Source organism: Euprymna scolopes, chromosome 2, assembly GCF_053919585.1.
Source record: "Euprymna scolopes isolate OS-2025 chromosome 2, ASM5391958v1, whole genome shotgun sequence".
Taxonomy (NCBI): Eukaryota; Metazoa; Mollusca; class Cephalopoda; order Sepiida; family Sepiolidae; genus Euprymna; species Euprymna scolopes.
This window is the reverse complement of record NC_136483.1, coordinates 73,534,329-73,678,507: the sequence shown is the minus strand read 5'-3', so window position 1 is coordinate 73,678,507 and position 144,179 is coordinate 73,534,329. Positions and strand designations below refer to the sequence as shown.

The 144,179-nt window shown below is 31.7% G+C and overlaps 1 protein-coding gene, 1 long non-coding RNA gene and 1 pseudogene across 3 annotated transcripts; 2 read left to right on the top strand and 1 right to left on the bottom strand.

The window, feature by feature from the left end:
* Window positions 1-24,617: 24,617 nt before the first annotated feature.
* On the bottom strand, window positions 24,618-29,256 carry LOC145292395 (uncharacterized). 2 transcript variants are annotated; one of them, XR_013869591.1, is made up of 2 exons: window positions 29,124-29,256; window positions 24,618-25,697 (listed from the first exon to the last, which is right to left on the bottom strand). It is a non-coding gene; the product is annotated as an uncharacterized LOC145292395 (long non-coding RNA). The 2 variants fall into 2 exon arrangements; XR_013869590.1 differs by lacking the exon at window positions 29,124-29,256 and adding an exon at window positions 28,644-28,763 and having other exon boundaries at window positions 25,400-25,697.
* A 58-nt stretch (window positions 29,257-29,314) lies between these two features.
* LOC145292386 (stalled ribosome sensor GCN1-like) lies at window positions 29,315-142,920 on the top strand. Its single transcript, XM_080138717.1, has 51 exons — window positions 29,315-29,448; window positions 29,561-29,660; window positions 50,957-51,155; window positions 51,305-51,413; window positions 55,113-55,211; window positions 58,705-58,839; window positions 64,547-64,615; window positions 64,730-64,838; window positions 66,696-66,770; window positions 69,342-69,470; window positions 70,947-71,099; window positions 72,668-72,765; window positions 74,593-74,668; window positions 74,790-75,035; window positions 76,887-76,962; window positions 79,457-79,616; window positions 79,788-79,959; window positions 80,835-80,956; window positions 83,311-83,489; window positions 88,611-88,704; window positions 89,596-89,709; window positions 91,646-91,841; window positions 93,873-94,204; window positions 94,935-95,162; window positions 95,824-95,951; window positions 96,503-96,695; window positions 101,157-101,393; window positions 103,108-103,302; window positions 105,458-105,704; window positions 106,246-106,367; window positions 108,644-108,758; window positions 111,097-111,276; window positions 112,972-113,192; window positions 113,463-113,670; window positions 117,444-117,640; window positions 119,224-119,413; window positions 119,799-119,869; window positions 120,944-121,159; window positions 122,146-122,310; window positions 124,991-125,152; window positions 129,894-129,986; window positions 132,889-133,032; window positions 134,150-134,419; window positions 135,385-135,498; window positions 136,248-136,478; window positions 137,836-138,029; window positions 138,513-138,724; window positions 139,495-139,643; window positions 139,936-140,040; window positions 141,167-141,385; window positions 142,680-142,920. The coding sequence occupies exons 1-51, from the start codon at window positions 29,365-29,367 to the stop codon at window positions 142,806-142,808; spliced, it is 8,061 nt and encodes a 2,686-aa protein (XP_079994843.1). The 5' UTR covers window positions 29,315-29,364; the 3' UTR covers window positions 142,809-142,920.
* LOC145302657 (heat shock cognate 71 kDa protein-like) lies at window positions 125,680-129,118 on the top strand (annotated as a pseudogene).
* Window positions 142,921-144,179: the final 1,259 nt, after the last annotated feature.

Genomic DNA, 144,179 nt, shown 5'->3' with positions numbered 1-144,179 from the left:
ATATATATATATATATATATATATATATATATATAAAAGTGAAAGTGTCTGTCTGTCTGTGTGTCTGTCTGTGTACATTTCCCTACACAATAACTCTGTCAATTTTCAGTCTACAGACTCGAAATTTGATATACAGGGAATGGAGATTTGGGAAAATCTTTGTAATCCGTTTTCGGCCAGAAATTTTACTGTTAAGGGGTCAAAGTTCAACGATTTTACTTTTGAAAACTCTACCAAACTCCTCCGCCAATTTCGGGTATAAACAATTGAAATTTTAGATATAGGTTCCTTGGACATTGATCTAACTTAATAACTTGATTTGAGCCCAAAACAATAAATGTTAAGGGGTCATAATTGAGGTCAAAGTTTTAAAAAATTTGACCTTCGCGGTCTCTACCAAATTACTCAGACAATTTTAGGTCTAAACATTTGAAATTTTACATAAAGGGTATTCAAAGGTAGGGCAAGCTTTTTAATCGGTTTGGATCGAAAATTTGAGCTACTAATATATAAATGTATGTATGTATGTTTGCATGTCTGCCTAAAACCTTCGACAGGGGCGACGGATTTTCACAAGATCAGTATCATTTTGAAGCTCGACCTTTCAGATAACAAATATCAAAAAATTGGCCAAAAACATAAATATCCTCACCTTCAACTGGGCATTTTTCTACAGGGAGGGGTCGCTTTTTTCATCGATATTTTCGAAAGTCATTCCCTCTTTTCGATTGTCTAGCCTTAATTTAAACCTACGTCACTTCCGGTTTGGTGGTGGTCGTAACAGTAAAGACGTCAGGTTTTTTTCCCCCGTTCTTTTCCTCCTTCACAGTATGGGTTTGAGCCTGCCTTCCTACTACCACTTTTTTTATTTTTTGCTAAACCTCCAAACACCCGGGCAACGCCGGGCACCTATATATATATATATATATATATATATATATATATATATATATATATATATATATATATATATATATATTAAATTTAAACAAGCACTTGCCCGATTCGGATATATACACAGCTATGCGGATTACCCAGTATATAGCTTGGAAATTATTACCAAACGGATGTAAAGAACGTATAATATGGATTTTACCAAGCAAGTTGGATCAACAAAAACATTCATATCCTTTTTCTACATATACTCCTGCTACAGGACTTCTGATAAATGTATTATTTTCACTTTGACTTTCCATGTCTCACTGATTTTAGCAAATAGGGTACATACCTTTATAACTATTTGCTAATATTTTCTCTCCTCTGATGAGATGGTAGACATCGAAACCCTATAGGTTAAGGAGATTAATTTTCTAAAGCATTCTTTGTCTTGCTTAGAATAATAAAAATTCTTTGATATGAAACTCAACCACTTCATTTCATTTCAATGAGAATTTTTTGAAATTCATTAATTTACAATTTTAATATATATATATATATATATATATATATATATATATATATATATATAGAGAGAGAGAGAGAGAGAGAGAGAGAGAGAGAGAGAGAGAGAAATACTGAGGTTCGAGACTGAATATTACCTTTCTTATTCATTCAATTTGTCTTTCTTTTTTACATTGTATAAAATTCACTTTTTGCTGTAGAGCCCAAAGATGTACTCATTAGTTTAGTTAGAGAGATATAAACATAGTAGCATTTATTGAGTGACTTTAGGTAAGCGTAGTCACAATTTTTCCCTTATTTTTACTCTTTTCTTTAACTAATATGAGTATCTATCTTGATATGTCCATCATACAAATTTTTCTATATAATTTGTAGTACGTTTCTTTCGTCTATTAATTGTATGATTTGCTGTATAAACATTAGCTATCCGCACTTTAGTCTTGATCGAGTGTTTAAAATTTTTATTTGGTGTTTAATTGCTGTAATGCTGTACTGATGAAGAAACTTTATTTCAATAAAAAAAATTGTATTGTCTCAGAAACGAATTATATAGCTTTGCGTTTGCAAAAATATATAATATATAGTTTCAAAAATATATAATATATAGTTTTCAAAAATATATAATATATAGTTTTCAAAAATATATAATATATAGTTTCAAAAATATATAATATATAGTTTTCAAAAATATATAATATATAGTTTTCAAAAATATATAATATATAGTTTCAAAAATATATAATATATAGTTTTCAAAAATATATAATATATAGTTTTTAAAAATATATAATATATAGTTTTCAAAAATATATAATATATAGTTTCAAAAATATATAATATATAGTTTTCAAAAATATATAATATATAGTTTTCAAAAATATATAATATATAGTTTCAAAAATATATAATATATAGTTTTCAAAAATATATAATATATAGTTTTCAAAAATATATAATATATAGTTTTCAAAAATATATAATATATAGTTTCAAAAATATATAATATATAGTTTTCAAAAATATATAATATATAGTTTCAATAATATATAATATATAGTTTTCAAAAATATATAATATATAGTTTCAAAAATATATAATATATAGTTTTCAAAAATATATAATATATAGTTTTCAAAAATATATAATATATAGTTTTCAAAAATATATAATATATAGTTTTCAAAAATATATAATATATAGTTTCAAAAATATATAATATAATTTAATAATATAATTTCAAAAACAAAAACATTGTTTACACAATTGAAAATCATTCAAGCTAGATCACTCTTGATTGCTAATCATTTATTGTTTTATTTTTTTTAAATAAAGTGTAAGCATGCATTTTAGTGTTTAAAACATGTTTAGAAATTAAAATTAGGTTTCTAAGAAATTCTCTTAAAATTTATAAATTATTTATTTACATTAAAAAAACATTCTTAAAGTTATACCCCTTTTGTTAACTGTTAAGACAGTATGTTGGACAAAGATGGCGGTGAAGAAGCAGTGCAGTTCAGATCAGATCCTGAGTGTAATTGCCAGTAACAAAGATGGCGGCGAACTGACTGAATCCCAAAATTCGACAATTTTTATAGGAACTTTACAAGCTTTTCATTGGTTGCTCACCATGACTTGTGGTTATAAAAACGATTGTCGAAATCATTGGTGCCATACTCCCATCAGGAGTCTGATGGGGAAGGTCTCCTAGCAGCTTCAGCTGCAAGGAGACAGGGTAGTACACGTCAAGGATTTGTCACTTGACACTCAGCCCAACAGGTGAGGGGCCGGGAACCAGCCCAGCACCTGTTGGACTGAGGTACGCTGCCTGGGTAATGCCTAGGAGGTCCAACCTCCCAGGCCTTGCCACCGGGCTTTCCGGTGGGGCAAGTTTATTGCTTGCTGCCTGAGGCGTCCCGACCGGGGAATGCTGACGGGGTTACTCAGGCAATTTTTAAAATTGCAGGAGTGCTCCTTCTTTAGAGGAGCCTGCGGTGTTACCACTTTCCGGCCTTGTGCCACATAATGCTGATGTGGGCAGCATTTAAATATATACCCCTATCAGGAGTCTGATGGAGAAGGTCTCCTAGCGGCTTCGGCTGCAGGGAGACAGGGTAATAGTACTCGTCAAGGATTTGTCACTTGACACTCAGCCCAACAGGTGAGGGGCCGGGAACCGGCCCAGCACCTATTGGACTGAGGTACACCGCCTGGGTAATACCTAGGAGGTCCACCCTCCCTGGCCTTGCCATTGGGCTTTCCGGTGGAGTAAGTTCATTGCTTACTGCCTGAGGCGCCCCTACCGGGGAATGCCGACGGGGTTAGTCAGGCAATTTTTACAATTGCAGGAGTGCCCCTCCTTTAGGGGAGCCTGCTGGATCCCCACTTTCCGGCCTTGTGCCACATTTTGCCGAGGTGGGCGGCAAATAAATAACTATCCCCATCAGGACTCAAAAACATTTAACACCTTTAAAAAAAAAAAAGACTTTTAATTATCTAAGCGGTCAACCTGTTGATTGTTTTTAATTTTAATCTCAATCAGCATGTTGTTAGGAATCAGTTTGTAAATGTAGCATATGGGGCCATATTTATGAGTGGGCTTGAGTCTATCTCACAAAACCTAGAATGAGAAACTACAACCATGTGTGTATATATATATATTCTCAAAACATACAGTGATGATCATATTTATTGGCACGGTAAAATAAAAGTTAAATTTTGTCTAATAAATTCTAAAAAAGGGATTAAATTAAAGAAAATAACAAAGTATATTATGTATTTTTAACTGGCCTTTCCGATGCAGCAATCGGATTTTAGAAAAAAATAAATAACAAAGGAACAACAAACATAATTGCAAAAAACCCTTGTTCAAAATTATTGGCACGATTTATTTAATAATCAATTGTATAGCCTTTGGCCTTGATTACCTTCCTCAGTCGCTTTTCATAGTTTACAACCAAGTTGTTGCACTCTTCAGTAGTAATTTTAGCCCACTCTTCCTGACAATAATCCTCCAATTGAATAAGATTCTTAGGCTTCCTTTGCATTACCCTCAATTTTAATGTTCTCCATAAATTTTCAATTGGATTAAGGTCTGGGCTTTGTGATGGCCACTCCAAAACATTAATATGATTGTCCTCAAGCCATTTCTTAGTCAGTTTAGCCGAATGCTTTGGGTCATTATCTTGCATGAACCACCAACGACGACCAAGTGAGAGCTCTTTAGCGGAGTCTTTCAGGTTTTCATCCAATATTTTAACATAATCTTCCTTTTTTATGCTACCTGTGACCTTAACAAGTCGCCCTGGTCCAGAGGCAGCAAAGGATCCCCAAAACATCAAACTGCCTCCACCGTGCTTCACTGTGGGTATGGTGTTCTTAGGCAGGAAAGCTTCGCCAGATTTTCTGTAAATATAAGACACTTTATTATGGCCAAATAACTCTATTTTCGTTTCGTCAGTCCATAGAACACGTTTCCAGAATGCAATATCTTTATCAATATGACGTTTTGCAAAGGCTAGCCTTGCTTTCAGGTGCATAGGCTTCAATAAGGGAGTCTTTCTCGGACGACATGCTTTTAAACCAGCTCTCTTCAAAACTCTACCAACTGTATGTCGAGATACATTCACTCCAGAGGTGCTCTGTTCATCAACAATCTCCCCAACAGAGATCCTTGGGTTTTGTTTTACTTGTCGAACAATTTTCCGTTCATCTCTTGGGGAAAGAATCCTTTTTCTCCCTCTACCCTCTAAACTCATAACGTGGCCTTGCGATTTGAACTTGTTTATTATGGCTCTAACAGTGGATTTGGGAAGGTTTAGCTTCTTTGAAATCTTATCATAGCCCTCCCCATTGGTATGGCATGCTACAACAAGCTTCCTGATGTCTTCGCTGTGTTCCTTAGTTTTAACCATGGCGATTGAAAATTATAATTTAGTCACTTATAATAGTTTAAATAAATCGCTATCTAAAAATTATCTGAAAAAAATTATTCACTGAATTAGCGTTAAACAAGCATAATATGGCTATAAAAAAGTTCAGAAAGCACGTAAACCGGAAATTGATTGATATTATACTGATACTAAAAGAAAAACAAAGCCGTGCCAATAATTTTGAACAAGGGTTTTTTGCAATTATGTTTGTTGTTCCTTTGTTATTTATTTTTTCTAAAATCCGATTGCTGCATCGGAAAGGCCAGTTAAAAATACATAATATACTTTGTTATTTTCTTTAATTTAATCCCTTTTTTAGAATTTATTAGACAAAATTTAACTTTTATTTTACCGTGCCAATAAATATGATCATCACTGTATATATATATATATATATATATATATATATATATATATATATATATATATATATATATATATATATATTAGTGTTGGGACAATTAATCGGAATCGGAAGTGGGAATCCGAAAAATCAGAACTATTAGGGGTATTGGAATTGGTATCAGAATCAGAAAAATTTGCGCCTATTCTCCGATGCCAAAACGATTCCTTTATCTTTTTTATTTGATTTTGGTTTAAGAAAAATCTTTCACTACTGGTAGTAAGAATAAAATAATAAATAATTTATTGATTTAAACTTCTAGTAAAACAAAAACTCACAGATTTCCCCCCTTCACAAGTGTGTTTTTTGTTTGAGAAAATAGATGCACATTTAAGATGCGTTTTTACAGTAATCGGGACACAATACCCATTTTATAGTTAAATATTTAGAAATTCATAAAGAATCGGACTTAGTAATTGTATTGGAATCAGGAATTTAGTATGGAATCGGTAATTGTACTGGGATCAGGAAAAATATTGGAATCGTCCCATCACTAATATATATATATTCAATAAGATAAAAAGCTATAGCAAACATCTAAATGACTATTTTAACCACATTTCCTGATTTCAAAAAACGAAAAATTAAAAGATTCATCTGCCTTACTTTTAATGCTAGGTTTATTTATGGTGTCTTTTAAATTCAATAAAAACCCTTCATAATTTGCTGATGAGGAGACTTTGCTTATCAAAAATCTATATATAATTATTGTACATAACTTGATGTATACCACAATAAAAAGCATTGTTTTCCGAAACGATCGTACAGATAATTGATTTTGTTGTTGTTCCTTCTTATGAAACTGATTTTTAATTTAATTATAATTTGATTTTTAAATTTTAAATTATCAATCACATTACTTAATATTGAATTAGCTCTAGGACATTTAACTATCGAGCTTATTATATATCTAAATTACAATGAGCACTTTCTATTTCCTGTATTTTAATTAAACTAGTAATTTCACTGTTACATTAAAATACACTCAGCTCTTTAGACTATTGTTCTAATCTCCTTTAAATTATATATATATATATATATATATATATATATATATATATACACACACACATATATATATATATATATAGTATTTGTAAAAAAAAATTAAACATTCTTAGCAGTACAAATGTAAATAGTATATATAGTAATATTGTTTTTCTTACTCTGTAACAGAAGTAAGAAGGCCGACTTCTGACCAAGAAGTCGGACTTCAAATATTATAAGATTGCATTCAAAATACGAAAAATGATCAAAATGTAACAAGACTTACCAATGAATTAAACTTTTTTCTTTTATTCTTTAAAATACGAGATGCATTCTTATAATATTAACAAGATACATATTATATTAATGAGGGACAATGATTTAAAAGTAGAATTATTGCAATGCAGTTTTTGTTACTGAGAGACCTAGATGTAAGAAAGCCGTCTACTCTAATAGTTTCTTCCCTAGAACTGCTAGACTTTGGAACTCCCTTCTGGGTTCCTGCTTTCCCAACTGTACTGACATGCAGAAGTTCAAGTGTAATTTGAACAGACATCTCGCTGCGCAACTCACTATATAGTATCCCTGCAACCAGTAGTAGCCCGCTACATCAACGTGGCATTGTACCTTGTTTGGGGTGAAAATGGAATAAAAAAAAAGATCAGCTATAATGGAAACCGAAATCAGAACTATAGCAATCAAAGCTCGTGATGTTATCACTGTATCAACGTATGAACTGATTAAAAATTAAAAATTAAAAATAAACTAAGATGAATGTACAAAATATATAACGATTTTTTCTTCAATTTTAACCCATTATTTACCCCTTAAAAATTATTTTACTCGGCCAAAGATCCATTAAAGAATAATCCATAAAAAATCCAATCATTTGAGGCCGTTGCGCTGCTCTGCGACTTTAAGTTTCAGAGCAGATAGAGTTTGAAAATATGGAAACAGACAGACGTATAGTTTTTTATATATTAGACGCGGGGGGGGGGGGGGTACCCGGCGTTGCCCAGGTGTTTCGAGGTGTGTGTGCTCGGGTGGGAGGGGGGGTGTTAATCAAAACATAAGAATAAGCGAAGTAAATATTTTTTAAAAAACACAAAAAAAACTAACTTAAGGCAAATAAACGATGTTAAATGTAAAAATGGGTAAAACAAAAAAAGAAAATGCGAAACAGGAAAACGAACATTAAAACTTTGTTAAAAAATCTGAAAAATACCCCCCCCAAAAAAAAAAAACATGTGAAAAATGGCTTAAATAACCCTGTTTCAATATTAAATTTTTAAAAATCGAAAAGAAAAGACGCCTCACACCACGATTCGAACCTAAAACCTTTAGATACTGAAGCCGCGCTCTAAGCAACTGAGCTAAGATGACGTCGACGAAATTGGATCGTTTTTTCAAATATTTAAACTAAATCATGTTCCAACGTTGTATGACGCATGCATAGAAGCAAACTTGTCATGAGAGGCCGGTTTTTGCTGATCCCCCCCTCCCTGTAGAAAACTGATGATTTTAGGGTGAACAAATTAATGTTTTTGGCCAATTTTTCGATATTTGTCGGGCGAAAGTTGGAACTTTAAAATGATACCAATCTCGTGAAAATCCGTGACCCGTGTCGAAAGTTTTTGCGAGACATACAAACACACATGCATGCATACATACAAACATACACACATTTTCGCTTTTATATATATATATAGATTATAGTTTCTTGTATTTTGTAACAAGGGAGGTAAGAAGTGCAACTCCTAATCAAGCAATAGAATTTTAAATATCAGCATGAAATACTCACCATAACTAGCCACACATAACAGCCGTGATATGTCAGAATAATTGTTTGTTGATGACCATATGTATGCTTCAGATTGGCATCTCAAAAGATTATAAGATTAAACATTTTTATTCAAAATACGAAGTGCTTCTATAGAGTATGAAGACATTATTTATAAACAAAGAACAAGTAATTGAGACTATAATTATTGCAATGCAGTTTTTGTTACAATGCAATATGTTCCTTTTAACTTTATTGAAGTAGTTAGCTCCCGAAATAGCTGTCAAATTTTATCAACTAGTTTTGTCTGATTTTTCAAGCAGTGACAGAAAAAATTAATCCATGGTATTAATTTGTAAGTTTTTGCAAGTTACTTCTGTTCTTTTTTGTTTTGTTTTCAATTTGTTTTTGTTTTTTTTTTTCAAATATTAACAAATAATAAAATCAAACGGTGTTTATTAAAAATAGGCACGACCAAAATGAAAGGAAGAGGTAAGTATTTTTTTTTTTTTGACAAAGTCTCTCTTTTAAAATCTACCAAAAATCAAGTAATTATCCAATCAATACGAAATTTTCACCGATTATTAAGTGAAGAATGAACTTTATAATGGTGTACTTTTTTTCATAATCGATATGTATATATATTTGTTGCCTACACCCCCTTTCATTGTTGGGTACAAATATGCTTAAAATAATCAGCCGAAACTGAACAAAATATATTGTATTGTGGGGAGGGTGATGATTGTATTAGATTTAAAGATTTTAAATGTAAATTTTAAATGTGTTTTATTTTTCATCTTTTGTGTTTTAAAGTATGAAATTCGTTGAATATGTTACATTATTAACATATTCAATTATCTTTCAGATTAGCAAAAAAAAAAAAAAATGATATATTTTCATTATTTTTGCAAAAAACACTACTTTTAAATCTTTGAAAAATAAATTAATAATTTTTTTTTAAGAGCCCAATATTGCTAATATACCATTAAATAGGAAATGCTTTGAAAAATCGATACAAAAAAAAAATGGATAAATAACCGCACATTTTGCTAAAAGTACAATAATTTCTTTCAGCAATTTTTTTGTTTATTCACCTATGGTGGCCCAACCGTGATACTTGTACGAGCCTTTTTCAAGTCTCACACAAAGATACACATTCACATTTCAAGCTATGTCATATACATACGCGCACACAAACATACGCACCCACGTCCACACACACATACATTTATTCACGTTCGCGTACATACACTCACATTCACGTGTATAGACACACACACTAACGCACACATATGTACTCACACACGCGCACACGAACGCACACATGGACGACATCACTTCCGCCTTCTGGGGAAATATACATATGCGCAAGAGACCACCGGAAACGAGTATAAAACAAAGAGACAAGCTGTTTCTAGCCTTTTTATGACCAACTTTCGGGAGGCACATGCTCGCGTGCGTCACGCCCACTTACTACTATGTATGGGGCACGAGCTAACAGACCGTATGTACACATTCACACTCTTTCTCTCTCTATCTACTACTGGTCCCTGAGAACACCTTCGCGTAGCTGACTACTAATTGACGTCAACTCTCATATCCTCTTCTTTGTCTACATGCTGGACTATCATTCTCAATTATTTCTCTTCCCACGCATGAACAAACGATAGTGACCCAAACTTGAGATGAAAACACATTTCCTTTTCTTGCTACAACACCAGTCGTGCAATGAACATTGGTTACATACGCATGGACATGAACACGTTATAACTAAAACGTTCATTCTTTCAACAGCAAATAAGCAACGTTTATTCTATCCATCAATTGAGTCTTTGTTTCCTTCAATTCCATTCGCTCCATTATTTTCTTGTGGCGAGCTAGGGTATTATACACTGGTCCGTTACACACCAGATGCAGGAGTTGTTTTCATCACATACAACGCCTAACATTCCCAAAATGGTCACTCATCTGGTACTGGCAAGCTTCATCATTGCTTTACTTTGGGGGTCATGTAGGCAATATATATATATATATATATTCAGGCAAATATTATTAAATGCAATGGAGACACTTTGCTTTATGATTCTTTTTTTAATTTTTCGATTTTCTGTACAATCTATTTTATATCAAAATCAAAAATATTAATAAAAGTTCCATAACTGTTGCTGTCACAAGCCCTTTCAATTCGTCCACGAACCATCATCAGATGTTGAAGTAAAAGTGCGAAGGAGCGAAAATGAAAATTAAAAGTGAAAACTAAAATATACAGTAAACGGCGATAAGTTAAAATATATAGAGTCGATGAAAAGACAATTAAAAATATAGGTCAATTAAAAATTCGAGTATTAAAATCAGCAAGTTCGTGGACACTATTAACAAAGTCTGTCCAATTCGAACTACGCAAGACATTTTAGAACATTACTGCTTTTCTCAAATGCAATATCATGTAATATCATTTATAGTGGGTTGAAGGGTTTTAATATATGACGCTTCAAGAATTTTTAATTTTTTAATATTATTTTTATAACACACACACACACACACACACACACACACACACACACACATATATATATATATATATATATATATATATATATATATATACACATCGCATATAAAAAAGAATTAAACCCTTCACTCAAGAATAATGTGTTTTAATAGATTTTAATTCGTTTTAAAATCAACTACTACTTGCTTATTTTTCCATTTTTTTTTATTTTTTTTTTTTTTGGGGCCGTGTCTAATTAAAAAATAATGTATGCAGAAATAAATACGGTGGAGTAATTTGTCCTGTTGCAAAACTAGTTGATGAAATTTGCCACCATTTTGGGACCTAACTGCTTCGATATAACATCTCTCTCTCTCTCTCTCTCTCTCTCTCTCTCTCTCTCTCTCTCTCTCTCTCTCTCTCTCTCTCTCTCTCTCTCTCTCTCATTTCAATTAATGTTGTATTTTAACAATATATGTTAGACACACCGTGAAATGACAGGACAGGAAAAGAATGAAACGCAAATAAATAAGGGAAACAACTCCGAATTATCTCCCTTACACTATTTAAAGATAAATGGTTATTTAAAAATGGTTTATCGGTTTTGACAAATTAAAATAAAAACAACAAAACTTGGCAAAGATATTTCAGAAGAATTACTTACTCATAGATTCATGGATAGAGCGAAAAATAAACGTTATTAATTACTTTATTTGTTTTGGAAAAGCTGTTCTTTATCCACATTTTTCATAAAATAAATTAAAAGGAAGACAACTCTACAAATCAACCCAGGGGAGTTAACTCTGCAAAATTTAGAGCGATATACTAAGTCCATCAACGCAAAAAATGTTATAAAAACAAACAATGAAACGGCTTAGTCACAGTCGCGATTATTTTTGATAAATTCTTACACATTAAGACTTTTTTTTTAATCTTCGTAAAATAAATAAATAAACAAGTCTATTTCTTTATTATTGAAATAGAAACAAAATGAATTTAATCAGTCTCAACTTTCAGACGAGAGTTTTTTGTTTGTTTGTTTTTGGGTTTGTTTTTTTAATTAAATTTTATAAGTGGCCGTTTTTTTTATATTTGAATTTCATAACACAATAGCAATGTAACAGTGTAACACTTGAAAATTTTTTAAAAAAGTAGAATAAATTCTTGAAGATTGAAGCAATGTTTCCAATTCCGCGTGCCTCTTTTGGGGAAACTAGTTTTCCCCACATTTAAAACATTATTTGGGTCTGTATTACTGTACACATAGATTCGAAAAAGTTGTCAAAAAACAAATATATAACAAATAAACGTTATCAAAGGCAAGATAAGTTACTTTTCTTCCAAACTGGATATATTTTTTGTGCTTTTATTCAATGTAACATATTTATTCAGCTCGAAAAACATACAGTGTTTACCGATGTATTCGAAAATTCAAGATGGCGTCTGATTCTCTCTTTAACGCCGTAAGCGTGGGAAAAGATGTTATAAATTAAAAAACCGGATAAAATACTGTTAAAAACTCGCTCAATATATGTTACCGTGACATAGGTTGACATATATTCGGCGGGTTTTTAATAGTATTTTGTATAGTTTTTTTTTATTTATAACACCTTTTCCCACGCTTACGGTGTTAAAGAGAGAATCAGACGCCATCTTGAATTTTCGAATACATCGGTAAACACTGTATGTTTTTTGAGCTGAATAAATATGTTACATTGAATAAAAACACGAAAATTATATCCAGTTTTGTAGAAAAGTAACTTATCTTGCCTTTGATAACATTTATTTGTTATATATTTGTTTTTTGACAACTTTTTCGAATCTATGTGTACAGTAATACAAACCCCATTATTTCAAAAAATTATTTTCCGTTTTTCTTTTCTAATGTGCGCTGTTTGTTCAACCTGCAAAGGGTGTTTATTCTGAAAGTCGTGGGAAGGTTTAAAATAAGAAAATGCCTTTCGGAATTACCACCTCCAACAATCCAACATCTCTATCTGAATAAACACCCTTAACCCCCGGGTGTTAAGAACGGCTTTCAGAATAAACACCTTTTGCAGGTTGAACAAGCAGCGCACATTGACCCCCTCCTCCACCCGAAAAAAAGCAAAGGAAATTATTTTTTAAAGTTTTCTCAAATATTTTTTTAAATTTTATCAACTACTGCTAGTTTGTTTTTGTTTTTTTTTGTTTGTTTTTTTTAATTAAACTGGAGTAAAAAAAAGTTTAAACTAAATCTAAAATAAACTGAAGCAAATTTTTTCTTTGTCTCCGATTTTTTTTTAACACAAACTACTGTTGCGGACCAGGATATAAAATACCCTAACTCGCTACAAGAAAAATAATGAAACGAATGGAATTGAAGAAAACAAAGACTCAATTGATGGATAAGATAAACGTGTCGTTTATTTACTGTTGAAAGAATAGATGTTTTAGATATAACATGTGTTCATGTCTGCGCAGGTGTAACCATCGTTCGTTGCGGGACTGGTGCTGTAGAAAGAAAAGGAAATGTGTGTTTATCTCAAGTTCGAGTCACTATCGTTTGTTCGCGCGTGGGAAAAGAAGTGAGTAATGTAATAGAACGAGAAATGGCAGTCCATCGTGTAGACAAAGAAAAGGATAGAGGGTTGACATCAGTTAGCAGTCAGCTACGTGAAGGTGTTCTCAGGGACCAGTAGTAGATAGAGAGAGAAAGAATGAGAATGTATACGTACGGTCTGTTAGCTTTTTGCCCCACATAGTAGCAAATGGCGTGAGGTGCGCGGTCGGTCCGTAGACCGACCAGCTCGAAAGCTGGGCCTTGTTGCTCTTTCTTTTATAGGTTGTTTCCGGTGGTCTTTTGCGCATGTGTGTATTTCCTTTGAAAGGAAGTGACATCGTCCATCTGTGTGCGTACGTGTGCCCGTGTGTGAGTACATGTGTGTACGTTAGCGTGTGTATATATACACGTAAATGTGAGTGTATGTACACAAACGTGAATATATGTACGGGTGTGGACGTGGGCGCATATGTTTGTGTGTGCATATGTATATGACAAGTAATATAGCGTGAAATGTGAACGCGTGTTTTTGTATGAGACTTGAAAAGGATCGCGCACTACATTCTAAAACATTGAAATGAAAATTTATAATAAAATTTGAAATATCTCGCAACACAAATAGTTGTATTTCTATTTTGTTTACTTTCTGGCTAAAGAGAGAATATTAAAAAAAAAAAAGAACGGAATGAAAGTAGCACACAGAATTGGAAAAAATAATATTTTTTTAAAAAATTGTGAATACTTTTTATATAAATCTAAAAATTTATTTGCAGAAAATAACCTCTCGATTGAAATTTGTGAGTAAATTCATTTTATTGTTAATTTTTATGATATTTTGTGCTGACAAATGCAGTAGCTGGCTCATGTAAAAGTTGCTTTAATAGTTAAACAGTAGCAGGAGCAAAAAATCGTACATAATTAGTCGTACAATTTTAGTAAACCCCTTTATACGATCAAAACCCGGTACAACTAAATGTCCAATTCGACTGCTGCTGATTCAAGCAACTTTACACATTATTTCTATATGACAAACAGCAGGAGCAGTCGGTCGTACAATTATCGGGAATAATTTGATTGTACATATTTAGTAAAACCGCAGATTAAAGTCACTCCTTTGAGGTAGTGGTTTCATATCAAAATCAGACTAGCAGAGCCTTTGGCATGCTGATGTTCTTCGTTCTCTCAGTCTGATATATGATCTTATGCTGTTTTTTTTTTTAAAAGGGACTAGTTTATAGCTCATCATCTGAGGCACCTGTATTGAGGAATACAAATGGAGTTGCCAAGGCAATTTTTGTTCGGCCAGAATGCTCTTCGTCTCCAAATCCCATTTTCTCAACCTTTGGGGTTGGTCCACATTTTAGTCCTTATTAATCTTATGATACAATAAAGTTCTATGTAACGTTTATGGCATTTTTCTTAAGATTACATGCGTAATATTAAATAGATTTTAACTCAAAATGATTCCTCATTTACTAATATTTAACAAAAACAACAATGTTTATTGCTTGTACACAATTTTTCATTGCATTATGTTCCGGCCACTAAACTGCAGTTTTACCAGAAGTAGTTGTTAAATATAAGATAGAAAAAGATATTGGTTCATACATTATGAGGTACTGTTTTCTCTTGATATAAATAAACAGATATCATTGGATAGTCATCAGGCCTTCTTGATGTAGCAATATAATTTGTTAGACTACTGTCGGAAATTTATCCTCTTTCAGATAAATCTGACATGAAATGAATAGCCTGCACAAAAAAAGGATGAAAAAAAAGAGGTGGGAATAAACGAATAAAATAGAAAGAGGTGTTGTTTTAAAAGGAAGAAATAATTTTATTTACAAATAGCTTGCAAATTTTCCCCTTGCAAGCACTCAAATACAAAAAACGCCAAGTAATAAAAAATAGCATAAAAAAAACTGGTTCATAAATTGTAAACGTTGTCACAACGAATGACTACAGTTGATAAGAAAATCAAGTACGAGTACTTCCTAAATTTTGCTCACAATAAATTTCATAAATTTCAAGGAGTGTACTCACAAGATAGACAATACATTTGCCTTTTTTGTCAGTTTAAAGACTTTGAAATCACTCCAAACTTCTTTCCCTCAAAATATACGCATACTGTTGCTGCATGTATAAAAGTTTAAGAAGTATTCGCCTCGTTGCCACCAGATTTTCTTCTTGCCAGGTTTACTTCCAGAAGTAAACACTCAGGATCCTCGTCCATGGCAGGCAATGAAGCACGCGTCCACTCTCCTCAGCTGCAGGATTCGAAAAGGGCAGATTTTTGGACTGGAACCAGTGATGTCATTTAAAGACCTACTCTTTTGCTTTTATTCAAATTAAAGGGAGTTTCGTGCAAACCCAAAATATATAAAACTAAGTTTAATAAAGGTACAAACCGCAGCAAATATAACTCATGAACCAGAATAAAAATATAACAAATACATACATGGAGATACATAATTGTTGGTACAAAAATAATTTCAACACTACTTGTAGCACATGTGCTGTCTGGTTCTTTTCAACTTTTCAATCAGTTTTCAAGAGCATGCTGGCCAGACCTTCTGTTGTTGACTCTTCCAACTCATGCAAGAAATCTACAAAGATATGGAGCACTCTTTTTTTTTTTGTAAAGATTGACTATTAGCTGTTTTTAATTCTTCTTTTCAGCACTGCCCAAAATAAAAGGTATTTTATGTCATGGTCCACTTGTTTAACTTATAAGTCGGATAGACATTCTATCTAATTATTTCAAACATGGAGTCACATGGATCTTCTATCACAACCAAACTTTAATCATTTATTTTATACACATCATCCCAGTATTACTTCTTTTTTTAACTCTTATTTGACCCAAACAAGGTATGCCATTTGAATGTTATGGTTTTAACCATCTTTCTTGTCTCATCCTTGATTAGTAAAAGATTATATAAACTATATGTAATTCCCTCATGCATTTTAGCAATTAAAACCTTTAATAAGAAATGCGGGACTTATCTTCTTTTTTTTTTTTTTTTTTTGTCTTTTTGATTTACGACATTAGGAGTTTCTATTTGGGGCCATATCTACAGGGATACTATGTGGAGAGTTGAGCAGTGAGATGTTTGTTCACATTACATTTGAAATTCTGCATGTCAGTACAGTCAGAGTAGCAAGGAAATGGGAGGGAATTCCAAAGTGTATCAGTTTGAAGGAAAAAACTATTAGAATAGAAGGCTTTCCGACATTTAAGGACTATACAGTGTAGGGGTGGGATTTTGTTGTTTATCGGGTTAGTCGGGAGTATTTATGTTGAGGGTGAATAAATGCTATGAGTTCATCAGAGCACATGCAATTAAAACAGGCACAGGGATGCAACATTTCAGCGATGGGACAGGGATTGGAGTTTGGTTGATAGTATGGGACCTATTAGGTGGGATACTCTTTTTGAGACCTTGTCTGAGAGGAAAAGACTAGCGATAGATGCAAAAACCTAGATGTGACAACAATACTATGCACGGGCGAATGGTGGCTTTGTAAAGGTATAGGATACTCTCATGTGTGAGTAATTTTCTAGTACAGCAGATAGAGCCCACCTTTGTTGAAGCAACCTTGGCAATGTCTTCAATGTATTTCTTCCAATTCATGTTGTCTGTGAATGGTAAGCTGAGGAATTTTGAATGAAGAGCTTTCAGGCAGCATATTATTATTATTATTATCATTATTATTATTATTAAATATTATTGTTATTATTAGCATTATTATCATTATTATTATTATTAAATATTATTGTTATTATTATTATTAACATTATTATTATTATCATTATTATTATTATTAAATATTATTATTATTAAATATTATTGTTATTATTATTATTATTGTTATTAAATATTATTATTATTATTATTAAATATTATTGTTATTATTATTGTTATTATTATTATTATTAAATATTATTATTATTATTATTAAATATTATTATTATTATTAAATATTATTGTTATTATTATTATTATTGTTATTATTATTATTATATATTATTATTAAATATTATTATTATTAAATATCATATTATTATTATTATTAAATATTATTATTAAATATTATTATTATTATTATTATTATTAAATATTATTGTTATTATTATTGTTATTATTATTATAGTTATTATTATAATTATTAAATATTATTATTAAATATTATTATTATTATTATTAAATATTATTATTATCATTATTACTAAATATTATTATTATTATTAAATATTATTATTATTAAATATTATTATTATTATTAATTATTATTATTGTTATTATTATTATTAAATATTATTGTTATTATTGTTATTATTATTAAATATATTATTATTAAATATTATTATTATTAAATATTATTATTATTAAATATTATTATTATTATTGATATTAAATATTATGATTATTATTATTATTATTAAATATTATTATTATTATCATTATTATTATTATTAAATATTATTATTAAATATTATTATCATTAAATATTATTATTATTATTAAATATTATTATTAAATATTATTATTAAATATTATTATTATTAAATATTATTATTATTAAATATTATTATTAATTATCATTATTTTTAAATATTATTATTATTAAATATTATTATTAATTATCATTATTTTTAAATATTATTATTAGTAGTAGTAGTAAACATTATTATTAAATATTATTATTATTATTATTTATTATTATTATTATTATTATTATTATTATTATATATTCTTATTATTAGTAAATATTATTATTATTATTATTATTATTATTATTTAATGTTGTTATTATTATTATTAAATATTATTATTAAATATTATTAAATATTATTATTATTAAATATTATTATTATTATTATTATTATTAAATATTATTATTATTATTATTATTAAATATTATTATTATTAAATATTATTATTATTATTATTACTATTATTAAATATTATTATTATTAAATATTATTGTTATTACTATTAAATATTATTATTAAATATTATTATTATTATTATTATTATGATTATTATTATTATTATTATTATTATTATTAGTCATGGAAATCGTTTGTTGAGAAGGTTTCTTGTAATTGTGTAAGTCAAGAAAGATTCATGATGTTAACACCTGAGGCAACAAGCATATCTATAACATATGTTTTGAGAAGTCCGATATATGTGAACAATGGTCATCAATTGTGTATATTAGAACTATATAAAGGAATTTAGTAACACCTACATTAGCAGCGGTACTGCAACAACAACAACAACAGTAGTAGCAATTCGCAGTGATTTTGAATCCATGCTTAATTTTGCAGCTCAGCACGTGGGCAAAATAACATATAAAACATTGCTCGGCCCAACCCTCAAACTTCTTTTTTGGGACACAACACACCCCCCCTCCCCCAAGCCTTCGGCCCTGGGTTTGACTTTAACGACAACGTACAAGGATCCATCATAGCTACCGTCAAATACATGTAGGCATAATATAACACACACACACACACACACACACACACACACACACACACACACACATACAGCATGATTGGTACATTAAAAACATTCTCATATATGAACTATTTTCCTTTCTTTAAAAACAGGACATTCATCCTAGCCTTCATATATGGACTTTTCTATCTTCCCTCGTAACAAAGTATTCATTTAACAGCGAGTGGACTTTTCAACCTTTTGTTTTCACCCTTACTCATGGACATATTCATTTACTAACATTCCTCTATTCCATTCTTTATTTACATGTTAACGAAGACGACTCAATAAAGTTGTTGTTTTAAAATATTAGAATAAGACACTGTCCACTAATTCTACAGTGAAATACAGACATCATCATAGAAACTTGTCAGGTGGAAATGTGTATCATGCAATATTTTTATCATTTCCTACATTTTCTCCTTTCAATTTTTTAGTTCTCATCATGGCGTTGAATACAATTTTTAATATTATTCATGTAACACGTCGACGTTAAACGAAACTTTGCACAGAGTCGATTTCGTAAATGCATACTTTTGCATATGTGTGCTCTCATCAGTAAACAATAAAACAAAAGTCTATATTATTTGTATTGATCAGACTATTGTTCTCATCTTGAGTGTTATTTGTGCAACGTTTCGGTCGGATTGTCCTTTGACAATCAAAAAACACCTAGCATGAGTAAAACCCCAGACCAAAAGTCTCATGACAAAAAACTGTTTATATGAGATTTCATACAAATGCAGAAAACTATACAAAGGTGAGACTGGTCGCCTGCTAAGGTTAGAAGAACACCATAAAGCCGTGACATAGGTAGAGGTTGAAAAGTCGGGACTAGCTGATCACATATGGATAGAAAAAGGAACACACTTCCTATTATGGAACGAGGTCAAAATAATTGACAGGGATGCAAGGTGGAGAGTCAGGCGACTCAAGGAAGCAGCACATATGCTAAAAAAATAAAAAAATTACTAAGCAGAATAAGCCTGGATTTTAGTAGCATTTAGGAGCCTCTAATAGTAGAAAAAAACAAACATTTTACACCCTAAAATTTTCAACAATGGAAGGGAGATAATCTCTTGTGGATCTTTATTAGAGTTGCCTCCCCTGTGTCAATCAATTTTTTTCATAAATTTGAAACAATAACCATAAAATAGAAACTAACTCAAAGAATATTAAAATATCTATGGAGCCAATAACTTTTCTCTTTTCTTTTCCAAACATGCAGGATGGTTGAAGGACGACTGAAATGTTGCAAAAATAACACTCCCAGAGATGAGAACAATAGTGGAATCAACATAAACAATATAAATAATCAGCCCTCATCTAAAAAATTCAGAACTTTAAAACAAAAGTTTTTTTGTACATATGTTTAGACATGCTCATCTTTTTTCATAGTTGTCTCTTTCTTGTTGTTCATGATTGGCCATGATCCTCTCATGGTTGTTAACCTTTGGACTCCTTTGTTTAGTGAGACGAATAGAACTACTCATGCATGAAGTCACAATGGAGACTTGCTGAGTTTTCAAGGTTTTATGTAGAAAGTGTTCATTTATTCAAGGAGAGACCATGCAAATTATTTACTTACCTAATTTTCTTAACTTAAGGATGGGCAGAGTCTCAAGGCAACATTCACATAGATTTCTACAATATTTGTGTGTCCTGTTCATTTAACTTCCAACGAGATACTGCCTAGAACTCTCTGCTCACTCCTTGAACACTTGACATCATCTCTCGTTATATCGTTCGACCCTGTATTTCTAGCTCATTTTGTTTAGGTTGCTAACTTTTGACCACCACTTCAAACACTCTACTTGCAGCTGGGTATATTTCCATTTGCTGCCAGGTTATCCTGACATGTACTTATGTAACCCTCACTAAAATTTATTACTCATTAAAGCCTTTGCTCTGTGATAGTTTACAAGAAGTAAATGATGGTAGCCGATTCCATATTCCTGCTGGAAAAAGTTTGACGAGTTATTGTTTGTTTCATTTTAGTATTGACTTTAAATATAATAAATAAGAATATCCGTTTATTTACTTTTATGAATGTATCACATATAATGTTTTTTTTTTCAAATAAATATGTTTATTTTCACACAATTTTATAATAATGTAACTAATAATAAACACAAATTATAAAATACTATCAAGGATGCCCAGCGTTGCCCGGATGTTTGTAGGTGTAAAAGAAGAAAAAAAAAGTTTTGGTAGGGAGGTAGGCTAGAATCCGAAGCCTTGAGGCTAAAGCGGAAAAACAGTCTGACACGTTACTCCGACGCTAAGCAGGCAGAGAACTGAGATCGGATGAAATTAAATGTTTAAAAAAACAGGTGGTTGAATGACAACTTGTGATTTTCTAGGTCCAACGCCATATTAGTAGAGAAATTAAATCACAGCGCGAATTTTGTAACATAAAAGTTGCTTATATAAAAGATACAGATGTTTCATTTTTTTTTTTTACAGAGACATCACCACTTATCAAGGCCAAGAGGCCACCTGAGGATAAGGGTTAAAGAGCGTACAGTAGAAATTGGACAATATAGTAATCGTTAGTAATGGAAATTCAGTAAATTTGTTAACTTATATGGAACGGCTCATCAAAAACTTGTTTACGTCAGACTTGAAGACAACCATAATGCAGTCAGTTGGAAAGCAGGAAAACGTTAGATAATTCCATAGGCGTGCAGTTCTAAGAAAGAAGCTTTGTTCGTGGAATCTACGTTTAGGTTTAGGCACAGATAAAGAGTGGGGGGGGGGGGAATTATTGATAGTGTTTTCTGCTAGACGGATGTTTCTTGTGAAATAATGATAAAGCAGAGACAAACTCACAACATTTCTTCTGTGAGAAAGAGGTTGCAGGGAAGAGAAACGGACATCCCCTATGAGGCTACAAAGTCTATTTTGAACTCTATCAAGGCAGGATGTCCTTTCTAGCAGCTCCTGCCCATATGTGGCAACAGTACTCCATCCTTGGACGTACCTGGCTCTTATATAGATAGAGAATTGCATCAGCAGTGAGATATCTACTGCATCGATAGAAGGATCCCACCATTTTTCCAGCGGTTTTGGCAATGGATTTAATGTATGTGTTCCATTTAAGATCAGGAGTAACGGTCAATCCCAGAAGCTTGTCAAAACATGAGGCCTCCCCAAGATGAGAGCTATTCATTTCAATTGATGCCAGATGGAGATCAGAGCAACAGTGATCCCCCCCTCCAAAAAAAAGACTTTGGCGGACATACGAAAAAATGCACACACACACATTTTCACTTTTATATTATAGATAATAATAAACATATTTATTTTTAAAAAAATTACATCCAATACATTCATAAAAGTAAATAAACATATTTATAAAATAAATGTTTATGGATATTCTTATTTATTATATTTATTGTCAATACTGAAAAAAGACAACTCATTGAACTATTTTTAGCTTCTTCTTTTTCTTTTTTTTGTCTGTTTAACATCTGTTTTACAAGTTGGCATGCATGAATGGCTTTTACAAATTGACTTCCAAACAAAACAAACAAAATTTGTAATTTAAAAAAAAAGATAATGTTCTGAAAGTTTTGTGATGATGATTTATATTATGTCTTTATTCAAATATTATTTACTAAAAGCTGTACCCGGCATTGCCCGGTATTAAATGTAACATTAAATTCCTTAAAAAAATGAAGTAAAAAAAAAAAAACGGAAAGAAACTGAAATATGGGCCGGTGAGTATTGTTTTTCTTTACTTCTTGTAAGTAAAAAAATACTCAAGCTGAGATAGAAACCAAAACCTAAAGGCAGTGAGTCAAATACGATAATCCTTAGGCCAGCTTGACACAATCTCCAAAAAGTGTTCTCAAAATTACTTATTCATAACATAAAAAAGTTGTCATGTTTCACGGTCGTGCATTTGTAGTCGCGAAACAAACAGATAAAAACTAGCAGTTCAGCCCGGCTTTGCTCGGACCCTATGTATTGTTCATAACTTTATGTGCATATGCATATATATTTTAAAAAGTTTGACTCATGTCCAGGTAACCTACATCTAAAATTTCAAATGTTTAAACCCAAAATTGGCTGAATAGTTTGCTAGAGACCACAAAGGTAAAATCTTTTGAACTTTGAACCCTTGGCAGACAAATTTTCCGCCAAAAACCGATTAAAAAGCTTGCCGTATATCAGAATACATTTTTTTGTAAAATTTCAAATGTTTACACCAAAAATTGGCTGAGTAATTTGGTAGAGACCGCAGAGGTCAATTTTTTTTAAATTTGACCACAATTTTGACCCCTTAACATTTATTGTTTTGGGCTCAAATTAAGTTAAAAAGTTTGATCCATGTCCAAGTAAACTACATCTAAAATTTCAAGTGTTTAGACCCAAAATTAGCAGAGGAGTTTGGTAGAGTTTCCAAAGGTCAAATCGTTGAACTTTAACCCCTTGACAGCTAAATTTCTGGCCAAAAACCGATTAGAAAGATTTTCCCAAATCTCAATACCCCTTATGTCAAATCTCGAGTCTGTAGACTGAAAATTGACAGAATAATGTAGTAGAGAAATGTACACACACAGACAATTTCATTTTTATAGATATACTAGCATTTCAGCCCGGCGTTGCCTGGGTGTTTGGATGTGCATGTTGAGCATAAAAAAGCGGTCAATTTTTTTTAGCTTTGACCCCTATTATGACCACTTAACATTTATTGTTTTGGGCTCAAATCATGTTATTAAGTTTTATCCATGTCCAAGGAACCTATATCTAAAATTTCAAGTGTTTAGACCCAAAATTGGCGGAGGAGTTTGGTAGAGTTCTCAAAGGTCAAATCATTGAACTTTGACCCCTTAACAGCCGAATTTCTGGCCAACCACGGATTACAAAGATTTTCCCAGATCTCAGTACCCTGTATATCAAATTTGGAGTCTGTAAACTGAAAATTGACAGACTTATTGCGTAGGAAAATCTACACACACAGACACATTTACTTTTATAGATTAAACAAAAATATATACGTATATATAAATATTTATGAAAACAATTTTGTGTTTACTGTAAACTTTTTACGCAAATATTATGCAAGTATAAATCATTTAGAATATTTGCATGAATATAATTATATTCAATAGTTAACTAAAGATGATCATCCCATAAGAAAACCGAAAACACTAATAGGGAATTAATTAAAATGAATGTTTAAAAGAATATGCAAATTAGCTAGATCTTTTGCTAGTGAATGCAATTCCAATACCCACATATAAGAAAATTGTATTTTCTTTTTAAATAAATAGAAAAGAGGGTTTTTAATATGAATATCAATACAGACAAAAGAAAAACGAATTTATAGGAGTATAGATAGATTTGATGTCCCCCAAGTTTTTCAATTTTTAGCCTTTTTTCTGGATGAAAACAGATTAAAAAGTTTTTCACATGTCTGAATATTCTATATACCAAATTTCAAGTCTGTAGATAAAAAATTGTTGAGTATATAGGTTGAGAAGTGTCCTCACACACATACATTCTCACTTTTATAGATATATAGATTGTTCTGAACAGCAGTCCAAATAATATAAATAGTACACAAAAAAAAGAAAAAAACGTATTTTAATGAATCAAAATGAAAAAAAAGTTTCACACTGCTTTTCAATACAAAAAAGTACAAACACATTGTTTTAAACAAATATCTAAAGAAATACAAGTGCTCTATTTTCTTTTCGATGTCAAATTTTCAGAGGAGATTTTTTTAAATCTTTTCACCAAATAGTAGATAAATCATATGAGATTGATTCCCTCAAATCTGATTAAAATTGAAGCCTTATCACTGCAGGGGACAGCCTGTGAGGATGTGAAGATACGCTCCGATACAGACCTGAAAGATGCCTCGGGCATTGCCCGATGATGGATCTCAATATGGAGTGAAATGCTATCATTAGTGCAAGAATGAACTTTGTCCGTATGAATGCAATGTAAGAGTCTATGTCTATCGTCACCCGATTATCATTCTCCTCCTAAAAGAAGTATTGTCCCATGATGCCATTTCATCCAATCACATACCATACAGTTATGTTTTATTTAGTTAAGAAGGCAATGGACATGTTCATGGGTGAAGTTTAAGCCCACAAGCGCATATTCTGCTTGGTAATATGCCTACTTAAGTAAGAGTGAGCCTCGTCACTAAAGAAAATCAAATCAGAGTCATTTTCAATCCTTTGACTGATATCTTCACAAAAATATTTTTTGTTCTGCTTTATTGTAATTGATTTGCCTCTGCAAGATCTGAATTTTGTAAGGAAAGATATTAAGGTCATCATAGAGGATCCTCAAAACTGATGTTCCCGAAATGCCAGTTTTCTTGTGAGAGATGGCGTGTTGATTTTCTGAGTGATTCCTCAAGGCATTCCCATAAAATCTGAATATTGTAACTGAATGATGTTGACCATTGTGGTCTTTGTGTACGTCTGCCATACTTACTGTCTCCTGAAATTTGGCCACCAAACGTTGAATTGTCCTTCTATCAGTCTATCAGATACACTGTTTCTGCTAAAATATTTCCCGCTATATCATAAGAATTTATTTTGTGGCAAACTATGTCTTGATTTTTATCCACTTCTGTGTAGCATAGCATCCACTTGAATCCATATTTGTGCCAAAATAATCTCCCATCACCTGAAAAATATAGAAAAAATTGTAAAACACAATTTGGAGATGAAAAATAAAATAGGGCCTGTTTTGGGGGACCACTCTGTACATATTTATTTAACAAAATTAATAATGACCTCCTGACCATAGTAGAATGGGGGACATAAATGGAAGGTAATATTTAATGCTAGTAAGACTAACAATTGCAAGATGCCTCTCCAACTGCCTTTACTGATAACAAATAACTACCTACCTGAGAATTCTTCCTTCAAACTCCTCGGCCCAACATTCATGAGAAATATAAACTAGAACAAATATTGAGGACATTGCGATGGCTGCTGCAAGGAAGGTGGGCTCGCTCTATCATGCTAGAAAACTGCTCACACCTGAGAGTATCCTGTCCCTCTACAAGGCCACCATTCACCTATGCATGGAGTATTGTTGCCACATCTGGACTGGTACATCTATCACTAGCCACTCTCTCTTGGATAGGGCCTGAAAAGGGTCTACAATCTAACAGATCCCACTTTGTCAATTAGGCTCCAACCCCTGCCCCTTCACCGCAATGTTGCATCCCTGTCTCTACTTTACAAGTATTTTAATGGAATGTGCTCTGATGAACTCATTGCACTTGTGCCCCTTCGATGTACATATCACCGATAAACCCGCTTAGCAACAAAATCACACCCCTTCACTGTTGAGGTCCCTAAATGCTAGAAAGCTTTCTACTCTAATAGTTTCTTTCCTAGAATGGCTAGACTTTGGAATTCCCTTCCTGCTACCTGCTTTCCAAACTGCACTGATATGCAGAAGTTCCAATGCAGTGTAAACCAACATCTTTTATAGACAAGGTTCCAATTAGTAGTCCGTTATGTCCAAGTGGCAATGTGCCTTGTTTTGGGTGAAGGTGTGTAAAACAAAACAATATGTAAATAATTACATAATATGAATACCTAGTCACTTGCCTCCTCACGGTGGCAAAGTTAGATATAGGGTCAGTTTTTAATGTGGTGAAAATTTAGCTACACAAAAAGGGGCACTCTGGATAAGGACAAAAAATTAAAAATTTTCTCAATCTAGAAGGATCCATCCTTCAACATCCGAAAAAAAACGAACAGCTGCTACACTTTGATCCCAGCTTAAAACCTAAGGTAGATCTCAAAATTAATCACTTGCCACAAGATGTTACAGTCACTAATTATGTGTATACATGATTGTAGATGCGTGTGTGTGTGTGTGTGTGTATCTTGTTGGTGCATGTCTATAAGTGATCAGGCTGTAAATGTGAGCATAGTGAGTGTGTGTAGTGTACATATATGTGTAATTAAATATGTATGCATATTTTTATCGTTGAATCAGTGTATGTATGCATGAATCTGACCATTGATGTGAGCATCTTCAAACATATTCTAACGTCCATTAATAATTATTCTATTTTAATACAACTGTCAATCTTTTGTTGTTGTTGTTGTTGTTGTTGTTGTTATAGTCAAGATTGCCTGCTCCTTTTGACTTCTCGTTTCTGATGTCCATATGGCTGGATAATCAGGCATGACCAAGCAGAGGAGCAGGGGGTTTTACATTATTCAAAAGGAAGAGTTATTAATCAGAAGGGACTGTATCATGCTTATCACCATTGTCTCATCTGCAAAGCAGAAACTGGAAGTCAGAACAAGCAGAAAATCTTGACTATAACCCTTTTTTGTTGGGTCTAAAAAATAAAGAATTGACTCAACTCAAATTAATTCAGAAACAAAAAATAAGTTGCCTATAAATAGCTAAACTTTTAGATTCAGTTTATTGGTAGAGATCGTATTTATATAAACATATAAGATAGCTCATATTATTCGATGAAGTGTTGAAATTAGTTTGCCTTTGAACTGCCGAATACTGTTAAATGTTTGTACAAAAGAAAAACTTTACTTCAGCTTGCAATATTCTCAGCACACACAAAAACGACAATCCTTTTCTTTTCCTGTTTCAAGGTTTGTAAAAAATCCGTATTTTTCTTCCTACAGACATACGAATAAACCATACGTTCAAACAACTCGGGAGTCAAAACAGAATGTTCTACTAACAAAAGAAATACCGGCTTTTTATTTGCTCAAATTCGACAATGTCTTAATTTGCATATGTCACCTTTTTGTTTCTTATCAGTCGCATTTCGGGTTCGAGTGTCAGTGACTTTTTACAATATGCACGAGTGCACTCCACCCTAGGATGTTTGTTTCCATGACCGTTGTCATATTCGGACTACTGTTCTCATCTTAAGTGTTATTCGCAGATCATTTCAGTCGATCTAACCTCCAACCTTCTTCAGGTGTATCTTGTCTAACTCAAGGAATCTTTCTGCCGAACAGAACCCTATTTAAGCCATGGGTCCTTACAGACAATCCTATAGTATGAATTTTAGGAGCCTTAAAATTTATACTAAAATTGTTCGTGAGTACTCGTGATATAGTGGATAAAGTACTTCAGTTGTAAGTTATACTCTTCTGGATGTTAAAGGTTCAATCCTCAGTGCGGGCGACACTAAAAATACAAGTGCAAATTACTTAAGCCTTCTAATCAGTCATGGTTGACGAAATGAGAGCATGCTACCTTTTGGGATTAAATAATGGGTTTTGTTCAAAATTCTGTGTAGCTTCCCAAGTTCAACAAGGTACACCTGAAGGTTATATCACTGAAACGTTGTGAAAAAGACACTCAAAATAAGAGCAGTAGTCTGACTCATCCAAATAATACGAATTATCAATCTTCATCTAAAAAATTTAGAAACATGTAAGATGGCAATTAAAAGTTAATGTCTGAATTTTCTTTGAAAAAAAAAAATATAATAAAAACGAGGAAAGATTTATATTTGTATCAAGAAAGTTTAATAAATTAGGTTCCAGAACTAAACACTTAATGATTAATCTATTAAACGAACACGACCTTAAACATGTTCGTTTTCATTACAAGCTGGAATCTTACATTTATCCACTAAATGACAAGTCTTGTGCATAATTCAAGTTGTCAACAGATGTGGAGATTTGCCACTTGTGGAACTCTAGAAACACCACTTAAAAAAGAAAAAAAGTCTTTATAAAAAAGTAATCGTAGAATTATAGCTCAATTGTAAAAAGAAGTGAAAGTGTTACAATCATAAGTTTAACGTGTTACAAAACATGTTGCCATATTTGCATTGACAAAAATTGAAATTTTGTCGTAACTTGTTTTTTAGTACGCCGTCGCCAGTAAAAAATCACCAAGATCAATAAACATTACTTTCAGATTTAAAAATAAAAAAGTTTGTTTTTTTTTCTTTTGGTTTCGTTATTTTGTCTCTAATAAAACCAATTAAGACAGAACTGACAATCTATTCTGAGAAAAGGTTGATAATTAAGATTTACTTAAAATATGAATAATAAACTGCTTCTTTTTTTTTTTTTTTTAAATCAGGGATTATTTTACCGTGAAGAGAAAACGTCAAACTGAAGTGCTGGTTCGTTCGGAATCGGGAATAACACGTGTTCACACGATTCTCGCTTTCGAAAATCTTCCCTTACGTCAATTTCCGTTTAAAATTTCTATAATATATAAAATCTAATTTAATGTGCCGGTTGAACATTTTTAAATAAATGATTTATTTTTCTCTGATCTTTTTTAGTTTAAAATGCGATACGCCTTTTATTTTTGTTAGAATAAAATTTTGATGGTTGCGATACGAAAAGTTGGCTTCGAATCCGACGATGACAATTTTTGCACAATAATCAAAATGGCGGACGTTCCGATCTCAGTAAGAATTTCTACCATTTCTTTCATCCACACGTGGCTTTATTGCGATTTTTTCACAATCCGATACCTTTCGAAGATATTTATTTATTTACTTTGCGATTTCTTTTGTCTAGAATGCTGAGGTTCTGAAGCGGTTTGCCCAGAAAGTCACTACTTCCAGTCAAAAAGAAAGACTCCAAATTTTAGATTTAGTCGCCAAATGTGTGAACGAAGGTAAATTAAAGAAGGAAGAAAAAGAAACTATTTTTCTTCATTTACTTTTTTCGTTCCTGTTTTTTCTTGTTTTTAAAATTGTTTCATTTTATATCTAGAAGGAATATCTTTGATGTTCAGATTTGATCATTCCTTTTAATTACGTTTTTCAATACCTTTTTTATTTTATCAAAAGTCTTTTTTCATGTTTCTCGACATGAAATCCGAACACAAATCTTCAGTTTTTGAGTTCTCCGTCCACAAAAAGTCCATTTTATTTCTGATTTATTTTCTGAATATTTTACCCCCCCCCCAAATGTCTTTCAATGTTTGTTTGTCTATTTCTTTCTAGCCCAACTATTCCTCTCCATGATTTGTAATTTTAGAGTTGGATCAAATTTTAATTTTTTCAAATGAATTTCTTTCTCGATTTTAGTACAGAAATCATTTATCGTTTTATTTCTTACGGGAAAACTTTTTTGTTTTGGTTTTTGTTAGAAAAAAAAAACATTTTGAGAAGATAAAATCATTGAACGAAATAAAAACGGCTTAAAATTGTCATTCTTAAAAGTTTTAAGTGCGAAACAGATTTTCTAAGTTTATTTATTTATTTATTTTTTTTTTTACTTGAAGCCGAAAATTAAATGGACAGAAATTTTCGAAACTTGAAACACTATAAGCAAAAAAGTGTGCTTATTTAGAATTAAACCTATCATTTTGGTATTATTATACAAACACCGTGACAGCGTTACGGTTAGGATTAGGGTTAGGGGTAGGGTTAATTCGCTGTCACGGTGTTTGTATAGTTTTACCATTATTTTTGTGTTGGTAACATATAGTGAGTGAGTTTCTAACAATATTTATATATATGGATTTTTTGGCGGACGTACACGAGAGAGGCCCCTCTAGCAAATTACGCATCGGCTCTGATGTTGTGTTGTACGCAGTTCAGTTCGTTTGAGGGAGCGCCTAGTTTTTATTTATTTTGGCTTGAACTTTGCGCTTTGCAAATTATTTTGTTATATGATTTTTTAGTTTGGACTCATTTTCCCAAACTTAACGTATTCAACAGCGAGCACGCGGCCATTTGTCTTTTTAACATATACCGATAAACTGTCGGTTTTTCGAACCGAATAACCCCCCCCCCCCAAAAAAAAAAAGAATCACCCCATGTTAAGAACGGCCTTCGGAATAAACACCCATCCACCCAACCTTCAAAGCCGTTCTTAACATGGGGAGGTTGGGGTGTTTATAATACGCTGGGATACGTCGTAAAAATTTACCAAAAAACTATGTACGTATCCGTCACAGAACTAAGATGGCATATTCCGAAAATCACGTAAATGTATTAGTTATGTGTATTATGTGTGTGTAAAATCATTCTTTACGAGTTATAACGATTTTAATACGAAATTGCAGCTATTATTACAAGTCCTATTTTGATCTTCATAGTTCGTAATAAGTTGTCTTTTCCTTATTTATTAAACATGGCGCCTTTGTTAAAGTTTTGCATATTTTTGCTTACTTCCGTTTTCTGCTGACTGTTCTGCTTCACGAGGAATACCCTGGAAGTTCCTACTGATTAATGTTTAGCAGTTTTAAAATAAGCAAATGAACTTGGCTAGCAGTGTCAGAAATTTCGTGAAAATAGTGAATAATTCCACCCCATCTTTCCAAGCTTATAACTCCTCGAAAAATGTAATTCAAGCCCTAATTTTTTTTTTCAATTAAAGGAGTAAGGACCAAGGTTTTATTTAAAAAAAAAACAAAACAAAACAATGTGTTTTTTTTTTTTTAAAAAGGTTTTAAACTTCGGACTTTACAGGTAAATTTCTAAAAAACTGATTTTTTTTTTTTTGTTTTAAATTTGAATATATTATTTATTGACCTTTTCTCTTCAATTTGTGATATATAAACCTATTAAACATAAATTAATTATTTACTTTTTAATAGACATTTCAAAATGAGAGGCGTAAATTATTCGACCCCCTATCTTTCTAAGCTTATAACTCCTCGAAAAATGTAATTCAAGCCCTAATTTTTTTTTCAATTAAAGGAGCAAGGACCAAGGTTTCATTAAAAAAAAAAAAAAAAGACAAAAAGAAAAAATGTGTTCTTATAAAATAAGGTTTTAAACTTCGGACTTTACAGGTAAATTTCTAAAAAACTGATTTTTTTTTTTTTGTTTTAAATTTGAATATATTATTTATTGACCTTTTCTCTTCAATTTGTGATATATAAACCTATTAAACATAAATTAATTATTTACTTTTTAATAGACATTTCAAAATGGGGGGGGCGTGAAAATGGGGGGGCGTGAAAATGGGGGGGCGTGAATTTAAAAAAAACGTTTGTCTAAAATATTATATTCGGTTTATTGGAAAGAACATAAAATTTCACATTGACCCTGAAAATATCGTAAAAATAGAATCAATAGAAAAATTTTGATAGATTTTTAAAATTTAAAAATTTAAAAATATTGAGTTTAAAAATTGAAAAATATTGAGTTCGGAAAATTCATTACTGTTTTAAAAAAAAAATAAAAATATTTTTATTACTTTTAAAACAACTGTAATAGTTTATTTTGGAAGTATAATCCATAAAGAAAATAAATAACCCACTTTTAACAGAGAAATTACGAGATTTTTATATTGTATTCGCAGTTTCGTGTTAGGGGTGTCAAAAATTCCTACAAAAATTCTGATACTGCTAGAACTTGGCTGTTTTAGAATATTTTTTTTAATCGGTATAAGTGACTTTTTCAGGGTATTTATCATGAAGCAGAAGGGTCAGTAAAAATCGGAAGTAAACAAACGCATGCAGAACTTAAAAAAATCAACATGGCGAATCAAAACATAACGTCTCCCTTCGTCATAAAATTTGATTTTCTTAGTTAAAAAAAAAAAAAAGTATTTGATCAATTTATGATTTTTGGAAGATGACATCTCTGATCTATGATGAGTACATACACAGCAAAGTTTTTAAAAAAAATTATTTTTCTATATTTTTGTTTCGAAAATTGGTTTAATTCTAAATAAACACTAAAAGTTATCCTTTTAAATAATTGTGGCACTTTTGCATTACACGGATGGCGCCGTTGTAAGGGGGCGATAACTCCAATTTCTTCTTGGTCAAATAACATGGTGAATAAACTTTTTTTTTATTTTCCGGACACACAAATATTTGAAAATCCAAACATTTATTGTATAAATATATAATTGTAAAAATATTTATTGAAAAGTCTGCATAAGAAAATATTTTAATAAAACAATTTTTGTATTAAAGCAATATTGGATTTTTTGGCAGACGTACACGAGAGAGGCCCCTCTAGCAAATTACGCATCGGCTCTGATGTTGTACGCAGTTCGTTTGAGGGAGCGCCTAGTTTTTATTTATTTTGGCTTGAACTTTGCGCTTTGCAAATTATTTTGTTATATGATTTTTTGCTTTTTTTGGATGGATATTTATTTGGGCCTGAGATTATAGTTATAGGTCATTATTAACAGGAAAATTGGTGCAAGTCCAGATAAGCCCTTGTTTTTGTCTCAAATAAACAACGCTTCAAAAAATTTCATAAATAACTATTTCCAATGTTTACATAAGAGAAATTTAAGTAATAACTAAACCACATGTGACACATTGAAGTCGGTATTTATCATATGTAGATACTGCTAAAAATTTGGATCTTGTTTATCGCCATGCACACAAAGGATGACATCATCCGTTAGTATTTCTCTCCTTCCCACTGCAGGAAGATATGACATAAGGTAGGATTGACAAGTCAACATCAAAGAGAAGTATTCTGGCCAGGCTAACTCCGTCCGCATTTCCTGGTAGGGACACTTCAGGCAATTGGCAATATATTCCTTCTCAAAGAGAGAAGTAAATGATATTGGAACGTCTTTTATGACCTCCTAAATGAAGTAGCAGAAGGATAAAAAGAAAATAGACAATCTTTGACTCAAGAGGTTACATATCTATGTAGACAGTGAGGCTGTGAGTGATATATATATATATATATATATATATATATATATATATATATATATATATAGTAAGTTATGAAAATATAAGAGAATATCCCAAAAGTAAAGCCTCCTTTTTTTTTTTTTTTTTTTTTTTTTTTTTTTTTTTTTTTTTTTTTTACATTTTCACCCCAAACAAGGCACATTGCCACTTTGGTGTAGAGGGCTACTATCAGGAGCAACAACTACTGGGGCACTATGTTTGAGTTTGGGCAGCAAGATGTCAGTTCACGTTACACTTGAACTTCTGTATGTCAGTACAGTTGGGGAAGCAGGGACCTGGAATGCAATTCCAGAGTCTAGCAGTTCTGGGGAAGAAACTACTGGAGTAGAAAGATCTTTTACATCTAGGGATCTCTACTGTATGGGGGTGGGATTTAGGTGCCTGTCGGGTTTGTCGAGCGTGTCTACGTCATGGGGGCACAAGTGTCTGCAGTTCACCAGAGCATTCACCATTAAAATACTTGTAGAACAGCAGAGGGATTCAACGTTTCGCCGATGGGGCAGAGGCTGAAGCTTAGATGCCAGTTCAGTGCCTATCAGATTGGCGACTCTCTTTTGAACCTTGTCTAGGAGCGAGAGACTAGTAGTAGATGCACCAGCCCAAATGTGACAGCAGTACTCCATACATGGGCGAATGGTGGCCTTATAGAGGTACAGGATACTTTCGGAAGAGCTACAAAGACACCTTTTTGTGCTCTGGAAATTATTTTTCTACATAGTCATCACCACCATTCTAAATGCACTACTGCCAGGAATTTAATGGTGCATCTCTGCTTCGGCTTTTTTTTTTTTTTTTTTTTTTACATGGTAGTCACCACTTATCAAGGCCCAAAAGCCACTCGGGGATAAGGGTTATTGCATGTACAGTAATCAATGGGATAGTATTGTAGTAATCCTTAGTATTGGAGATTTAATAAAATGTCTTACTTAAGGGGGCGGTTCATCAGGAATTTGTTTATGTTGGACTTAAAGACATCCAAGTTGTAGTCAGGTGGGAAACAGGCAGACGGAAGAGTTCCACAGGCATGTATTTCTAAGATAGAAGCTTTGTTCATGGAATCTATGTTTGATTTATGCACAGATAAAGAGTGGGGAAATTATTGACAGTGGTTTCAGCTCGACGGGTGTTTATCATGAAAGATTTGAGCTCAGACACGCACTTGCCATGGAAGTAATGACAGGTTCGCAACGTCTCTTCTGTGGGAGAGAGGTTGCAGGGAAGAGAAAAGAGCATCCCCCACTAAGCCATGAAGTCTATTTTGTACTCTGTCAAGGCAGGATAGGCTGTTTTAGCAACTCTTGTCCATATGTGGCAGCAGTACTCCATCCTTGGACGTACTTGGCTTTTATATAGATAAAGAATTGCATCAGCAGTGAGATATCTTCTGGAACGGTAGAAGGATCCCACCATCTTCCCAGCGACCTTGGCCACAGACTTGATGTATGTGTTCCATTTCAGATCAGGAGTAAAGGTCAAACCCAGAAGCTTATCAAAACATGGGGCCTCCCCTAGACGAGAGCCATCCATTTCAATTGATGCCAGAGCATTTATAATGTAGAGATAGGAGCTTGGTCTTAGATGCATTAAAGGTAACCAGCTACCTCTTCCGCTACTGTACCATGCGCTCAAGATCAGAGGAGAGAGAATCAGAGAGAACATCATCATTTACAGCCTTTGATGTGTTGCCATAGATAGTCGTCTCATCAGCATAGATGTCAACGAATGATTTAAGTATGTGTTTAGGGGGATTATTGATGTAGATCAGGAAGAGAGTTGGGCCCAGGATGGATCCCTGAGGGACTCCAGCATTAATACTCTGGGCCTCTGATTTCTGCCCATCAACCACTACTCTTATGAGCCTATCAGAGAGAAATGATTTAATAATTGAGAAAACATTTCCAGTTATACCGTAGCTGGACATCTTGTGAAGTAGGCCTTTATGCCATATCTTATCAAAGGTCTTTGATATGTCAAGAGCAATTGCCCTAGAAAGGAAACCTTTGTTGAGAGATTCACTAATCCTATGAGATATAATCGTTAGCACATCTGCTGTAGATCTGGCAGAACGGAAACCATATTGCATGTCACAACAAAGGTTATTTCTGCTGAGGTGGTTGACTACTTTATTTAATATGGATTCCAGCAACTTACTCATGACACACAGGAGACTTATTGGTCTGTACTGAGAGGGAGATAACTTATCACCTGAATTCTTAAATACAGGGCATACTGATGAGGTTTTCCAGGGTGCTGGGAAGCACTTCTCCTTAAGGCAAGGCTTAAACAGTTTTGTAAGTATGGGGGGCAAGTTCTGGTTGAAGCTTTTTCAACACTATAATTGGAATGCCATCAGGGCCAGTTGCTTTACTGGAATCAAGGTTCTTGATTAGCTTGGCGACCTCACACACAGATATTTCTATGTTGCATTGCATGTTGTCTGTTATAGGAGGAAATACGGGAAGTTGATGGCCTTCATCGCATAGGGTAGAATTAGCTGCAAAGTTCTTGGCAAGTAGTTTGGCCTTGTCTGATGCTGATGAAATGACCTCAGGTCCGTTGATGATGGTTGGGATAGAATGCGTGCTTCTGTTCAGGATCCTGTTTGCTATTTGCCAAAACTGGTGGGAACCAAGCCGCTGCTCAGCTACTTTGGAGTAAATGGACTGAGCATATAGCTCTCTTGCATTTTTTATTACTCTTTTACAGTGGTTGCTGGCAGTCCTGAAAGCAGCTTTAGTCTCAGTACATCTATTACATTGGTAGCTATGGAAAAAGTGATGGCAGCAGCATATTCTGGGGAGAACCATGGCTGGCTGTTAAGTTTTTGTTGGAATTTTTTGGATGGTATGAATCTGTCTATGCCTACAATTAACCATTCGGTCAGGTCTGATACTATAGAGGACACATCGTTTTTAAACATGGAATGCAGAGGTAGATCAGATATAAATGTACAGAAGCTATCCCAGTAAGCCATAGAGTATCGATATGTCCATGACTTTTTTTGTTGCAGATATTGACTGTGAGACCGAGATGAAACTTTCAGGTCATAAATGCATAAGTTCCGTCATCATAAAAATGAATTTGCAATCTTCTGATCCATTTGAGCAAAATAAAAATAAAAATAGGAGACATTACTTTTGGAATGCCCCTCATATATGACAATTAAACTACACAGAATTTTGTGTTTCAACCCTGGTAGAACTCATCAGGCTAAAATTCATGGAATTCATGCATAAAATGTATCTGCATATAACATTTTATATTGATATATACAATAATGAATATATATATATATATATATATATATATATATATATATATATATATATATTGCAAAACCAAATGTTATTAAATGATTTTAAAATATTTCATAACATTTGGTTTTGCAATATTTTCTAATTAACCTTACAAAATAATGTTTTCAAAAATGTGACCAAAACTCATGTTTAAAATTTGTGCCAGCCAGGCACATTGCTTCTGACTAACTGCAATTGTTTATAACAGATGTATCCTTTCCCCTCTCCACAAGGGGTTGACCACTCTGGATTAATATCACCAGAAAAGTAAAGAAGGAAAATGTTTTTTTCTTTTTAATCATTTGATAAAATATTTCATAACATTATTTGGTTTTCTTAAATTTTCAAATTAACCTTGCACAATAATGTTTTCAAAAATGTGAGAAAACTCTTGTTTATATATATATATATATATATATATATATATATATATATACGCACACAAGACCTGAATCTAGTATATTGTTAAATATATCATTAACTTTGCCATGCATTAATAAAGCAGCCACAGCTAATAATTATTGCTGCCGCTTTCAGAGAGGCATATATGTTTTGACAACTATCACTCATACTTTGTGTTATTTATTCAAATCAAATATTTCTTTCTTGATAAGTGCCAGGCTTTTAAACTGGATCAATTATTTGTTTTGTCCTCAAAGTAGAAATACTTTTCAACTGAAGCCATTTTTATTTTGTCGCGCCCAGACAAATAGGGAAAGTTAGATTGCTTGAAACATTGCTGGTAAATAAATGTGGAGAGTATAAGAAGGCTATAGCAATACGGGGAAGCGGCTGTTGTATTAGCGTGAATTCTGGAGTAACAAAAGGATGACATCATCCATTAAAACAGATGACCTTCAATTGTTGTCTGTGTGTGGAAAGTGAATGTATGTATTCTTAGTCTAGACAGTTCATCAAGTATGTGTACATTATAAATGTGGAAGAATATAAGAAGGCTATAGCAATGCAGGGAACCAAGTGTTAAAATGATGTGACATATTAACAAACGAAAGAGGGTCTTGTAGAGCTTGTTTTTTATGATTTATATCCATTTATTTTCCAGATCAAATACAAAACAGTAAAATAAACTTATTGTTTGAGATAACTGGGGTAACCGCTATCTCGAACAGTAAGTCTATTTTACTGTTTTGTATTTGTGATTGATCTGGAAAATAAATGGATATATGAAGATATAAAAAAACAAGCTCTTTCATTTGTTCATTTTTGTCGATACATCACATCATTTTAACACTCAGTTCCCTGCATTGCTGTAGTCTTCTTATACTCTTCCACATTTATAATGTACATATACTTGAACTGTCTAGGCTAAGAATACATACATTCACTTTCCACACATAAACAACAAATAATTGAAGGTCATCTGTTTTAATGAATGATGTCATCCTTTTTGTTACTTCAGAATTCATGATGTCATAAAAGATCTCTTCCCATGTTTTCAATCTGCTTTTATTGATGACACCATCTCTTTCTAAGGTCATCCATTGTGCATGGAGACAAACAAGATCCAGTTTCAGTAATATAATATATCATAGATCAATTAGCAAGAAAAACAATAAATTAAACTATGCTTATGTCTTCTATTTGCAAGCTATAAAATCTTAACCTACTTATTTCTTTTCCAAAACATTTGAAATATTAATTTTCTGCACAATAACAAATTTGTATAACATAAAATATGTGGATGGGTTTTTATACATTTTTTTTAATATATGGTCTGTTATCCGATGCTAATAGCAGGATGTTTATTTTTGGTATGTGGAAAAGACCAATCAGAATGCAGCAAAAATAAGGTCATAAGCATGAGGGAGCATTTTATATTTACCAAAGGCAATTGTATATGTTACAAGATAAGAAAATGAAACTATAGCGGCCTGAGCCTGAAAAACTATGCAATGAAAGGGAAATACTGGTATTTGATGAGAAAGTTTTTTTTTTGTTTTGTTTTTTTAATAGAGTAAGTGAAAGATACGCCCTAAGTAAGATTGATTTGTGAGAGTCAAAATAATCAGAATTAATGTAAGAAATTACAAAATCAAATGAAAGTGACTGTTAATTTCTAGAAAGATATCATTTAGTGACAGGAATCATGATCATATTGGAATTATATGCAGCACTTTAATGTTTTACTTGAGAGGAGAAAAATCAACTTTACTTTATTATAAGTATATAGAATAGATATATAGATGAAGCTGAAGCAGACCATGTATTCGCATCTCTTAATATTCATCCAGCTTTTAAGTTTACTCTGAACAAGGAAACTAACTCTTCTTTTCCACTGCTTGACATTTTAGTATGTAGAAGCACTTTTGACATTCTTATTTAAAGTAAACCAGAAACTACATTTACTGGTTTTTATAATTATTGCTGCCCTCCCCCCCCCCTTTTTTTTACCTACAAAACAAAATAATTATTTAATTAAAACACCTACTCATAGTTTTAAGTTGCAAGATTAAGCTAGCTGATAAAATAAAGTTTATTATCAAGATTCTCTATAACAATGGTAGTGGTTTGAAGTAAAATTACTAATTTCTGCAATATTAAACCTGCTTCTGTGAAATGATATCCTTTTATCTTCATCTACCTTGGCTAAGTAATATTATAGACATGCTAAGTATATCTTTTTGGCTATACAGAGGTATTGTTTTTCTTCAACACAATTTTTTTTTTTTCGCCCAAACTGATCCTGACATCCATTCAAAAATATGTTCTTTTCCCCACTATAATAATTCTTTTACTTAGCTGTAGGTTGTACTTTTAACTACATTGGAAGTACAGATTAAAGATTAGTTGTAAGGATCAAATAACATGTGCATACAAAAATACATAAAATATTTACTACTAGATGTTCCGAAATGAATTTCTATTTTTTTCGTTCATCCCAAACAAGGCATATTGTCATTATGATTAGGGTCCAGCTTTATAGGAGGCATATGAGTCTTCAATTGGCGAACATCTTATTTAAAAAAAAACAAAAAAAAACTGCATTTGTGCTTCTAATTTCGGTGTTGATTTATCTTTTCTTAGTCGCACTCCTATCATCTTAAAATATTAGAAACTATATTAAATCTAGCTGACCGTCCTTTAAATCAAAAGTCTTGTAGGACTTAATGTAGTTTCTATTTACTCTCACGCCCATCCTTTGTCATTCTCATACAGCTTCTTATTTTCCACTTAAATTTACCTCTTTTAAACAAAGGTACAAAACTGGTTTGTTTTTTTTATTTTAATTAATCAGCATTTTATTGCATGATCTTTTTGTCATGAAATTTTATACAGCAAAAAAAAATCAGGAAAATCTTTTCTTTTTTTTTTTTATTCAATTTTCACCCCAAACAAGGCACAGTGCCACTTTGAAGCAGGGGGCTACTATTAGGGACTTAATTAGCGGAATCATTATGAAGGGAAGATGAGTAGAAAGATGTTTGTTAACATTACACTTGAACTTCTGCATATCATTGCAGTTGGGAAAGCAGAATCCCGGAAAGGAGTTCCAAAGACCCGCAGTTCTGGGGAAGAAACCATTGGAGTAAAAGGCTTTCTTGCACCTAGGGATCTCTACTGTAAAGGGATGAGACTTAGTAGCTTGTCGGGTTTGTCGGGGGTAGTTACGTCGGGGAGGTGCAAGTGTTTGCAGTTCGTCAGAGCATTCACCATTAAAGTATTTGTAGAACAGGCAGAGGGATGCAACATCTCGTCGATGGGACAGAGGCTGAAGCCTAGATGACCGTTCAGGACCTATCAGGTTGGTGACTCTCTTTTGAACCCTGTCCAGGAGCGAGAGACAAGCAGCAGATGCACTAGCCCAGATGTGACAACAGTACTCCATACATAGGTGAATGGTTGCCTTATAGAGGTATAGGATACTGTCAGGCGTAAGTAGTTTTCTAGCACGATAGAGGAAGCCAACCTTCCTTGCACCAGCCTTGGCAATGCTCTCAATGTATCTATTCCAGTTCATATTCCCTGTAAACGTTAGGCCGAGGAGTTTAAAAGAAGTACTTTCAGGCAATGTGTTCTTGGCCATTGCTATTGGCGGTAGAGAAGGTTTCTTGTAGTTATTGAAGGAAACAAGATTAGTCTTAGCAGCATTGAATGTGACCAACCATTTTTGTCCCCATCCACTACGGATTTGAGGTCATCCTCTAGTGTTTCTGCCATTTCCTTGGATATGTGTTCATTTGTTTTCCCCTCATATCTGTTATAGAGAGTGGTGTCATCGGCAAATATACCCATCTCCGAAACAATTTTATCAGAGAGGTCATTTATGAATATCAGGAATAATAGAGGTCCAAGGATAGACTCCCGCATTTATGTCATATTGTTTGGATGTACAACCGTCGAGGACAACTTTGATTTTTTTTATTACTTAAGAAGGATTTAATTACATTATGAATTCTTCCAGTGATTCCATATGATCTCATTTTCCTTAGAAGACCATCGTGCCATACCCTGTCAGAAGCCTTAGATATATCAAGGGCCACCGCTCTACCCTCCCCTGTTTTGTCCAATGAACGGTATATACGTTCAGAAACTACAGTTAAGATATCTGCTGTTGAACGGGCTTGCCTGAATCCATATTGTTTGTCAGTCAGGAGTTTAGTAGCTGTTAGGTACTGGACTAGGGCTTGATTAACTAAGGACTCAAATATTTTGGCGAAAAGCGGGAGGAGGCTAATGGAGCGATAATTTAGTGGGTCAGTTCTTTCACCAGAATTCTTGAAGACTGGTACCACAGAGGCGGTTTTCCAGCAGTCGGGAAAACAAGATTCGTTAAGGCATTTATTGTAAAGTTTGGACAGAACTGGAGCAACCTTGGCAGAGTATTTTTTTAATAGCACAGCCGGGATGAGATCTGGTCCACATGCTTTTGAGGTGTCTAGGTTTTTTATAATAGCATGTACCTGAGAAGAGGTGATTTTCAAATCATCTAGTGTGGCGTCTGTTCGCAGAGGAAAATCAGGGAGTGAGTGGTGTACCGAGTTCAGTGTGGAGTTTGAGGCAAACCGACTGGCAAGCAGATTAGCCTTGTCAGTTACCGTGCAAGCAACCTCATGATTGTTTGATAGTGGGGGAATAGTTGACTGTCCATTATTTACTACGCTGTTGTAGATTTTCCAAAAATCCCGGGTTCCTAATTTCCGTGCTTCGATGCGTTTTCTGGTGGTTTCAGAGTAATCTGTCTTAGCTGTCTCTATCACTCTTACAATTATTTCTAGCTTCTATAAACTTCTGTTTATTTGAGCTGGACTTATGTCGGTTGAATTTGCGGAACGCATGCTGCCTTTGACAAATGGCAGCTGCACAAGCAGAAGTAAATCATTGGGGAGAGTGGGGCTTGCTATAGAATTTCCGTGCAGGAACATGCACTTCAATTGCAGTCTTGAAACATTCAGTGGTCTCGTTTGCACACTGTTCCGCTGGAAGAGTAAAAGATATTTTGCCATGGGGCATCTCTGATGAGCTCCCTGATGGCTTCCCAATCAGCCTTTTTGTAATACCTCGTTGTTTTGAGTAGTGGGTCTTCAGTTTTAGGGCGAGAATTTAGGCTGATTTCTACCATTATCACAGCGTGATCAGCATTCCCGAGTGGGCTGTGGGCATTTGTTGTACAGTCATTGGGAACCGTTGTCAGGAAGAGATCTAGAAGTGAGGCATGTTGATCTTGCTGGTCTGGGAAACGTGTCGGAAATGTAACCAACTGAGATAGGGAATGAGATATAGAGAAGCTATGTGTTGCGCTACCAGCTACGTCTGTGTGATTAGAGAATCCTAGCCAGTTACTGTGGTGGACATTGAAGTCACCAAATACATGTATTTGTGCGCTAGTATCGAGAGAGAGTGCTATATCTATGTTGTCTGAGACTTTGTTTATTAGGGTATAGTCGTGGTTTGAGGGAGAGCGGTAGAGAAAATACAAGTAGCTAATATTGTGTTGCATATTTAGTCTGAAGCACTTAAAGGCCTGGTCCTCTGATTCTAGTTTTATTTCTCTAGTCAGGGGGAGGGTGTTACGAATATAGACTCCAAGTCCATACATATGTCTGTCCGAGTCCTTACGGTAGAGTGGGAGATAACCAGGCATATTAAAGTGGTTAGAGGGAATGGAGGAGTGAAGGTTAGTTTCACTTAATGCTAAGGGGTGTTTACAAGGAGAAATGACTCCACATCATCTAAGTTCTAAGCCTGCGGATATTAGTAAATGCAAGCCTCAAGGAAGGAGGCAGGATGGTTTTCTTTGATTTTGGTCCTGGTTTAAACGTAACTTTTGCTTGAGCTGTCATTTCATTTTATTTTATTTAAAAGCTTCAGTTAGGGTGAGTGAGTGAGTGAGTGAGTGCTGGACAAGTAGTTGTGCAGAATACCAGACATGCAATACAAGTAGACCATCAGCTGTCCGCACCCACAGGATTGTGGCCTCAGGAAAGCCCACTGGGGATGAGTGCAGGGTCCCTTTCCATGCGCGACATGGCACTACAAACATCCCGATATTTTACAACTGTTGATGGAGCAGCCGCTCTAAGCGCTACCAAAGAGTTAGGGCGCCTGTACTATCAGTCGGAAACAGCAGCCAGGAACTGTCAATCCGGTACCCTCAATCCATTAGGCAAAGCCAGCCCAGTCCAACTGCACAACATATATGACACTGAAGCCCCCCCCCCCCACTGTGTCCAGTTTAGGGGGATGGGATGTAGCGGGAGCGTGGAAAAGCGGCGTTCATTGCCCTAGTCAGGAAACAAGGTCAACCACTGGGTGATTCAGACGAGTCCCTGTGATAGTACCTCTACGCCTGGCCAATAGGCAAAGAAGGAGTATGAAAGCCGGGTGATAGACAGAGCCTATTTCCTCCTTAAGCAGTTTAGGTTTGCCAACCGGTGATTGTTTGAGTCACCAGCTCTAGGAAGGTTGTCGTCCAGGACTGAAGAGGCCTCCCTCCCCTAGGTTTAGTTTCAGAGTTTTCCTTCTCCTAGACGGATGACCTGGGAAGACCTACGGGTCCATCAGCTCCGAGGGGGTTCGCCCCGCGCCTGGGTCCTAATCCAGGTATTTCTGCGACCCCGCATGGGTAGTTAATATTTATTGGTTATTTAGGTTAATATCTCCTGAAAAAATCGGGCATTTAGGTTAACTTCTCCAGAAAATTTTCACTCCTCACACGTGGTTAAAAAAGGGTGTTACTATGCTTTCCATTTTCATTTTTACTGGGAGACGGTATAGGTAAAAATTCATGCAATGGAAGCAGCTAAATTTGCTACAGTATTGGATTGAGAGAGATGAGTTAATGTATGGTTAGATATAGTTTTGTAAGTTTAGGAATGTATGGTTAGATATGGTTTAGTAGGTTTAGGATTAGGATAAAGTGTTAGAGTATGATTTACTTGCTATTAGAAATTCTGATTTGGTGCCCAAACCGAATATTTAGTAAGACTGAAAGATAAGATATGCTCAGTATAGATACAAGAGAACATTTTATATTAGCAATACACATGAAAAAATTGAAATAGCTTGAAATATTTCAATATTGGTATGCATAGAAAGAGCTTGATGAGCTAAGAAAGAATCTTTTTAAATTTTTTAAATCTGATTAAAATTAAGGAAGTTATGGCTATTTTTGTGCCTCACACGTTTGGATATTTTTCCCTCTTTAAGACCATATGCGTTTCGTCACATTTTTTACACTACTTTTTCAGTAAAAATGTCATATCTTTGTTAAAACACAAGACTAAGAAATGAAATTTACCATATAAGTGTATTTTTGTACAAGGAATCAGAATATGCAACTGAAAATCTCCCAAAGTTTATGGTTTCCAAATAATCTGCAGTAAATGTGCATAAATATGCAGCAATTCCTTAAAAATGCCATGTATCCATAAACAGAAAAGAAGTTGGAGAACTCAAAGTTGAATTGTAATGTGCTTTATGTACAAAAAACTTAAATCTAAACATAAGACCATTTAAAAATTAATATATTGCAATATTTCTTTGGTATTATTGTAGATTAACACCTTCTGTTTAACCCCACTCAACTCCTTCTGACCACCCCTCCAAAATGTAATTCTACCTTTTTAGGAAATTATGTATAAAATGTCATGAAAAACTTTAATGAAAGATAAACAAATTATTTTAGAATTGAATGTAAAATAATTTCCTATTACAGGTCATTCTAGCATTTTAGGGCAGTTAACTGTTTTTTTTTTTTCTATGGGAAAATATGCATGCTTTTTTTTTTTTTTTTTTTTTTTAAGATGATTATGTGTAGTTTTAAGAGGGTTTCTATGCAATGAGAATATGGGGAGGGTTGCCATTCGGACTTTGAATTAATTGTAGGGCTAAGGAAAATTATGTGTGAACATACTGAAAACTTGACAGAGACAAAGCTAACAAAAACAATATTAGAGGGGGGAGTGGTTAGTTTCACAAAAATTTAATGTAAAATAATTCATCATTTCCTGGCCGTTCTAGCATTTTAGGACAGTTAACCAATTTATTTTTATGTGTATTTTTCTTTAAGGAAGGATCTATTTTTTGTTTGTTTGTTTTAGATGCTTGTATGTGGCTTACAGAGGTATTTTGTTGGGGGGGGGGGCTTGCCACTCGAACTTAGTGTTATTGTTAGGGTTAAAGAGTGTTTTAGGAGGAAACTTGCCACACATAATTTGTATTAGAGGTGAAGTTAAGAGAGCTTTTTTTCAAAAAGAGCGTTCAAAAATTTGTTGATTTCTATTTTCGAGGTTGAAGGTGTTAATTCCATACTACGCTGGAGCAGGTTGTAAAAATATCTTTCGCTTAATAAGTAGAAAAAAAAATAACGAAATAAAAAGCTTCCTAATTGTAGTTTGATGTGTTTTCTAACTGCTTTTAAAATTTCAAGAATATTGATATAGATTTTGAGGGTTTGTATTACTATACACATAGATTCGAAAAAGTTGTCAAAAAAACAAATATATAACAAATAAATGTTATCAAAAACAAGTTACTTTTCTACCTAACTGGATAATTTTTTAGTGTTTTTATTTAATGTAACATGTTTATTCAGCTTGAAAACAGTGTTTACCGATGTTTTGGAAAATTTAAAATGGCGCCCGACTCTCTTGAAACGGTAAGTTTGGGGAAAAGAGTTAAAAATAAAAAAGTAGACAAAATACTGCTAGAAACTCGCTCAATATATGTTACCGTGACATAGGCTGACATATATTCGGTGAGTTTTTAACAGTATTTTGTATAGTTTTTTTTTATTTTTAACTCCTTTTCTCAAACTTACCGTGTCAAAGAGAGTCGGGCCGGGCGCCATTTTTAATTTTCCACGGTAAACACTGTATTTTTTTTTAGCTGAATAAACATGTTACATTGAATAAAAACACAAAAAATATATCCAGTTTGGTAGAAAAGTAACTTATCTTGCCTTTGATAACATTTATTTGTTATATATTTGTTTTTTGACAACTTTTTCGAATCTATGTATAAACGAGATTTTGATACTTATTTTGATTTTGAAAAAAACAACATTTGTGGCTGTTCGCAGTAAAACATTGTTTTAATTCGCTGTTCAAAACTAATTTAAAGAATAAAAGTGCATGTAAGCTATATATCTACAAAAGTTTTTGTTTTTTTAACCATGTTTTTAAATTTGACGAGATTTGTGAGAAATTGCAACAGATAATGCCGAATTGGTTAGGATTGTTGTTATTATATATTCTGAAAACCGAATAGTTCTAAACTAATGTTATTCTGATAACAAAATAGCTCTAATTAAACATAAGAACATTTATATTCATATTTTCATGTTTTTCTTAATTCGTTCTTGAATAAAAATTAAAGAACGCGTGTTTGTTTACAACTGTGCTATCGCTGATTCTACAGGCTGGAGCTGCTGCTGCTGCTGCTTAAACTTCATTTGACCAAATTCGATTAAAAAGAAACAATTTTTTTTTTCGGGTAGGTCCTTTTAAATTATCAATTACCGCGGTCCTACTCAACATAAAACAATACTTTTAATTGATAAAGATAGTAAAAAGATTGATTTACTTACTACTGGGTGTCCGAAGAATTTTTTTTTCAAAATGTTCAATACTCGTCATATTAAAATCTTATTTTTAACACGACAAAAAAAGAAATGGTCAAAAATATTTCGGACACTTGACAGTATTAAGATTAACACCTCTTCTAATTGGTTCCCAAATTTCATGACGAAATTCTTCATACAATCACGGTACGGACCTTTAGAAAACAGGGGGGGGTCATTACAAAACCTTACCGAAAACGCCATTTTATGACGTTCACATTTTTATCACTTTATTTGCTTAAAACTCTTAAAATATATAATGTACATTCATATTTATTAATTCATTTGAAAGTATATTCATTTCCGAACAAAACAGTAGTAATTTGCAGACTTGAAGTGCTTTGGTTTGAAAAATATGGCTATTTTAGTAGAACTACCTTGAAATCTGTGATTATCCAAAGCGTTTTTCGTCCGTGTGTATTACTATTTATATGGAGTACAGTTATACCTGATAGATATAGGTTATTGCATATTCTGTAAGTATAGTTAAATATAGATGGATGGATAAGTAGTATATTGTATACGAATGCATGGAATTTTAGACAATTTGAGTAAGTTGCCTTTAGACTACAACGAAGGAGAATGACTTCGCCTTTCTCTTAATATCCGGAAGTTTTTATTTCAATGAGTACCGGTTTAGTTTGTGTAATAATTATTGCAATACTATCTCTTAACAAAGAGATATTAATGGTTGCTGTTCATTATAGATTACTTTAAGTCTATGTATAGGACTATGGCTAGTAAGTATTTACTTAGAAGCTTGGTTATGGGTTAGGAGTTATAATCAGGAGCATGCCTAGGAAATTTTAGGTGTTAATGGGTATCGATTTACGAGTCTGTTAGGGTCAAGGGCGGAGAGCAAGGACCCCTCTAAGTTACGTGAAACGGATACGGTTTAGTGGCAACTTGGGAAATAGAGCAGTTTGATTTGTTAGTGATCAGGAGAAAGAGAATTAAGTAAAAAATAAAAAGGTTTGTCATGCAAAACAGACAAGGCAGTCATCTTGGAGGTAAAGTATCTATAGGAGGTACTTGGTATACAAGCAGCAGTATTTTGCAGTTTTGAGAGGAATTTTAGGTACAATAGTTTCATGGTTTATTGTACAAGTCCGTAGTCTAGGTCAGGGACGAAGCACTTCTAATATTGCAACTGGGTTTATCTAATTTTAAAAGTAGTTGAATAGAGTATTATGAGGTGTTCTACTTAGCTTAGGGATAGAATGAAAATTTAAGGTAATATTCAGAGTGATATAAGCAATTTCATGAGGATTAGATATATGATCACTGGATGTTGAACTGCTCAGGAGAATTCTTGTATCTATTCAGACGGATGTCTTGGTGACATAAGATTTGAGAAATTAAGAGTCTGGGGATACAGAGAGTTGTGAGCTGATAAGGATTCAGTATAGGCGATTACATATAGGTAGCAAAGGTGGTTTAGTTTAGTACGCACGTATTGTACATATTAAGTATACTGCTTCAGTTCTATCCTCTATCATAAAGGAAAATCCGTTTGTGTTTCTGTTGGCAATTTTGTCAAGAGAGGAAATTTAAAACAGCTTATCTAATTTTTGATGATATCAGTTTATAGACAATTGTACAGACTGATAAATTGTTGTGTAAGACATAGGAGCCCATCATCTTCGTATTTTGATGAAATGATGGATCAAGAGCATAGGTTCAGAACAGGTGTCCGGAAAGGAAATGGCAGTGTACAAGGAAGGGGGGGGGGTCACTGATATCTTATTAACGTTATTTTATTTTTTTTTCTTATTAAAAAAAAAAAAAAAAAAAATTCGCCTTTCGGTGGCTGATTATATTAAGTATCATACTTAAATAAAGTTTTCATGTCCTCTAAATAAATTAGCATAATTTCTTTTTTTTTTTTTTTTACCGAGTTTGTCTTTACTATAGCATTGACTTATTATTCAAGTGAGATGGGATTGTAAACTGCGAAATGGTCTATTTAAGTGGAGAAAAATTTCTTTTACTTTTTATGTTACAAATTTTTGTAATTCAATGATTATAAAAAGTAAAGAAATTCTTTTCTTGTAGCATCTTTTTTTTTTTTTTTTTTTTTTTTTTTTTTGTAACTAATTTTACCTTTATACCCATTCGTAATTAAACATGTTTAATTCTAAGGAGTGTGTGTGCGAGGGGGAAGGGTCGCTGTTTAAATTTGATATAGAATGATCACCCATTTTATGACCATCGAGCATTCTCTCTAAATTCTAAATTCAGTATTATTTTGATGTCTCGCTGTGACTGAAGCAAGAGAAAACCTGAGGTCAATATACAAGACTTGTAGAGTTTCTTTTTACCTCGGCACCAAAATCAACAGAGTTTAGGCCATTTTTTAAATGTTTTTCTTGGTGACTGTGATATATTGCTAGTCCTGTGTAGTTCCAGGAAATTCACCTTTCGAGGCTTTGCCTTGTTTTTTGAGAAGGGGTTAGTTTATTGCTGATTGCCTGAAGCGTTCCTACTGGAGAATGCCAATGCCCAGGCATTTTTATTTTTTTTTTTCAAGCAAGAATGCTCTTTCTCTAGAGCACTGGCTCTCCAATTCTATTTTCCAACCATTATGTCATATCTTCCTGTCATAGAAGGGAGATAAATAACCTTTCTCCCAATCTATTTTTTCCTCCACATTGATGTTTTTTTTTTTTTTGTTTCTCTTTGCAAAACTCGATCATGATCTACAAAGCTAAAAATAAAATCAATTTTTCTCTACAAAACAATCAAACCAAACTCCATAAATAAATATTTAAAGATTCACTGGACAAAGCGGGGAGGAGGGCAGAGCGGTAGCTCTAGATATATCTAAGGCTTTTGACAGGGTATGGCATGAGGGTCTCCTCAGGAAAATTAAATCATATGGTATCACTGGTAGAATACTTAACATAATTAAATCCTTCTTAGATAAGAGAAAAATCCAGGTTGTCCTCGACAGTCTCGCCCATGTATGGAGTATTGTTGTCACATTTGGGCTGGTGCATCTGCTGCTAGTCTCTCGCTCCTAGACAAGTTTCAAAAGAGAGTCACCAATCTGATAGGCCCTGAACTGGCATCTAAGCTTCAGCCTCTGTTCCATCGACGAAACGTTGAATCCCTCTTCCTTTTCTACAAGTATTTTAATGGTGAATGCTCTGACGAACTGCAGACACTTGTGCCCCCACGACGTAGACACCCTTGACAAACCCGACAGGCACCTAAATCCCACCCCACACAGAGATCCCTAGATGTAAAAGATCTTTCTACTCCAGTAGTTTCTTCCTCAGAACTACTAGACTCTGGAATTGCATTCCAGGTCCCTGCTTCCCTAACTGTACTGACATGCAGAAGTTCAAGTGTAACGTGAACCGACATCTTGCTGCCCAAATCCCAACATAGTGCCCCAGTAGTTGTTGCCCCAGATAGTAACCCCCTACACCAAAGTGGCAGTGTGCCTTGTTTGGGGTGAAAATGTAATAAAAAAAAAAAAAAAAAAAGATACAAAGAATATGAAGCATAAAAACTTTTCCCAAAATGACCAGATTTGGCATTAAATTACTCAAAAAGGATTTATGCCATAAAACAAAAGAACTTACAAAACCTTTTTTTTTTTTTTTAATCTATTTTTTCTTTTTCATTAGATTATCCCTTTATCAAAGCTGCTTGATCGTTGTCTTTCTTCCCCATGATCATTATATTCATCCATTATCTCATTCCACCTGTAGACATCCTTTCACAGGAACCTAGAAAGTCAAAAGAATCCAGATTTTCCAAACTCTCGTAAATCTGTATAATTATTCTGATTGCTGAAGTGGATATTCCCTAGTCTTTTTGGATTCGTTTTTATTGTTGATCAAGAATTTACTTTTGTTTTTTCATTATTATTAATCCTTTTTTCCAATTCTTTTCGATTTTAGAACTCCCAGAAAATGCAATTAAAGGCATCTTCAAGTATTTGCTGTACACATTGGGGCGCTATCATGACCGCAAATCTCAACAGGCAGTCATCCGCGTGGTGTCCAATTTGTCGCGGCGTCAACCAGCAGTTACTCTCAAGTTTATTAGCTCGGCACTTTCCAGTTTCAGCAAGTCTCAGAAGAATTACAGCCATGCCAGGTGAAATTCTCTTTAAGTCTCAGAACAGCCTCATTTATTAGACCATATTTTCAAAGACAAAGTATACATTTCACATTTGACTACATTAGTAACACAGCCATTTTATCTTTTGAATCTAATGAAATTGTTTGTTTTTTTTTAATCTGTAGCAAAGCTTTATCAAGTGAATCAGTCATGGCCCTCATTTGGACTTGCATTGTGATCAAGGAAGCAATCAGCTGTGATAAATCCTGCCCAGATGAAGATCTGAAATCTTTGGTAAATTCTTTCTCTTAACTTATATTTTAATGATTTGATGATCTCAGAGAAATATTAACTCTTGGCATTATAAGATTTGTGATGAGTAGGGCGAGGACAACAACATATTCTTTTCATTATTTTGACTCTCGAGTGTGTATCGTTGATATCTTACATGCTTTTATTTCGAGTGATGTGGTTCTCAGTTGATTAACTGTGTATGTGTCGTATATATACTTGAGTCAAAACAATAAAAAGAATATTCTGTTGTCATAGCCCTAGTAATGAATTTGTTGATTTGGCAAGATTGAAAGAATAAACGTGTTTAGTTCAGTAGATGTACCTATTTACTATGCCTCCCCACGGGACAGAGTTAGACACCAGGGTCGTTTTTTAACGTGGAGAAAAGGTACAAAAATAAAAATTGTCTCAGTCGTAAAGGATTTCTCCTCCACCGAAAGAGAACAAGAAATAGAAGTGCAGCATCTGAAGAACAGATACTACACTTTGATCTTGTCCCGAAGGCCAATGATGTAGCGAACAATCAAGGTGCAAAAGAATGCCAATGAAAATGTGGGAGGAAATGCTATAAATGGATTTGAAAGAGAGCGGGATAAAAACCTGGCCAGAGATAGATTAGTTTTGAAGATAATTCCTAAAAGCAGTCCAACACATGGACTTTGATGGAAAGAAAATATTGTATGCCAAAATTCATGTAAATTAATAAAAATAAAATTTTGTGGCCAAATGAACAGTAGAGATATATTGTGATACCATCATGAAAATAAGGGAAATAACTCTGAATTCAAACTTGCAAGATTTAAGAAGACCATCTTTAACATAAGACATTGGTAAAACTCAAATTTGCCTTAAAATGATTTTCTTTATAAAAATAAAACTGTGATTAATTTACATGATTTGTGGAATATGATATTTTCTTTCTGTCACAGCTACATACATCATACAATTTTTTTTATATATATGGAGAATTCTATCTTTTAAAACTTGATAGAAATGTGGTTTGTCTGTGACAATCGACAGATGAATGATACAAATACCTTTGAGCTTTGACATGATTTCTTACTTTTGATCCCTAATATGAATTAGAAGGACTTGTAATTATGTCACTGTATGTTATTTCATTAATCTTCTGATTAACTCCAAATTAATTCTTTTTTTTTTTTCTTTTCTTTTTTGAGAGAGAATTTGCATATAGTTATCTGACCATGAACACTGAAAACTGACTGCGCAAGAGATATTTGTAACTTCATTTGTTATGCAATGTGAGACAAATGTTTCTTTAAATGATTCCTTATCATGTTTGGTTGAACATATTTTTTATTTTTTGAGATGAGGATTGATAATTTGGATTGTTCAGACTGTTGTTTTCATGTTGGAAGTTATTCGCATGTTTTGTCTAATGTAATCTCTAACCGTTAGGTACATCTTATCAAGTTTGGAATTTTTACAGAATTTCGAGTGGAAACTTTTATTTAATCCACAGAGTGGCTTACTCTCATCCCATCAGCTATGAAGGACCTGTAGCACAATGGATATAAGTGCTGTGTAATAATCAGTTCTAAGTTTTGGTCTTCTGAAGTTTAAAATTTCAATCCTCAGTATGGATGATACTAAGAATACAATTATGAATTATTTAGAATTTCAACTTGATCATGGCTGAGAGAATGAGAACAGGCTACCCGCCCTCCCCATCGATTAAATAAAGGGTTACATTAGAAATTTTGTACAAATTCTTGGGTTTGACAAGATGCACAAGATACGAAGGTTGGAGGTTACATCAGCTAAAATGTTGGGAGTATAACATCACAAGTGAGAACAGTAATCTGGCATATATTGGACAGATTTTAGAAATTTATTTCCAAACTTTGCTATTTATGACCAAAACTTTGTTTCTTCTTTCAAATTTATTATCATTTCTTCCCAGGTTTTCTTTGGTTTTCCTCTACCAACTGACTCTATTACCTCAATTGTTGTGCATCTACTAATCCAAGAACATTTACTCATTCTTTTAATATGACCAAACCAACAAAGTCTCCTGTTCTGCACACATCACTCTGAAGTCCAAGTATCTTCAACCCTTAAAAAAAACATTTATTCAATGAAAATACAAACATACAGATAAAATTCTGTTAAATATTTCATCCAATAGTTTCCCAAAATGTATGCTAATTTATGTTGGGTTCTTGTGTAGAATTCCCCTCATATTCAAAAATAAAAATATATTCCAAGATTATATAAATTGATCAAGTAGTTTTATTTTTATAAAGAAAATCATTTTTAATAGATTAATGAGAATGCGTGGGCATTACAACTTAAATCTTGCCAATTTGAATATGTTGAGTTAAATAAGATGCTTAAATGTGAGGAGTGAATCTTTGAAAAATTGTATACACATAAGGAAGGCACTCCTAATAAACTGGGTCAATGAAAAAGATAAAACTTAGATTTTGATTTTATATGTGTATTAAAAAAAAACAAAAAAACTTTAGTAAACTTGTAAATGCTAAAATTGTTTTTAGTCGGTAAAATGGGATTTTAATCGTAATTGTATTATAGATTTTAAATTAATGTATTATATATAAATTTTTTTAAAATCATACTTTATAAATGTAATTTATAATCTGTTTCAATTTTAAAACTATAGGAAAAATATAATAGTGTTAATATACTAGGAAAATCCCTTAGGCTAGATAAATACTCATTTCTCAAAACTTTGAAAGAGTTGGAATATTTTTTTTTAAATTTTAAACGTATTTCGATAAAATTAAACGGAATTTTAAGTTTTTAATCGATATTGATATAAATTTTAAGTTTTATATATAAAAAAATTAGATTTTTAAATTTTATTGGTTTCAAATTAAAATCGTGTTATATATAAAAAAATTTTATGAAAAAAAAAATAAATTTCAAGTGAAATTAGATTTTAAAATAATTCCAAATTTTAAGTTAATGAAATCATCATCATCATCATCCGATAAATAAATGGAGGGGATTTAACAAAACGAGAGTTAAACGTGAACTCGTGAGGCATATATATTTTCCACTTCCGTTTATAGTATAGATGTGTATTGGCTGAAGAGAGCTTGATATGGATATCTTAAACAGTCCTAAGTATTGGGCTTGAATGACTTGTCTCATCTAACAACTTTCTGCATACAAAATATGTGTGTGTGTGTCGGGTTTGAAAAGATGTACCCAAAGAAGATTGGAGGTTACATTGTTTAAAACAATAATTTATATCATATTTCTGTCTGTTCGTTTCACTTTTTCTCAAAAACTACTGAGCCAATCTGGCAGGAATTTTGTATGGATCTTCGTTATAAGATGCATCAAAATAAGTGTCCGATGCACAGTTAAATATTAATAGGAATTAGTCACCATTTACTCTAGTAGCTTTCTTGGAAACTACTGGGCCAATCTGGCTGGATTTTTATAATAAGGTGCAGTAAGTATTATGGTGTTCATTCGATGCAGTTAGGGATTAATAAGGATTAGTATATATTGCAAAAATGAGCACAAATTTAACCATATTCAACTACCAGTTCAGCATAAAGCACTTAATTTAAGTCAACAGGATATAACTTTTGCCCGTTTTTTAACCGGATAAAAAGTTTAGTGCATATTATTTCAAATTGATTTTTAAATGAAATGCATTGAGTAGCTTACAATTGTTTAAATTTTGTTTTGTTGTTTGTGCAGATTGCTGTTCAATCATTGTTAGTCTATGGAAGCCAAACAGCTCAAAACAAAAAGATTTCAGCTGTCTCTTACAAACATGTTTGCAGCATTTGGAAGAAGGTAAGTGTTGCTTTCAACTGTATGCTTTATGGTGATTTTTCTTTTCAAGATTTTCATAGCTAAAAGTAAAATGCATTTTTTTTTCTCAATCACTTTGCATTTTAACTAATGATTGAGTATTCTAGTGTGTTTATTTGTATTCATGTTTTAATTTTTTATTAATTATTTAGTAATTATTAATTGAATATTCGGACATATACACAGATGTATATACATATTTTAAACTTCATAGTGGCAAAAATATCAAGTTTGAACAGGAAATAACTATGAACTTTTAAAACCATAGGTATATTTCCTTTAATCTTATAAAATTAGAAAAGTAAAAAAAATTTTTTTTTTTTTTTTTTTTTTTTGCATAGGCATCCCCTCATTTATCAAGGCCAAGAGGCCACTCGAGGATAAGGGTTAAAGAGTGCACAGTAGAAATTGGACAATATAGTAACCGTTAGTAATGGAGATTCGGTAAATTTGTTAACTTATATGGAACGGCTCATCAAAAACTTGTTTATGTTAGACTTGAAGACAACCATATTGTAGTCAGCTGGAAAGCAGAAAAGCGGAAGACAATTCCGTAGGCATGCAGAAAGAAACTTTGCTCATGGAATTTGTTTAAGTTTAGGCACAGATAAAGGGTGGGGGAAATTAGTTATAGTGTTTTCTGCTAGATGGGTGTTTCTTGTGAAAGTTTGGTGAGGGGGGGGGGCATAGAATGGAGCTCAGCCGAGCACTTGCCATGAAAATAACGATAAAGCAGAGACAAACTCGCAACATCTCTTCTGTGAGAAAGAGGTTGCAGGGAAGAGAAAAGGACATCCCCCACAAGGCTACAAAGTCTATTTTGAACTCTATCAAGGCAGGATAAGTCCTTTCTAGCAGCTCCTTCCCAGATGTGGCAACAGTACTCCATCCTTGGACGTACCTGGCTCTTATATAGATAGAGAATTGCATCAGCAATGAGATATCTACTGGATGGACAGAAGAATCCCACCATTTTTCCAGTGGCCTTAGCAAGGGATTTAATGTATGTGTTCCATTTAAGATCAGGAGTAAAGGTCAAGCCCAGAAACTTGTCAAAACATGAGGCCTCCCCAAGACGAGAGCCATTCATTTCAATTGATGCCAGATGGGGATCAGAGCGTTGATGATGTAAAGATAAAAGCTTGGTTTTACATGCATTAAAAGTAACAAGCCACCTCTTTCCCCATTGTACCATTTGCTCAAGATGAGAGGAGAGAGAATCAGAGAGAACTTGGCCGTTTACTGTCTTAGATGTACTACCATAGATAGTAGTGTCATCAGCATAGATGTCTACAAATGATGTATGTGATTTGGAAGATCATTAATATAGATCAGGAAGAGAGTTGGGCCCAGGATGGACCCCTGAGGAACTCCAGCATTAATACTAAGAGCTGCTGATTTTTGCCCATCAACCACTATTATAAACCTATCAGAGAGAGATGATTTAATAATTAAGACATTTCCAGTTATACCGTAGCTGGAGATCTTGTGAAGTAAACCTTTCTGTGTACTATTATCCTCATCTTTATAGTTTGTTTTTTGTTTTTGTTTTTTTTTTGTTTTTTTTTTACAATGTTTCGGCCAACTATTCCTCTGGCCTTTGCCAGGTTGTTAACGGCCACGGGATAGGAACGCTGAATCTTCAACTGTATCTTCAGTAATTACTGCCTTCCATAGTTGTTGTCTCACCACGTTTTGGCCAACTAATCCTCTGGCCGGCTTGGGGTAGGTAGAATTGAAACCATCATCTTCAATGCTCACCTGGAACTGTAGAGATTCAACATCTCTATCCACTGCACCATGGGTCCCGAAGGGCAATCACGATTGGAATTTTTGGTCTTATAAATCCGTGTTTTTTAAAATCTGATTTTCCATTGTTAAGTCCATACTAAAGGATATATATTACTTATTTAAATAATCAATCCTACCAAATCAATTCAATCCTACCCAAAGCCGGCCAGAGGATTAGTTGGCCAAAACGTGGTGAGACCACAACAACTATGAAAGGCAGTAATTACTGAAAATGCAGTTGAAGATTCAGCATCCTTATCTTGTCACGGATAACAACCTGACAAAGGCTAGAGGAATAGTTGGCCGAAACCATGTTAAAAAAAAAACAAGAAGAAAACTATAAAGATGTGGATAATAGTCTGCAAGTAAATACAATATTTATTAATTCATGTTTTATTTTTTTAATTTATATTAAATATTTTATTTTTATTTTACTTAATATATATAGATTAAATTTACTTTTTAATATATGTATAGATTAATGAACATGATTAATGAATATAAAGGTTTAGTATTATTAAAATTTTAGATTTTTGTAATGTGTATATTGCATAAATATAATAGAAAATCTATTGTTTATAAAGCACTTGATATTTATATTCAAAATTCAACAGTTTAAAAGATCAGACAAGTGCAATATTTTTTTTATATATCAATATATTTATTAAAATGAAATTTGAATTTTCCACTCATAAGTTTTCTTCAGGAAAATCTAGATAGTAAAAAAATACCATTTGGATTTTCCTGAAGAAAACTCTTTTACAAGTCGAAAATTTTAATTCAATGTTAATAAATGAATTTATTTAAAAGACATTGCATTTCTCTAGTTTTTAAACTATTAAATTTTGAATAAAAAATATTCTACAATTAATATAAATATATTAAGTTAACATTTGTTAATTGTTTATCATACTAAAGAGTTTGACATTAGTAAAGGTGAATGTTCATTCATTTATTTGCTTATGTGTTGTAACCAGTAATTGAACATAGTAGCATTAGCCATAATGATGACTGTGTAATTCAAATAAATAGGAGTTCAAATGTAGAATAAAAGCCAGTATAAGGGATATGTTATATAATGAAGAAAGAATTCAATTTCAGTTTGTTCTTAGTCATAGGTTTATATTTCAAAAATAGCTTCAACAATTCATAAATTCCCTATGTTCCTTACAGAAGGAACAATATAAACTTAGATATTCTCTAGGGTGTTACTACATGAAATGATATATTTGTAGAGAAAGGTATATGCAAGTAATCACGTGTTCATTGATGTACTGGTGCAAAGGTCATGTGATCCTTTCTGTATAAAAGTTATCGCATTTATTACAGTGTAGATTGCAGACCATATGTGTGTGATGACACAAACCTATGTTGGAAATAGGGCAATTAGTCAGGGAGCAGGGTTCTTAGGTGTGGCTGTGGCTGTAGTCTGTGTTAGGTGTTAAGATGAATATAGTGCAGTTAAGTTGAATATCTAAATTTTCTTTGTGTATTGCTTTATAAATGGCAGATTAAATTTTTTCATTAAAGGAAGTTTCAGGAAGCAGGTATTGAAAAGAGTTTGATATCTGCATCTTTTGGTGTATATTGAGATGTATAAATTGGTGTATATTTTATTTTTGTTTTTTAATTTTTCTACTAAAGTTTCCATTGTTTGACACTTTATTTTTTTACATCACTTTAGTGCACTGGGAGCATTTCCAAATATTTTGACTATTTGTCAGACCAAGAACTTTGCCAGCATGACATTAGTTTGATGGCATTCATCATGAAGTATTTTGCTGAGATTAAAGACAAAGACTCCATTCAGAAATACAAGGCAAGTCTTCCATTTCAGCATTTTTTTTTTTTGTTTTTTTTTTTTTAAATTTACTTGAATGTCTTTGTGTAGATGTTTGTTTACAAAACAAAAATCAAGTATTTTTTGTTTCTTTTTTCCAAAATTTTGAGTATTCAAATTTACCAAAATAGGAATTTTGGTCAAAATTTTCTCTGAATAAAAATGAATTCGATGAGTATATGAATAATGCAAGATTTCTAAAGAGCCAACTAGAAATATACAACGAACAGTGTAATTTTCTAAGTATATAAGAAAAAAAAATATTAAAAACTTATATTTAACAAAAATGTCTACCAAATGTTGACCGAGTATTATCCATATCAGTGTTTCCCAATCTTTTTTACCTTTGTGGAACTTTTCCAATAATAGTGATGTTACAAGAAACCCTAGCACAGAAATATTTTACAATTCTATCTATTTTTCCTTCATTATGCAAACAATATTTTTTCTTTTCATAATTTTTTTAGATATAAAAAAAATGTATTTCCAATTTAACAAAAAAAAATCATTTATTTTTGACAATTAGTTCAAAGTAAATGGATCCTTTTTCCAGTTTATTCACAGTTCAAAAATAAATAAAATAATTTATTGAAGAGGCAATAACAACCCAAATAATAAAAACAAAAATATATTTGCCCAAAATGAAATGTGCTTTTCCAATGTGACACTTTGCCTATTTATCAGTATTTCTTGAAAGAGCTCTTGGCAAGCTCTTCAGGAACATTATTAAGAAACAGTTTCATTGAGGTATTACCATTTAAAAGGCCATTAAAAACCCATTAAAATATCAGTGACTCACTAAATGAAAACAAATTTATGAATGGAGTTCAAAATAAATGGCAAATCCCAATGAATTCATTTTAAATACCACATTTGCAATCCAGTACTTTATTGATTTCTTTTTCAACACATCCAGACAACCTATACATATTACACATGGTCATACTCAATAGATGAAATTGTAACTGGTGACCTCCACAAAATTTTGGTTTGCACAGAAATTCTTTTTTACAAATCTAAAATGATACTAGTTTTGCTTCTCATAAAAAGTTGTGTAATGGTTATTTACATGATTTAAATACTGGTGATCAGCTTTACCATCCTTTTTTCCACCATACTAAAAACTTTTTATTGACTCTGAAAGTTCTTCATTTTTATTTTTTATTAAATATCATAACTTTTTTGGAGTTCATGCATTATATACATAACTCTTTCTTGTAAAGTTGGTTCTCTTTATAGCACTCCAAACACATTCTCACACCTGAGATTATCTCTCTCTACAAATCTACTATCAAGTTTTGTACGTTTGTAATATTTGTCTCTCTACAAATCTACTATCAAGTCTTGTATAGAGTACTTTTGTAATATTTCGATAGATAAATCTCTGTTCCATTTAAGTGTTCTTGATAACAAGCATATCTGTAATTTAATTACCCCCCTCCCTTTCTTCTCTGCATCCTCTCTTTCAGACATGATGTTGCTTATGAGTTTTTTTTCTATAAATACTATTATGGCATGTGTTCTTCAGAATTGTCTTATCTACTCGCTTCTTCTTTTTTTGTTCCATCTTGCTTGACTTGTTAATCTAGTGATTTTCACCAATTGACTGTTTTTATACTTCATAATATGGCTTTCTATTCAAGTGGTTTCTTTACATGAACTGCAGGTTTCTAAAACTTTCTTCTTAACTGTTTTTCTCATACATTTAGTCTTGGTCTTTTCAAGATTAAAGTCAATAAAAATCTCTTGTCTGTTGAATACATTGTTTCTTTTCTGCACTCTTTCTCACTCTACTTGGATATATGCATCCACCACTCAGATAAGGCTTCGTGGATCACTGTACTTTTAAAACAAATTCAACTTGCCTCCTCCCTTGAGGCTCTCATTCACAAATATCCGTGGGCTTAGAACTAACTTAGCTGATGTTGAAGCATTTCTCTTAACAAATACCCCGGATATCTTAGCACTAAGTGAGACTAACCTACACTCCTCCATTCCCTCTAACCACTTTAACATGCCTGGATATCTCCCACTCTGCCGTAAGGACTCTGACAGACATATGCACGGACTTGGAGTTTACATTCGTAATACCCTTCCCTTGACTAGAGAAACAAACCTAGAAACAGATGATCAAGCCTTTATGTGCTTTAGACTAAACGTGCAACACAGTATTAGCTACTATTATTTTCTCTACCGCTCTCCCTCGACTCAGGACTGCTCCATAATAAACAAAGTATCTGACAGCATAGACACGGCACTGTCCCTCGACACTAGCGCACAAATACATGTGTTTGGTGACTTTAATGTCCACCACAAAAACTGGCTTGGATTCTCTGCTCACACAGATGCAGCGGGCAGCACAACCCATAGCTTCGCTATATCTCACTCCCTATCACAAATTGTTACGTTTCCAACCCGTTTCCCTGACCAGGAAGAACAACACGCATCACTTCTAGATCTGTTTTTGACCACAGTTCCCGATGACTGCATAGCGAAGGCCCACAGCCCACTCGGGAACGCTGATCATGCAGTGATAATGGTTGAAATCGCCCTAAACTCTAGACCCAAAACTGAAGAGCCAGTGCTCAAAACAACGAGATATTATAATAAGGCTGACTGGGAAGCCATCAGGGAACTAATTAGAGATGCTCCATGGAAAAATATTTTCTCTCTCCCTGCTGAACAGTGTGCAAACGAGACCACTGACTGGTTCAAAACTGCAATCGAAGCGCATGTTCCCATGCGGAAATTTTATAGTAAGCCCCACTCTCCCCAATGGTTTACGTCGACTTGTGCAACTGCCATTACTCAAAAGCAGCATGCATACCGTAGGTTTAACCGACATAAGTCCAGTTCAAACAGACTGAAGTATATAGAAGCTAGAAATAACGTTAAGAAAGAAATAGCGACAGCTAAGAGAGAATTTACGGAAACCACTAAAAAGCGCATCGAAGCACAAAAACTAGGAACTCGAGACTTCTGGAAAATCTACAACAGTGTAGTAAATAATGGGCAATCGACAATTCCCCCACTAACCAACAATCACGAGGTTGTCTCCTCAGCAACCGACAAGGCTAACATGCTTGCCAGTCGGTTTGCCTCAAACTCCACACTGGACCCTTCCAACCACCCCCTACCTGACTTTCCTATGCGGACAGACGCCACACTAGACGATCTGAAAACCACCCCTGCTCAGGTGCATGCTATCATAAAAAACCTTGACACCTCAAAAGCATGTGGACCCGATCTTATCCCAGCTGTGCTATTAAAAAAGTGCTCAGCCGAAGTAGCTCCAGTTCTCTCCAAACTCTACAACAAATGTCTTAATGAAGCTTGCTTTCCGGGCTGTTGGAAAACTGCTTCTGTTGTACCAGTATTCAAGAATTCTGGTGAAAGGACAGACCCATCAAATTATCGCCCCATTAGCCTCCTTCCACTTTTTGCCAAAATATTTGAGACCATAATTAACCACGCTCTAATCCATCATCTTACAGATGCTAAACTACTGACTGACAAACAATATGGATTTAGACAAGCCCGTTCCACAGCAGACATCCTCACCGTGATCTCTGAACGTATATACCAATCACTGGACAAAGCGGGGGAAGGCAGAGCGGTAGCTCTAGATATATCTAAGGCTTTTGACAGGGTATGGCATGAGGGTCTCCTCAGTAAAATCAGATCATACGGTATCACTGGTAGAATACTTAACATAATTAAATCCTTCTTAGATAAGAGAAAAATCCAGGTAGTCCTCGACGGTCGCACATCTAAACAATATGATATAAATGCGGGAGTGCCCCAGGGTTCTATCCTTGGACCTCTATTGTTCCTGATATTCATAAATGACCTCCCCGACAACATTGCCTCTGAGATGGGTATATATGCTGATGACACTACACTCTATGGCAGACACGACAGGAAGACGAATGAACACATTTCTAAAGAAATGGCAGAAACACTAGAGGAAGACCTCCAATCTGTAGTGGAATGGGGACAAAAGTGGTTGGTCGCGTTCAATGCTGCCAAGACTAAACTAGTTTCATTCAATAATTACAAGAAACCCTCTCTACCACCAATAGCAATGGCCAACGACTCTTTATCTGAGAGTCCATCTTTCAAACTCCTTGGCCTAACGTTCACAGGAAACATGAGTTGGAACAATTACATTGAAGGCATTGCCAGGGCCGCTGCAAGAAAGGTGGGCTCTCTCTACCGTGCTAGAAAACTACTAACACCCGAAAGTATCCTGTACCTCTATAAGGCCACCATTCGCCCATGTATGGAGTATTGCTGCCACATCTGGGCTGGTGCATCTGCTACTAGTCTCTCGCTCCTTGACAAGGTTCAAAAGAGAGTCGCAAATCTGATAGGCCCTGAACTGGCATCTAAGCTTCAGCCTCTGTCCCATCGACGAAATGTTGCATCCCTCTGCCTGTTCTACAAGTATTTTAGTGGTGAATGCTCTGATGAACTGCAATCACTTGTGCCCCCACGACGCGAGCACCCTCGACAAACCCGACAGGCTACTAGATCCCACCCCCACACTGTAGAGGTCCCTAGATGTAAAAGATCTTTTTACTCCAATAGTTTCTTCCCCAGAACCGCAAGACTCTGGAATTCCATTCCAGGTCCCTGCTTCCCCAACAGTACTGACGTGCAGAAGTTCAAGTGTAACGTGAACCGACACCTTGCTGCCCAAATCCCTACATAGTACCCCAGTAGTTGTTGCCCCTGATAGTAGCCCCCTACACCAAAGTGGCAATTTGCCTTGTTTGGGGTGAAAATGTAATAAAAAAAAAAAAAAAAAAAAAAAAAAAAAAGAATATCCAAATACAGATAACCACTGCTGATTGAGCACCATCCTTTTCAATAATAAAGATTTTTCTTAGATATCGTTTATGGAGTTTTCTTCACTCATCTGAATTTGGGACTAAGTTTGTTGTGTCATCTTTTTTTTTTTTTGTTAAACTTTGAAACAACTTCAATCATTCCAAATAATTGAAAAAAAAAAAAAAAAGTTTCTTGAACCAGTGTTGTTACATTGCATGATTATGCTGATTTCAATGTTTATCCAGCTTCTTCTGCTTTATAACTAGTATGGAGAAAAATGTGAAATTTAACAGAAAAAAATATTGCGATTCAGTGTAGATACTTAGTAAATAACTACGATAAATCTATGTATTGTTTTTATTGGAAAAATATTAGAAATTATGTATTTTTGTATTTAAGCAAAAGTAATTCAGTTTAAACTAATGCAAATACCCTTTGTTTGTTTTTTGTTGATTATCAGAAAATAGTTACATAGTTATAAAAAATATTTATGTAATCTTTCTATTAATTTCTTTAGATTTATAAAACTCATATCCTTTAGATTTAAGTGAAAATCAAACTCTAGTATTGACATCATAAAAATGACATCCTTAGTAATGTGTACTCTGCCCATTCCTTTTTCGTTAACCAATCGTATGCTTCTATTTGTGTTCAGACAAACTCATAAAACACCATAATTTTCTAAAAGTATATGGATGAATTGATTCTCACGTAATTCTTCATGTTTTTAGGGTTCATTTTTTTTTTTTTTTTTTCAAAACAAACTTGGAAGTATAATTTCTATTTCCATTATTAAATGATTGTCAATTTGTGTTGTATGTGAAATATTAATAATTTTCTTTTTTCTTTTTAGAAATTGTTTATCAATGTGTATCTAAAGCAAGTGTTAGCATGTCGCTCCTCACCACCTGTCAATGTACTTGTAAGCATTTTAACCTTTTCTATACACCTCCTCCCTTTTCTGTATAGAAACTAATTTTTCATTTTTGCTTTATGAATTTCTTGTTTGTAAAAGTTTTTGTGTTGATATTTTCAGGAAGATTGTAAAATGATTCTACGACATATAAATCATGAAGAGTTTAAAGATCAGATTTGTCCTGCCGCTCAAAAGGCAATGCTCAGAAATCCTGAAATCATTCTTGAAGGTTAGTAAAAAGCATTGGTTTCATCATCGATATTCCCTGAATTAACATTTCTCTATGCTTAATGTTAAAGTGTTTTGTGTTTTTTTATGAATTAAAATTATATAATGTAATTTTTATCAAAATTGCAATAAGGATTCTAGTCATAAGGTTTAGTATAATTGTTTATTTTTAGCTTTGTAAAGGAATGTAAAAGTAGTGTTCTGTTCAGTGAATTAATTTTACCCATTCTGAAGTAGGCATTCTATGTTTAACTTTGTTTCCATGTTAGTGTGGACTGTTTTGTCTGATGGCTGTTCTTAAGGCGTCTTGGTCTTATGCAAGGCCTGGTCGTAATATCAACTTTCTAGGGTCCTCCTTAACTGATTCCATGTCTTATATACACTACCCCTCCCTCTAAATTCATCAACCTCAGTAAACCTAAAGCTGCTGACTGGATTTACCTCATCCATGCTTTTGACATGCTGTCCATACCATTTCAATCTGTTTTGGCGCAAAACATCAACTATTACACCACACCTCACCACCTGCACATTTGTTATAGAAATTCTATTGTCTTCCTTCTTAAGAGGCGAACCTCCCACTACCATACATCATGACACTCCTGACACAGGCTGCATATAGTTTTTTTTTACTTTGTGAGAGAAAACACAATTTGTTAAGAGGAACAGTAGTTCTCTAAATGTCTTCCGATCTGGTCTTAAACAAATTTTAGAATTTGCTTCTGCATCCCCATCTTCACTGAGTATGTCTGAATAAAAATTATACATCACCTTTAATTTTCTTATATATGAGAACTCAAAGAAAGCGGATGTTCGCCAATAGTCGAATGGAAAATAGTAAGAAAAGCAAGCACATGTAGGGACCTAGACGATCCATGTATGTATATTATGCCTGAATGAAAAATTTGCTATCATATACTTTAAAGAACCCCAACATTTATTAAACTGTAGGAGAGAAATAGCGAACAACTGTGTGCACAGAATAAACTCTAGGATAGCAATACAAAATCATTTTAAAATTCAAAATAACAATAGAAAATAAATAAAATAAAAGAAAAAACATATATATGTATATATAAACTAAAATAATATTAAATTATTATAGAAAAAAAAATTACATATCTAACATCATCGTCGTTTTTTGTTTTTTTTTTTCTTAATATCTAACTACATCTAGGTTGAAAATAAGTCAGCTTACTAAGATATCTATTCTTCCCATGAAAAGTACACACAAAGGATGGGGTGAACCTAAGATCAACTGTACCTTTGTCCAGAAAGTGCCTGCCCATTGGCTGATTAGGATGTGTGCAGTGGAAACTAAGAAGCTGCTTGGCTAACTAAAAATTCAATTGCATGTATGTATATAAAATCGCACGGTAACCATAAATGTTGCATAAGCTTGACGAATTCTCATGAGAATAAAATGCGGAATATTCTGTATAGCTTGATTGCCATATATATTTTTATAACTTACTATATATATATATATATATATATATATATATATATATATATAAAATGTAAGTTCAAGAACCCAAAAGAAAAAAAACGTTTATTTACGGACTGTTATCTTCTTCTTCATAGTTGTTGTTTCATCACATGTTTCTGCTAACTCATCCTCTGGCCTTCTTCAGATGAGTTGGCTGAAACGTGGTGAAACAACTATGAAGATGAGGATAAAAGTTAACAAATAAATAAATACACAAATTATTCATCTCAAATGATTTCAATAAAAATATATATAAACATTTGTTTATAAATCAAACTACATATAAAAAATTGTGATGTATAATTTTTATTCAGACTATGAATTATTGTTCAATTACTTGTAACACTTTTTTTTTTTTTCTGTTTTCAGCTGTTGAATACTTAATGTCTGGAGTCCAATTAGACCTGAGTAAATATGCCATGGATCTTGGAAAACCTCTCGCCAGTAAGTTGAATCTTTACAATCTGTTTTTTGTCCACGCATTTCTGCAAATGGCTCTCTGTCACACTTTAGATTGAAATACAATTTCACCGTTAAATGTGCATCTTTTGAAATATGAATAGTAGAATTCTTGAAAATGGATAAAAGGAAATAAAAGTGTACATTTAACTTTATTTGCATGCAGTTGGATAGTGGTTGATTTTGGAAAGGAAATTCCTGCCTCAAAACTTTGTCTTACAATTTGACATCAATCTACTTTTTCAGCGAAAACTACTTAAAGGGTGAAAAAAAACAGCAGTTTCTTTGGAATCTATAAAATTTCATTGATTAAATTTTGTTCAAATTCACTAAAATTGTTTCTGAATTTTTGAGATGAAGACTGACTATTCATATTATTCGAACTACTATTCTCATCTTGATTGTTATTTTCATAACGTTTTCGGTCGATGTAACCTCCGACTTTATTCTGATGTATCTTGTTGAACTAAGATTGGCAGAGGTTGATGGTTTAATCCTCAGTGTAAGCGACACTCAAAATACAGTTGCAAATTACTTAGGACATCTACCCAGTGATGGCTGATGGAACAAGAGCATGCTACCTCCATGGATCAAATGAAGGGTTTTATTCAAAATTTCATGCAGATTCTAGAATTCGATAAGATACACCAGGAAAAGGTTGGCAGTTACATCAATCGAAACATTATGAAAACAACACTCAAAATGAGAATAGTAGTCCAAAGAATCTAAATAATGAATAAACAAGTATGGCTGACTACAGGAAAACTGGTTTTCTTCCCTAGGAGTTTAAGAAAAAAAAATTCCTCCAAATTTGTAAAAGTTATACTTTTCACAAATTATATATATATATATATATATATATATATATATATATTTAAATATCTAACAAAAATCATGATTAATGTTTTTTGGGTGTTTTGTTTTGTTTTTTTTACATTATTCAAATAGTAGTGATTATTTCTTTAGTTATGCATTCAGATTGCGTGTGTACTTATAGTTGCATTTGTTGATCCCTTTTTTTTTTATTTCATTTTAATGCTAATTAGTTTTGTAACTCTTATTGAACAAAGTTATTTCCTTAAAACAAAATTTGTTAGACTTTTGACTGAACAAGGTTTTCTTAAATTTTTCTCTTCAGAAAAATATTAAAATTACTAAAATTATGGATGCCCTTTAATACCTATTTACAAAATATAACTTTTGTCTTAATTTTTTTCAATTCAATATGTCCATTATTTCAAGATTGTTTAGTGAGGTTCTTATGTTTTTATGAAATTAATTTCTTTTAGTTTGATAGTTGTTAATGAATACAAAATATCCTGATGCACAATCATTAAATATTAGGTGTAAATATTTATTAAATTGTGGTTGAGGCATAGTTATATATTTGATAAATACAAATCTGAATTAATGTCAATATTACTAGCATCGAAATTGAACAGATAAAAACCAATTTATTTAGTTGCATTTCTAAGTTATTTGGATGTTTCACATAGATTTAACAGAGATTTGATTTCTTTTTTTAAGCAGAAATTTGCTTTTCTGAATTTTTTAAAAACTTTTAAAAAAGCTTTGTGCCGTTTTGGTTCAATTTTATTTCTCTTCCTCTCTCTCTGTCTCTCTCTCTCAATTTCTCACTTTATCTTTCTTTTTTCCTGTTTTCTCTCTTCCTCTTTTCATTTTTTTTCATTTTTTTTTTTTTTGTCTTGCATTGCTTTGCTTTTCCCTCTGTTTCTAAAAATGATAATCTTGTCAAACGCAAACAATTTGTGAGTAGGGGAAATAGAAAACAAATAACTTCTTGCCTTCTTTAAAAATTACCAGTTGAATACTTTAAGTTTGAAAAAAGATATTGTAGATTAACAATCTTTGCTAAGTCTCTCTCTTGAAAAAAAAAATGGAATTCTACATTTTTAGATTATGTGTGAACACTGTCAAAAAAAAACTTGGCAGAGAGAAGAAAAATAAGAAATTATTTTATGAATATAAATTCAACATAAAATGATCCCCTTTATCTAGACCATTCTAACATTTTAAGGCATTTTTTCCTAATCTTGTGCATCTTTTTTAGGAGATTGCGTGTGGTTTTTAAAAGTATTTTTGTTTAGAGATTGACTTGGGGTTAAATTATTTCTTTAATGGAGGCACTGGAACTTAGGGTTAATTGTACAGTTAATAATTTATTTTTTTTTTTTTAAGTGGCTTGTCTCTCGGAAATGGTAAAGTGTGTGTGTGTATATATATATATATATATATATATATATATATATATATATATATATATATATATTTTTAACAAAGTTTTAGCATAAAACCAAAAAGAAGAAACAGAATTTATTTCCGATGAGAAAACTTAATTTTTCAGTTAATTGCCTTAAAATGTTAGAATTACTCAGAAACTGAATTATTTTATGTTAAATTTCATTGGAGTAAATTTTTTTTTTGCCATTGGTCATTCATATTCCTGATGTAATGATTATTTGATAAACTACTAAACTTTATACTTTTCGCGCATTGTACAATCCTTCAAACAAGTTGTCTTCATTTATTTTTCAGAGCAATTATTTGCAAAAGAAATGCCTGTTCGAGAGTCTGCTGCTGCAGCTTTGAAGGCTCTAGCGAAACAATGCAGTGACCCTGGAGCCGTAGAGAAAATAACTGCATACCTTTTCACTGTTTTTGCCGGTAAGTGACATTCCATTCTTGTCAAACTTTTCTTCAGATGAGTACTGAAAATATGCTATTTGGATAATATATTATCGGTCTTAATCTAAAAGTTTAGGGGCATTATATTAAACTAATACAGACCCAAATACAAAAATGGAACAATTTGACATGCTTTCCATTTCACGGACATATCACACATTTTGAATTCTAATGACTGATTCATCAAAAAAAAAAAAAAACTTTGTTCTGAATTCAACTTTACAAAAAAACAAAAGCACAACAAATTTTTATGATGTACGTACTCACAGAATAAAAATGTTGTATTCCAAAAATCACATAAATTGATCAAGTAGCTTTTTTATGTAGAAAATTTTATGATTTTTAGCGATTGATAGTAATTCATAGCCATTATACGGCTGATTTTGGTCTTTATATTGGTAGTTCATGTTGAATTGTCTCTCTTTATTTATTAAATATGGCAGAGCGAGACACATTTATTAAATATGGCAGAGCGAGACCCACCATTTTCTCGTACCCATAAAATTTGATTTTCTTAATAAAAAAAAACTACTTGATTAATTTACATGATTTTTAGAATGACATTTTTGTTCTGGGACTGGTATGTATGTCAAAAGATTTTCTATATTTTTGCTTTTAATTAGTTTGAATTCTGGACAAGAATCAAATATTCTTTCCACCATTCACTAATAAAAGCCATTATCGGGATATACCTAAAAAAGGTTGGTTACATCATCTGAAACGTGAGAATAATACCGGAGATGACAACCGTATTTATTCATTTATTACGAACTATTATCCTCGTCTTTAAGTTATTGTTTTACAATGTTTCGGTCGACTATTCCTCTGGTCTTTGTGAGTTAGCCAAAATGTCATGAAACAACAACTTAAAGATGAGAATAATAGTTCGCAATAAATAAATGAATAAATACAAATTACTCATCTCAATAATGAATTCCAATTATTTAAATAATATGAGAACAGTAGTCGGAAAAATCAAAATAATAGAGTTTCTTCAATTTGTTTCTTTTTTTAATCAATAAAGATGGAAATGTGAATAATCAGATTCCTTTAATTTTTATATCACAATTCACATGAAATTCATTTCTGCTAATGTAGAAAACTACTTTTTTTCTTCTTTCATCTTTGGATTATTGGTATTATAAAAAAAATATTTAGAATATCTTATTTCTATTTATATCGAAGTAAAATTCTGTTAAATCTTAAAAAAAAAATAAATAAATAATAATCTATTTTTCTTATGTTGGAGATAAAATCAGTGATTGTTCCCCAAAGTTGGATTTATTTTCTCTAAATAAGAAACTCAAGATAATTAGATTTAGTGAAACTTAACAAAAAAAAATTGGAAACCTTGCTTAACTGTAAACATAATACGTTGCATACTCTTTGTAATTTGCATTCAGTTTTGATTTTGTAATTTTAGTTACATCTAATTTATTTTCATTTTTTTGTTAGGTTCTGAGGGCAAGTTGACATCTGCTGACCAACGTATTGGTGTCATGCAAGGCATTTACAGCATGAGTTTCCATGTGGTCAGTGGTTCCAATCAAGTACAACATTTGTCTTCAGCTGTCTCTGAACTTTTCATTCCTATACTCTCACAAGAAGGTAAGGCATTCCCTTAGATATCTTGAAATGTTTTTATGTGCGGGAGGGAGTTTTCTGCTTGTCGATAGAAATTCACTTTTATTTTTAAATAAAGAACACTGATTTCTGCCATTGGTTTTCATAATTTGCCCCTCTTATTTTTTTTTTTTTATAATTGGATAATTTTGCTCCTCATTAGAACCCTTCTTCTCTTTTCAGGATATGAGGGGATGGGGACCCACTATGAGCGCTGATTTTTTTTTTTTTTTTTTTTTTTTTTTTTCTCTCCCCCCCCCCCCCCCCCACTGACCGATTTATGGATGGATGCATGTGAGAGATATACATTTGACATATTTGAAACGCATACTAAATCTTCATTAGCAAAGAACTCCAATCATAATGAGACTAGATGTTTACGAGAAAGTAAAAAAAAAAATAAAAGGGCGCTCATAGTGGGTCCCCATCCCCTCATATCTTTTAGACAGATCAGTTTCCTACATAAATTTATCGTAAACTGATCACCCACTTTATGACCATCATGAATTTGGTCATTATTTTTTTCTAGTATAGTGCTACAGATTTCCGGAGTTTTTTTTTTTTTTTTTTTTTCTTTTTTTTAAGTCAATGTTTACATTAAATCCATAAAGGAAAGTGATTCCCGCAGTAAAATTTAAAATATTTGATACAAATTTAAAAGTATTTCTTTCTCAACACGTTCACAAATTCTACTAAATTTGTTAATTTATAAAAGAAAAAAAATAAATAAATGAAAATAAAATTATATTTGATTACACTTTTTCTTTTATGCAAAAAAAAAAAAATGGCAATGGTCTTAAAGTTAGGGGTCAATTTACATTAAATTTATAGAGAAAACTAATCTCATTAAAATATTTGAAAAAAAAAAAAAAAAGCGAACCAGGAATTGTCTAGCAACATTATAGATAATTGTTACTGGGAAAAAAAATAAGAATTTGGTTCATAAAAAGAGGAGAAAGAAAAAGGATTGATGGTAAATAAGTACCAAAATTTTTCTTACATCTAAATAAATAGCAAATATCTTCAACAGAAAACTAATTGCTTTGATTTTCAATCCATTTTCCACTTTAGCAATACCCTTTGAACCTTACCTCCACTTGATTTGAAAGTTTCTTAGATTATCAAATATTTTTTCTAAAATTTACTAACATCCATTTCTTTTAATGTAAAATCTCTTAATTTTTTTTCATCTTTTAAAAGTAAAAATAAGGTAAAGTATTTATAAAAGCAATGTTTCAGAAAATAACTTTGTTTATTAACATTTTTGCAGTAAACCAAACCACTCAGATATGGTAAATAAGTTTTGAAAGAATGTAGAATCATTTGTTCTGTTCCAAAACATTTGGTACTGCTACAACAATCTTAGGGGAAAAAAAATGAAATCGAATGTCTACTTTTGTTCATTTTCTCTATTTTTTGAAAGTAACAACTTTTTTCTTTGTTTCAAATTATTTATCTATTTATTATATATTTATTGTTATTGTTTGGGAAAAAAACTGTTCAGTCACTTTGTATTTTTAAAAACAATTTTTTAATTAATTTATTTTTTTCAGTTCATGAAGGCACATTAGTCTCAATTCTGCACGTTTTAAAAGCATGGTGCAGTCGTTTCTATACAGAAGTACCAGAAAAACTTGTGCAATGGTTTATCGTAAGTAAATGGTCAATCTGTTAAATCTTTTAAAGTATTATGAATCGCAAGCATAAAATCATTTTACTAAAATCAATTAAATAACATGGACATTTTATGGATGCTGCATATGTTTGCAAGAAATGGCAATCTAGTTGAGGAGTAACACATCTAATGAATTGTTGACGATACAACCAGGTCTAAAAGAATGAAGACAGAACTGTAGGAAGTCATGAAAAGAGGATGTTGTTCTCTCCACTCCTTATTGCCCACACAAAAAAACTTATTCCTTCCTACTTCAGCAGGAGGAGCCACCATAGTGTGCAACTTGTCATATCCCATACAGAATGAAACACTTTGTTAGTTGATTTTACTCTCATGTAACAAAGATACTGCAATGCTGATTCTATGAAGGAATTATGAAGGATATTCTGAAAGCAGTGGCTCTCATTTCTGTTTTTCTTTTTTTTTTTTTTTTGCATGACTAGATCAGATGGGATTGCAAATTGTATTGTTATGATAACTGAACTTATGCATTCATGACCTGAAAGTTTCATGATATTGATGGTCTGAGACTCTAAGAAAGCAACCCCCTGTCATGGATGTGTGTCAGAAGCAGAGATGCGTCATTGAATTCCCATCAAAAGTGCATTGAGAATGGTGATGATTGTCTAGAAAAATAAATTCTAAGGCACAAAAGGTCACTCATTCTAATTGTACTACTTCCATCTTTATAGCTGTTCAACTATTTGAGTTAAAAGATAATAGGAGGCTTTACTTTCGGAACGACCCTTGTATTTAATGAAATCAAAGTGGCAATCATAATGTACTTTTCGAAGACGGTCGGTTTATACTTTAAAATGTAAAGTCTATAAGTCTGATAAACCAAACTGCTCGATGAATTAAAACGAAAGCCTGCAATTGATTAACTTATCTATTTACTCATGAAATCTACATGAAAAGAAATTGATCTTCAAATGATCTATGGCTCTGTTGGTGGGGCATTAGAATACGCTGACTGCCCCCCCCCCCTGCAGAGGGTAAAAGTCCCTCAATGGGGGTCCTGGATATGACCTTAAACTATATCCAGTGGTGAGGCCCCAGCTTGTGGGCTTTGGGGAGTGTGGAGCCACCCTTTAATTACCATTGCTCCCAGGTCCACTCTGACCCGGAGTGGTAGTACCTGTTAGGGTCTCAACTATGGGTTAAATAGACACCGACGTGAAAACAACAAATATATTCTATTAAAAAAATTTTTCTTAAGTCTTTGGATTCGGCATTAAATAACCCGAAAAGGGTTGATATGCCGTAAAACAAAAACAACCAACCAAATCAAATGATCTATATACAAGATTGAATTTTTTTTTAACACATTTTCACTTCAAAGAAGGCATATTGCCACTTGCATGTAAGGGGTTACTATTTGGTTTCATGTCTACAGGGACACTATGAAGGAAATTGAGAAGTGAAACGTCTCTCCACATTACATTTAATTTCTGCATGTTAGTATAGTTAGAGAAGCAGTTGACCAAGAAGGAATTCCAAAATCTGGTAGTCTGGGGGAAGAAACTATGAAAGCATGCTTTCCTGCGTTCAAGGACCTCTAGAATGAGGGGGTGGGATTTTGCTGCTTGTCAGGTTAGTCGGTTACGTTTAACAGGCAAGTGCTAAGAGTTCATCGGAGCACATTTCATTAAAATACTTGTTAGATGTATCAAAGTAATATGAATTTCAATCATAAAATCTTTCTTTACCAAAATAGTTTGCATCAACAACAAACGTCAGTGAATGTTTTATGCATGTAATCTTGTTTTCTCTTTATTTTAAATTCATTATTCTTCTTTTCAGAAAGGTATGAATCTGAAATCCTCGACATCGGCCGTACGCAATGCCTACATTCTGTGTATGTCAGTGGCTTTTGAAGGTGAGCACACAATAAGTCTTTGCTCTATTATGCTATGGAGCTGTTGTTTTATAAAATCTCATCAGTCGTAATGAATCAGTTGATCTATGAGATGTCTGATTTCTTATGTGTATAATTGCAGGTGACACTTTACAGCAAGCCGAGGACGTTGTGCCTGTGTTGATGCAGGTGTTGGAGAAAGCCAGCAATCAGTCAAGTCAAGTTAATTTGATTACAGAGGTTCTGTCTGCCTCAAAGATCTTCATCCGCCTCTCTCTAATTGACATTCAATCAGGCTCCAGATTCCCACAGTTCTGGAATCTTGCCACAGACATGGAGAAACAGCTCTTATTTAATGAAAAGTTTCTTTTGTCCCTTAATGAAGAATGTAAGTTTGATTTTCTCATTTTGTTGTCACTGCTAATTAAATTCTAACATTTTCTTATTCTATTAACAAAATCTTAATTGAATTTCAATATAAAAGAAATACTTTTCTCTTTTCCTTTTATTTTTCCTTTTTTTTTTAACATTATTTTCTCTTAAAACCAAACAACAAAAATTCTGTTTGCACTATGAATTAGGTGCATTTAATAAATTTCTTCAATTATTATTATTTCTATTCTTATGAATGTATTTAAATGTTTGTTTTTTCTCTAAATTCATAATAGTGCTCTGCTAATTTTCAAATACACTTAAATATGATATTTTAATTTGTCCAGATTTCATATATATTATTATAGTCGTGATTTCAAGTTTTAAAAAAAAGTATTTAGGTGCCATCAGTTACAACCGAAATTGTAGCAATCAAAGCTGATGACGTTACCACTGTACCAACGTGATATGCGTTTGAACTGATTAAAAATAAACGAAGATGAACGTACAAAATGTTTAACAATTTTTTTTTCATTTTTTATCTCTTAAAAACAATTTTAATCGGCTAAAGACCCATAAAAGAATGGCCTTGTAAAAAAATCCAGTTATTTGAGCCCCCTAGTGCCGCTCTGCGACTTTTAGCTTCAGAGGAGATAGTTTGATAATATGGCGATACACATAAAGCTATTTATGTATTAGATTTAGTGCTTGAAGTTCAAAAAGTTGTCACAGCTGTTTCAAAGATCTCGCGTGAAAATATAAGTGTTTTAAATGTTTAAGATTTTTAGTTTCAATTTTCAATTAATGCTTAAATTTACTTTTTTTTTTTTTTTTTTTTTTTTTTTTTGTGGATTTGCTTAAAATAAAAACAAAATCTGATTAGAAATAATCCATTTAAATTATCTTAAATTCATTGTTTTGCCTTTTTAATTGCACCTTTTTTATATTTTTAATCAAAATTTTTGGAAGTAGTAAAAGTAGTCGAGTAGGCTTGTATTATTAACTTTATTTTTTTATATAACAAAAACACTGATATGTTAGCGATTAGATGTTTTTAGTTTAAGTAAAGAAAGATACATATTTGTATGGAAATTATTTTAATGATCATTGAATTTTCTAATTCTTCTAGAGAATGTTCATGAAAATATATTGAATTTTTGAGTCTTGTTCATAATTCTACCTATATGAAGGCCAAAAATAAAGAAAAAATTGTATTATGTACATATCCCTGACAAAACGAAAGCATATCCCTTAAAATCGTATAAATAATCAAGTAGTTTCATTTTTATAAAGAAAATCAAATTTGGAGTAACCAAAGAATGGCTGTTTTCTCAGGTATTTTGAAAATAATCTAAAAAAGACAAAGGGAAATAACTCAACAATAATTCAAGCTTGCGAGATTTATTTTGTAATTCCTAGGAATTCTGATTAATCACGTAAACGTGATTTTCTTTATGAAAATGAAAAAATGAAACTACTTGATCAATTTATCTGATTTTTAGAATATGATATTTACTTTTTGCTATACCATACAGATTTTTCTTAATTTTTGTTTATTGATATAATGGAATTTCAGATAAGAACCCATTTTTTTATGCTTAAAATTAACATTTTTTTAGGTTTTGCTTTCAATTTTAGCTTAAATACATAAATTTTATTATTTTTTTTTTTTTGTATGAATTAACTTCAGAGCAAAATCAATATTTTACTAAATAAATAAATCCATTTAAATAATTAAATCTATTGTTATGATGCTACATTAGTTTATGCATTTTTAAAAAATATTTTTATATAATCACTTCATGACAGAAAATTATGAAAACATTTCCTTTTTTTTTTATTTTTCATTTATATTTTTTAATTTCAGCACTTCTAACCCTCATCTTTCTTCTTGAAAAGATCATCTTGAATTTTCCTACTAAAGTCACCGGTAAAAGCTTGCGGTTAGTGTCTAATATGTTGTTTTCATGTTTTGTCCTCTATCTCTAAAATCTGAAATGTTAACAATTTAACATTTAATCTTAAAAAAAACAAAAAATTGTCTCTTAACTTAATACATTTTTATTAGTAAAAAACCTTGTTGGAATTTCATTGTTGCTTTATTCGTCAATCTTCTATCTTATGTTTTGGAATTCTTTAAATAAGGATTTTATTTTTATTATTCAGTTTATTTGGATTACTGATCTCCTTTGATTGTGATTCTTTTCGGCCAATGTAACCGCTGATCTTCTTCAGGTGTATTTTGTCGAACTCTGAATTCTGTGCAGAATTTTAACTTTAATCATCAACCTGTAGTGAGGATTGAACCTTCATCCTTCTGAAAACTCTCATAAAACTTATTATTTAGCACTTTATCTGTTGCACCACTGATCTATGTGAATCCAAGATAAGAACAATAGTCTGAAATATGGAAATAATATTACTTATTTATAACTAGCACGATTGTAAGACAGCAAATATGCGCATTATTTAAACACACCAGTATTAATGCAGCTTTCTTTGTATAGGTAAACAAGAAGCAGACAACAACTGATTTTTTTTATGCAGAAAGTCACACATTGTGCTGCCATGACCAATGTACAACTCGGATCTGATGTGAAAGAGACATGTTGAAGGAAAAAGTGTTCATGTTTTGTGCAATGATTTTTATGTTTGTGATGAGAGGATTAAAAAGGGAGATAACCGAAAGAGAGAGAACAAAGAAATTATAATACCTGGTTGTGTTCAGCATGGCATCAATACTGGATTACTTTAATAAAAAAAAAAATACTGGATTAATTTAATAAAAAAAAAAAAAAAAAGTTTTAACTACGAAAGTTTATTAAACAAAATTTGAAGACTCAAAAAAGGGTAAACTGAAAATCTGTCTTGCAATCCTGAATTAAATGATTGACGAATTTGACAAAAAAATGTATTGTGCATATTAAATTATTTTTGTGTGGTACGTGTAAGCCTTAGATTTGTGAGAAGTACAGTAGAATTACAAATCGATTGAGAGATGATAACCAGTTTGTGTGCAAGAAATGTAAAACAAGAGACAGATAAAAACTCTGTTGTGGAGAAAGTGTTTCGATGGTGAACGTATTGAGGTTTTTCAGAATTTTTGTTATCATGGTGGTAACCATTGTAGCTTAGGGATGAGCAGGTGCTAATGTGATTGCAAGAATTGAGAGTGGAATTTCAGCCATTTTTAACGAGCAGTGTGTTACCATTGTGGACCATGAAAAGAATCAATGAAACATGTGAATGGAGTCAAACCTGGCCGGTGAGAGTTAGGAACATGTATTGCATTGAGAAAAATGATATGAGAATGATACAATGGATCTGTAATTTGTGTTAAAGACAGAGGAAAATTAAATCTGGACAGTATAGAGAGATGTTCATTGGTATGATCATATTGAAAAAATGGAGGAAAGATTTTGAGTTAAGGGATATAGTTAAGATAATTAGGTCAGTTGGCAGAGGAAGCCTAAGGAAGTGATAATGATGCACTTGAAAGACGAATAAAGTTTGAAAGTCAATTTCTAAAAATTGTACCAGTATTTAAAATATTAGGCCAAATATGATAGTCCAAATAAAACTAATAAGCATTCCAGCTACACAGTCCAATTATTATCGTCATTTTTGCTATTAATGTGAAACCATGTGCTCTCTATACAACATTCGCTGACCACAATGCTGTTTCCATAGTTTTCTTTTTTATCTTCCGTTCTCATCCTGGCTGTGTCATCATCTTGTCTCTTATACATTGGTGACTGCTGTAGGTGAGAAATCATTCACAAATATAAAAAAAAGATTTTTAAACTCGAATGAAACAAACAACTCACAAACATATTCTGTAGATATCCGTTGTGTTCTGGGCATCGACCATTGAAACGCTAACATCCGCATCTACCACATTCATCAGTCAAGTGATCAGTTCATCTCCCTATCTGTTTCGAGCCATAACCTGCCTACAATTTTCCCCCTTTGTCAAAGGTTGCAAACTAAAGACTGTCTGTAGACTGTAGCAAAACTCATTCCTAAAACTGTCGGTAAATTCTAAATCTCTGTCTAATTTTTTGACATATTTGCCATGCCTTGATTAACTATCCTATTTCAGATAGCTTTTGTGCTTCTTGGAGAACCACTTCCCCTCCCATTATCTTTCTATTATCCTCACTTCCTATAGGTTTGTTCTGCTGATCAACTATTTCCTCTTTTTGTTATAGCTTTTGCTCTTTTTGTTATAGCTTTTGCTCTTTGAATCACTTCCTAACACTTTGGGGGGGGGGGTCCATAATAAAACATGATGATAGCACAACCTTTCATAATGAAACTTTTGTTGATATTGCCCATGCACATTGGCGGTTATACACTAATGGAAGAATCCAAACATTACTTTTAAATTGTCATTTTATGTAATATTCACATAGTTTTTGCATTGTTTCTCAATAGGATTTTATATAAGGCATTCATCTTTTGTCTGACGTACAAGAGCTGGCCCGTACGCAAGCGGTGCATTTTTACACTGAAACAGATTGGAAACCTTAACGAGAAAAGTAAAATTACTGTAGATTTGATTGATGCCCTTGGATATCTCCTCTCGTCTCAAAAGGTGAGAAAAATATTTTCAAATTTGAGATTCATTTATTTTTGTTACTCTTTCTCATGTCAAATGAAAAAATAAATTGTAAAAGTAAGAAAAATAATTTTCTTTTGATGCATAAATATATGCAATTTTTGATCATCAAATAAAGAGAAACCTTTTTTTCCCCTCTTTCTCTAGTTTCCTCAGCCCGGTGAAGATGAGAATGTAGATGACCAATCGGGCAAAAGATTGAACCCAAAGAACTTGGCAAAAGCTTTCCTTCATCTCACCAATTTACCATCACCAACCAATTCTGAAATTGAATCTGTTGTTATGGCAGCCCTAATTCCAACCCATCATCCTATTGTTGGTAAGATTTTCATAATTAAATATCATCTCCAGTTCATCTGAAAAACCTTTTATGGCTAATTGGATGGAGGTGAATAATCAAGTATTGTTACTATGATGAGCACTAACAGTTATCATAATTTGTTTGTTCTACCTCTGGATTCTTTCACTTTTTAATCATTCTCATCCCAAATCTTAAAAAAAAATCATTGTGCAAATCATTTGCATTTTGTCCTTCAACATGTCTCTTCCACATCGAATTTAAGTTGCACATTGGTTATGACAGCACAAAGTAACTTTCTCCATAAAACTCCATCATTTACATTGATTTTGATGTGTCATTTGTTTGAGTCATTGCAAGTTTTTCTTGGTTACTCTTAGTTCAGATGTGTATACATCTAGTTATCCAATCAGAATCAGTCTAGGCATTTTCAGCCTCACTAACAGGGAGTCAGAGATAACATTACAAACTGCACACCCTAAATTTTTATTCATGTAGTGTTAATATACAGATCAAATTCTGTTAAATATGTCATCAAATAGTTAGCAAAACTTACCTTAAATATTTATTTTATTTTTTTTTTTTGTGTTATTGCTGTTCTTAATGTGATCTAACCACTTGTTCCAAAAATATTTGACTCTGTCAAAAGAATTGTTTTTTAAATTTTCCTTGATAATAAATTTCTAAATCACAAAAGTATTTTGGGGGAAAAAAAATGTCTACCATAGAAATTTAATTATTTTGAAATCACTTAATTTTTCATTAAGTAGTAAGTGGATCATTGGTTTACTTTTGACAGCCTCTCTCGCTTCCATTATTTTGTCCTTTAGTCCTCACATTCCATTTAAAAAATAAAACAAGATTATCCACTACTTTTTTTCTTATTTCCTGATTAGTGCTTCAAAGACCACATTTATGGAAGGACATCATGAAACAATTAAAATATTCACCAAAAGAATTTGTTGAAAGAAGAGCAGAAAAATGTTTAAAGAATATTTACAATGAATCTTTCAGTCGGGTGAGTTTTTGTTTCTCTTTTTTAAACCAAATCACATTTTTTGTTTTCTCTTTGAATTCTTTTTGTTTGTTTGTTTTTTGTTTTATTGGGGGGGGGGGATAAATATTTTTCCAAATTAATATATTTTGACCCCCCCCCACTTAAAAAAAAAAAAAATTAATTTTCCATGCAATTCCTCTCTACCTCCCAAAATAATAGCAATTATCCCTTGAACCGTTTTAAAGTCATTTGTTAAACAAAATGGTCATTCATTTCCAACAAGGTCTTCTACACAAGTTGGCAAATGTATCCATAATTGAATATTTGAAAGAAATTGAAACCAAAAAATGATGCAATGTTAAAATGAAAATCATTTGACTTTTTTTTTTTTTTCTCTGCAGAAAATATTTTATATAAAAATTCTCAGAAAATAAAAAAAATTATTTCAAAAAATGCATCATTTTTTTGGTTTCAATTTCTATTATAAATATTACTACATACACAATACTTCATGTATTTTACATGATGTGAACATTTGTGTCCATAATTGTTTTTGTTTTTTTTTTTTGTTTTTTTTTCTTTGCTTGTTAAATTGTATCCAAAGTGATATTTTGATTACTAAAGAATGAAACATGTTCTTAGTTTATTTTTAAATTAAAATCACTCATTTCTTGTTAGTACAATTTTTCATTATATATAGCGATTTTAAAATAAACAAGATTGATTCTAATGCTTAAATTCCTTATGCCCAAAATCTAATGCTTATCCCTCTCCTGCTCTAAATCCAAAATTTAATGTTTAACTGCCCTACTACCTAAAATGTGATGTGTAATACCCTCCCCCTTTGCCCCATTTATTAAAATCTGATGCATAAAGCCCTCCATCTGTTTGCCAAAGATTTAATACATAGCCAAAAAATTTAATGTGTAATCCCCATTCTTTCTAGCTGCCTTAAATATAATGCTTAATCACCTCCAAATCTTATATGTATCCCTTTAACCACATGCTTCTCGAAATGTAATCCATAACTCTATCAAAAGCTTAATTCTTATCCTCCTCAAAAGCTCCACAAAATCTAATACTTACCTGACCATCTCCTTTCTTTCTCTCTAATATATGCAAATAAATAAATAATAAAAAATTTTTTTTTAAATCATTGTCTTTTCACATTATCAGTGCTAGTATCGCTGCAAAGCAAAAACTTTGTACAATCCATTAACAATCAAATTATTATGGAAAATTTTATCAAGAGATAACGTAATAATACTGTGTTGGATTCCAAGTCATACAGAAATCAGTGGAAACTGCAAAGTTGATAAAGTAGCCAGGTTTACCTTATTCATGGCTCTGGAGACCAATTTTAAGATTCCTTATAGACTTAAAAATAAAGAGAAATGAATATATCCAACAACAAAGGCAGCAGCATTGGAGTAGCTATACGCATAACAAATTACAATAGGTGAATGAAAAGAAAGCTTGCAAAAAGAAGGAAATAATTGTATACAGACTTTATATAAGTCACAAAAAAAAAGTAACACATTCCTACTTTCTTGAAGACAAACAGCAACCAATGTACCATGCATGCCAGACTGCATACATAAACACATTCTTATTGACTGCATAAATCTGGCTCCTATAAAATAAATATTCTACAGAGCAGATGCAATGAAGGAATTGTTAAAAATATAAAATAGATACTATAATGTAAAAATATTATAATCCAAAAAGATATAAATCCAACGATTCAGCATTAAATGACCTGAAAAAGATTGATATGCTGTAAAACGAAACGGTTCTCATCCAGACTTTCCCTTTATATTAAAAACAAAAATAATGAAAACTCTGTACCCGTGATAAAAAAAATATCCTATTCCAAAAATCACATAAATTCATCCAGTAGTTTTATTTTAAAGAAAATCAAATTTTGAGTAACCAAAGAATGGATCGTTTGTGATTTTGAAAACAATCTATGTAAAAAAAACAAAAAATAAAGGGAGATAGCTCAATAATTCGAACTTGTAAGATTTATGTTGTAATGCCTATGAATCCCCATTAATCGCTGAAAAATGATTGTTTTAATAAAAGTACTTTATCAATTTACTTGATTTTTTTTCTTTTTTTTTTTAAATACATTTTCGTTTCGGTACGTACATCATACAAATTTTTCTTCATTTTTATATTTTAATATGAAAGGAATTTTGAATAAGAGCCAACAAAATAAGCAAATGAATTGTGAATAAATGTAATATTAGATGCTTCTATTGTTAAATGTAATATTTTGAAAATTATTTTTCAAAATGAATCTTTTTTCATAGAACTTTCCATTCTATTTGAATTCTGAAAAAGAAACTGATTCTTTCTGTTTGTTATTGTAGAGTGTTGAGAATGCTGTAATGTCGCTCGTCTCGGTTGCCCCAGAAATGATTCTTCCCAAGTTTGTTGGTCACATGTGCAATCAGCTCTCGCAGCCAGAATTTCTCAATGTCACTCAACAAGATTTTGGAATATTCCTATGTCCAGATGGAGAAATTTCTGACAAAAATCTCATGGAAAAGTGGGTACTTTTCTCTCTCCCCCCCCCCCTCATTAACTTTTGAAAATGCTTTTAAATCTTTACAGGCCATGCATAGAGTATTGTTGCCACATCTGGGCTGGTGCATCTACCACCTGTCTCTCCCTTTTAGGCACCCCCTCCCCCCACAAGTCTCCAATCTAATAAGTCCCATGCTATCAGCCAAGCTCCAACATCTGTCCCATTTCCACAATGTTACAAGATGTGTCCCTTAACCCTCCAGGGTCGTGGGGGGAGGGGGGGTGCTGCATTATTTTATGCAGCATGTTTTGGGCAAGAATAGTCTGGCGGCACTCATCCCTTTCCAGGCTTTGAGCACATACAGCACCTGGTATTACCAAATGGCCACCCGTTTTAGTGTTGCCCAGGCTCAATCTCGCTTAACTTTGGTGATCTAATGGGAACCAATGTGTCAATGTGATTATGCCTTATGTCTGTTTTACAAATGCTATCAGTTCAAATGATATTTTATTAAAGTACTATTTTACAAGTACTTTAATAAAATGTGCTCTGAACTCCTAGCACTTGTGGTCCTGGATATGACCTTAAACTATATCCAGTGGTGAGGCCCCAGCTTGCGGGATTTGGGGAGTGTGGAGCCACCCTTAATTACCCTTGCTCCCAGGTCCACTCTGACTCAGAGTGGTAGTACCTGTTAGGGTTCCAACTATGGGTTAAATAGAAACCGACAAATATATTCTATTAAAAATTTTTTCTTCAAAATCTTTGGATTCAGCATTAAATAACCCGAAAAGGGTTGATATCCCGTAAAACAAAAACAACCAACCTAGCACTTGTGCCTCCTCGACATGCATACATACTCCTGACTTGTCCGACAAGCAATAAAATCCCACCTCTTCACTGTTGAGATTCATAGATGCTGGAAGGTTTTCTACTCTAACAGTTCCTTTTCCTCTGGCTGCTAGACTTTGGAATTCCCTCCCTGTTTCTTACTTCCCTGACTACTAACTTGCATAAGTTTAAATATAATGTGAACAGACATTTCGCTGCTCAACTCCCCACAGTCCCCTGTTAGATATAACCCCAAATTCATTCTAAATGGCAATATGATTGTATGAGGTGAAAATAGTAATAACAAGTGAAGCATGCATGGTCCCCCATGAGTGCACAGTGAACGAGGCATAAAAAAAATGACTAAGTTCAGCATTTGCCCCCCCCCCCTCAACCCCATTTAGCCCTAAAAGTTCCCAGGGAATGTCAAATCTTGAATGTGGGTTGAATTATGAAAAATGATTGTCGAAATTAGTAACATATCCAAGAATTATGGGATTCAACGAGATATGTCCACATATATACTAGCAGATTACCTGGAGTCACCCGGGATTGAATGAGATACATGCAAATGTATGCAAGCAGAATACACGGGTGCCTGGGATCCAATGAGATAGATGCAAATATATACTAGAAGAATACTTGGTGTTGCCTTGAATTGAATTAGATTGATTGAAATATATACTAACAGAATACCTTGCGTCGCCCAGAATTTAATGAGATTGATGGAGATATATACTAGCAGAATGCCCGGCGTCGCCCAGCATTGAATGAAATAGGTGAGAATATATATCAACAAAATACCTGGTGTCGCTTGGGATTGGATGAGATAGGTGGAAATATATATTAGCAAAATACCCTGCATCGCCCCGTAATGAATGAGATAGATGGAAATATATAGAAGCCCGGGATTTAATAATGCAGGTGCAAATAAATACTAACAGAATACCTGGCATCGCCTGGGATTAAATGATATAGGTACAAATACAGAATAGACGAATACTTGGCGTCGCCTGGGATTGTATTAGATAGCTGCACATATACACTAGCAGAATACCCGGCGTTACTCAAGCCTGAATGAGATACGGGAAATAATTTATTTGCAATATCCCCGGCGTCGCCTGGGATTGAAGAAGATTGATGGAAATATATATTAGCAAAATTCCTGGCGTTGCCCGGGATTGAATGAGACGGGCAAATATATATTAGCAGAATAATCAACGTCACTTTGGATTAAATGAGGGTGGTAGTATATAAAGTTTGTACTGTAAATGGCTTAAACAATTTTCTTCATTTGTGAAGTCGATTCCAGATATGGCTTAAACAGTTTATGATCTCAAAATTAACTTAATACATTCAATCAGGCTCTAGATTCCCACAGTTCTAGAATCTTGCCACAGACATGGAGAAACAGCTCTTATTTAATGAAAAGTTTCTTTTGTCCCTTAATGAGGAATGTAAGTTTGATTTTCTCACTTTGTTGTCACTGCTAATTAAATTCTAACATTTTCTTATTCTATTAACAAAATCTTAATTGAATTGCAATATAAAAGAAATACTTTTCTCTTTTCCTTTTATTTTTCCTTTTTTCCTCTCTCATTTTTTTTTTACATTATTTTCTCTTAAAATCAAACTATGAATTAGGTGCATTTAATAAATTTCTTCAATTATTATTTCTATTCTTATGAATGTATTTAAATGTTTGTTTGTTTGTTTTTTCTCTAAATTCATAATAGTGCTCTGCTAATTTTCAAATACACTTAAATATGATATTTTAATTTGTCCAGATTTCATATATATTATTATTATAGTAGTAATTTCAAGTTAAAAATAAAAGTATTTAGGTGCCATCAGTTACAACCGAAATTGTAGCAATCAAAGCTGATGACGTTACCATTGTACCAACGTACAAAATGTTTAACAATTTTCTTTTTCATTTTTTATCTCTAAAAAACAATTTTAATCAGCTAAAGACCCATAAAAGAATGACCTTGTAAAAAAATCCATTCATTTAAGGTCTCTAGCGCCACTCTGTGACTTTTAGCTTCAGAGGAGATAGTTTGAAAATATGGCAATACACATAAAGCTATTTATATATTAGATCTCATTCCCCTCTAAGTACAGGCCAATAAGTCTCCTGTACATCATGAGTAAGTTGCTGGAATCTGTGTTAAATAGAGAAGTAATGAACCATCTCAGCAAAAATAACCTTCTTAGTGACACACAATATGGTTTCCGTTCTGCTAGATCTACAGCAGATGTGCTTACAGTTATATCTCATAGGATTAGCGAATCTCTCAACGGAGGCAACCTTTCTAGGGCAATTGCTCTTGACATATCTAAGGCCTTTGATAGGGTATGGCATGAAGGTTTACTTCACAAGGTCTCTAGCTATAGTATAGCTGGAAATGTCTTCTCAATTATTAAATCATTTCTTTCTGACAAGTTCATAAGAGTAGTAGTTGATGGGCAAAAATCAGAAGCTCACAGTATTAATGCTGGAGTCCCTCAGGGGTCCATCCTGGGCTTAACTCTTTTCCTGATCTACATTAAGGATCTTCCAAATCACATACTTACATCATTTGTAGACATTTATGCTGATGACACTACCAACTATGGTAGCACATCTAAGACAGTAAACGACCAAGTTCTCTCTGATTCTCTCTCCTCTGATCTTGAGCACACGGTACAATGGGGAAAGGAGTGGCTGGTTACATTTAATGCATCTAAAACCAAGCTTCTCCCTTTACATCATCAACGTTTTGATTCCCATCTGGCATCAGTTGAAATGGATGGCTCTCGTCTAGGGGAGGTCCCATGTTTTGATAAGCTTCTGGGTTTGGCCTTTACTCCTGATCTTAAATGGAACACATACATCAAGTCTGTGGCCAAGGTCGCTGGGAAGATGTGGGATCCTTCTACCGTTCCAGAAGATATCTCACTGCTGATGCAATTCTTTATCTATATACAGGTACATCCAAAGATGGAGTACTGTTGCCACATATGGGCAGGAGCTACTAGAAAGGACTTATCCTGCCTTGATAGAGTTCAAAATAGACTTTGTAGCCTTGTGGGGGATGTCCTTTTCTCTTCCTTGCAACCTCTTTCTCACAGAAGAGATGTTGCGAGTTTGTCTCTGCTTTATCGTTATTTTCATGGCAAGTGCTCAGCTGAGCTCCATTCTATGGTCACCCCCCCCCTCACCAAACTTTCACAAGAAACACCCATCTAGCAGAAAACACTATCACTAATTTCCCCCACTCTTTATCTGTGCCTAAACTTAAACATAAATTCCATGAGCAGAGTTTCTTTCTGCATGCCTACGGAATTGTCTTCCGTTTTTCTGCTTTCCAGCTGACTATAATATGGTTGTCTTCAAGTCTAACGTAAACAAGTTTTTGATGAGCAGTTCCATATAAGTTAACAAATTTACCAAATCTCCATTACTAACGGTTACTATATTGTCCAATTTCTACTGTACACTCTTTAACCCTTATCCTCGAGTGGCCTCTTGGCCTTGATAAGTGGTGATGCCTATGTATAAAAAAAAAAAAAAAAAAAAAACCATATATTGTTGGTTTTCTATGAAAGTTTACTAAGCCAGTTTCTGTAGGTGGTGATCTATATTTTTAAAAAAATTTTTATATAATCATCCGGGAATGATGTGATGGTTGTAGTAGTGGGTAGAAAGAAGCATGATTATGTTAATTTTAAATGTGCTCTTGAGTTTTCTTCTGGGGGTTGGGTTGGAGAAAGTAATGTCTGTTTTGGAGTGAAAAAAAAAAAAAAAAGCAGGTGAAATTGTTTCAAATATGTATTTAAATTACCCATCTTAGTGTAGGTAAAATTATTTTAAATATGTGTTGTATATTACCCGTCCTTGCAAAGGTAAAATTATTTCATATACATGCTGTAAATTACCTACCCTAGGTAAGATACAGTTATTTCATACGTGTAATACCCGTCCTAGGTAGGTAAAATATTCTTTTGCTCGAAATAGCAAATGATACATAGACATTAAAAATTCCTCTCTCCTAAGAATAACAAATATATTCAAAATCAAATTCAATTGTCTCATTGTTTATACGGTCCCGAGCAATGGCCGGTAGCACTGCTTGTTACTTATAAAAGTGAAATGATTTAAATGTCATCCTTGCCTTTTCTATCAATTTTTCTATGGTTTGTTCGATCAAACTTTGAATAATATCATGGATTTAATTCTCTCTTTCCACTTTTTTTTTCATAGTTGTTTTGTTTCTATTATTGCATTTGTGTGATTATTTATTTTATTTTATTTTATTTTTTTTTCAGTATTTTGAAGAATGAAGTCAAAGAGACAAACATCAAAAGAGAAAACAAACTTTACTCTTATGCTGAACAAATGGCGGAACTTGAACTTAGAAAAGTAGAGTGAAAAATCTTTTATGTATCCTACTTCCTTGCTTTCCTGCTCTTCCTCTTCCCTTCCCCCTTTTTCCTCTTCCCTTTCCCCTTTTTCCTCTTCCCTTTCCCCTTTTTCCTCCTCCCTTTCCCCTTCTTCCTCCTCCCTTTCCCCTTCTTCCTCCTCCCTTTCCCCTTCTTCCTCCTCCCTTTCCCCTTCTTCCTCCTCCCTTTCCCCTTCTTCCTCCTCCCTTTCCCCTTCCTCCTCCCTTTCCCCTCCTTCTTCCTCCTCCCTTTCCCCTCCTTCTTCCTCCTCCCTTTCCCCTCCTTCTTCCTCCTCCCTTTCCCCTCCTTCTTCCTCCTCCCTTTCCCCTCCTTCTTCCTCCTCCCTTTCCCCCTCCTTCTTACTCCTCCCTTTCCCCCTCCTTCTTTCTCCTCCCTTTCCCCCTCCTTCTTTCTCCTCCCTTTCCCCCTCCTTCTTTCTCCTCCCTTTCCCCCTCCTTCTTTCTCCTCCCTTTCCCCCTCCTTCTTCCTCCTCCCTTTCCCCTCCTTCTTCCTCCTCCCTTTCCCCTCCTTCTTTCTCCTCCCTTTCCCCTCCTTCTTTCTCCTCCCTTTCCCCTCCTTCTTTCTCCTCCCTTTCCCCTCCTTCTTTCTCCTCCTTCTTCCTCCTCCCCTTCCTCTTCTGCCTTTCCCCGCTTTGTCTTCTTCGTCCCCCTTTTTTCCTCCTGCCTTGTCTTCCTCGCCCCCCTTTTTTTGCCTCAATTATACTTCCTCGTCCCCTCTCCACTTCATACCCCCCCTCCACTTCATACCCCCCTCCCGCCTCATCTTCCTTCCTTACACTTTTCCTCTTTTCAACTTTTTAGAAAAGAATCTTTGTTTCGTTACTTATCTAAACCTTATTCTTGTTATTCAGGAAATGGAGAAGAAAAAAAAAGGCAAAGGCGAAGTAAAACTGACAAAAAAGCAAGAAGAGAAAGTCCAGGCCATATTGAAAAAAGAATCGGAAATCAGAAATCAAATAAAAAAGGTTAGAAACTTTTAACTTTATCAGGTGGTGAAAAAAATAAAGGCAATTTATGAAAATTATAAAGTAAACAAAATTTTTCATAGTACCATATAAATCATCGAATTAAACGGTCAAATTTAATATCAAAAATAGAACTTTAATAGACTTTTTACTTCTGAGTTTTTTTAAATGTGTTATTGCCTTCTGATTCGGGTAGATTTTTTTGTGTCAAGAAAATATGTTAGCATTAAAAACCAAGATGTCTTTTTGTTGGCAAAACTGTACACCAAATTTGTTAAAACCTATATCTCTTTAATTTGTATGCATTTGTGAGCTATTTGTTTATTGAAAAACAAGTATATATGATAGAAATTGTGGAAACTGATAGAAATTTAAATAACTTTATAAACCGTATCCAAAACAGAATAATCTTAAAGATGTGTATTCATATAACAAGAAATTCTTTTTGACCAAGCCAATTTTTAATTAGTTTAGAAATCAGGAACAAATACTATTGTAAATACAAAGCAAACAGCTATATTTGGATATGTAGTATTTATTTATTTCCGACAAATAATGCAAGCAAACATTTGTTTAGTCATAAGTAATTTTTTATATTGTTTTTTAATAACGTAGGGTCCAATAGAAATACTTCCAAAGAAATCCTATTTTGTGGTAAGAGGGTAAATTAGCATGCATAATTGCATAACTATGTAATTTTGAAGTGTATTTTAAAATATATATATATATATATATATATATACAAGAAAATATATTGTCGAAAATAATAGAAATGGAAAGGATCAACATCAAAAATATACTTGAAATGGCTATGTCAATGCGTTTACTAAAACTTAATCCTGTTACCCAAAAGGTATAAGTTTCAAGCATTCTGAATAACAAAACTGTATTCCCTGGAATTTGGAATCTAGCGGTGTGTTAACAGAATCTCTATTCTATAAACGAAGGACCTAATGAATTGGGTAGCGGTTAGAGTAGAAAATTAGAAGTAAAATTTCTAGCTACCTTCTCTTTGGACTCCAGTCTGATTTCCTGGATAAAATATAAGAAAAGGATGTAAAATGATGCATACTTTTTGGAACCATCCATTAGGACCTAGGATAATTGCTTGGTGGAACAATTTAACTTAGAAAGTGGTAGGCTATTTTCCTATAATGACTGTAGTTATAGGGAGAAAATCAACATTATTATTTAGAGGAAGATTAGTTTACCTATATCAGAACCCTTGCCAAACTCACTAGCAAAAAAAAAATATTGGTATCATTCTGCCATTCCAGAAAGTATTTCCCTCCCGACGCAATTCTCTACCTGTACAAAAGTCAGATACGTCTACAGATGGAGTCCTGTTATCACATCTGGAGAGGAGTTCTCAAATGTTCCCTGTCCTGCCTTGACACTATTTTCAAAATTTGGTGGATATTTTCACCTCCTTACTTCCTCTTTCTCACGGAAGAGACATTACAAGTCCATAGGGAACGAACTCCTATACACACAAAGTTCTTTTTATATAATAGTGTAGAGATGTGTATGATAAAATGTGCTAGTTTAAAAATTTTAATTCACTGCTTAAGGTAAAGAGATATATAAAATCTGACCTAATAATAAAAAAGACTATATAATTTTACACAAGAATACCAAGTTTTCATGCAGATAACTTCATAAATATAGAAATTACTAAATTTCTTGAAATAAGATTTGTATTTTGGCCCACTTAGGATTATTAAGGGAAATATCCGATGAAAAACACAAATCTCGTCACTTAAAATTCTTATAACTTTTGAAACATTAATCATGTTTGCATAATTCAAACAATTTTGAGATTCTTTTACAGTTCTATTCACTGAAGTTGATAAAATAACAATTAGTTAAAAAAAAATTTTAATTAATCTGTAAATGCTACTTATGTTAAATTTTATTTTTTGTATTTTGATTTCAGCTTGATGCTAAATTAGCCAAGTTATGTGACCTGATCAAGGCTGCCATTGATGGCAGTGGTCAGCCAATGTGTTGTTTTATGGCTGATTTATGCCGTGTCTTGATCCCTCTCTTAAAGTCACCCCTTGCAGCCAGGAGAGTCTATCCTCTGCTTGTTGCTCTCTGTAAAATTGCCTTTGATGATGATAAACAACTCGGTATGTTTACCTTTGTTTGCTTTATTTTTTAAAATTTAGGGTAACAAGAAATGTCTTATGTTGTGTCGGTGTATTTTTGTTAGTGCTCTCTCTCTCTACTCTGTGTGCGTGTGTATGTATATATATATAGTGCAGCCACAATAAATACCCCCCCCCCCCAGTCTTTAAAAAAAAAAAAAAAAAAAAAACTTCTGCAGACGGGACTCTCCAACGGCATTTAAAACTACGTAAAAACACCAAAAAATTATGCAGGTAGATTGCAAAGTTACTTTTATTGGCTATGATAACATTTATTTGTTGTATATTTGAATTTTTACCACTTTTTCAAATCTCTGTGAATTGTAAAACATTTCAAATTTTGTTTTGAAAACTTGAATTTTTGTTTGGAGAAGACCTTGAAAACTTTGAAAAGTCCTAGAAAATGGACGTTGAACGTTTATATGAACCCTGAAGAGTTTTCATTAGGAAAATATATTTTTATTATTTTTCAGCCAAGATGGTGTTTGGCACAGTCTTTAGCTGTTAATGAAGATCAGGATTTTAATGTTGGATTAAGTGTATAAGAACTGGTCCAACACACGATTAAAATAGAAAATCCATACAGGAAAAACAATATATAAAACAGCTTTTGTTATTTGCCCCCGTTTTTAAAACTAGAGAAGAGAGAAATTAAATTCATGCAGAAAATATAGAAAATTCAATTATAGTTGTATTTAAACAATAGAGTAAATATTTAAAAATATTGTTGTTTTTTTTTTTTTTTTTGTTTTTTTAATGGGGGTGGGTTCTTTTACTGAATTCTTTGCTCTTGGACACAGATCCTACTAATTGATAAATATTTCTCTAATCCTATTCAGTTCAGAATCCAACAACTATTGCATTAATTCTATTTATTTAACGGCTTATTGTTAATTTCCTGCCACATTAAATTTCCTCTTTGTATTCTTTACTTTCATTAAAAAGTTCATAAAAGTATTTTTCTCCTGACATGATACTTGAAACGGTTCTCAAGAGTTTTGTTTAGTTTTAAGACTATCTTTCTTGAGTTCAGTATTTTGAGTGAAATAATTGCCACAAGTTTATGATGTAATGCTTTTTGTGTAAACAAATGGAGTTTCTAACATTTGGCAATGTTTATTATAATTTCACCTACCTACTTAGCAGCCAAATTGAGCAGAGGTTATAGGTACTATCTAGGAAGTTATTTCAATCTCAGTTTGAGGCAGCTGCTGGTCTCACAGCACTGAAGAGCTGTGAAACAGTCTGTGAATGACTATATATGAACAAAATATCTGTATAGTTTCATCTGCATTTCTTAAAGGAAACAGCTAACCGGCAATAAATTTTCATCTCCTTCAGAAAAAACGCATTATAAGCTCAATTTGATTTATGTTTTAGAGAAGCAAATGGGGGCAGAAACCACCTCCCTCTTTGAAAATAAAGGTGCCCACAAAAGTTAGTATTTACTGTATTTTACATGCAATACTATCATCCCGCTCTCGGAAAACACCAAATAACCCTTTTATGACGTACATAAATTTGCTTTCTCTAATTTTTACTCGCTCTTGGTCTCTTTCTAAAATTACCAGCAAAAAAAAAAAAAAAAATGAAAAGATGATGGACTTAATCATTTCATGGTGCTGAACTCAAATTTACATATGGTAAAGCCTAAAACTGCACCGTTCATTTTCACCAGGATTTGACGTCCCCTGGAGACTTTTGGGGCTAAATGGGAGGGAGGGGGGCAGGGCAATGCTGAACCTAGTCACTTTTTTTTTTATGCCTCGTTCACTGTGCACTCATAGAGGACCATGCATGCTTCACTTGTTTTTTTAATAGATTTTAAAATAAATTATTTCAAGTTTTTCAACCATTGAATAAGAGTGGTTTAAGTTTGTCCGGCACATCCATTCTCTTATGCATGTTTTTCATCTTAAAAATTTGGTTTAATTATTTCTGATAAAGTAATAAAGATGTTTTAGATTGATCTTCATGTTAATTTTAAAAAATTTGTTTTAATTCTTTTTTCAGGTCAATTGGTCGGTCATAACACGGTGCGAGTTCTTGAGCCATTATGTCTTATCATGAAGGAATGGACCGGAGAAGACCAACTATCGCAGACTGTGCGTACCATTCATCGGTTGTATGAGCATCTAGAGAAAAGATCAAATAACAAACCGTTTACATTCCCTGCTTCGACTTTTTCATTCTTCTTTCACTTGTTAAGTGCCGTGTTGTCTGACAGCCACAAGCTTGTAAAAAATGATGAGACTGTCCAGATTGAATCTCTCAAATTAATCATTGCCCATGCCAAGATCCGATTCTCACCTGAAAACGGAGAAGATGCCACTGCAAATCAATTGGTAAGAAAAGAATATTTAACTCTAAAAAAAAAAATTTCCCCCTTTTCTGTTAAGCAATGTTAGAGGTTTTTTCACTTATAAATTAAATTTTTTTTTTTAATTATTACTTTATTTGCCCCCCCCAAAAAAAGGCATGTTGCAACCGAAGTGTAAGAGCTACTGTGATAAGGGCCAAATGGATAGAGAGTTGTGCAGCAAGATGTTTGTTCACATTCTTTAAATTTCTGCATATTGACATGGTTGGGGGAGCAGAAAGGTAATTCCAAATTATGCAAATCTTCTAACACTCAGGGACCTCTACAGTGAAGAGATGGGATTTTGCTGCTAGTAGTAAGTTTATTAAAGCACATTCTGTAAAAGTACTTCTAAAACAAGCTCAGGGATGTAACACTGCAGCAATGTGACAAATAATGCAGCGTCTATTAATTTTTTTTTTTTTTTTCATACCCTGTCCAAGATGGAGGAGCTAGTAGTCAATGTAATTTGAGTGAACTCATCCAACGACAAAAACACAAAGAAAAAAAAACTTTACTAGTTGCTTTATGTCAATAAAAATCCATAATAAAAATAAAATGACCTGCTAGACTTAAATTAAAAATGGAGAAAGAAAATGAAAAAATTATTTAAACTTTACAAATAGGTTTCATTTTTCTTTTTTAAATCTTGCTGACATTGTAACAATGTTACAAATATTATTTTTTTCTTTTTCTCTTCGCAATCTCTATTGCAGTATGATCCTCAACTATTACCCCACTGTCAGCTATTTGAACTGTTATTGAAAGTGATTGGTACTGTCTCTGTTGGTAAAATCCAAATGCTAGCCAATGAAGCCATACTTGAGGTTGCCAATTGCCTCAGTGGAGGCCCCGGTTGTGCTATCCTTTCAAATGCAGAGATTACAGTCTTGCTCCTTGGAACAGAGTCATCATCAACATTTGTACGCGAAGCAGTCTTTAAGGTATGTAGCTAGTCTCATTTTTGTACTATTTTTTTAAAGGGTAGTTTACAAAAATCATAATGTGGGGTGCCAAGAATACATATACCAAAATTCATAATGATGGGTTATAAAAAAGAAAAAAGTACTTTATATGCACCTTCTAAATGTTAACATTTTACAACATAATAATGTACCCGTATTACATACGATTTTGGAATATACATTTGAAAATTCGTAATCACTTCATTTAGTTTGATATATATATATGGTCCTGAATTATGGAAAAAATCATTTACTTAGTCTTCAAAAATTTAACATTAACAACCTATCAGTGTACGATCGTTTTTTATTTTTTTTTATTTAAATAAAGAAACCTTATTTCAATATATAAAAACACACTATAATCTTAGAAACGATCGCACATTGTTGATGTTGAAATCTTGGAGCCTAAGTAAATGATTTTTCCCATTTCCTACCTTTTTTATATATATATATATATATGTATGTATGTTGGATTCATTTCTTCTACCATTGAGCTGACTTTATATTCTCAATATTTTGAGCATTTGGTCACTATATCCATGCTTACCTTTACAAATTAAAGGTAGGCGAGTTATTTATCTGTCAAAATTGTTCTTTTCTGTTTTCCGTTTCTAACTTTTTATTGTATTTTTTCCCCCAGGCTCTTTTACTGTTGACTGATGTGATTCCAAGTATAGATGACGATCCAGTGATTGGACTGAAAGTGGCTCGTAAAATCTGGGTCGGAAAAGATGATAAAGACGAAGAGATCCAATTACTTGCACAACAGTAAGTTTTCTTCAATTTGAGATTTTTAAAAATATTTATAACAAGTGTTTTGGGGTTTTGTCCAGAATTACCCCTGTATTAAAAAACAAAAATAAAGAAAAATCTGTATGATGTACAAAATATCATATTCCAAAAATCATGTAAATTGATCAAAAAGTTTTTTTAAACAAGAAAATCCAATTTTATGAGTATTTAAGGAATAACTGTCTAGCCTGCCATTTTTAAAAAAAAATGACAAGAAATTACAGGGAAATAACTCGACAATAATTCATATCAATAGATTTGTTGTAATGCCTACAAATTCTCATTAATCATTTAAAAATAATCTTTCTTTATAAAAATAAAACAAGTTTGATCAATTTGCATGATGTTTGGAATATTGTATTTTCATTTCGTCACGGGTATGTTGAGAATACAGTTTTCTTTATTTTTGTTTTTTTAACATAGAGAGAGTTGTGGACAGAACCTTTTTTGTGTGTGTGTGTGATAGTGGACGATTAAAACATTTTGTTCAGTCTGATAATTTATGGGCAATTTAATATATTTTTTAGACTTGAAGAAAAACTGAGTGTGCAAATTCCACCAGTCGAGCTTTGCATGGATCTGATTGAGGATGTTCTTCACCATGAAGAGAATGTTCGAAAAGCTGCTTCGTCTGCCCTTGCCAAAGTCTTGACTTATCATGGCGAACAAGTCGCCACAGTTTTACATGAATTGTTGAACAAATATGAAGAGAAGTTATTTGTAAGTATTTTTCTGTAAGGATAAAGAGAATTATTTTTATGGGTGTTCAGGAATTGGTAGATTTAGCAAGATCTTTGGTACTTATGCAGAATACAGACCATGCTAAAATGTTATATAGAAATCTATTTTTAACACGAGGATAGCATTTTATAACTATTCTGTACTTTCTAACAATTTAATCAATAAAAATATTGTGAAACTTCAATTTAACATTAAAATTCTATCAAAAAATAGCACAGTCCGTATTCTGCATAACTACCAGATATTTTTGTTTCTAAGAAACACTTTCTTTCTTTTTTTTCTACTTTGCCACTGATTTTGTGAGCAGTATATTTTTTAAAATAACCAAGTGATTTTAGTTAAGGAGTTAAAACTTTATTTACACCAGTGCATGCAAATCTCTCCTAAAAGCTCATCTATAGTATTGCACACAAGTCATGAGCTACAGCTTCTACGCGTGGAAATTGGAATGTAATATTGAGATTCAAAAATAAAAAGGAGTGACAAAACAAATAAAAAAAAAAGTGTAAAAGATTATAGTTACAAGAAAAGATTTTTTTAAAATAGGATTAACTACTTGACTAGCTAAAAGGATGATTTAATAGAAACTATATTGATGGCATTTTGGGCGTATTTTTTTTTTTTTTTTTTTTTTTTTTTTTTCAAATATTTCTTCACAATCTGGAACATTGTTGAAGTGGATTTCTAAAACTAAATCTTAATTTGAATATTTTTGCTGATAGATTATGTTTGGAATAAGTTGAATCAGATTAAAAAAAAACATTTGTGTAGAACAATTTGTAATGGAATTATATAAATTCATAAATATTGGTAAAAATACAATTCGGATAACATTTTTGGGAGACTATTGGATGAAATATTTGACAGAATTCAATTTGTATGTTTATATTGTATTAATAGTGTAAATATTATGTGCATTGGTTTTTTTCTCTTGTATTGATTTTGAACAATTGTACATATCTTTTCCATTTGATTGATAGTTGTTTTTATATTTACACAAAATAAGTCATTTTCATATAATAGAAAAATTATATATCAATTAAAATGAGAGTAATGTACTTCTATTTTTGTTTGCAATTAAAATAACTTGAATAACATTGAATTTTTTTGTAGTGATTAACATCATTTTTTAAACCATTTATTCTAAAAAGCGATTTTACTCTATAGGAGATTCTCAAAGAAACAAAACTAAGATATGTGAACAAACTAAACAACACTTAATAAAAAAAAAAAAATTAGGAACTTTTTTTCTGACATGTATATTTTAATTAAAAAAATGTTATATAAAATGCCAAGGTGCTTTATATTTTTACTTGAATATTTACTTTTAAAAATTTAAATATATAAAAAAAATGATACAGTGGCCAAAAAAACAGTTATTGGCTATAGTGTATTTTGTTTGAAATGACAAAAGTTTCATTGGGTTTGGTTAAAAGATAAAAATATGTTTGGCTGCACAACTTTTTAAAGAAAATTCATTGTGATTTGAATTCATTTACATTTTTTGTAAAATAGTTTGTTCATGTTCTTATGAGTCCCTCCTATCATGTTTTATTTTCATTATGTAAAAATTATTTTACTGATCAAATTTAATTTTTGATTTTAATTCTAAGGTCCATATCAGATGAAATAAAACCAAAATCTCAACTGTATAAAGTGAATCGGACTAAACTCCAAACTGATCACTAAGCAATAAAGAAATACTCAACACAATAGACCAAATGAGCTCTTCTCACAAACACAAGTAAAAATAGCAAAACCAATAATGCCTAAATCATTTCTTCAATCAAGCCCAAAAACCAAAGTTTTGTTTCACATTCTGGGAAGCAGTAAAAATCAAGAAAATTGTTCAATATATTTAAACTTAATCAAACTGCAAACAATTTATAAAAATACTAAGCTTTAGTAAAACTTACTAAATAACGAAAGTAATAGAAAAAAAGTCTCCAAACTAAACAACTAAACACCAATAAATAAAACCCGAGAAATAATTGAAAGAATAATTTAAAAAACAAATGACAAACTACGATATACCATTTAATCAAATGTAGGAGAAAATTCTAAATAAAAAATAAATAGCGAGTATTTAGTCAATCATTATTCACTCAAATTTCAAGAATATAAAAATATAGCGGAGTAAGAAAAGCTATATATGCAAACTGCTAAAAAGAATGGCTAATATGCAATTTAGGATGAATGGAGAAGCATAATATATTATATGGATATCAAAACAGATTTCACAAAAAAAGTCATGATCCAAATGACTAGGCACGACTTAAATCTTTTCTATGTGATGATTTCATTTGAGGTCATTATGAACTCTCAATTTTTTACTTTGCAAAAGCATTCAGCACTACAAAAAAGTATGAAATTCTGAGAGACCTTTAAGAAAATAGCAATTAGAAAGAAACTATGGCTATATATATATATATATATATATATATATATATAATTCTTATCACCTCAAACTTTTATAAACCTGAAAACAACAGACCTACACAGGCAGGAGGCAGGTGTACCTCAAGGCATTTTTATCTTCAAAATGAAATGCATTACGGAAACTATTAATTGAAAAATCCCTGTTTGTAGATGACTACAATAACCTAATGACCAAGTAGGGTTTGGCATAAAGATCTATTTCAGATTTCTAGCTATGAAATATCTAGAAATGTCTTCTCAACCATCAAATCTTTTCTCTCAGATAGGTTTATACAAGTTATCTGAAACTCAAAGTATCAATTCTAACGTGCCATCCTGGGCATAACTCTCTTTCTCTTCATCAATGATCTCCCAAATCAGATTCTTAGTTAATTCGTTGACATATACGCAGATAACATTACAATCTATGGCAACACTTCCAAGGCCAACAATAACCAGGATCTCTCTGAGTCTCTATTTAGACCTTGAGCATGGTGTGTAATGGGGCAAAAAGTGGCTGGTTTATTTTAACCATCCAAAACCAAACTTTTATCATTTCACCATTTCATCAGCTGCTCGGAGCACCTTATTCTACTTTGACAACATTCAAAAACGGCTTCAAAACTATTGATATTCTCTTTTTTTATTTTCTTCCCTGCAACCTCTTTCTTACAGAAGAGATACTGCAAGCCTGTAACTGCTTTATCATTATTTTCATGGCAAGTGCTCATCTGAGCTTCAATCTATGTGGCCTCCCCCTTGCCAAACTTTCACAAAAAGTACTCGTTTAACTACAACAATCATCAAGTCTCCCCCACTCTATCTGTGCCTAAATCTAAATGCAATGAACAAAGTTTCTTTCCTAGAACTGAACTGCCCGTCTGTGGAACTCTGTTCTGCTGGCCTACTTTTCAGCTGACTACAATATGGTCATTTTCAAGTCCAATGTAAACAAGTTCTTGTTGAGCCTCCCTACCCCCAATAATCCATTTGTATCCCATTTCCACCACTAACTATTAATACGCTGTTGTCCCGGTGACCATCATGCACTCATTAACCCTTCTCCTTGAGTGGTCTATGGGCCTTGATAAATGGTGACTCGTGTAAAAATAAAATTTAAAATGTACAAATTAAATTTCATAAATAAAAAAAATATAAACTTTTTTAAATCTCTAGTTATTACATATTAAAATAAAAAAAAATGCTTGAAATTATTCTGACTGTTTACTGAATTTGTTCAAGAATTATTTGGTACTTATACAGTATAAGGCCTGTGCTTTCATTGGAATCGTCCAAGCAGCTTACGAAAAACACCAATAAAAGTTTTGTGATATTTTTATGCATGAATGTTGGCCAATTCTTTTGATTAAAAATCTATAATTTCTGTCAGTACAAAGCTAATTCAATGAAAATTGAGAAATGAAAACAATTTCTATGAGAAATCTATTGAAAAATGCAAACAATATTTTAAATGATAATTGGACAAACTTTACAAAACTTTTAGAAAATTAAAATTCAAATCCAGAAAAAATATTGTAAAGTAAGTTATATGAATATTTTTTGAATGACAAACTGATAGCAAGCAATTTTTTTCCTTAAGATTTCTATTTTATTTATTTTTTTTTTTTTTGTTCAAATCAAGATATTTACATTTTTTTGTATCATAAATCAATTATAACAAACAAATGTTTTATGATTTTTTTTTTTTGTATTAGTTAGGGTACACAGCATTTTCCCAATAATCGTCTGAATGATAGCACAGTTCTTATACTGTATAAGTACCAATTATTCTAAACTAGTAGAGCCAGATAACAAGATAGAAGAGTTAAAAAATGAAAAAACATCTTTATAAACCTGTCTTTCTTTCTCTTTCAATGCAATGTAAGATTTGTAAGTGTATCTTGTGTAGTTTATGACTTCTAATCATATACACAGACAGAATTACGACTATTTTTATATAATTAATATATGATTTTCATAAAATGTGTGTGTAGCTTTGTTTTTTCGTCTTTCTCTTTGCAGTTACCTCCCCCTGAAGTGGATAATTTTGGGCGTGTGGTAGGAGAGCAACCCCCAGATATGTGGCCGGCCCGCAGTGGTATTGCCGTATGCTTGACCAAAATGGCTCCTCTACTCCCCCGAGAACTTATTGCTCCCATTTTTGAATTTTATGTACCCAAAGCTCTGGGTGATCGTGCCCCTGAAGTGCAGAGTAATATGAGAGCTGCGGCCCTGGCAGCCGTTAATGAACATGGCAAAGTAAAGACCTTTTCTTTTCAGTCAATTTGTAAATAACTAACTTCACCTACCCCAGCGTTTGTTTTTGTTTTTTACTTTCATTTTTGTTTCACTTATTGATCCCTCTTCCCCTCTGTCTTCGTTATTCTTAAATAATTTCTTGAGAAAAAAAAATTTACATTTTTGGAAAGATAAATAACATATTTCTATGTTAATTTAAAAAAAACAAAAAAAAACAATCTGTTTTTCAATGAAATCTTATCAGACAACTTGAAAAGAAAATGTTGAAATTTAAATCCTATAAGTGCTTTAAAGTTTTTTTTTTTTTTTTTGTTTTTTTTCTTACACCCAACTTTTGAATTTATAAATAAAAAAAACTCAGAGGGATTTTCCTGGTTTTTTATTTATCTTTTTTTTTTTAAATAAAATATTCAGACTTAAATTTACTTTTTTTTTTTTTTATTTTGTAATTAGCTAACTCGGAAATTTTTTTTTTTTTTTTTTTTTTAATCGATTTTATATTTTTTTTACGCTATAGTATTTATGATATCAATTAATATTAAATTTACTTAATTTTAAAAAAGTGGATGTTATAATTATGGTAATCATTTTAGGTGTCCTTATTTTACTTATCATTTAGAATAAGTAAAACAATTTTTTTTATATTTATTTTAAAAAAACTGAAATGTGATAAATATATTTTTAAAATTAACTTTTCAGTCGAAAGATATTTTTGCTTTGATTTCATACAGAACAATGTTGCATTGTGGTTATTATTTCTGAATATTTTTTGTTTTATTTTTGAAATTTCTTATATAAAATGCTTAGAGAGTGACAGTCTCTTCTTCCAATTACACCAACACTGAAATTTATACAATCGTTTCTCCCCTCTCTATTTATCCATTATCTAGTCTCTACTGAGAATATATGCTTGAATAATGCTAGTACAGAATTTTTAAAAAAATAGGACTTTGAAACTTAAGCTTGCTCATTACATTTTTTATTTTTAGTTATTGCATTGCAATTTAATTTCTGTTCAGTACTTAAAATTATTGAAAAAAAGTAATCATAAAAAAAATCTAATTGAAGACAAAGAGGACAAGACTAATCTTTGCTCATAAAAATTAATGTTTCATTCATGATTTAAAAAAAAAAAATTTTATCTGTCACTTTTAATAGTAAGCTTCCATCTCCTATGCCCATAAAATTAAATGTGCATATGTGATTATTCATATTGCAAAGCTTGACGTACATATACTCTATATGATAGATTAACTATTTAAAATAAATGATTAGTTTTTTTTTTTACAAATCCCTCTGTTCATAATTACACACAGAATATTTAATCAGTTTATTAACAGATAAGTGTTTTATGGTAACTGTAGATGAATTCATCCTATCAAGAGTTAACGTCCGTTTACACATGTGCCGGACATTAATTCTATTTATTATTTAATTTCTAAATTAGCATTAAGCACTCAAGGTAAATGAGGAAAAAACATTTAATCTTTAAATGTTTAAAAAAAAAATTTTTTTTTTTCTTTTTAAATGGTTTGTTGTCACCTGCTTCTCCTGTCAATTCTATAATTATTTCAGGTGATCTCAAAAAAAGAAAGATTCTATTGGAAATATTAACAATTTGAAAAAAATAATTAATAATTTAAAGATAGATTTTCCTCAAATATTTGTAATTGTTTTTTATTTTTTTATTTTATTTTTTTTTTATTTTTTTTAGGATAATGTCAATGTTTTGCTTCCTGTGTTTGAAGATTTTCTGTTAAATGCAGTTGACAGTGCCAGCAATGATGTAGTACGACAAAGCATTGTTATCCTTATGGGTTCCTTAGCAAAACATTTGGATAAAGACAGTCCGAAAGTAAAACCAATTGTGAAACAATTGATTGCGGCTTTATCTACGCCATCACAAGAGGTCAGTTGATACATTTTCTGAGTTATTTCATGCAAGTTTTCAAAGCTTATTTTATTTTTAAGTGAAAGAAAAACATGTTAGCTTTGCTTTGGGATGGAGATTGGAGTTGTTTTCCAGATTATTTTTCGTAGTCACTTAAATGTCTTTATTAGTTTAAAATTTTTTTAAAGAACTTTATCCGTAATCATATATTTATATTTTATTTATATAGACACACGTGGGATGTTCAGGATAAATTTCAAACTTTTTGAAGAGAAAAGAAAAAAATATATCTTTGCTCATAATGGATGTATTTTCAAAATTCAAAGTGCATCTCTTCAAGAATCTTTTGCCGAATACAGCTCATCCAATGAAGCCAGCTTGAACCTTCAGATGGGCCATGAAGTATACAGTATTCACAGTGTCCTTCAAAATATGTCTGAGCACTACTTTGATCCTGGCAATCAGCTCATTCTTGGTATTGCTGACTGTACTACTACTATCTTTCTTAACTGCACGCCATACATAATAGTCCATGGAGTTGCAATCAGATGAATTGGGACTAGATGTTGAGTCTGATGACATTGTTGAAATTCTCAGACAACGATTTATGGGTTTTTACAGAGGTGTGACAATGAGCTGAGTTCTACTGCCACGTTTGGCTTTCTCTCCCCTATATGCTTTACAACAATCGACAACCATTTATTACAAGTTTGAGTCCATTTTCGAAGTGTGAGTGCCATGACATGGTCTTCTCTGGAAACACACATCACAGTTTCAAGAAACTTGGTCTTTGTGACACGCAGAAGTTTGTGCGGGCTGCAGGCAAGCCACTTGTTCTGTGTATCGTGCAACTGGCAAAAAGAACTTGACTAGACTGGGGTTTCACCTTGTTGAGGAGTTTCTTGATTTATATAAAATGTTCCTCTTGGGTCTTGGTGGTGAGTAGTTTTAGTGAGCATTATAGAAACATAATTTTCCATTTAAAAATTAAAATATTTCCAATTTGCATTGAATTTGTTACAGACCCTTCTTAAGACCCTTTAATTTTGCATATTATATAGAATCAAAATGATGTCATGGATCTTTATCAAAATTAGAATAAGGATTTTAGACAAGGTTTAGTATCCTATCTTTAATTTAATCTTTGTAAAGAGATATATATTATAGCTATAATATCTGATTTTGATTAACTCTTATTTGTATGCGTGTGTATAACACTTTCACCTTTTGTTTATAAAATTTAATAAAAAACATTTTTAACTTTAGCCAATATTCAGACATAGATAATTGCTTGTGAAGGTTTGAATTTCATTTGAATTAACTTTTATTTTTTTATCATTTAATCAACAATGATAAATTAATGAAGGTTTGGTGTTTGTGTTGATTGGTTATCTTTTAAATTAACGCATTTCAGGTGAAAACGTTATGTACTTATGCGTCATGTTGAAGTTTGTATAAGTACCAAAAATTACAAAAAATGATCCAATAGAAAAATAATTACAAATAAAAATATAATTTATCAAATTATCAAGTTTTAACATATGTTTTAATGTAGAAGAGTTGTCTTTATGACAAACTGATTTATCTCCCTTGGCTTAAATTAAGGGTCTGCCATTTTTATAAACAATATATCAGAACTTTCAATATATCAAAAAATTGTGAATGACTTTTGTTAACAATAGATCTAGCACATCTTCTATTGAATCAGTTTTCTTAATTTTTGGAATTTATACTAATTTCGACATGGCATAAGTACATAACAGTGTTTTATTTTTTTAACCTGAAATGCATTTGTTTCAAATCCCACTATTCTACAGAAGCACAAAAATTAGATATGCAAAAGTTGAATTTCTTACAATTTCTGATAATTTCAATTACTTATGCGTGTACTTTTCTGCTAATTACAGTGTAAAAATAAAAATGTTTTCTTTCCATCCTGATCATTTGTGTATTCATTTGATATTTAGAAATCACTCCTTGCAAATATATTAAAACATTACATATAAGATGTAATTTTGGAATTTATACTAAAGTCGACATGACATGTAAATATGTAATGTTTTCATCTGAAATGCAGTAAAAGATCAATCTACACAAGCACCAAAAATTCTTCTCTTTTTAGCTGCTGTGAATTTTATGAAAAATGAAGCCATACATGTTTGTTGTTCTTCAGGTGCAAATAGCAGTTTCCTATTGCCTACCGCATTTGGTTCCAGCGATTAAGTCTGATGCCAGTACGATTGTCCAAAAGTTGCTAAAGCTCTTGCTTGAATCTGATAATTATGGCGAACGAAAAGGTGCCGCATATGGCTTGGCTGGCCTCATTAAGGGTCTTGGAATTGTTGCTCTGAAACAAATGGACATTATGACGACCTTGACAAATTCCATTCAAGATAAGAAAAATCCACGGAAAAGAGAAGGTAATTTTCATTTCATGTTTATCGGAAATTATCAACCTGGCTTTGCATGGGATCTGTTTAAATTTCTTTTGTAAATGTTTCTATTTTAAAAATAAGTGAGGAATTCTTAATAGCTAAGGGGAACAACTCTTATTCTTTTAATAAGAGTTATTTCCCTTAGCTGAATTTTTTTTCTTTTTTTTTTTCAAAATGACTATACATTCTCAGTTGTACTGGATTAATTTTTTTTTATAATTGTAGCAAAGTATATTAGTTTATAGCAATCCAGATACAAAGTTTGATTTCTCAGCTTAAATGCTATTTAAGGCCAAGTTTTAAAATCCAAGTAACATAATTGTATATATTGGATATAATCAAAACAAAAAATCATTATTTAAAAATGACCATCGATTAATTATTGCATTTTGATTGTCATACTATGAAAAGACATCTTTATCAGCTGTTGTTAACAACTTTTAAATACTTTTGCAACTTTGATTCGTTTTTTTTTTTCCTTCATATTAGTGAGAATATTTATAGATTTCTTTTTTGTCACCTACAGGTGCCCTCTTTGCATTTGAGATGTTGTGTACGATGTTGGGCAAATTATTTGAGCCATACGTTGTTGTTATTCTACCACACTTGTTGCTCTGTTTTGGAGACAACAACATGTACGTGAGACAAGTAAGTGAATTTTCATCTTGCCACAAAATTACAAGCAACTCAATTTCTAGGTATGATATTAAACTAAATTGGCTGGAGAGGCTCCAATTTGTGAGCTTTGTAAAGGTGGGGGGAGTCTGCCTTAGTTGCTACTAGCAGGGCTACTCAGCTTTAATTGGAACAAAAGTGTAACATTGTTATTAAAATGTTGTGTATGGCATAATCACGTTCTAACACCGGTTCTCATTAGATCACTGAAGTTAAGCAACATTGAGTCTGGTCAGTACTAGATGAGTGACCAATCTGGAAATTCCAGCCACTGTATGTAGGACGTTGACATCTCCCTGCAAAAGTTGCAAAAACCTTACGTCGTCATCCCCCTCTAACTGAGGTATACATGCAACTGGGGACTACTTGTGAATTTCATACTTCATAAAACTTTCTCCTTTGGAGGAAGCCGGTTAAACCCGCCTAGGATTAGTGCTATGATTTCCAATTTCTATCTTTCTCTCTTCCCCTTCTATTTTTTTTTAATTTTCACATACTCATCCGGGGCATTGGACTTTCAGATCATACTAGTTTCAACCGATTGGATGCAGATGACAAAAGTTTTTAGCAGACATACAAACACCTCTCCTTTATATAATAGATTCCTTAAGGAATTAGTCAGCATTTTATTTCCAAATTAGTACATAATAACACTTAAAAACTGTCATAGACAAAATTTGGCCCATTGAGAATAAATAATTTTTCTAACTTTTAGATAGTTTTCATCCAAGGCAACGTTGATCAAGAATATACTAACTTTGTGGGTCTTTGTTTTGTAGTTTTTACTTTAGTTAGACACGCACACAACTACGCTTTTATATAATAGATTATTCCCAGGTTCACTTTGATCTAAATGTGTTAATACATATCATGGTCTAATTTATGGTTTAATTACAATCTTTCTTGAATATGAAATTAAACTATATGCAACTGTATACAAATAAATTTGCATCATGATTAACTTTTTAACGATATCAAGCAATTGATGTCAGAAAATCTTTCAAAAAAAAATGATATCCTGTAAAATAATAAATGGAACAAAAAGTTTTTTTTGCTTGATTTAAAAAAAAAAAAAAAAAAAAAAAAAAAAAGTTGCTATAGAATCTTTCCTAAAAGTTGTGCAGATGGGATAGTTTTCAATACTCCTTTCAAAAACAAGTAATTTTTTTATCTTGTAAATAGAAGATGGCAAGTAGCAGAAATTTTAAAGATTGAACTCATCGAGATTAAATTATAAGTTATTTTTTCTAATAATCGCTTTTCACTTTACTTCACATGATTTAAAATGTTAGCCTTTTACCAAATTCTTTTTTGAATAAAAATTAACTGCTTATGTTTTCATTGTGGCTTTTGCATTAACAAGTGTGTTTGATAAAATGTGAAGATGTAAGTATGAATAGATCAGTTTAAAGAGGAAAACAAGGATTAAATGAAGGCCTGTATGGAACAAATAAAAATCAACACAGTGAGATGAATATTTCATCTTATATTTATTAAAGCTTCATCAGGAGAAAAGGCATGTTGTAGGCAGAAACAGTATTTATACAGATATACATTGGTAACAAGTTTCTATTACATAAAATTAAAATCATATTTATTCTAGTTGCTGAAGATTATTTCGGAAACCAGCAAATACTTTTAAGATGTTGAGTTTGGGCATCCTTTTTCATCATGATGTCGCATACGCATCCAGGGCACAACTGACATATTCATAATGTATCGGAGTTTGTGTTGTATTTGTTTATTTATTTTTTAGTTGCTTTTGTTTTTTTTACATGCTTATAAATCAGTGTCTGTTCCCCTGGTCTCGATGACAGGAGATAACATAGCTAGAACGTGAGTTGAGGATAGAGGAAAAACTATGACATATGAACATTGAGGGTCAGTAATGATCGAAGGGTTATATGTATTTGCTCATATGTCCATATTTCTCCCACAACTATATTAGTTTACTAATATAAAAATAAAAAAAATTAAGAATTTGTTTTTCTGGTGAAAGAAATATTTTTTTTTTTTAAATTGTATGATTATTTCAAATGCTTTTAAAAATAAAAACTTTTAAAATATTTGCCCCCACTCCCCCCCCCCAAAAAAAAAAAATTTATTTTTATTTTTTTAATTTATTTTTTTTAATTTATTCTTTTTATTTTATTTCTTTATTTTTTAAATTTTTTAATTATATTTTTCATTTTATTTTTTTTATATTAAAAATAAATCTATTTTATTTTTAATTAATTTATTTATTACAGGCTGCAGATGATACTGCGAAGGCTGTGATGACCAATCTTAGTGGTCATGGGGTGAAATTTGTTCTCCCTTCTCTACTGAAAGGATTGGAAGAAGACGCTTGGAGGACAAAGACTGGTAAGACAGCACAATTTTTCAACAAAAAAAAATGTCATCTTTCACAATTTACTATCGCATGAATGTCTTCGCTGTATTTACCTACAATTTTCTGTCATCTGTAACGATTCTCACTTCATATAACACTAACGATTCTCACTTCAAAGCAATTGTTTTATGTTCATCTTGTATTTTGGAGAATGTCAATACAACTAATGTTTTAAAAAGAAAATACTGCCTTTTTTTTTTTTTTTTTTTTTTTTTTTTTTGCACAATCCAAACAAATAACTACATAATCAAGGTGCGATACTTAGAAGTCTTCCGCACTGTATATATGTAAATGTTATACAGAAAGTCAACAAACCACTTTTAAAAGAAAGATGGGCAAAGGTATTTCATTTGTATTAAAAACTTCAACCTAGTTCAAATAAACCAAACATAGAAAAGATCTCGCCGTGAATATACTCGATTCTATAGTAACAAGTAAACTGCTGTTCCTTTATTTAGATTTTGTGTCAAAGAAGCATTAACACAAAAGTAAACAAAAACCCTAACACCAGTCACGATAAACAAGTTTCCTCCCTAGTCAATCTCCAAACCGCACATACACCTGATATTGATGTAAACAAAAAAAAGACAAATAATAAACTCTTTAACGAAAGTAAATTTGGGGAAACTCTAAAACATACTACTCTTTTTGCAACCTGGTGAAACATAGCAACGCCCATAAACAAATCCGACTAACAAATGTTTTTATCTATGCAGCAAAATTACAAGCTATAAAAATAACACTATAAATGATTGGAAACTTGAAGAGAAAATATGGTTCTTGTCCAGAATTCCCTTTATTAGAAAATTAAAAAAAAATTGTATGATGTACGTATCCATGATGAAACGAAAATATCATGTTCCAAAAATCGCAGAAATTGATTCAGTAGTTTTATTTTTAAATAAAAAAATCAAACTTTGAGTAACCAAAGAGTAGCTGTCTTATCCATCATTTTGAAAACATTTCAAGAAACAAAAGAAAATAACTCGATGATTCAGACATGCAAAATTTGTTGTAATGCCTATGAATTCGCATTAATCGCTAAAAAATTATTTTCTTTATAAATTTATATGATTTTTGGAATATGATACTTTCATTTTGTTATGGGTGCGTATATCAGACAAATTTTTTTTAATCTAGAGAGAATTCTGGACAAAAACCGAAAATACCTCTTTTTTTTTTTTCCAGACTTGCCTGACAGTGATTGAGATTAAAAAATTCAAGTCATTAAATATTGGAAAGATGTCACTGTCTGATTAATACTTGTGACTTCCCAGTTTTGTGATTATTAGAAAAAAAATCAAAGGATTAACATACTTATAAAAGAAGCAACTAAAATTATAATAATTTTTAAATTCCATATTTAAATTACAAAACAAAGATCATAAAAAACATGAACTGAAAATGTCAAACAATGTCAGATATTTTACCAAATAACAAATTATAAGAAAATTCACAAACAGTTGGAAGAGAAAATGGAACAGCTACTCAACAAAAGACAAGATTTTTTTTTTCGGGGCCCTTGGATAGAGGCATTGAATCTCTACAGTTCCAGGTAAGCATTGTCGGAAGATAGCGGTTTCAATCCTACCCAAACCAAAGGATTAATTGGCCAAAAAATGTGGTGGAAGGCAGTAGTTACTGAAGATTCAGTTAACACTCAGCGTTCCTATCCCATCATGGTTAACCACCTGAAGAAGGCTAGAGGAATAGTTGGCTGAAACATGGTAAAACGGCAACAATTATGAAGATGAGAATAAGTCTGCAAATAAATTAAAAAAAAAAAAAAAAAAAAAAAAAAAAGACATAATAAACAATTGGAACCGCATACATGTCTAATTTATACTTATGCAAACCAAACACTGTACCTTGGTGCACCTACTGCAATTAATTACTCATAGATAAACATTCTAATTGATTGTAAAAATAAAAATACCTGCAAGAAATACTATCATGTAATAAGTCTCACCATGTGATTCCAAAATGTATCTACATTTAAAATAAAAAAAATAAAAATCTTTTCCAACTCCTAAAGGAGAAACCGAAAATATAATTAAAGAACTTTACAGAACTTATCAAATAATTATTCTATAAATGCATTGTATGATAGGAAATGACTTATAGGGTTGAAGTGTTGTAAAACATAGATTCTCAAACTATGGTGACTCTAAATGTTTTCATGTTTGACTTGATCTATTAGATGCTATTTAGGTCACAATTTCTTTCACTTCATTCACAAAATTTCTCTGTAAAAAAAAAATCGCTTTTTATTTACTTTATGAATCTTTAAATCTTACATTTTGCTTTCAGGATCTGTTGAATTGCTTGGCGCCATGGCATTCTGTGCACCGAAACAATTATCAGCATGCCTCCCTAACATCGTACCAAAACTGATTGAGGTTTTGACAGATTCTCACAGTAAAGTTCAACGAGCTGGAGCTCAAGCTCTCCAACAAATTGGGTCTGTCATTCGAAATCCAGAGATTCAAGGTAAGATGGCTGGCACCTTTTTTTTCTAACCATGGTAGGTGAGGGTTCATTAAATTTCTCTACTATTGAAATAATGGGGTGAGTGTCTGGATAAATTGTTAAAAATGTTCTTCGAATGCAAAAATAGTGTTTACTTTTAGAATTTATTTAACTACTTGTTTTGACCAAGTGTAAAATCTGTAAACCAAATATTACCCAAATGTTCATTAAATGTTTAACCTTTTTTTTATTTCTTTTTTTTTATACTTCAATTTTGAGCATACTTAATTAATTAGGACGTGGGATTCTGCTTTTTTTTTGTAATTCAGAAAATACATATTTCTGCTTAAATCATTGTCTGATTAAAATCTGTGGGATTTTATTTCTATTGGGTTTTCTTTTTTTTTTTTTTTTTTTTTTTTTCTCTTCTTGCCATCGTTTTTCGTCTTATAACATTTTATGAAAACGAAAAGTGTTCATTTTGCTGTGAAAGCTCAAACTTCAAACGTTGAAGCTAGGAAGATTAGACGACTTCTATTTCATCAAAGAATGTCTCCTCCTCCCACGCATGAACTGGTGTATTTTAATTTTAACTTTCTCAGTTGCAACTGATTGAAGTTGTTTTTTGGCTAGGAGCAAAGTGTAGTATCTGATTTGATACTACACATCATCTTTTACTGTCCTCGATCGATGAGAGAGAGAGAGATCCTTTTGAACTGTCACAATTTTATTATTTATATCTTAATCCAAATTGCTTCATTCCCCCCCCCCCCCCCCGCATTAAAAACCAGCCTTGTGTGTAACTCTGCCCTAGTCAGGAGACAAGTAAATAGATGAAGTTTAATGCCAGCAAATAGATGCAGTTGTGAATGACATATATAGATGGGATTGGTCAAAAATGGTTTCTATGTCTAGTAGTACTAGCAACTTCCCCTACCCCTTTCATATGCACATGGGGAAGGGCACACCCACTTAGGTTTGGAAATTAGTGTATGAAGTTTGTACTTAGGCACAGTGATCTTGGGCGATAATTTTGCTGGCATCCAATCAACAATTGATGAATTGCAACATTTTCCTTCCCAATTCAGTATGAATGTAAATGTGTCAAAAATCAAACTAAAAATTAATAAAAGGAAATAATAAAAACACTTTCATTTGAGAAAGTTCATTAGCCAACCCTTACCATTTTCATGCAGGATAAAAGCCCCATATCAGAAGGCCAATTCTATTGAGACTTTAATGAAGTAAATATCTCTGGAATTATGTTATGGAATAAACTACTTAAAGTTAGGATTTGAATCCATAGATATATTCTCTGAGAGAAATTCAAAGCCAGAAATGCAGGTAGGATTGAAGAATTATGTATTTTTCCTTAAAGAGTAATGGGACAAGTGCAGGCGGTTCATAATTTAGTACTTTTTTGGAAAAGATGTAAAACCATTGAATTAAATGTTTTGTGAAATGTTTTTTTGATGTTTGTATCATTTTAATGATTTTGAACAACAATAAAAATTGTGGTAGATTTTGGATTGTATATTATTTACTCTGAACTTGAGTTGTTTTGTTTTAAAATTTTTAACAGTGCAATTTTAAAAAGAGGATTCATTCGATATATTTAAAACATACTGTCTGAAAAAAAAAATAACACAGTAAGGTCTGATTTGAATATCTCTGTCTTACATGTTAACTTCTTTTTTTCTTCCCCCCTCTGTCTAGCCATTGTGCCAGTTCTGTTGGCTGCTCTTCAAGATCCAACCATGAAGACTTATGAATGCCTGCAAGCGTTGTTGGATACCAAATTTGTCCATTTCATTGATGCCGCTTCATTAGCTCTGATTATGCCCGTTGTTGAAAGAGCATTCCAAGATCGAACAACTGACACGAGGAAAATGGCAGCACAAATTATTGGCAACATGTATTCTTTAACCGATCAAAAGGTAAGCATGCTTTGAACTGGATGGTATACGATTTAAGGAATTAGGGAATGTAAAGTCACTCTTCAATTATAATTGTTCCCATGCCTATTCAGTCTTATCAATGGATTATCAACTGAATCGATCATTATATCACTATTTAATAATTTTAAAAATGTGTGCAAAACGAACTAATAACTCGAAACATAAGTTTTGCCAAAATGACTGGATTTGACATGAAATGAAAAAGTTGCTATAACATGAAACAAAACAACCTTTTTCTACCCTTTTTAGGATCTGTCGCCATATCTTCCAACTGTTATTCCTGGATTGAAACAATCCCTTCTGGATCCTGTACCTGAAGTACGCTGTGTGTCTGCTAGAGCTCTTGGAACAATGGTACGAGGAATGGGAGAAGGTAGCTTTGATGATCTGCTACCATGGCTCATGGAAACTCTTGTCTCAGAAAGAAGTTCAGTCGATCGATCAGGTGCAGCTCAAGGTCAGTGTGTTTTTGACTCATAATTGAATAAAAAATTTAGGGTTTGTTTTCCATTTTTTTTTTTTCTTTACAATTCCAATTCGAATTAACATAGTTTTATAATTACTATTATTTATTTTATGATTACTATTATTTATTTTATGATTACTATTATTTATTTTATGATTACTATTATTTATTTTATGATTACTATTATTTATTTTATGATTACTATTATTTATTTTATCATTACTATTATTTATTTTATGATTGATTACTATTATTTATTTTATGATTACTATTATTTATTTTATAATTACTATTATTTATTTTATGATTACTATTATTTATTTTATGATTACTATTATTTATTTTATGATTACTATTTATTTTATGATTACTATTATTTATTTTATGATTACTATTATTTATTTTATCATTACTATTATATATTCTATGATTACTATTTATTTTATGATTACTATTATTTATTTTATGATTACTATTTATTTTATGATTACTATTTATTTTATGATTACTATTATTTATTTTATGATTACTATTATTTATTTTATCATTACTATTTATTTTATAATTACTATTTATTTTATAATTAGTATTATTTATTTTATAATTACTATTATTTATTTTATAATTACTATTATTTATTTTATAATTACTATTATTTATTTTATAATTACTATTTATTTTATAATTACTATTATTTTATAATTACTATTATTTATTTTATGATTACTATTATTTATTTTATGATTACTATTATTTATTTTATAATTACTATTATTTATTTTATGATTACTATTATTTATTTTATGATTACTATTATTTATTTTATGATTACTATTTATTTTATGATTACTATTATTTATTTTATGATTACTATTATTTATTTTATCATTACTATTATATATTCTATGATTACTATTTATGATTACTATTATTTATTTTATGATTACTATTTATTTTATGATTACTATTTATTTTATGATTACTATTATTTATTTTATGATTACTATTATTTATTTTATCATTACTATTTATTTTATAATTACTATTTATTTTATAATTAGTATTATTTATTTTATGATTACTATTTATATTATGATTACTATTTATTTTATGATTACTATTATTTATTTTATGATTACTATTTATTTTATGATTACTATTTATTTTATGATTACTATTTATTTTATGATTACTATTATTTATTTTATGATTACTATTATTTATTTTATGATTACTATTATTTATTTTATGATTACTATTATTTGTTTTATGATTACTATTATTTATTTTATGATTACTATTATTTATTTTATGATTACTATTATTTATTTTATAATTACTATTATTTATTTTATAATTACTATTATTTATTTTATAATTACTATTTATTTTATAATAACTATTATTTATTTTATAATAACTATTATTTATTTTATAATTACTATTATTTATTTTATAATTACTATTATTTATTTTATAATTACTATTATTTATTTTATGATTACTATTATTTATTTTATGATTACTATTATTTATTTTATGATTACTATTTATTTTATGATTACTATTTATTTTATGATTACTATTTATTTTATGATTATTATTTATTTTATAATTATTTATTTTATGATTACTATTTATTTTATGATTACTATTTATTTTATGATTACTATTTATTTTATGATTACTATTTATTTTATGATTACTATTATTTATTTTATGATTACTATTATTTATTTTATGATTACTATTTATTTTATGATTACTATTTATTTTATGATTACTATTTATTTTATGATTACTATTTATTTTATGATTACTATTTATTTTATGATTACTATTATTTATTATGATTACTATTATTTATTTTATGATTACTATTATTTATTTTATGATTACTATTATTTATTTTATGATTACTATTTATTTTATGATTACTATTTATTTTATGATTACTATTTATTTTATGATTACTATTTATTTTATGATTACTATTTATTTTATGATTACTATTTATTTTATGATTACTATTTATTTTATGATTATTTATTTTATGATTACTATTTATTTTATGATTACTATTTATTTTATGATTACTATTTATTTTATGATTACTATTTATTTTATGATTACTATTTATTTTATGATTACTATTTATTTTATGATTACTATTTATTTTATGATTACTATTTATTTTATGATTACTATTTATTTTATGATTACTATTTATTTTATGATTACTATTTATTTTATGATTACTATTATTTATTTTATAATTACTATTTATTTTATGATTACTATTATTTATTTATAATTACTATTATTTATTTATAATTACTATTATTTATTTTATGATTACTATTTATTTTATCATTACTATTTATTTTATCATTACTATTTATTTTATCATTACTATTTATTTTATCATTACTATTTATTTTATCATTACTATTTATTTTATCATTACTATTTATTTTATCATTACTATTATTTATTTTATAATTACTATTATTTTATGATTACTATTATTTATTTTATAACACTAACATAATGTAATTGCAATAACCCTTATCCCTGAGTGGCTTCCGGGCCTTGATATTTATTATATAATAACACTAACGTAATGTACTTGCAATAACCCTTATCCCTGAGTGGCTTCCGGGCCTTGATAAGTGGTGATCACTGTGAAAAAAAATTAAAAATTAAAAAAATAATTACTATTTATTTTATGATTACTATTATTTATTTTATGATTACCATTTTGTGTTTTAAAAATTTTGTCAGTCATGCTGCAGCATCATCATCACTGAAAACACGTATTCATCCACAGGCAACAGTTTCGCTATATCTTTTAAGTCTGGCTAGAAATAGGGTGTTTTTAAAAAAAAATTTTAATCATTTGCAATTCGAAGATCACCAAAATCAATTTATTTTGTCATCTCGGGTTGTAGGTTTAAGGAATAATTTTTTTTCTTAATCAATATTAGGCCTATACAGTTCCATTAGCTAAGACTATGGAGTTTCTCTGATAGTTATATCTTGAATGATTCAATTTTTAAAACTCTCTCTCTGTATATCTGTATAAAGATGACTAGAAAATCTTTTTATGTGTGAAAGGGTTTATTTATTCCTATAACGTTTTCATATCCCCTCTTCAGATATGAAGAACCCAAGAGAAATTTGTATCAAATTATTCAAACTATCATTCTCATCTTGGATATTATTCTCAATGTTTTTGATGATATAACCCGACTTGCTTTAGGTGCAACTTGTCAAATTTGGAAATCTATATGTTATTCCAAATAGAACGATTTATCCACTGGGGTAGCTTGCTCTCGTTTTGTCAGTCATGACCAGGTAAGTGTAAAGTTATTTGTAATTGTATTATCACATGCACTGAGGATTGAACTATTAACCTCCAAAAGACTTAATTAGAGCTGATTATTATTTTAACACTTTATCTGTTATGCCATGGATCCTTGGTCGACAAAACGAGAGCAAGCTACCTTTCGTAGATTAAATGCAGGATTCTATACAGATTCGCCAACATGATACATCTAAAGAAGGTCAGGTTACATCAGCCAAAGCATTAGAATATTTGCTTTGCATTTCTGAATGTTATATGAAAAGGAAGCGTTTCACTTGTAAAAAAGACGTTCTAGTTACCTTTGTACAATACTGTTGTCGGATATGTTTCTTTCTATGTGCTTATAATGTTGTGATGTGGTAGCACAATTTTAATTTACAACTGTTTGTCTTTGTAGGTCTCAGTGAAGTGATTGGAGGAATGGGTCTTGAGAAGCTGCAAAAATTCATGCCCGACATTGTGCAGACAGCTGACCGTAACGACATCGCGCCACACGTACGAGACGGTTACATTATGATGTACATCTACATGCCACTCGTCTTCAAGGAGAATTTTGTGCCCTACATTGGCCAGATTATTCCATCAATTCTGAAGGTAAATAAATCGTGATACAAGCAATAGTAATAGCTTCATTTTACTGAGTCTTTCACTCTGTCGGCTTGAGTTGTAGAATATGTTGACTGCAGAGATGTAAGCTCCCTCCTCCTTCCAGGAAGAGGGTCACTTGTTGACTGTGGCTTGTGACCTATGATGCCAGAGAACTGGTACATGAGCAACTGATAATTATGGAACAACAATTCACTTTGATCTTCACTTGAACTAGATGGGTGGTTGAGAGACAATTCTATCTGATCATATAAAGCCTCATCATAAATAACCCATAACTAACACCTCCCTTAGCCTATCGCTGATATCACTCCACCACGTTAATAAAATCCATGGTGCAGTATAAATAGTGCCTTATTTTATTTTTTCAAGCAGTGATTTGTATTAAACAATTTTCTTTAACTACTTTAATGCACCATATTAATTTCTCAATCTATTGTTATACATTTTTGTTCAGTAAAACTTGACAAATCGTAGGACATTATTTATACCACGCCTTGTATATGACAGAGAATGATGGTGGAGAATCAATTTGTAAACAATTGAATATAGCAGTCCAAACAATTGAATATAGCAGAAACAATGAAATGGACACTTTCCAAAAACGATTATACCTTCCATGTATCTCATATAATGTCCCAATTTTGGATTACAAATAGGGAACATCGATGAATCAAATTAAAAATTATGTATCTCATAAACAACCATCCAAGAGACCCTATAACCAACTCTGATTTAATGATTGAATACGAAAGTGGAATTCTCAATTTATTGTATTTGAAGCAATTAATAAATTGTTTACTAAAATGTTCCTGTAAATCAGAAGGTGCTTTCTCGTGCAATCAAACCAAAACGGGTAAAAAACAAAAATGCTTCCAAACTGAAATATTGCTTGTGGAAACTGATTTTGTATGCAGATAAATTACTTCAACTAACTTCCATCTGAACATAATTGTTAAAACTTTAGAAATAAACTGTTTTTTTTTTGTTTGTTTGTTTGTTTCGCTAGCAGGGCTACCTGACATTGCCCGGAGCAAAAGTGTACCTTTTATTCTCCCCTCTCCTTCTCTGCCTCTTTTTTCTTCACTTAGCCTATTCATGCACATAGACAACTAAAGTTAATCTAAGGAAAATAATTCTATGAAAAATAATCAGTTACTTCCCTTTAGTAAAAGGTAAAACAAACATGATAACATTAATTAATTATGTCTTGATAACATTAAATGACATAAATGACCATTTGATCTCCAAATAATGAATTTTTTCTTTTTAATTTTAGATATACATCTGGGGTTATGCTGATTTTTTTAAATTAAAACTTTGTGGGTTTGTGTATTTCAAGTTTTAGCTGGAAATACAGACATTTGTTCTTTTATACAATAATAAATTTGCAAATAATATAATTTCCCTTTGTTTATACAAAGTAAAACCTATGATAAATAAAAATGAATCTTGTTTTATGAAATCTAACAAAAAAATAAGTTTTTTTGACATGCCGCAATTAATTTCACTTAATGTCCTTTTAAGTAAATGTTTCCAGAAATGTTCAGTTTACCTTGATTGATTTGCAGGCGCTTGCAGATGAATCTGAGTTTGTCCGAGAGACGGCACTGAGAGCTGGTCAAAGGATTATTACCATGTATGCTGAAACAGCCATTGAACTACTGCTACCTGAATTAGAAAATGGCTTGTTTGATGAGAATTGGAGGATTCGTTACAGTTCCGTTCAGTTGTTAGGAGACTTGCTCTACAGAGTCTCAGGTTAGTAGGATTTTGGCAAAATCCTTTTTTTAAATTATTTTTTATTGAATAGTTTCACTACACTTTTTTTACTAGAAGTTTTAAAAATGATCAGATCTTGTTCAGAATTTCCCCTATATTAAATAAAAAAATTTGAACAATGTATGTATCCGAGACTAAATTGAAATATCATATTCCAAAAATCATGTAAATTATTAAGTAGTTTTATTTTTAAATAAGAAAATCAAATTTTGTGAGTAATAGAATTTTGAAAATAATCTAAAAAGAAAAATAAATAAAGGGAGATAACTAAATAATTTAAACTAATTAATGTTGTAATATCTACAAATTTTGACTTCTTTAAGGACAAAAAAAATCCAAAACTCTTTCCCTATTCTTTGTACAGGTGTCACTGGAAAGATGTCAACTGAGACAGCAAATGAAGATGACAATTTTGGAACTGAATCTTCGCAGAAAGTAAGTAAAAACTAATATGTAACTTTTGTTCTTTTTTTAATTTTCTTGCTTCATTTTCTTATTTCTTCGTACAATTCAACTTCAAGATGAAATCTGATTTTGTGAAACGGATTATTCTTCTTACTTTCATACTCTTAACTTCATTTGAACACTAGGCAACCAAATGAAGCAGCCTTACCAATTTTGTAAGTGATTCCATTGCAATCTAGTGGTGTATGTGTTTTAAGTGGCTAAGAGTAGCAGATAAGCATAGATCAAATGCAGTTTTATGCCTGGGTGAAATACGTTTATCTGAAGACAAATGCAAGAGAAATATCTTGGTAAGAACAACCAGTATTTTGCTTTTGTTAATTTGAAGAAAGCTTTGACAATGCTAAGAGATGACTAATGTGTTTTGCAGAAATTAGAAGCAAGCATGTATTTAGTAAAAGTTGTTCAAGCAATGCACAGAAATACTCTAAATCATGTTAAGTGGTTGGGAAAAACAAAAATAATAGAATTCACAACAATTTTTGTTTCAACTTCCTAAAAATCTAAGTATAAAAAGTAAACCCTATTCTCATACAGACAAAATTCTTTGAATTAAATAGTTGAATTGACCAGAAATCATATTTTGGGTTTTTTTTTTGTTTTTGTATCTTATTTCAAAATATTAAGAATGTATGAAATTAAATTTGTTTTAATCCAAATGCTGCTAGAGTTTGAGGTCTAAAACAACTTGTATTATTCAATTCAATTATTTATAATCAAAGAAAAATCGGAGATTCTGGAATCATCTTTGGAGAAGAATCTGCAGAATTTTTTTCATTAAACTATATATAATTAAAAAAACTTTCTGATCATCATATTCTGTTTCATTTTTTTATATGTATATTTCTGAATTTTTTCAATGTTTGAAATGATTTTGATTGTTTTTCTGTAAAAAGTGATTGAAAACTAATCGAAAAGTTTTCAGCCCAAATATTGTATGTAGGTGATTGTATCAAAATATTGACTTTTTTGTTTTCTTTTTGTTTTGTGCTCTTTTTTTCTGAATCTTAACAAATTCTCTCATTTTTTTCTTCCTAATTTCAGGCTGTACTGCGAGTGTTTGGTGAGGGTCGTCGTAATCGTGTCTTGGCTGGATTGTATATGGGACGTTCAGATACAGCTCTCCTAGTGCGACAGTCCGCACTTCATGTGTGGAAGATTATTGTAACAAATACACCACGGACGTTACGAGAGATTCTTCCTGTTTTATTTTCTCTGCTGCTTGGATGCTTGGCCAGCACAAGCTATGATAAACGTCAGGTTAGGACTTTTTTGTTTTCTTAAAGAATAAAAATGTGTTCCAGTTCACAAACTCTTTAAATTTAAATGAAATAAAATTGTGTAACCACTTCTTGTGTGTCTGTCTATATGCGTGTTTCATTATTTTATTTAAAAAAAAAATTTTTTTTTTTTACCAACAGGGCTCATGTCCTGGCGTTGCCTGAGGAAATCTAAAAGAATGCTTTAACTATAAAAATAAGTATTAGATTAATAATTGTGAAAAAGAATCTAAAAAAGAACCCACTGTAAATTAAAGCAATTAAACTTTGGATATGTGTAAAAAAAACTTTTTTTTCTTTTATTTTTTTACATGTACACTTAAATTACTGACACTAGATTACTTTTCTGATTTTTTTTTTTTTTTTAATTCAAATAAAAATGTTCAACATAGATATTTTATTTAGAATGCCACCTAGAGTAAGTATGTGAGTATGGCCATTGAACATCCCTATTCCCCACTCTTTATGGCCTTGTGCCTAATTAAGATTGAATCCATTATTTATTGAAGTCAAAATATAATAATGGTATTTTGAAATTTCAAAGCATTTAAACTGTTGAATTGAAAATCATTTGTGGCTTTAAAATTCTTAGCAAATTCTCATGTGTTAACAGTTTTGAAAGCTATTTACATTTAATAATTTCATAGAGATTAAAACATTATGCATTAAAAATTCATTAAAATTTTAATACAATTGGTTTCAATTAATAGTTGCATGACCAAATAATTTTTAAAAAGAAATTTTAAAAAATAAATAAAAGTAAAAAAAAAAAAATACTCCCAGGCAACACCAAATAGGTACAACTAGTTTTAAATAAATACACAAATGTATATCAATTTTGATCTTTACTCACATCTTTTAAAAACATTTGCTGGCATTCATTAGCAGGCTTGTAGAAATTGATTCTTGCTGTTGTATAACTTGCTTGTAACATTTTTTTATTTATTTTGTACATTTCCATTGCAGGTTGCTGCGCGTACTTTAGGAGATCTTGTCCGTAAATTGGGCGAACGCGTCCTTCCAGAAATAATTCCAATCCTTGAGAAAGGATTAGACTCTAAAAGAAGTGATGAAAGACAAGGTGTGTGTATTGGACTCAGCGAAATAATGGCATCTACCAGTCGAGACCATGTAAGTCATTCACATATATTTTGTTTATCGATACAATGAATTTGTGACTTTTTGTATATATATATATATATATCAGATCATGACAAAACGTCTATCTGTTTATAAGTCGCAATAAAAAAAAATATCTGATATCTTTATTGGCAAATGTCATCTTCATTCATTACAAACTGGCTTTGCCAGCTTGGTTTTGCTTCACAAAGTTCACTACTTGAAATATTTAAAACCAAACTTTTAAATAATAACCATTTCGTAAGTTCTTTGCAAACACAAAAATCAAATGTTTGTATTTATTCATATAAATAAACATGAACAGTTTTGTAATTTTGAGAGAGACTAAATAGGCGATCAAGCCAGAGAATGATCTACCCTCTCATTCTTTTCTCTTCTCACTTGTGGTGGGCGATTTTGTTCAATTTAAGGAAAGTTTTTCTAATTTATCCAGTTTTTTTTATTATAAAATAATTTTAATAATTGTAAATATTAGAAAACTATTGTGTATTTATAGGAAAACAAAACAAATTATACGAGAGTAATTCCAAAAGTAAAGCCTCTTATTTTTTTTAACTCAAAAAGTGGAAGAGCTACAAAAACAGGAATGGTATCATTAAGACGAGCGACCCTTTTGTTCTCCAGAATTTATTTTTCTACATAGTTACCACCATTCTCTATGCATTTTTGCCGCTTACTACCATAGTATTATTGGTCTGAAAGTCAATGAATCAATGTTTTATTGTCATTCATTACCGAGATAATTTCCCTCAGTGAATCTGTTTGCAAGAACCTAGGACATTTTCATATCACAAAATCATATTCATAAATTTCTTAGATTTTAGCAAAAAAAATGAAACTAATTCATTACATTATTGCATATGAAGAATGATGTAAGACCTTGCATTACACAAAAGAATCCCACAATGCAATTTGGCCAACGTATGTGCATGCATATCTAAACTTTTAACCAAAGTTTGCATCCATTTATACAAATTAATAATTTTGTTATATTTTTTAATATATCTTCAAAAAATAATTATTTTTGATATTGATCTATGAAAGAATAAGTGCGTATTTAACTGTTAATTGAAATTGACCTCTGCTATAAAAGTAATTTAATATACATGTAATTAATACATTTCTTTTTAACTCTAAGAATTTCAGTATGGTGTGAAGGAATGAAAGTAAATTTATCTATATACAAATAAATACACATTGGTCTTTCTAATAGAATGAAGAATTGATTAACAATCGCATAACAAGTTATATCCATTCATGAAAAAGAATCAATATCATTTCTTTTCTCTGAAAAAGTTTTAATATCACATTTATAAGATACTTTAGTTTCAGTTCAAAAACTAACAAATTTTTACTTTTTCTTTTTTTTTTTTTTTTTTTTAGTAAGAATAAGTCTTAATTCAGTAAACTCTTGCCAACTTTAAAAGAGATGGTATAAGATTCAGAGGATATGGTGGATTTTACATAATTTTCGAAGCTTAATTTTCTATATTTTTGATTTTTGAGTTATTATGATGAATAATGGCACATGTCGCAGCACATAAATATTATTTTGAATTGAAAAAGGAAACTTGAGAATTTTGTGGGGCCATGGTATTAAAAATATTGACGGATGAAAATACGTCATATGGGGAAAATGGGGACTACATTAACAAAAACTACAACAGATATTGTTCATTTTTATTGTTTTTACATTAAAATCACAATATTACATTTATTTAATGGTTTATGTATCTATTCTTCTCTGAGCTTCAAAAAAAATGACAACTGATATATATAATTAATTAGAATGTAGTTAGAAAAAAAAACATCAACATGCTCAATTTTCTACTAGGAATACTTGGATTTCATTGAAATGAGATTGATAAATCTTTCTGAAATAAAAACAAGATGGGGTTATTTTATGATAACCAAACAGATGAAACCTAGGTATTCTCAGCAGAAACCGTAATATATAATATTTGAAGGAAACGCATATAAGTACTTCTTTATACTTTATTTATATATATATATATATATATATATATATATATATAAGAGAAGTGGATAACAATACTCTCATTTTGTCTTCAAGTTCTCATATTCCATGAGCAATGTTTCTGACAAAAGGGAAAGAATTGCTGTTTTCTGGTTCAGAATCTATGCATTTATCATTGTTTAGCTTTTGAGCTTGAAGGTTTTTTTTTTCTTTTCTTTACTTAAATTAAGTGAGGTCATGCTTATAAATCAATACTGATGTTGTATTCAATCTCTTTTTTAAAAAAAAAAAGTAAAAGTAGTAAGTTGGTAACCATGAATTTGTTTTCAATTCAAAGCAAAAATTTAAATGAAATTTTTAATAACCTTGAAGCAATACGCATTTACTTCAAAACTGGCAACATTTTGTAAATAATCTGATTGACCTCTTAAAGATTAAATTGAAAATATCTTTGTAAAAACTCAGAATTATTTTTTAATTTTTTTTCTAACTCATTATTATACACTCTCTATGATCATTTCTGAGATTTAATTTTTTAATGGCCACCACATTCATCTTGATTGCCATTTTTTTGTTGCTATTTTTGTGCAGTCTTGCATGGCTTGATTGAAACAGGCATTACAGAAATGTTTTTTTTTCCTAATATAGTTGTTTCATTTCAGTTTGTAACCATTCATCTAATTTTTTTTCCAGGTAACCGTGTTTGCCGATAGTTTAATTCCCAGTGTACGACGTGCATTATGTGACCCACTTCCTGAAGTGAGGGAGGCTGCTGCCCGTACATTTGATAATCTTCACCATAATATTGGTTTCCGGGCATTGGATGAAATTTTACCAGACCTGCTCAAGAAATTGGTCAGTTCATTTTTATATACATACTAGCAGGCTTCCTGACGTTGCCTGGTTGTAAATTACACTTAAATATGATATTTGAATTTATGCAGATTTCGTATTATAGAGTAAATTGATTATTATATTGTACCCAATATATAGTAGTGATTTCAAAAGTTAAAAAAAAAAGACTTTGATGCCATTAGATAGAATTGAAACAAAAATGTATAGCGCTCAGCATTATTCATTATCTATGCTAAGTCTATATGCATATGAAAACTTAAAAAATGGCATTATTAAAGGTATAAATGTATATTTGCGCATGCGTAGAAGTTACATGTTAATTTTTTTTTCAATTTTGACCTCTTAGCAGCTATTTTTAACAGCTAAAAGCCAAATTGAATTTGTTCCATAAATTTACATCGCTTATATATCAAATTTAAAGTGTACACCAAATTTGATAGTAATTTGGTAGAGACCTTATATATATATATATATACATACATACATACACACACACACACACGTGTTTTGTTGGTAGCTCGTTCTGTATGAGGAAGATTCTTCATTTTGGCAACAGGTCTGTGTTTACAGGGGTGACTGTAACCTTAAGCTGGAGGTGCAGGAGCTGGAACAGTAAGGGCACCGAAAGTCCATAATTTGTATCACGACTGTTGATGCTCTTTAGTGCTGATGTCTGGCTACAGTGAACTTCTAGCGACAAGTATCCTCAAAGGTGACAGTAGCTTTGCGGACAGTGGTTCGCCAGTTTGATCGATCACTGGCATAGTCCTCCAATTCCTTTGGTTCAAGTTCATACCACTGTAGATTGGTCTTGACCATGTTTTTTTTTTTTTGACGACCATGGTTTCGTTTTCCTTTCTGAAATTCTCCATACAGCTAGTGCCTTAGCATGTGAATGACATGATCTGTCCACCACCTTTGGGTCTTGATGAGCATACATTTTAAGTTTGATGGTTTGGCTTGGTCTAGGACCTAAGATTAGTAATGTGATCCTGTCAACGGATTCCAAGGATAGAACATAGAGTATGTATGTGGGATTTCTCCATACATATATATATATATATATATATATATATATGAGCCAGTAGTTAATAAAACATGTTAAAAAAACATTTTGAAAAAGAGTTAAAAACATATTCAATCTGAAAAGGAAACCCTTAATCCGTGGAGTTTCGAAGAAATACTTTCCTTCTCATCAGAGGGTAGGAATTAGCAAAATGTGGGATCGGATTTTACATACAAAAGTATTTGCTGAAACTATAAGTAAGTCAAAAATCTTACTTGATAACAAAAAGTGAAGCAGAGGGAATATTGTGAAGAAAAAGGTTATTTCACATGAATGGATAGTCAGGTGAAAGGTAAATTATCCAATGACAGTAAAATCCAAATTTTTATGTATATGACGAGTGCCACTCCCTTAGGCACGGAGCTGAAAATGACTTTAGTCCTGCTGGCAAAATTCACATGCTCAAACAGACATGACACTGAAGACGGTCACTAGTATACATACACATATATACATACATATAACACACATATATGCATGCATACATGCATAATACACATGCATAAACATACACAAGACGGTCAATGGCATACACATATATATATATATATATATAAATGCAAATATACATATACACACACATCTGTAAACATACACACATATATACATACACAATGCATAATACACATACATATACATACACACACCCATACATACACATGTATATACATACATGTACGTGTATATATATATATATACATACACAAACATACATATACATGCATACACACACATACACACAAACAATATATATACGTATATGATGATTGCAACGTCTTGTCAGACGAGTGCCACTCCTTCAGACATTTAAAATCCATGATCCCAAATGCCTGAGGGAGTATCTATACAAAGATGATGTTACAGAGTCTTAGCTTTGTACGACAGCTATATACACACATACATACATACATATGATGATGATTGCATATACATATATACATACATATACACATAGATATACACACATATACATACACCTGTACATGAACATACATACACCTATATATACATATAATGATGGCAGATCAATTATTACATGATTCCAGCATTTCAGGCCTACACGTGTCACAACTTTTCCATGGCTGAGGTAGTATCTATACACAGATGATATTACAGAGTTTTAGCTTTATACGACAGCTAAATCTCTCTCTCGGTTCAAAATGTTGACGTCCAGTAACAAGCAAGAGCAAGATAGCGAGCAACAAATCAAACTGCAGACCAGCTTAATGCGGGTACTGGTCTCCCGCTTTGTTTTTTTTTTTTGTTTTGTTTTTTTTTTTAAATCTAAGATTTGCTTCTCCTAGAGTGATTGCCTTCACCACGGCTTACGGGCGCCCTCTCCACCCCACATACACATGACAATAAACACATGCGTAACCATAATCACGTAGAGGCACACATATACGCACATACATACATATGCCTATACATACGTACACACACATATACATGTAAAATACATGTGAAGATACATTCCAAAAGTCATACATAGTAAGTGATCAGCTGCTGGACCGTTTTTGTTTCTTTTCCTTCCTGATCTTTTTCCTCCTTCCTTTTTGTTTGGGTTTTTTAAATAAAAAGTTTGTTTTAGACTCACACTTATGCAGTGCATGATGATAAATTCACACATAGTTTCCCAAATAACTCAACGTACAAATCGACGAAAAACAAGTCCAATTGATATGAAATTACAGACGCTTGTTTTTTTTTTTTTAAATAAAAAGTTTGTTTTAGACTCACATATGCAGTTCATGATAATGATGATGATGTTGACAAATTCATACATAATTTTTCAAATAACTCGACGTACGAATCAACAAAAAACAACAGTCCAATTGATATGAATTAGTACATGATATGATGATTATGATGTTGACAAATTCACACATAATTTTCCAGTATGTGTGTGGTAATAAACATTGCTCACGGGGTGTTCTTGTGATGGTTTATTTTGACATGATGGGTGAGCAGACCTTTTGAGAAGGCCTTGCACGATGCGAAACTCGACAAGTCCAACATCGATGATATCGTCCTCGTCGGTGGATCGACACGCATCCCCAAGATTCAGAAAATGCTGCAAAACTTTATGAACGGGAAGAACTTGAACAAATCAATCAATCAATCTTGATGAAGCGGTTGCATACGGGGCCACTGTGCAAGCAGCCGTCCTCAGCGATGATAACACTTCGGACAACTTACGAGATGTCTAATTAATCGACATGGCCCCCTTGTTTCTCGGAATTGAGACAGTCGGTGGTGTCATGTCTAATATAATCCACCGAAACTCCAGAATCCCTAACAAGACTTCCGAAGTGTTCATCACAAATTCCGATAATCCAGGTTTTCGAGGGGGGAGCGTGTCATGACGAAAGACAACCACTGCCTAAGAAGTTTCGAACTTGTTGGCATCCCGCCTGCATCTAGGGGTGTACCTCAGATCGAAGTCAGTTTCAAGCTGGATGCCAACGGCATCCTCAGTGTGTTAGCCGTCGATGAGAGCACGGGCAGATCGAATAAGATCACTATCACTAACAACAAAGGCCGGCTGACAAAGGACGAGATCAACCAGATGCTGGCCGACGCCAACTGTTACCAACAGGACGACCGTGAACAACAGTGGAGAATTATGTATTTTCCGTGAAGCAGGCGTTTGATGACGACGCCATTAGCCGCAAAAAGTTGTCCTCCACCAACCAGGACTTCGTCGATACCACATGTGATAAGTGCCTACAATGGTTGGAAAAATAACAATCTCGCCGGAAAGGACGAATTTAAACAGAAAAAATTTTGTATATATATATATATATATACACATACACATATTTATGTTCACAACAAATACTTACCTAGCTGAAACAACCGCCAACAACTTTTCTCACTCCCTATTTGTGCCCAAAACTAAACAAAAATTCCATGAGAAGAGTTTCTTTCCTAGAACTGTCTTTCTGTGGAACACAATGCCATTTATCTTCTTCTCCTCTGACTGATCATCAAGTTTAATGTGATTAAATTCTTATTGTCATCCTATTTAGATAACCTAAGTTTGATCATGACTGATCTTGTCTTGCGATCTATCTAATACTTAACCCTTATCCTTGAGTGGCCTCTGAGCCTTGATAAGTGTTGACTCTCCAAATAACATACACACACGTGTGTAAATATATATATATATATATATAGAGAGAGAGAGAGAGAGAGAGAAAAGGGCTCTTAACTATTTTCTTTTTATTTTCCTACTAATAGCATAAACAAGTATTTTAGTTAGTAAATAGGAACAATGTTTTATTGCTTTTTTTCTTTTTTCTTTTTCCAAGAATGGAACTCTAAAAACGAAAAATAGTTTTTGCTGAATATATAAATAAAGATGGATGCAAGTTTTCCATATGAGCAATAATTGCCATGATTGAATTAGAAATTCTTAAAAAATTTTATTTAATTTTATTTAATTTGAATAAAATATTTGATTCCATTTGTTTCGAAGTAATTAATGCAGCAATACTTTTCCTTTTTAAAGTTATTTATTTTTAAGAACAATTTTAAATTTATGATTTATGCTATTTTAATATTTTAGCTTTTTTTTTAGAAAAAAAAACGTGTGGCTCTCTACATTTGTTAAGCAAAATTTTGTTTATTTTTTATCAATATTGTATTCAAAAATATTTGTATTATTTCTAGGCTAATCCTTCTACGTCGGAATGGGCACTTGACGGTTTAAAACAAGTGATGTCTGTCAAAAGCCGTGTGGTGCTGCCGTATCTTGTTCCTCAGGTTAGAAATAATTTACAAATTTTTTTTATTCGTTTTGAAATATTTTAGTTTATTACAAAAAGATTTCATAAACAACAGATTTTTTTTTTATTACTTTTTAATTGTTTTTTGTCCAGAATTCTCACCATATTAAAAACAAAACAAAAAAATAAATAAAATCTGTGATACATATATCTGTGACAAAACAAAAATATCATATTCCAAAAATCACATAAATGGATCTTTTTTTTTTTTTTTTAAAGTAAGAAAAGTCAATTATATAAGTAACAGAAGAGCGACAATCTTGTCTGCCATTTTGAAAACAATCTAGAAAAAGGAGGAAATATTTTGATCATTCAAACTTGCAAGATTTATGTTGTAATGCCTACAAATTCCTATTAAACACTTAAAAATGATTTTCTTTTTAAAAATAAAACTAGTTGATCAATTTATGTAATTTTTGGAATATGATATTTTTGTTTTACTAAGGATATATACATCATTTTCTTTCTTTTGTATTTTCTTTATAGATGGAATTTTGGAGAAGAACCAATTTTTTTTCATTACCTATTTGTTTAAATATGCAGTGTTTCTTGAGATGACTCGACCCAACTAAATCATTTTTAGTTGTGACAATTTTAATTGGATCGAGTTATTTTACTTGGCAGTTTATTCTTAGCAATGAATGTCCGACTTTTTTTTTAATGGAAATTGCTTGAGATGAGATATGAAGCTACTGGATGTAAGGAGCTAACTAGAATGAAAGATGATTATTGCAAAGACAGGAGATGACTATTAACCTTAGTCTGGAAAAGACCAAGGCTGTAGGTAGGAGGAAAACAGTAAGCAGGAAGAGTTCCACAACCTTGCAATCCTTGGGAAGAAGCTGCTGGAATAGGAAGCTGTATTATGATGAGATATTAAAACAGCAAATTTATGGAGACCTCTAAACCAACGCGTCAAATGAGCTGGAACAAAAGAAGCAGGGAATTTATCAGTTAATTCTGAAGAACACATGCCATAATAGTATTTGTAGAAGAGACTGAGATTAGCAACATCATGTCTGTAAGAGAGAGGTTGCAGTGAAGAAGAAATATGGGGGCCAATTAAATTGCAGATACGTTTTTACAATTTATCAAGAACCTTCAAATGGAACAGATTCACCAACCCAAATATGCTTACAATACTCTATACATGGTTTGATAGTAGACTTGTAGAGGTAAAGAATAGCCTCGGGTGTGAGAAAATGTTTTATATAGAGAGAACCGATTTTACGAGAGACAGAAAGAGCAATGGATTTAATATATGAACTTCAAGAATGATTTGATGAGAAAAAAGACCAACAAGTTTTAGTCGATTTCTCATCAATAGCAGAGCCATCTATAAGAATCTCATGAAGAAAAGGGACACATATACGATTGAAAGACAATAACTGAGTGTTAACAAGATTAAATAAAACAAACCATTTCTTACCCCAGTCTATAACTGAACGGAAATCAACTTCTAGTTTAACTACATATTTTATCTGATTTAAAAAAGATGGGCAAGAAGCAATACTAGAATAGAGGGTTACTTTGAAAGTTATGAAAATCTTTAGAAAAAGAAATTCTTCGAACCTACTGATATGTTTTCATTAAAACGTTGAATATTTCCCTTTTACAAGATAGGAAATCTGCATAGCATAAAATTAGAATCGTATTTATTGTTGTTATCTAAAAAAAAAAAAAGCAGCAAATATTCTTACAAATTTTTATAAGATCTACAAAGTGACCTTTCATTTTTTTTTTTTTTTTTTAATCTTGTTTATTTTCCTCCTCTCTATGAGATAAAAGTTTTGGTGTGGAAAATCTCACTCCTAAACTGGAAGCAAAAAATTTCATTTGCATCAGTAGGATGCCTACTGAGAATAGAATAGATATTACACTTTGACTTGATTGCAAAAAGGAAGCAAGCGCAAAATAATGAGTAGGGTCATGTTTTGCCTGTCCTATATTTAACTACACATCTGACTCCTTCACCAGGTTAAAAATTACTCTTCCATTTTCTTTTATAACTTTAACATCAGTAAATCTCAAAATACAACAAGGCCGAAAAATATAATTTTACATATTGTGTACTTTTTCATTTCAGTCAGCCATATTTTTTGGACACTTATTGACGGGGTCGTTTTTATCTAAGGGAGATAACTAGCATTTACTAAAGAAATAGTGTTATTTTGTTGCAGATTAAATTATAACAAAGGTCGATTTAGGACGTTGATATGATGCAATCTTTTTTTTATGTACAGTGATTCATTTTCTAATTACTTAATATTTTATTTTAATTATTTTTTATATTACAAAAATGAAATTTAAGAATTTTCTTTATTAAATACGAAAAAAAAACACTTCATCATAAACAAAGTTTATTTTTTTAAAGTAGGTAAACATTTTTCATTGCTTAATTGAAAAACCTTATCATTTGATGTTCGAAAAATGAACGTTATAATTTATATAAAAATCTCCCTTTTTGGCACCTTGACCAAATGAAAGTTTCTTTGTATATAAAAAAAAAAAAAAAAAAATTATTTCTTTGTTCTACTTATTTCACCGTCCTAAATTATCTATGACAAAATAACGTTTCCTAATTCCAATTATTTTTTTATTTTTTTTTTTTTTTGTGAAATGACGTTTTTAATTTTACTGGATAATTTAATTTGAAGCCATTGCAATTTCATTCATGGTTGCTAATAGTTAAAAGAAAAAATAATATAGAAAAAAAACATTTAAAAAAAAAAAAAAAAAAAACTTCAACTGTTCTGTTTTGAATTCTCTGCTTTTATGTTTTCAATTAGATTTTTTTCCCATAATTTCGTTAAAATTGTCTTATATCTCTAACACATACATTGAAAATGAAATGCTTATGTATTTTATTTTTTTTAAAGCTAATCGCCCCTCCTGTCAATACAAGAGCACTTGCATTTCTCTCGTCTGTTGCGGGTGATGTGCTGAGCAAACATCTGAACAAGATCCTACCGGCCTTATTGTCTTCACTCAGTAACGCTATTGGTACACCAAAAGAAGAAGAGGTAGGTGCATCTGTTTCAAATCCATTTAAGATGTTCAAATGAAACTGAAAACAGCATCTGTATTCACAAATATTAAAACAAATTAAATTCATTTTTTTTTTTAATTTGAAATAAAAATATCGATTTTAGTATTTAATTATTCAATTAATATTATCAAGAAGATAAATCTAAAATGTTAATTCATTTTTATCTTTTTTTTTGTTTGTTGTCAGTAAAGGTGTTTTTTTTTTTTCCTTTTTCTTATTGGCTAACCTTGTGTTATAAACGAGAATAGCTACAAGAATATGTTTAAATCAACTAAATTCTTTTTTAACTGTATGAAAAACCACTCAAAAATCTGTTGAAAATATAAAGAAAAAAAACCTTTCTCATATAATTTTATTACATCATGGTTTGAAATTTGTTTTAAATCTGGTACAAAATACAGTAAAATTTCCTGAGTTTTCTGAAGCAAGCGACATTGGTATTTATACTTGAAATTAAAATGAAAAAAGAAAGGGAAAAAGTGTTTTTTGTATATGTAGGGAAAATTGTGGCTAACCATTAAAGCTTCTGTCCATCATGTAGAGTCAAGTTGTCGGGGGGCAGGGAGGAAAGAATCAAAATGGCAGTGCCCATAGCTTTTATAACTGGGCGGTCTTGCAAAGTGATAGAATGTGTAAAATCGCGCCGCTCAGCTGCATAAAAGGAGGTCGTAGGTAGAACAAGGACAAGTGGTGACAAGAATCTTTGTAGATGGTCGTACGAGAATCCTTGGAGATGGGTGTTGCATGATCCTGTCTTGCTTTATTTTTTTTATTTATTTTTTTTATTTATTACTCTCTTTTTCCCCTTCCTTCCTTTTTGTGTGTTGCAGTATGTAATGAATTTCGCTTGTTGACCACAATATAGTGAGCATTAATCTTGCCGTCTCTTTTGCGTTATTCTAGCTATGCTCAGTTCTCTCCTCTTTCAGGTGACTGGCTCCAGCCAACATATTGAAGACTTCACAGTTGAAAAAAATTGTTTTGCTGAATAAATTTTAAAAAATTGTTTTTTAATCTAAAAACTGAAAATTATACTTAATGTCTATTTTAGTGTTTTTCTAATTTTTCTTAATATTTTTTCTTTCTGCTAGGAATTGGGTTATTGTGAATCAGTCGTACTCTCCGTGACAGATGATTTGGGTACAAATACAATTCTGAATGAATTGCTGAGTTCGGCCAATAATTCTTCCCCTGAAATTTCTTGTGCAGCAGTAAACATTTTGAAGGCGTTCTGCAGCAAAACAAAAGCTGATTACTCTTCGTATTATCCACAATTACTGCGGGTACTTATTGCTTTATTTGTCCGAGAGGACAATCGCGTGCTGCTCGCGGCTTGGAAATGTTTGGATGCCATCACGAAGGTAAAGCTTGGGTGTTTAATCTCATTTTAATATTAATGTCCAATTGTAGAAAAAGGATTATCTGTATTACTCTTGCCAAAGAAGCTTGTGATATTTTTAGTAGTTTTTTGCTTGTTTGTGTACAGCCTAATAATCACATTGCTTGAACAATCATTACCAAACTTGGTCAGTCCTGCGTTTGACCTTAAAAGGCATCCAGTGGTGATGCCCCATTTGAAGAATGTGAAGTTGCCCTTTAGTTACCATTGTTTCCAAGTTCACTTTCACTCTGAGTGATAATACTGTTAGGGCATCTGGTGCTACCAGATCAGGTTGTCTGAAGATACTGGTTGCCTGAACAAAAATGCACCAAACAATGATGTTATTGTTTTTTGTTTTGCTTTCCTTTCCAAAACTCAATCATGTTCTGCAAAGTCAAAAGCAAAAACAATTTTCTACAAAACAATCCAACCAAACTTCATGGTCATGATCTAATTGAAAATTGATTTAATTTTTGGGTCTGAAGGTCATGAAAGGTGAAAGTCACACATTTGATAACTTTGGTTCTGATCATGTTAAAGACTCTCTATTTGACCTTCATTGTAGCCAACTAAGTCCTGCATCTTCTGACTATAACCTTGAATTGTTTAGTCAGAATTGTTTGACAGAATTTCAACTTCCGATTTTTCCAAATTTGATGTATTAATCTTTGATAACAGTAAGCAACATGCAAAACTTGAGTCTTATCAAATAGTTTTTGAACGTTCAATGTTTTTATGGCATAACTTCAAGAATATTTTATACAATATGAAGAAATAAGATCCAGGGAAGATTTTTAGAGCTATCCTTACATTTTTAGGTGAAAGTATTCAATCTCATAACTTGTTTCTGTCATCAAATTGCAACAGCCTCTTCAGTTTGTTTCAAAGGATTTGTTTTATAGCTCATTCTCTTCATTTTATTTTAAAAAAATTTTTTTTAAACAGGAATTGAAAAATGCTGATGCAAATGACACCATCCAACAAGTTCGATTGGCTATCAGATTTGCTACGTCAGATTTCAAGGGAAAACATCTGCCAGGATTTAGTATTGTTGGCAAAGTAAGTTTCTCTTTTTGTTGTTGCCTCACTTTAGAAGATGAATGCAAATAAAATAATTGGTTGTATTAGAAGAATTGAGCTTAAAGATGAACCCAAAATGTTTTCTTCTAGATAGGATGTTAAATATCTGACTTTATCACTTGAAAGTTTCCATGCATAAAAGAAAGGAAAAGAGGGAACGGAAGGAAGCAGAGGAAAGAAGAAATGTTGAAAATGTGAAATGTCAAATGTTGCGTAAACGAAACGTTCAAATTTCTTCATTGAAATTTAACAAAAAAAAAAAATGAAATACCATCACAACATGTTGGGGGGGGGGGGTATCAAATGACATAATTACCTTTTCATAATGTTGTAAAAATGTTTAAATCCAGCTTGGAAATTGCTAAAAAAATGTCTTCGGTTTCCTGATTATAAACAATGCATTTAAAAAAATGTTATCTTCATTGTAAATTTTCAAAATAATTACATGATTGGAAAGAAAACATGCTTGACTGACGTTTCGTTAAAGGGGAAAATTTTTCATTTTTAAAAATTTATTTTGATTTAGTTTTGTTTTAACGATTTCAAGTAGTGAATAGGAATTGAATTTCAAATGTCAACAAGTACAAATGACCAGAAACATTTCTCTATATGATGTAATTGTATTGATATTTGATTTGTGCATTTGTAGATTCTAATGAAACTCTAGGCTCGTATATTGCATTTTCCATTCAAGACTGCTTATGTTGTATGGGTTTTGCTTTTATCAGGGTGTGGCTCCATTACTTCCCATTTTTCGTGATGGAATTTTGAATGGAAGCCCAGAATTGAAAGAATTGGCAGCTGACGGCTTAGGTGAGATTATCAATTTGACCAGTGGACCTGCCCTCATACCGTCTGTCATTCACATAACTGGACCACTCATCCGTATTCTTGGTGACCGGTTCCCAGGAAATGTCAAAGTGGCTGTTTTGGCAACATTGACTCTGTTGCTTAGTAAGGTAAGAAATTTTTTTTGAAGGCTAAAACAAATCTGAGATATTTCACATAAATTTCTTGTAGATCAAAAACATTTTTTTTTTTTTTTTTCTTGTTATGAAGTACAAACATAGCAAAGAGAAGGTAGGCTTAACAGAACTATTGTTGAAAAGTGGAAAAAAAACTTTAGGTACTTTAGAAACAGTTTTAAACAAACTTAAATTTAAATTGCATATTTGAACAGAATAGAAATTTTGTTAGAAAGTTGAATTGTGAAAAGAATTTTATCAAATTTTATGCAATGCACATATTCCACGTTTTATATAATTCAAACTGGTTTTGAATTTGCAAATGAATTTCATTCAATGAAATCCTGCTTGAGTTTAAGTGATTCACCTTGTTTGTAATTACATCTCTTTTTCTTGCAACTTTCCATAAAAGTTGATTCACATCGAGAAAATTAAGGCTTTATTTTTTATGAGAGTTGGGAGGGTGTGTGATAATAAAATAATTTAAGATAGTTTTTTTTTTGTTTGTTTTTTTTTTTAAGCAAAAATAATTTGCTTTGCACTAATGCCAAATATTCTTTGTCTTTTTCAAATTATAAAAAATGTCACTTATTTTAAATCAAAATAATGTTTATATTATTTTGATTTTTCTTCTGTTCCTATTCTGAGTTTTCTCCTCAACGTTTTGGCCGATGTAACCTGCAACCTACTTTAGGTGTATCTTGTCGAATTCGGGAATCTGCACAAAATTTTGAATGAAGGCTTTTATTTAATCCATGGGTGTAGCATGCTCTCTTTCTGTTTGCTATTACCAGGTAAAAGTAATTATTTTATTCTTATTATTGGCCACAATGGGGATTGAACAAGGATGGCGGCGTAACGGTTAAAGTACTAAGTAATATTCAATTGTAAGTGGCAGTTTGAAATTCTGTACAGATTCACAAGTTCAATAGAAAGATTCCAGTGTTCGACAAGATACATTTGAAGAAGGTCAAAGCTTACATTGGTTGAAATATTTTGAGAATAATACTCAAGATGAAAACAGTAGTTTGAATAATACCAATTATCAACCCTCATCTAAAAAATTCTGGAATGTGTAGGTTATCATGTTAATTTCTTTAAATTTGTAAAGCGCATCCTTTAGATTTCCGTGAGATTTGCCTGTTAACATTGTAAAAACTGTTTTAGTACTTTATGTCTATTCTGCCTTTTTTTTTTTTTTTTTTTTTATCAAATCTTTTCCTAATATAGAAATTATATTTATTAATGATAATTAAAGAAGTTATTTTAGCAAATTTTGTCATTTCACTTTATTGGCCTTCCTAATTCCAAAATCTTTTTTCTTTATTTTTTTAATTTTTTTTTTTCCTAGGTTGGTTCCAGTATGAAGCCATTCCTTCCACAATTACAGACAACTTTTACAAAAGCCTTGAACGATTCCAACCGTACCGTTCGTCTCAAGGCTGCTGCAGCCATGGGTGGTTTGATTCTTATTCACACTCGTGTCGATCCACTCATTACGGAACTTCACACAAACATCAAGAATACAGATGATACCAGTATCAGGTTTCATATCAGTTTCACTCGTTCTCTTTATTTATCAAATCGGCAGAAAAGCAATTGTGTTTTTAAAATCTATAGAAACTTTCTATTAACTACAAAATTACAATAAGCCATTTTTGCATAATATGCTCCCACCTCCAAGGAATTCTATGATAAAAAAAAAAAAATTAATGACAATTTTACTTATTCAATACTGAATTAACTTTATAATTAATAGTTATATTAGCTAATTAATTAATATACCGTAATAGTATATTTTATTTTTTCTTGTTTGAAAAATGTCATCTATGGAAATCGGTTAAAAATTCTCCATTGTGTATTTTCTAGTCACGCTAGCATTGGCTTCTTTTTTTTTTATACCCTGTTTGTATGTAACTAAGGAGGTGGGGATCTTCTTTTTTTTTTTTTTTTTTTCTTCCTCCTCTACCCCTCTCCCTCTATCATTGTATATATTCTTCTTCTCATTGTATATCTTTCATTTTTCAGGGACACAACTTTGCAAGCTCTCCGCAGTTGTATTGTGGGAGGCAAAGAGAAATTTTCTGACAATTTACGCAAGACTATACTGCTTTCCCTCTTAAAAATGTTAAGCAGTGCAGAAGATACAACCAGAATGACTGCTTCGGGCTGCTTAGGTGCCCTCACACTCTGCCTGTCCGATGATGCTATCACAGATTTGATGATAAATCACTTGTTAGGTAAGTTTTAAAAAAGAAACAATTTCTTTCTTTTTTTTTTTTTTTTCCATAAATTAATTTTGAAGGTTGTTTTTAGCTACGGGCTGAAGTCCTGGCCAACTTTATAAGTAGCCGAGAGATACAATATTTTGGCGTTTTCGACAAGAGGCAAGTTTTACAATCAAAGATCCTTTTAGCTGCTGACATTTCACTGCTATTCCTCCTTGAAAATGAAATGATAGGATTCTGATCATAGCAATAATTAAATACAAATTCTCTAAAACAAAATAAAAATCATTGAAATATGCATTTGCATGTTCAAAATTATCTGTCAATGCATTTCTACAAATTTATCAATAATTTATATCAATAATTATGAATAATTATCAATTAGCTTATTATGGTTCTTATTTTGTGATATAAAAATAATTTTAGAAATTTTCTGTCAGATTTTAACTGTTGCCTCAATTACATTAAAAAATTCATATTGCTTCTAGTAAAAGACCCTAATTACAGGAAACTCCGGGCCTGAAATAGGGATGGCCATGATTGACATTTAATAGAATAATCTTTTTGGTTTACAATTTTTTTTTGGTATATATAATACTAAATACTTCAAGAGTTTTAATAATTCTGAACTTTGAAAAAAAAAAAAAAAAGCAACAAATATGATTGGCTAGAGTAAAACACGATCATTGTTGAAAACTTTCTATGTTTTTAGATAAAGGCAATATGTGAGCATGTTTGTCGAAGCGTAACAATTTAAGAATTTTTAAATTCTAATTTTACAGATACAGACCCTGGAGTTGAATGGACTTTGCGGCATGGTCGCAGTGTTGCCTTGGCTGTAGCTATCAAAGAAGGAATTTACCCAAAATTAACGCCGGCCATGCAAGAATCAGTGTTGCAGGTTATTGCACAGTTGACCACAGCTGATCGAGTGAGTACATAATTGCATTTCTATCTCTTAGACGTCAAAATTGTAAAGATTGATTTTTACCAAATTTATTGTCTCACAAAAGACTGATTTTAGGAATAATTTAGATTCATCATCATCACCACCATCATAATTTATTTCACATCAGTTTTACATGTGCATATTTGTTGGATGATTTTTAGAAATTTTTTAATGCTTTCTGGACCATTACAACTGTCAAAAACAGTAATCAAATTTGAAGAGATTTTGAACATTTTTTTGGTTGTTAATTGTATTTTATTTTATACTTTCTTAGATTCCAATTTGTTTAAGTGGACTTCGAGCAGCCGCCTATTTAATATGCCAACAAGTCAGTAATGAAGATGTGCCGAAGCCAGAGTTAGTGTCGCTGCTTGTTAAGGTATTTAATCTTTGACACTTTTTTTTTTTTTTTTTTTTTTTATAAATGTTTGCTCCAGTTTTAAAAATTTTTTGCAACATTTTCACAAAACGCTTATTTTCTAAACTAAGTCTTTTGGTTTCTGTGCTACCGACTGTAAATAAAAAAAAATCGTCAATCCTCGTCTCAAAAATTCAGAACGATAAATTAATTTTTGTTTTAATTCTTACATTTCTTTTTTGTATGCGAGTGACACTAAAATTATAATTGCGAATTAAGACTTTTACCTATTCATGTCTGACAGAATGAGAACATGCTACCCCTGTGGAATAAATAAAGGGTTCCATTCAAAATTCCATGCAAATTCCAGAGTTCAACAGTAAGATTCCTAAATTTGATAACAAACACCTGAAGGTCAGAGGTTACATCGAACGAAACATAAAAATAACACTCAAGATGAGAGCAGTAGTCTGAATCATCGAAATAATATGAATAATCAATCATCATCTCAAAGCTTTCGAAATGTAATGCAATAAATCATGATCTACTTTTAATAAGAAAAACATTTCTCAGCAAAATCAATATGAAAGAATTGTTTGGAAAAACTTAAGTAGCCACTATAAGTTTGTAGATAATAATTATCAGTCAACGTAAAAACATACAAAGACCTGACGAATGATATCAACTATAAAGTAATACACTAAAGCATCTCACCTTTGTACATCATCACCTTTCATACATTTAAAAAAATGTGATTGTCAGATCAGCAGAAATGATTGGTAATTAATCTTTTGCTATGCGGATAAAAAAAAGTTGTAATTTTACACATTTTAAAATCAGTTGTTCCAAAATTAAATTATGTCTTATCAATTTAAAACCGTACAATTTTAAATAATTACATTTCAAAAGTTGACATGTTATTAAGAGTAAATTATACGCATTGATGTAGGAAACACTGGAATTTCTACGGCGTTTTGCTTGTCACAGTATATAAATAGAAATTATTATTTGGGAATTACTGTAGGAAATGAATTGTACAGAAATGCATAACTTGAAGTATAAAAACTTGTATTAAAATGACTCGATTCAGTGTTAAATGATTCAAAAAGAATTGCTATGAAACAACGAAAAAAAATTTTTTTTGCAGGGAATGAAGCACGAGTCCAATGAAGTGAAACAATTATGTGGTCAGTTGTCGACTTATATTTCAAATGCAGTTGGCAAACCACTACCCAATCCTGTCTTGAAAAGCCTCATTCCTGCATTGGTGATGGGTACCAAAGAGAAAAACACAGTCGTCAAAGGCAACAGTGAGTATGGACTGCTAGCCCTGCTCCATTTGCAGGAAGGACAAAAAATTTATGAGGTGAGTACATTGGCAGAAGTTTTTTTTGAATTCACAAATAATGTTTAAAAGGACATTTTTGGGAAGTATTATATTTAACAGTATTTGGGGTGAGAGGTGATAACAGTTAAAAAGGAGAGAGATGATTATTTGTGCACTAAAAATCATCCAGTTATGCAAAGCTGAATATTCTCTGAATAGCCAATGTCAAAAAGTTGTAAAAAAAAAAAAACAACTACATTGCATTTATGAGATTGAATTTAATGCTTTTTTTTTTTTTTTTTTTTCTTTTTCAATGCAAAAAAAAAAAACGAATTGCATATTCTCTGTCTCTCTGCAGAACTGTATCTCATCATTAAGATGGGTCTTTCCATGTTTTCATTTTACTTAAGGTCTCAAAAATCAAAGGGCTTTTTGCCAAAGCTAGTTTTTGATTCCTTTAGATATGATGTTCAATCACGATTCTCGTCTAACTCTCAAAAGTTGAGTCAGTAAAACAATGAAGAACATTAGTTTTCCTTTTCACAATTGACCTCTTCGTTAGGTTGTAGTTTATCTTTATTGTGTTGTAGTTTATCTTTATTGTGTTGTAGTTTATCTTTATTGTGGTTGTTTCTGAATTTTACTCAAGTTCAGGACAACAATTTATTTGATCTGGTAGATTATCCAGCTAAATGCTGTTATTTGAGGTCAGTTCATTAGGAGGTGCACCATTCCTCATATGAGGCAATGTATATTTGGATTTCGAATACTATGTTATTTTTTAATATTTGATCAGTTTACTTGTACGGTGAAGTATTTTCATGTCAGGTTGTCTTGCTACACCCTTACACATGGAGATCGAAGACACTCAAAGGATTCAAACCCTAATTCAGTAATTAAAATTTGTGGGTGAGCAGGTTGTACAGAAGACATCTTCATAGCTGTATTTTTTTGCAAGGAAGTTTTGCCATCATTCCAAATACAGTGCCTGTTATTCCCAAATAGTCGTCCATCTAATCCTAGCCAGGCTTAACTTCAGTGAGATAATGAGACCCATAGTATGCACATGATTATGCTGTCAAATTAAAAATTTTCAAAACTGTTTTTATATATATTTATTAAGCATATTCTTAATTATCTCATTTCACTGTTGAATTAACCGTTTTTATAAAGAATAACAATACACATTAGACACAGAAACCAGTTAAATATATTAGTCCAGACTTTGATAATTTGATAATTGTGGCTTAATTTCTAATGACCCCATCTCTGGTTTAACTCGACAAAACTCATCCGAGCAATATAAAAAATGACATATTTTTTTTTTCTTCAGGCTACCCAAAAAATCCTTGATGCAGGAATGCAAGAAGCACTTCAAGATGTCTATGCTAAAACTCTAAAGAAACTCCTTTCTCAACCCATGCCAGTACCTGAAGAGATTGATGATTCGCTTCTTCTTTAGCCATAACATAATCTCACAAAACTTTTTCTGTCAGCTGGAATTAAGTAAAATAAGTGACTTTTTAAAAAATTGTGCAAAACAGAATAAAGATAAAATAAATCTTTGAAATTCATTTTTTTTTTTTTGTGTTGGTAAAGAATCCTATTTTCTTTTATTCTATTTCCTTATTTAGCAAATTCAATTTTTCTTCCCCCCTCCACACACACATTTATATTTCCTGACTAAACAACATTAAAAAAAAAACATACTATTGCAATAAAATCCAAGTTTTCTTATATGCAATAAAACTTTGAATTTTGTTTTAAGAAACAGCAGATCTCTTTAAAAAAAAAAAAAAAAAAAATGATCTTCCAGTTTTTATATCAACTAAACATCTGTCTTGTCTTTCATTTTAACTTTTAGCAATCGTCCCTCATCTGGTTTGCTACAGTTTCCTGAGAAAAATCAATACCTCACACACACTTTTTTTTTTTTATATAAACCTATATCAAGGAGTTTTTTTTTTTTTTTTTTTTTTTTTTTTTTTCAGTTAATTTGTTACTATGTTTACAGTAAACTTAAAAAAAAAATTAATGAAACCAGTATTACAACTCACCATCAATTTTGAAATTATTAAGAGACAAAGGCCCGTAATGTCACAAGTCGCGTGGGCAAGACGGCTAAAGTGTTTGCTTTTTTTCACCTTCTTTTCCTCTTAGCATTGTAGGTTCAAACCTGGCTACTGTGGCTGATTTTTTTTTTTTTTTTTTTTTTTTTTTTTTTGCTCGCACGGGTACTCGCTGCTATTTAAATTTTTTTTTTTTTTGGGGGGGGGGGGGTTGGATTGCCTTACTGTACCACCTCTCCACACTAGGACAATGCTGGGTACCCCTGCCAGTAAAATAATAATTACAAAATCTGCATTAATCAAAATATCATGTTTAAGCATATTTTACAAATGCGCAATGCCGAGCAGTCTGCTAGTAAAATTTGGAATGTTTTGGTGTATTTGGGGATCAGAAAATTTTGTGCCTATTTTCTGATGCCAAAAATGATTCTTTTAGTTGCTTTTTGTTTGCTTTTGTTTAAAAACTTGATTTTTTCCATTGTTGGTACTAATGATAAATATTTATTGATTTTAAACTACCAGTAAAATGAAAATCTATAGATTACCCCCCCCCCTCCTCCTCCTCCTCCTCCCCCCCACACATACACCCACACACAAATGTATTTTTATATTTACAAAAATATATGCACATATTACACGGGTGTTCATGACAATCTGAAAAAAATAACTATATGGCTAAATATTTAGAGATATTAATAGAATCGGAATCAGTAATTGTATTGGAATTGGAGAAAAATATAGAAATCATTCCATCACTAATATAT

Bases quoted from the DNA above. Each gene is read 5' to 3' on its own strand.
- LOC145292386 (XM_080138717.1), top strand. From the start codon at position 29,365: ATGGTTGCGATACGAAAAGTTGGCTTCGAATCCGACGATGACAATTTT. The intron at 71,100-72,667 runs GTAAGGCATTCC...TATTTTTTTCAG, and splicing joins TCCTATACTCTCACAAGAAG to TTCATGAAGGCACATTAGTC. The intron at 138,725-139,494 runs GTAAGTTTTAAA...CTAATTTTACAG, and splicing joins GATGATAAATCACTTGTTAG to ATACAGACCCTGGAGTTGAA.